Here is a 144,179-nt window from a genome sequence, read left to right on the forward strand (position 1 = left end):
TGTGGTGCCCACGGTAATACTTTCTTAGCCGAAGCGTCTTCGTCCATTAGCATTACATTCAGCCCTTGGGTTTTTGTACGCTAGTTTATCATCAGATCTGCATAAAACTCATTCAGCTTATCATTATACCTCCTTCGATATTCGCTGTCGGCATCGCTGATAGCACCATAAATCTTCAGGACCACTTTTCTCTCGAACACTCCAAGAGCCATTTTATCTTCTCCCGACACAGTCCGTGACTCCGAGCTGTACATCAGGATAGGTATAATGAGCGTTTTGTTGAATGATATTTTTGTTGGTTGAGAGAGGAGTCTACTTTTCAATTGCCTACTCGGTCCAAAGTACCACTTATTGGCAAGAGTAACTCTCCGTTTGATGTCTAAAACCAAATCCTCCACATTGACCAATTTGTATCCGTAAAATAGGACATGCAACAGTTATTTGTTGGATGACAGAATGCACTGTGTCTTGTACTCATTTACCGCAACACCCGCTTCATTTGTTTCTTATTTGAATCCATAGAAGGCAGAACTTACAGCGTGTTTGTTAAAGCCAAAAATATTAATATCGTGTACGCTCTTTTAATAGATTTTAATACAGTTCTGCTGCTAGCATTATCTTTTCCAGCATTATGGTGAAGAAATCGCACGAAAGGGAGTCGCCTTGTATTAAGCCTTGTTTGGTTTCGAATGGCTCGGAAAGGTCCTTCCGAATCCATGTGGAGGTGGTGTTGATCAGCGCCTCGTATAGCCTTATTAATTTTGCAGGGAAATTAAATGCAGACATAGCTGCATGCAAGAAAGTTCCTTTCTCGCTGTCGAAGGCTGGTTTGAAAACGAGAAAAAGATGGAGAGCGTCAATTCACTTATCGCGAGCCTTGTCAAGGATTTGGCACATCATGAAAATGTGGTGGATAATAGATTTACCAGGACTGAAGCCACACTGATAAGATCCAATTAGTTTGTTGATAAAAATTGTCAGTCTTTCCCACAGTACTCTAGACTAAGTAGGCTGAATCCGTGGTAATAAAAAGATAGCTGAATTTCGTAATATTCCTGTTATATACATTTTGATTGCAAGATTTATGATATAATTATTAGGCGAGGATGCATTGCGAAATTTTTTTTATCAATTGTGCTAAAGTCTGTTACTGTTTTTGTATACTTTTAATGTATTGGAATACCTCTTCGTTACATATCACGAAGGGACTAAGATGGGAGAATCCCTGCTTTATCAGAGCGACGCACTTGCAGATAATGTAATACAGCGTTTCATAGCGTCCTAACATTGTTAACCAGATCATTATAGAGTCCAATGCATTACTCCACTAGCTTGGAAGTAGTTGTGTTAGACTGTAAGTCATGCAATGCTTCCGCTTGTCTGGCACAATGAGGCTAATACTCGAGTATAAGCATCACTGTAAAGGTTTTTCACGGCAAACTTCAATTGCATGAGTTTCTGCCTGAAAAGTAGTGGAGTGTCATTCCACTGGTATTGATTTCTTGAAAATCGGCCTAAAGATACCAGCTCCAGGTTTTCCATCATCAAGTTATATTCTATATGTGAACCAGATCTCTGAGTCAGGTTCAGTTTATAAATTATCTGTTTCCCTAAAAGTTCTCACCTTAGTGATTTCTGACAACCAGACTAAGAAATCGTGGATGACTATTGGCTTAACAACATTACTAAATATGAACAAGTAAGGAAGGCTAAGTTCGGGTGTAACCCAACATTACATAATACTCAGCTGAGAGCTTTGGAGACAAATGTTGGAGTTGAATGTTGCCACAATTTACTTATATACCCTAAAGATATTAAATTTTTTGTTAAAATTTGGCTTAAAAAAAATTTTTTTTCTAAGTGGGCGTGTTCGTCATCCGTTTTTGCATATTTTTATTTGAAAAACATATAGTAATAGGATTAACGTTCTGCCAAATTTCATCATGATATTTTCGACGACTACCAAATTACAGCTTGCAAAACTTTTAAATTACCTTCTTTTAAAAGTGGGCGGTGCCAGGCCCGCTGTCCAAAATTTAACTAATTTTCTATTCTGCGTCATAAGGTCAACCCATCTACCAAGTTTCATCGCTTTATCCGTCTTTGGTAATGAATTATCGCTCTTTCTCTGTTTTTCGAAATTTTCGATATCTAAAAGGTGGGCGCGGTTATAGTCCGATTTCATTCATTTTAAATAGCGATCTGAGATGAGCGGCCAGGAACTAACATACCAAATTTCATTAAGATACCTCAAAATTTTCTCAAGTTATCGTGTTTACGGACAGACGGACGGACGGACGGACGGGCAATTCTAAATGAATTTCTTTTTTCGCCCAGATCATTTTGATATATAGAAGTCTATATCTATCTCGATTAGTTTATGCCGTTACGGGGTACAATTATGCGAAAAACTCTGTGAGCTCTGCTCAGCTTAGTTTAAATATGACATTTTGAGAGATGTTCCCTTGTTTTGCCGTTGAGTCCAATCTAGGTTAAGAAAACTCTTGTTGCTTTGTTAGAAAAATTAAAACATTATGTAATAACAATGTAATTTGTAATTTCCTGTTAACTTTTTGGAATTTTATCAATTCGGCTTAGCTGTTGCGCAGCTATTTTCATGCATAAATTCATGTTAAAGAGAAAACAGTCGCAGTTTGTTCTGGATGGGATTAGTAAATTTTTTTGTTAATGATGCTTTAAACGCTTGGACGATGCAGGTTACTTGATTATAGGATGGAAGTCAGACGAAATATCAATCACCAGATCCTTCCATTGATTACATATGCAATGATTCCCGATATGAAAACGTTAAAGCAGCCTTCAATTATAGATTACCAACGGAGACAATTTTGGGAATAACTGTGTTCCCGATACAAAACCAAATAAAAAACTTTCATTATTAGCTTCTCTTTATTTGTCTGACGACGACTAACCACATCTTAAGACTACCTTGAACAAAAGTATGCGTACTAAATGGAAATTACCGCTTAAGCTTTGAAACAGAAAAAATATATTTTAATTGAAAATAAACTCAAATTGTGAAAAAAATGTATATGACTTCCTTCGCACATCTTTGACATGAACTATTTTCCTTTATGCTCATAATCCAATTTTGATTTCGATAACAATAACTTTTTATTTGTTGCATTGAATAAAGCACAATATCGATAGATCAATTCACCATAAAAAAAGTCATATCCACACAATATTTGATATCATCAACGCGTTTTTTTTTTTGTTGGCAAATATCAATGCAACAATGGCCAAAGCTAATAGAAGTCAGCTGCTGGTGCCGTACTTGGCAGCTAAAGCCAAATTCCAAACCAATACAAAATCTCAAGCTGACAATGAACTAAAGCACAAAACGACGATAAGAATAAAAATAAAAGCAATGTGTGACAAAGGCAAAGGCCACAATAATGTATATACGTAAGTACTTGGCAATTTTGTAAATAGGAAAGAGTTTGGAAAGTTGTGAAAAATACTTCCGCTGTTAGCACATACATATGTATATATGTATGTATGTGTATGTGTGTGTGTGTGCATGAAGATTTACCCGGCAAAAATATAGGTTTAAACATTATAATGCCAAGCATTATATTGAAAAAAAAAGACTATCCAAAGGTAAATGATAATTCAATGAAGAGTTAACGACACGGCCAGTGGGAAGCAAGCTGTCAAATACCAGGTAGGTAATTCACCAGTAAAATAATGAAAATTGCAATTCGGCAATTATAATTCTAAGACCAATGCTGGCGGGCGTTTTCCAACCGAAAATTGGTTTTCTCTCGAATTTCTTCGACAAAAGATCTCTCGCCCGTATCGGCTTCTCTCGAGACTCTCGAAATGTTCAAAAGCTCGTGAGCTTCTCGAAATTCAATCTAATTGCTGCATTGGTAGTATAATATGTTAACATTACGATTCTTTCAAAGTCCTTCGAAGAAGTCGAAATTCTTGAGTCTTAAAATTCTCGCTAGATTTCGATAAATATTTGCATTTGCTAGCGTATTGAAGGCGAAAACTGCTATAAGGTAACTCTTTATCGCAAAATGGCCCGCCAGTTTTAATCAATATGTGATCTCTGTCCTGCCTTCCTCTTCTCTCAGACATACCACCACACGTCTACCGCCCCCGCACTTACGGGGTCTACCTACCGGCCATCGATTTCAACAATCGACAGTTATTCGGAAAATTATCTACCAACCCGTCGCATGACAACTTCCGGACATCGATTCTGCCAATCTTCAGTTACTCCGAAATCGATCCGCCGGCAACCACTAATCCACGACTAAAAATCCTATATACAAACCGACATCCATGGTTACGTTATTAAAACTCGGCGGGTATCGATTCCGCCGTCAACCGGTTGCTTTAATTCGATCCACCGCTTCATCAGGCGCAGCTATCACACCCACAAAACATCAGCACCACAAATTGCATGTCTAATACTTCCAACTGATCGATGGGACCCTAGTCCGCTGCAAACCCAGTAGCCGTTCACCGTTTCCACCAACAATCTCAAAGTGTCCGTGAACCGATACATCGGACGCTGTCGATGTTACGCCTGTCAACCCTTCCATCAGTGAGCAGTAGGTAGTAGTGCTCCTTCAATATTACAAGTTGGTACAAGTTTCCGCCACGGTGTGTACGTCTAAACCAAGTACCATCAACAAAGCAACGTATATTCATTAAGAAAGGAAATAGGAGAGTTTTTGACTTCCAAAGACATTTACTGACCGTTGTGTGCGAAAAGAAGTAATCGCTTTCGCTCTGTTCCCGTCCCCAATATTTTAGAATAAGCCATAAGTCGTTTATCTATCTATACTGACATTCGTTGTGGTAACCGCGTGTATAGTCATTGATTAAGGTCCACATATTCGGCATTCATATATAAAGATACCGAAGGTAGCATTTCAAAAATAGGCTATAATTTTACTTGCAAAAATTTTAATTATAAAACTTTACACAATCTTGTAATATCTTTGGAAAAACAGCATTTTTTTTGGCGACACATCCTAATGGCTCTAGAAATATGTGAGTAATAAAAATAAAATAAAGTGCAGTCATGCAACAAAAATTATTTTGAAATGTTCTTAAAATAAGCAATATGGCCAATGCATACAATATGTGCCAGTGCAGTGTTCTTTGAAGTTTTCGTATGAAAAAAGAGACATCGTCCTTGGTTGCAAAATGTCAAAGTGTTTACTTTACGTTTCTTACGCAATATCGATTCCAGTTTTCAACTTAAACCGCCAGCACCATCGTTGACATTTTGGGCACTGCTATTATTATTTATTGGATTTAAGCTTTTTATACCTAGCTGTGATTAATACCCTGTTTTATAGTACCTTGATCTACAGTTAAACAGGGCGGACGCCGTGGTGTGGTGGTAGCGTGCTAAGTCTACCACACCGAAGATCTTGGGTTGAAGCCCCGGCAATGTAACATCGAAAATTTAGAAAAAATGTATCATGCAGGTCCCGTCCCGACAATTATTAGGAAAAATTAAAAAGTCGCGCGACGCAAATTAGAAAAGAAGCTCGGCCTAAAATCGGAGGTTATGGTGCCTTGCATTTATTTTTTCAAGGTGAATCACTATCATATATCTTCATCGGTTCTTGGTTCGTTTTGCAATAGGAAGCCAAAGTAGAGCTTTGAGCTTTACAGTTGTATATTGTGCAAGGTCTCGGGATATTCGGAAATCCCAGTCCAAAAAATTTTAGCCGGTTTCTTTCGTTGTGCCAAGACCTAATTTTATCATACAATAGAATGAGTTCAAACGAATTATTCATCCCCCAAGGCGAATTCACCTATTTGGTATAAAAATGTTTGGTGTCTTAGATGCACTTTTAACCAAAATCACTTTTTATACTCAGTTGAGCAGAGCTCACAGAGTATATTAAGTTTGATTGGATAACGGTTGGTTGTACATATATAAAGGAATCGAGATAGATATAGACTTCCATATATCCAAATAATCAGGATCGAAAAAAAATTTGATTGAGCCATGTCCGTCCGTCCGTCCGTCCGTCCGTCCGTCCGTTAACACGATAACTTGAGTAAATTTTGAGGTATCTTGATGAAATTTGGTATGTAAATTTCTGGGCACTCATCTCAGATCGCTATTTAAAATGAACGATATCGGACTATAACCACGCCCACTTTTTCGATATCGAAAATTTCGAAAAACCGAAAAAATGCGATAATTCATTGCCAAAGGCGGTTAAAGCGATCAAACTTGGCAGATGGGTTGACGTTATGACACAGAATAGAAAATTAGTAAGATTTTGGACAATGGGCGTGGCACCGCCCACTTTTACAAGAAGGTAATTTAAAAGTTTTGTAAGCTGTAATTTGGCAGTCGTTGAAGATATCATGATGAAATTTGGCAGGAACGCTACTACTATTACTATATATGTGCTAAATAAAAATTAGCAAAATTGGATGAAGAACACGCCCACTTTTTAAAAAAATTTTTTTTAAATTCAAATTTTAACAAAAAATTTAATATCTTTACTGTATATAAGTACATTAAGTCAAAATTCAACTCCTGTAATGATATGATGCAACAAAATACAAAAATAAAAGAAAATTTCAAAATGGGCGTGGCTCCGCCCAGTTTCATTTAGTTTGTCTAGAATACTTTTAATGCCATAAGTCGAAAAAAAATTTACCAATCCTTCTCAAATTTGGTAGGGACATAGATTCTATGACGGTAACTGTTCTCTGTGAAAATGGGCGAAATCGGTGGAAGCCACGCCCAGTTTTTATACACAGTCCACCGTCTGTCCTTCCGCTCGGCTGTTAACACAATACCTTGAGCAAACAACGATATATCTTTACTAAACTTAGCCCACCTACTTATCTGAACTCACTTTATCTTGGTATAAAAAATGGCCGAAATCCGACCATAACCACGCCCACTTTATCGATATCGAAAATTACGAAAAATGAAAAAAATGCCATAATTCTATACCAAATACGAAAAAAGGGATGAAACATGGTAACTGGATTGGTTTATTGACGCAAAATATAACTTTGGAAAAAACTTTGTAAAATGGGTGTGACACCTACCTTATTAAGTAGAAGAAAATGAAAAAGTTCTACAAGGCGAAGTCAACAGCCCTTGGAATCTTGGCAGGAATACTGTTAGTGGTATTGCATATATAAATAAATTAGCAGTACCCGACAGATGATTTTCTGGATCACCTGGTCCACATTTTGGTCGATATCGCGAGAACACCTTCACATATACATCTAAGGGCCACTCGCTTTTAAAACCCTCATTAATACCTTTATTTTGATATCCATATCGTACAAACACATTCTAGAGTCACCCCTGGCCCACCCTAATGGCGATATCTCGAAAAGGCGTCCACCTATAGACCTAATGCCCACTCCCTCTTAAAATGCTCAGTAACACCTTTCGTTTGATACCCATATCGTACAAACATTCTAGAGTCACCTCTGGCCCACCCTAATGGCGATATCCCGAAAAGGCGTCCACCTATAGTCCTAATGTCCACTCCCTCTTAAAATGCTCAGTAACACCTTTCGTTTGATACCCATATCGTACAAACATTCTAGAGTCACCCCTGGCCCACCCTATTGGCGATGTCTCGAAAAGGCCTCCACCTATAGACCTAATGCCCACTCCCTCTAAAATGCTTAGTAACACATTTCGTTTGATACCCATATCGTACAAACATTCTAGAGTCACCCCTGGCCCACCCTAATGGCGATATCTCGAAAAGGCGTCCACCTATAGACCTAATGCCCACTCCCTCTTAAAATGCTCAGTAACACCTTTCGTTTGATACCCATATCGTACAAACATTCTAGAGTCACCCTTGGTCCACCTTTATGGCGATATCTCGAAAAGGCGTCCACCTATAGAACTAAGGATTACTCCCTTTTAAAATACTCATTACCACCTTTCATTTAATACCCATATCGTACAAACACATTCTAGAGTCACCCTGGCCCACCCTAATGGCGATATCTCTAAAAGGCGTCCACCTATAGACCTAATGCCCACTCCCTCTTAAAATACTCAGTAACACCTTTCGTTTGATACCCATATCGTACAAACATTCTAGAGTCACCCTTGGTCCACCTTTATGGCGATATCTCGAAAAGGCGTCCACATATAGAACTAAGGATTACTCCCTTTTAAAATACTCATTACCACCTTTCATTTGATACCCATATCGTACAAACACATTCTAGAGTCACCCCTGGCCCACCCTAATGGCGATATCTCGAAAAGGCGTCCACCTATAGACCTAATGCCCACTCAATCTTAAAATGCTCAGTAACACCTTTCGTTTGATACCCATATCGTACAAACATTATAGAGTCAACCCTGGCCCACACTAATGACGATATCTCGAAAAGACGTCCACCAATAGACCTAATTCCCACTCCCTCTTAAAATGCTCAGTAACACCTTTCGTTTGATACCCATATCGTACAACCACATTCTAGAGTCACCCCTGGCCCACCCTAATGACGATATCTCGAAAAAAGCCTCCACTTATAGACCTAATGCCCACTCCCTCTTAAAATGCTCAGTAACACCTTTCGTTTGATACCCATATCGTACAAACATTCTAGAGTCACCCTTGGCCCACCTTTATGGCGATATCTCGAAAAGGCGTCCACCTATAGAACTAATGCCCACTCCCTCTTAAAATACTCAGTAACACCTTTCGTTTGATACCCATATCGTACAAACATTCTAGAGTCACCCTTGGTCCACCTTTATGGCGATATCTCGAAAAGGCGTCCACATATAGAACTAAGGATTACTCCCTTTTAAAATACTCATTACCACCTTTCATTTGATACCCATATCGTACAAACACATTCTAGAGTCACCCCTGGCCCACCCTAATGGCGACATTTCGAAAAGGCGTCCACCTATAGACCTATTGCCCACTCTCTCTTAAAATGCTCAGTAACACTTTTCGTTTGATACCCATATCGTACAAACAAATTCTAGAGTCAGCCCTGGTCCACCTTTATGGCGATATCCCTAAATGGCGTCCATCCATAGAACTATGGCCTACTCTCTCTTAAAATACTCTTTAATACCTTCCATTTGATACACATGTCATACAACCACATTCCAGGGTTCCCTAGGTTCATTTTCCTACATGGTGATTTTCCTTATTTTGTCTCTATAGCTCTCAACTGAGTATGTAATGTTCGGTTGCACCCGAACTTAGCCTTCCCTACTTGTTATTTATTAGTCTACAATTTATTGAACCTTTACACTTATTATTTAGCGACGACCTGTTCAGGTATATCGAGAGCACGATTTTGCTTCGATTATCCCGAATCGTCAGTACATAGGTGACCTACTTAAGCGAAGTTTTTCAGAATTTTAACAGAAGTGGTAAGGCAGGGTTGAACTAGCTGGTCAATAAAGACCTCCATAGACTGAAATGTCCATTGTGTTAAGTACCAAAATATGTTTGAAGACCAAACGGAAAAACTTCGACTAAGAACCAGGACTTACTTTAAAAATAACTCCGTTCTCTTCGCGAATACTAAAAGTTTTCTGTAATCTAGCCTCTTTATCTGGCAACTTTGCTGACCCTGTTAGCTGGAGTCTTGACCTGGCGAGCACAGGACATGAGCACAGAACATGCTCAACCATTTCTTCCTGCAGCTCGCACCTCTTAATAGAGAATTTGTTTTGTTTAAATTCATAACCAAACTTAGACTTCTTGATCAACAGGAGTTTTTGGGAAGGGAAAAGTCAACTCTTTACCACTCCTGTAGATCCGCCAATAATTGCGCCTAACAACCGTTTGAGTGTCACGATAGCATTTGGTAGCCTCCAGGATGGGCTCAACCTTGTGGTTTGAAATATGTTGGGATCTCTATGTAATTTTAACGATCGTCATACTGAAGTTTACAAATCGCGACTCAAAATCAACTCAGTGTTTGCGAATTGCGTTACTATGACGATAGCTCTCAAAATTCTTTATTGTTCACGTTATTCCACTCCACTTTAGCATATGACGGAACATACCGTTCGTAATTCAGATTTTATTTTGTTGGCGCATTTAAAAGTTGTGATAGGTAAAATGTTAGAAAAAAACTGGAAATTTGCAATAGGCTCTTAAAATGCTTCAGATTTTCAGGAACTTCACCTCATATACTGGGTTGAAATGAAGATCTGGCCAAGGATACAATTTTTGCTTTCAAATCTACTGAAATCAAGAAAGAAAACTATCTGGAATTCTGAGGACCAAATATAAACCATTAATTTGGCCCATACAAAACCACCGCCCCACAACTCAGGATCAGTAACACAGACAACAACGCAACAGAAATAAAACTCCACATAAGAACACGATCAGCAGCATAGCAAACACAACACAAACAAGTCTCTGAAACAGCGCTAGCGTAACAAGTTGCCGCAACACTCCACAGCAACACCCTAACCATGGTAACGCAACGAACTATGCTGGCGACATCAAGAGCATTGGCTATGAAAAGAGCAACACAATAAGATAGCAGGCAGTCAGCACGCGGTTGTGGTTGCGACTAGAGCTACTACTGAAGCGTTGTGGAAGGCATATCGGTTTTAACCATTGCAAGCCAGTGTGTTTCATAGGAGAAAGTCGTGGGCTGAGAATTGTGGGTAAGCTGGTTTTAACCGCTCTACAACGCTTTAGACCACGCTCGCTCCCTGGTGAGCAAACGTCCTCCACAGCATCGTGATCCCATGCTCAGCAAACGCCAACTGCGGCAGAAGTACATACCTCGTCATCCGCAGTACAAGTGAAACGTCAAACGTGTCTGTACAAAAACTAAGGGAATCTTAAAGGCGTATCGGGTTTAACCATCGCCAGACAGCGCGTTTCATAGGAGAGAGCCGTGGGGCTGAGGATTGTGGGTAAGCTGGTTTTAACCGCTCTACAACGCTTTGCACCACACTCGCTCCCTGCAGGGTCACGCAAACATACGACGTTGGCCGCAGCAGAGTTACGCAAACACGCGACGTTGGTCGCAGCAGAATTACGCAACCATACGACGTTGGCCACTGCAAAGTCACGCATTAATACGACGTTGGCCGCAGCAAAGTTACCCCAACATACGACGTTGGCCACAGCAGAGTCACGCAAGCATACGACGTTGGTCGCAGCAGAGTTATGCAAAAATACAACGTTGACCGCAGCAGAGTTACGCAAACATACGACGTTGACCGCAGCAGATTTAGCGCTGTCGCAAGCCACGCCAGAGTTACACTTACGAAAACACTCCCACATAAGCCGCAGCAGAGACAGCGCAGTCGCTAGCCGTATAAGAAACACGCCGACGCAAGGCGTCACTGAGATACAATTACACATACCTAGGCGACGACCAGTAAGGCGCCCTAATGGAACACTCCTAACGGGACACGAGGGATCGTTAGCCCACCACCAATCATATAGCAAGCATCAAATTAAATGAATTATACACACGCATCTTTTTATACATTTTATATTATAGTATAAGGAGTTAAGCAATAAAGTGAATTTTTATATGAAAACTATTAGCAAGGAGCCCCGAAATACAAATTTATTGCAAACGAACCTTGGACACGGCGATTATACCCCAGCAATAATTTACGAAGCAATCGGGCAAGGAAAAGCTTCGTTACAGAATAAGTAACTGCAGTAACAAGTAAGTAATTTTGAAATATATCTTTGTATTCTCTTCAACTTCTAACTTGACATTTTAAATACAAGCCGAGAGCTCTAGTAAATTCCTTACTTAACAATGTACACACTAAAAATCCAAATTTAAAAAAATAACGCATGAATGGAAACATTGAGTAGCTTTCAAAGCTATACTTAAACTTTTTATCAACTTATTTCTTGGTTCGGGAATCTTATGATTTTTGTTCTTGATTTTCCAAAAATAAAAATGTAGGATGTTGTTTGTGTTTCCCTTTTACTTTTCGTTAGAAACTATGAGCGTATTGTGAAATGCGTTTTAAGCCAACAGTTACATTGGCAGACATTTGTTAAATGCTCAACTAAACTTCCAGATATTTAAGGTGTTTATCAGTTCGGGTGTTGGTTAATCAAACAAATTGATATGCTTAAATCTGAAAATTTGCGTAGCTACATACATACATCACAAGAGCGTATTTGATTTCAAATTTGGATTTAACCGGGTTTCCTGAAAATGAGGGCAATTTTAAACCAGAGAAGTATGTAAGTACCTATATATAAATAAAACAAGTAAAGACCCGACTACCTTCGCCTACGTCACTATGCCGCTAATTATAAGTGGTGTAAAAAACAACAGTAAGGCATGAAGATGAAAGAGAAAACAGCCACTCATACATGTACGCAGCAATAAAGAGCGCATCTTACATAAACATAGAAGGCAACAGTTAATATGAGATGCAGAGATGTACACAGCAATAATGAGCACATATGATCTTATATAAATCTCAGTTATACACATTAATATATAGAAAATCAATTATGAGATACAGAAACGAGTAATAAATAAGCAAATATTCGAGAAAGCTGTTCGTGAAAAGTCTAGATCCTGAGAGAAATAGGCGAACGATGCAGTTAAGTGTATACAAGCAGCCCAAGCTAACAATTAGTCAAACAGTTTGATTTCTAAACGTTGTAAGTGAAAACGGCCATTAAATTAATTTTGAAATACTACTACGATAGTAGTAATGTTAATTAAAAACATTTTGTTATAATAAAAATTCTAGTTGTTTGTTCGACACCTCAGCGATTAGAACGATAAAAAAACGTGCAGAATTATCAAGGATTTCCTGAAATTCGTAACAATATAAGAACAGATGTACATATGGGAATGTTTCTGTAACAATTAAATAAATAATAGATCGGTAATCGTCATACAAAGTTTCACGTTTCTTGTTGTCTTCTTGCGTTATGATAATGAATCTCTTGGCCGAATAATAGGTTGTATGGGATATATGCCTCTATACTATATATACGACCAATCTCTGTGCCATATACGTGAATATTTGGTAGAATTTGAAGCTTATAGCCGAATGGGCAGAAATAACAAAAACCGGGTGTGTGGAAATACTATGAATACGACTGATCTGTACAAATGTTCAAGACAACAATATGTGTCAGATACGAAGGCATTTAATGAAGTTTCGAGCTTCTTTATGAAATATCAATCTGAAAAATCGGTTATATGGGTGACATACGCTATCGTGGTCTAATCCGCTCGGTTCCGATTAAACAAATATCTAATCGGCCAATTGTCTTGTCGGACACCATCCAGATTTGATGGACAAGTTTGCGTTCTAATAGACATACAGACGGAAATAGCTAAATCCACGCAGATCGTCATCCTGATAATTTTGATATACTTATTGGCGGATCTATCTCTTCCCCTAACTAACGACTAACAATTTATATATTCGCAAAAGACTTAATATACCATTTAGTTTTCGACTCCTCCTATTTCATCACATTATCAGTATATATTATGGACAGTAATTTCGATACGGTGATATTTGATACTCGATACTTTTTGGCATCGAGTACTTCGACCGCAAAGAAGGAGCCAACCGACTAAACAGGCAGTACTGGTTATTTCTCCCTCTGATACGCTTCGCGAATGGAAAACAATTTTCAGCTGGAGAATTCGCAGTTAGCTTGGTCCTCTGCAGGATTTACATAGAACAAATAGCCCAGTGCTTCGCTTCGACAAATAAGTTAACCATTCCTTTGCGTTATGATCATTTGGTGACCTTTTTTGCTTTGTTTTTCATATATCTATTGTTAGAATAAAAACTTTGGAATTTCCTTTCATTATTTTATTTTTATTTAGCAAATTACCTACTTAAAAGCCTAAAAAGCAAGATTTAGCCTAATCCAATAACTGATAATAAACAAACTTATGTGGTCACAACATACGATAATTTTGTGACCAGAACTGTTGTTCTGAGCATAAAAATAAATTATTGTGTAAAAAATACAAAAAATGATAATAATTGGATACCGCAGATCTTTTAGAACATTTAGGCGAAGTTTTTTTTTTTTTAATTAGTGATACGGGGCTATTTTTCTCCTAAAGATTTATGGAAACCTATATTTTCTATGCCGATTTCAAATATCTGCCTAAAGAGTGGTACTATTTTATGTAAAGCTTTCCATTGCAGAATATACCTTCGAAGGGTATGCCAGATCACTTGCGAGAGGTGACCCCACTTAAAAATTATTTTGTGTTTTAATGTTAGTTCTTCAATTAGCTGAACTAAGGACCTTCGCTAAGCAGGCCAGCATCCTACGTATATACCACGTCCACCATACCGAAAAAAAACGATCTACTTAACAAATAGATCTTACCAACATACAATAAGCATAACAAATAACAACAACAAATACGTATCTGAACCACAATTTTACACAATATTCAGGCCTGTTCTGAATTCCGACTCGGAATGAAAAGTAAAACGACATTGATTTCGACTCGGTTTCTATTTGGTGTTCTCAATTCCGATTGTAAAAAATCGATTCGAAGTCGATTTCGAATCGTTTTCATTCCGATTTGGTAACCAGTTTAATCAGCTGTTTTTGTTTATGTGTTTTGGCTTAAGTATCATAAAATTTTAGTTTAATTAAAAAATGCCTGCAGATATGGTTTTTGATGCGCAGACGCAAGAATACGTGCTATTGTGCGTGCGAATCGTAAAAATGCGCTGGATCGGAATTCAGAACAGGTCGACTTCATTTCGATCAGCATCGACTTGTTTGCCTAATAGATTTCTTGATAGAAGTTTTTAAAGAAAGATTTATTATGCCAATTTAACTCAAATTTAAACAAAACATACACACAACTCTTCCAAATAAAATGAAGAATTTAAAAAAAATTATTTGAAAGACAAATATCGCAACATTTGTGTATAATCTGCCAATTAATTTTCATTCCGACTGCTCAGAGGCAATACTTTTCAGACCGACAATTTTTGGTCGGAATCGAAATTGAGAACACCAATCCATTTCGATTCCGAAAAAAATGATCGGAATCGGAATCCAGAACAGGCCTGATTGTCTTGAACATAACAATAGGTATCGTAAGAGTATATGGAAGTATTTAACTTTATCTATATATAAAAATCAAATTCTGTGTTTGTGCATGTATATGTGTTGCCCGTGGAAACGCATTTCCCACACTGCAATCATCACCAAATTTCGGCTGTAGGTTCCTTCGTACAAGACAGAAAGTTTTTAATATATCAGAACTAAGAATTTTAAATTTAAATTTTTTTTTCAATTTCAAGAGCAAAAGTTACTCATACGCCATGTACGTACTTAAGTGTAGAACTTTTGTTTGGTCATAGCATTAAAATCACAAAAAGGTTAAGCGATTGCATTGAGTGATTTAAAATTTTTATTAAATTTAAGCATTCCACTGTAAAATTAGCTATCTATATGAGATGATATGTGTGACAAAACAAAATTTGAAAAATAAAGCAGAGAATGATAAATTACAGGAATGAGGGATCTAAAAAAAAGAAGGGGAAAGGAAGACGGTGTAAAAAAGAAGAAGGAGAGATACGGAAATTATAAAGGGTAATAATGAGAAAAATTAGGGGATACATTTTGAAGAAGATCAATAAAATCTTATATACTGATTGCTTGACTTTAAGTAACGGCAAGGAATGCCTTAAAATACACCTGTTATACGAGCTATTCTATCAAATTTCAAGGTCTGAGCAGAGCCATTTTGTATATATATGGTACACAATGGGTAGAGCGTTCATTGCAAATCTTTTTCTTATAAGAGTACTTCCACCATCCTAAACGTACATTAACCTACAAATTGTCGTCTAAATTCTCATGCACAAGTCCTACGAAACTATCAGTTTCATTAGGGTTGTACGAAAGAGACAGGGGTGTTAGAGCCGTTGGCTGCATATTGCAATCAAACATGGTTGGTGACAAGTTCGGATACATTCCTTGCATATGCGGCCCCATTACAGCATATAATTTACATACCCAAGGGTATATTGAGATCTCATTTCAAGCTGCAAGAGGGCGAACTTTTGGCGAACACTACTTTTGATCTGAGTGACCCATTGAGTATTAAGTATTTTTGATCTACTCAACAGTTGGGACTTAACGTCAAATTTGCTAAACGTGTTTATTTGGTTATCTGATAGTTCTTTGATATCTTCAAGCATTGGTCATGAATATAATTTTTCCTCTCAGTATTAAAGTGAAATATGAAAAAAATTTAAGAATTCATTTTCCTTAAAATTTAAGGTTAATTATAAGACTTTTTGGCAGTTGGTTCAACTCGCTTTTATACATGTTTGCAACGTGTCAACTAAAATTGTGTTCTCTGAAAGTGCCCATTGATCCGCAAATTTGTCTTTTAGATTCAGTATCGAGTTTTTTATTCTATACTGTCGGGTACCCGATACTTGTTGAGCGGTAGGTACTTGACAAGAGTAGCGTATCGATAATTTGCATTCGATATCGTATCCGTGGTCCTTGGTAATGAACTTTTGGCAGTTGTCGAACTTTTGATATCGCAAAAGTGGGAGACCGTTCGATTTCGCACGTTTCCAATCGATTCTGGTTTCAGAAAAGCCAGTATACCAAAAATTTAGCTATAATATATAACAAGTAAGGAAGGTTAAGTTCGGGTGTAACCGAACATTACATACTCAGTTGAGAGCTATGGAGACAAAATAAGGAAAATCACCATGTAGGAAAATGAACCTAGGGTAACCCTGGAATGTGGTTGTATGACATGTGTATCAAATGGAAGGTATTAAAGAGTATTTTAAGAGAGAGTAGGCCATAGTTCTATGGATGGACGCCATTTAGGGATATCGCCATTAAAGTGGACCAGGGCTGACTCTAGAATGTGTTTGTACGATATGGGTATCAAATGAAAGGTGATAATGAGTATTTTAAAAGGGAATGGGCTTTAGTTCTATAGGTGGACGCCTTTTCGAGAAATCCCCATAAAGGTGGACCAGGGGTGACTCTAGAATATGTTTGTACGATATGGGTATCAAATGAAAGCTGTTAATGAGTATTTTGAAAAGAAGTGATCCTTAGTTCCCTAGGTGGACGCCGTTTCGAGATATCGCCATAAAGGTGGACCAGGGGTGTCTCTAGTTGTACGATATGGGAATCAAATGAAAGGTGTTACTGAGCATTTTAAGAGGGAGTGGGCACTAGGTCTATAGGTGGACGCCTTTTCGAGATATCGTCATTAGGGTGGGCCAGGGGTGACTCTAGAATGTGTTTGTACGATATGGGTATCAAATGAAAGCTGTTAATGAGTATTTTGAAAAGGAGTGATCCTTAGTCCCCTAGGTGGACGCCGTTTCGAGATATCGCCATAAAGGTGGACCAGGGGTGTCTCTAGTTGTACGATATGGGAATCAAACGAAAGGTGTTACTGAGCATTTTAAGAGAAGGTGGGCATTAGGTCTATAGGTGGGCGCCTTTTCGAGATATCGCCATTAGGGTGGGCCAGGGTGACTCTAGAATGTGTTTGTACGATATGGGTATCAAATGAAAGGTGGCAAGGAGTATTTTAAAAGGGAATGGGCTTTAGTTCTATAGGTGAACGCCTTTTCGAGAAATCCCCATAAAGGTGGACCAGGGGTGACTCTAGAATATGTTTGTACGATATGGGTATCAAATGAAAGCTGTTAATGAGTATTTTGAAAAGGAGTGATCCTTAGTTCCCTAGGTGGACGCCGTTTCGAGATATCGCCATAAAGGTGGACCAGGGGTGTCTCTAGTTGTACGATATGGGAATCAAATGAAAGGTGTTACTGAGCATTTTAAGAGGGAGTGGGCACTAGGTCCATAGATGGACGCCTTTTCGAGATATCGCCATTAGGGTGGGCCAGGGGTGACTCTGGAATGTGTTTGTACGATATGGGTATCAAATGAAAGGTGGTAATGAGTATTTTAAAAGGGAGTAATCCTCAGTTCTATAGGTGGACGCCTTTTCGAGATATCCCCATAAAGGTTGACCAAGGGTTACTCTAGAATGTTTGTACGATATGGGTATCAAACGAAAGGTGTTACTGAGCATTTTAAGAGGGAGTGGGCATTAGGTCTATAGGTGGACGCCTTTTCGCGATATCGCCATTAGGGTGGGCCAGGGGTGACTCCAGAATGTTTTTACGATATGGTTATCAAACGAAAGGTGTTACTGAGCATTTTAAGAGAAAGTGGGCATTAGGTCTATAGGTGGGCGCCTTTTCGAGATATCGCCATTGGGGTGGGCCAGGGTGACTCTAGAATGTGTTTGTACGATATGGGTATCAAATGAAAGGTGGTAATGAGTATTTTAAAAGGGAGTAATCCTCAGTTTTATAGGTGGACGCCTTTTCGAGATATCGCCATAAAGGTTGACCAAGGGTGACTCTAGAATGTTTGTACGATATGGGTATCAAACGAAAGGTGTTACTGAGCATTTTAAGAGGGAGTGGGCATTAGGTCTATAGGTGGACGCCTTTTCGAGATATCGCCATTAGGGTGGGCCAGGGGTGACTCTAGAATATCTGTACGATATGGGTATCAGACGAAAGGTGTTACTGAGCATTTTAAGAGGGAGTGGGCATTAGGTCTATAGGTGGACGCCTTTTCGAGATATCGCCATTAGGGTGGGCCAGGGGTGACTCTAGAATGTTTGTACGATATGGGTATCAAACGAAAGGTGTTACTGAGCATTTTAAGAGGGAGTGGGCACTAGGTCTATAGGTGGACGCCTTTTCCAGATATCGCCATTAGGGTGGGCCAGGGGTGACTCTAGAATGTTTGTACGATATGGGTATCAAACGAAAGGTGTTACTGAGCATTTTAAGAGGGAGTGGGCATTAGGTCTATAGGTGCACGTCTTTTCGAGATATCGCCATTAGGGTGGGCCAGGGTTGACTCTAGAATGTGTTTGTACGATATGGATATCAAATTAAAGGTATTGATGAGGGTTTTAAAAGCGAGTGGCCCTTAGATGTATATGTGAAGGCGTTCTCGCGATATCGACCAAATGTGGATCAGGTGATCCAGAAAATCATCTGTCGGGTACTGCTAATTTATTTATATATTCAATAACACTAACAGTATTCCTGCCAAGATTCCAAGGGCTGTTGATTTCGCCTTGTAGAACTTTTTCATTTTCTTCTACTTAATATGGTAGGTGTCACACCCATTTTACAAAGTTTTTTCCAAAGTTATATTTTGCGTCAATAAACCAATCCAGTTACCATGTTTCATCCCTTTTTTCGTATTTGGTATAGAATTATGGCATTTTTTTAATTTTTCGTAATTTTCGATATCGATAAAGTGGGCGTGGTTATGGTCGGATTTCGGCCATTTTTTATACCAAGATAAAGTGAGTTTAGATAAGTACGTGGGCTAAGCTTAGTAAAGATATATCGGTTTTTGCTCAAGTTATTGTGTTAACGGCCGAGCGGAAGGACAGACGGTGGACTGTGTATAAAAACTGGGCGTGGCTACCACCGATTTCTCCCATTTCCACAGAGAACAGTTATCGTCATAGAATCTATGCTCCTACCAAATTTCAAAAGGATGGGTAAATTTTTGTTCGACTTATGGCATTAAAAGTACTCTAGACACACTAAATGAAAATGGGCGGAGCCACGCCCATTTTGAAATTTTCTTTTATTTTTGTATTTTGTTGCATCATATCATTACTGGAGTTGAATTTTGACTTAATTTACTTATATACAGTAAAGATATAAAATTTTTTGTTAAAATTTGAATTTAAAAAAAAAAATTTTTAAAAAGTGGGCGTGTTCTTCATCCAATTTTGCTAATTTTTATTTAGCACATATATAGTAATAGTAGTAACGTTCTTGCCAAATTTCATCATGATATCTTCAACGACTGCCAATTTACAGCTTGCAAAACTTTTAAATTACCTTCTTGTAAAAGTGGGCGGTGCCACGCCTGTTGTCCAAAATCTTACTAATTTTCTATTCTGCGTCATAACGTCAATCCATCTACCAAGTTTCATCGCTTTAACCGCCTTTGGAAATGAATTATCGCATTTTTTCGGTTTTTCGAAATTTTCGATATCGAAAAAGTGGGCGTGGTTATAGTCCGATATCGTTCATTTTAAATAGCGATCTGAGATGAGTGCTCAGGAACCTACATACCAAATTTCATCAAGATACCTCAATATTTACTTAAGTTATCGTGTTAACGGACGGACGGACGGACGGACGGACATGGCTCAATCAAATTTTTCTGGATCCTGATTATTTTGATATATGGAAGTCTATATCTATCTCGATTCTTTTATATATGTACAACCAACCGTTATCCAATCAAACTTAATATACTCTGTGAGCTCTGCTCAACTGAGTATAAAAATCCAAAGAAGTCAGTTATTAAACTAGACGTAGAGCCATGATGTTTGCCAGAGAAGTAACTACCGCAGAAGCATATATTAAGGTTTACCAGTTGCAACGGTAGAAATTGTGTAAAATGGTTTCCAGTAAATTTACAACCATCTGTTCTGGGATCACAAAACTCCAATAAATTAACATCCCCAATAAGTACCCACATGTGTATGTACATACATATGTATGTAGTTAGCGGTGCCACTTATTGGTAAGTAGTATAACAAAATTACTCATATGTTCAAGACCTTAATCACAACTCTGACATTGCTTGCGTTATCTTTCACAAATATGTATATGTACACATGTACGAACGGACAGCCAGTTTAGCTACAATATAACTAGCACGCGTGCCGCCACATCCACTATTCAGCGGATATGCAGCAAAGCACTCCTTTTAGTGGACATAAACTACACATGTCACCACGTTCCATTTCTCTTATCTAACAACAACAACCAGCAATACCAGCGACATCAACAATAGTGAAGCAATGAACAATATAACCTGCCAACACATTCTCCGTTGCCATTCACCACAAGTCAGCTTAGCCAATTGACCACAGCCTGGAGGCAGCCACACATCTCTAATCTTACTCCCTTTCATTTCTGAAGCGCGACAGGCAGCAAATGTAATAAATTTTCATTATTATTGTCATTATGGTAGTTTTGTTGGCAGTGCATTATGATTTTTTTTTCGAGTTGCTATCATGATTATACATACATATCTACACATATCTGAAGTTACTTTTATTGTTGTAAATTGTTGCAACGTCTGTTGACAACATGCCATTACTTTGCTGGTGTTCCGGTTATTTGTTGCAAGCAAAATATTTTCAGTTATTCACAATATCCCTCGCATTTCGAGATTCGTGTAATTAGAAAAAGTTTAAATTGTTCAACATTGGCTGTCTAAAAGAAAAAAAGCTTGAGTAGTAAGCAATCGAGAAGAGCGATGTGTAAGCGTACATTTTTAAGTCTAAACAACTTTTTGTTTTAAATATCTAGAGCGTGCTCAGTGTCGAAATTAAAACACAACAGTGGTAACCTAATAACAAATACAAATAGTATCTGTTTTTTGTGAAGAGCAAAATCATAGGCTCGTTGTCTCTCTAACAAAAGTTAACACGCTGAAAACCAATTAGAAACACTCCGATAGCAAATTGATACGTTTTCGATGAAAATCGATAACATTGCAGAAAAAATCGATAACACGAAGATAAGAATTCGATAACATATGAATAACAGTTTTTTTAAGCAAATCATAATTTTTCGGTAGATTATCGGCAGTTTTTCGACTATTTAATGATATTTTATCGGTAAATTATTTAAAAGTCTTTAACTTTTATAAAACATATTAATAACATTCTAGATAAATAAACGACAAATTTTCGATTACAAATCGATAAAAAAGCGATAAATCGCCAATAAAAAGTTCATTGATTCCATGAGGAACTTGGAGTAGCCAGGAATGTTTTACCGATATCTCCACTTTAGCAGCGGTGTTTATCGATAAAGATTTAGTAATAAGCTGTACGAAAGAAGAGGAAGAGTTAGACACCTACTCTGTTGAAATGACAAGGTGAAAAGAGATTAAAAAAATGAATATAAAATATACAAACATTTTATTGTGCATGGCAACGAAGCCATGTCATCAGTTCAATTTTACGTTTTGGTCTGTAAAAATTCCAAAAGCGCAGATTGAAATATGGCAAACTTAAAATTTTCACCAGGATAACTATTTTTTATGTCACCTGATAATTGATAATACATACAAATATCATGTAGTAACGAATTTCGGGAATTTCTGAAGATTATGCTACTTTTGCTAACGTTGAAATCGCTGAACTGTCAAATAAATACCTCCAATATTCACTATGCCAAATTGGTCTTTATTTACAACTCTTCTCTGCAATTACAGTTATCGCGTACTTTACTTATAGCGCATTTAACCGTCCTGTTCATGAATAATTTTTCTTCTTCGTTCGCATGGCTGGGTACACGGGTACCACAAGGCAGTTCATACGTGAGAACTACTAGTGGTACCTGGGCATCCCAGCCATGAGAACTAGTAAAAAAAACTAATTTTAGTAATAAAAAACTAATTTATTAAAAAACCATGTTTATGAAAGTATATTTGAAAAAATGTTCTCTCTTTTTTGTAGAAAACTTTTTTCATAGGATGCCACAAAATTTTAACTTGTCTCTATTTGCGGATTACGTAAAAACATGAAAACTACGAGTGATACCTGGGTATTCCAGCCATGAGAACTAGTAATAAAAAACTAACTTATTTAAAAAATCATCTGTATGAAATTATATTTGAAAACATTGCCTCTCCTTTTTGTGGAAAACTTATTCCCATACGATGCCACAAAATTTTAATTCGTTTCTATTTGTAGATTATTTAAAAATGGCTTTTGAATATGCAAAAGGTACCCGGGTACCCACCTATGCACAGGAAACTTAAATCAAACTGATCCATTTTCGATTGCACCGCGCTGCTTTTATACTCTCAGTTAGCCTCGTTCTCTTATTTCTCCTAGTGTCTTGACTTTTCACTAACATTCCTTCTGAACAGTTGTATCTCATACTTGGTTATTAGCTATATATATGTTTATCTGTAGCTTATGTTTTTCTCCTAGCTATATCGTGCGTATACGTGAGTAACAACTTCTGCTCTAAGCTGATGATAACGTGATGCATGATTGTTTCTCTTTCTTCTTCGATCTTATCTGCTGACTACATATGTGTATGTGAAATAACCTCTTCGCTTCAAGCTGCTGGTTATCTATATGAAATATTCGTTGCCTTCTATGTATGTGTGTTAGTGGCTTACTGTCATTGTGTTTATTTACTAACAGCATAGTGATGTTAGAAATGCTAATATTCGCCACAATATAACCATTTTCCTGCTTATTTCAATTCCTGCTTTCAGCAGTGAAAAATTGATAAGTAAAACCAAACTTGCGTATATATATCTGCATAACAATGTACAATACAGATGAGTACTTTACATGCTTTCATCAGTCTGATCTCCAAATTTATCTGCATATTCCTTGTTTTGTAGGCATTGCAAGAGAACATTATCAATGAAATTGCATCCTGCATTAGGTATCTATTGTTTTCTGCCAAGACGTGACTGCCTACCTTTAGCATGTTCGTAAAGCGAAATTATTGACAAAGTGTAACTCTATGAAGTAAAGCTAATGGCAGAGAGCCTGCTATAAGCAGTGCTAGTCGTTAGGTTAGGTTGATCTTTCCGGTCAATAAAGACCTCAAATAGACTGAAGGTGTCTATAGTGTTACCAGAATTTATTTGACGACCAAACATTAAAAACACCAACTAAGTTGTTGAAGACTAATTCTGACTTGATTACTCTAAGTATTCTTTACGATTTTAGTTGTAAAAATCTTGAATTTTATTAACGCTTCTCCAACTTAACACTTTTATATACACATTTCACTACTTCCACAAACAGCTAAGCCGTTTCCTACATTAATATAATTTCTTGTTGTATTTTAAACGTGTTTTGTATTTCTGCAAAAATTTGCACACAACAACAAATACGAATGTGTACAGTGGTAAATTATCCTAAAAGTTTTTTTATGGATGTAATACTCGCCGTAAGCATGTGCCGTTGCTTGATTTCATCTAGCTTACAAAAATCGTTGGTAGAGATTTCTTAAGTTTTACTTTTGTAATTTTTACTCAGAAGGATCATAAGTCAAAAAGATGTTTAAAACTTGATTTGAAGATTTTGTTGGGCGAACTGTATAGATATGAATACGAGAACTACACTAAGTTCCACATAAGTATGTTATGTGATGCTCTTGCATGAACAAGCAATTTTATGCACCACTTTATTTATTTTGTTAAGGTACATCTTATCACGTTTTCTGAGGCAATAGACTCTTAAAGTATGCATATGTGCCCAGTATTAAAATAACAAATTGGTCAGCAAAAGTTCTAGATTCCAACTACAATTTTCTGATGGAATTTGCGAAGTCAGAAAGTAAACCATATCAGCATAGATCAAATTCCAACCAACAGATTATAATTCAGCTAGACAATCAATAATATCTTGGACTACTCAAGCAATTATCAAGTAAGGTACTCTCTAGGAAATGGAGGTATTATTATAGATATTCAATCAAATTATTATACTCAGCTGAGCAGAGCTCACACAGTATATTAATTTTGTTCGCATAACGGTACCCCGTAACGGCGTAAACTAATAGAGATAGATATAGACTTCTGCTCTGGTCGAAAAATGAAATTCATTTAGCCACGTCCGTCCGTCCGCCCGTCTGTCCGTAAACACGATAACTTGAGTAAATTTTGATGTATCTTAACGAAATTTGGTACATAAGTTCCTGGGCACTCATCTCAGATCGTTTTTTTAAATGAACGAAATCGGAACACGCCCACTATTTCGAAAAACCGAAAAAGTGCGATAATTCATTGCCAAAGACGGATAAAGCGATGAAGCATGGTAGGTTGGTTGACTTTTTGGCGCAGAATAGAAAATTAGTAAAATTTTGGACCATCGGCGAGGCACCCCCCCCCCCCCCCCCCCCCCTACCAACACTTTTAAAAGAAGATAATTTACAAGTTTTGCAAGCTGTAATTTGGAAGTCGTTGAAGATATCATGATGAAATTTTGCAGGAACCTAACTCATATTACTATATGTGTTCTGAATAAAATTTGCAAAATCGGATGATGACCACGCCCACTTTAAAGAAAAACAAAATTGTAAGTCAAATTTTAAACAAAAATTTAATATCTTTACCGTTAATAACTAAATTATGTCAATATTCAACTCCAGTAAAGATAATGCCATAAGTAGAAACGAAATTTACCAATCCTTTTGAAATTTGGCAAGGACATAGCTTCTATAACGGTAACTGTTTTCTGTGAAAATGGCCGAAATCTTTTCAAGCCACGCCCAGATTTTATAAACAGTCGACCGTCTGCCCTTCAGCACGATAACTTGAGCAAAAATCGATATATCTTTACTAAACTTAATTAACGTACTTATCTGAACTCACTTTATCTTGGTACTAAAAATGAGCGAAATCCGATGCCCACATTTCGATATCGAAAATTTCATAAAAAATGTCATAATTCTATACCAAATACAAAAAAAAGGGATCAAAAATGGTGATTGGATTGGTCTTTTGACGCAAAATATAACTTTAGAAAAAACTTTGTAAAATGGGTGTGAAACCTACCTTATTAAGTAGAAGAAAATGAAAAAGTTCTGCAGGGCGAAATCAGAAGCCCTTGAAATCAATGCAGGAATACTGCTCGTGGTATAACATATAAGAATAAATTAGCGGTACACAAAATATGATGTTCTGGGTCACCCTGGTCGACATTTTGGTCGATATCTAGAAAACGCCTTCACATATACAACTAAGAGGCACTCCCTTTTAAAACCCTCATTAATACCTTTCATTTGATACCCATATCATACGAACACATTCCAAGATTATCCCATGTTCATTTTCCTCATTCGACAGAGGAAAAAAGAAAATCGTTCCAAAAAACGTCACCCTTGGTTTATAATTTGGTCGATATTTCCCAAACGTATGTGATATGGAATTAAAAACTACTTATAAACCATTTACGAAACAAACGCAGCTATAATTATACTCAGATGAGCAGAGCTCACAGACTATATTAATTTTGTTCGCATAACGGTATTCCGTAACGGTATAAAGTAATCTAGATAAATTTAGACTTCCATATATCAAAATTATCAGGGTGAAAAAGACATTCATTAAGCCATATCCGTCCGTCCGTCTGTTCGTAAACACGATAGCTTGAGTAAATTTTGAGGTGTCTTAATGAAATTTGGTATGTAGACTCCTTGGCACTCATCTCGAGTCGTTGTTTAAAATTAACGATATCGGATGATAAATTTAGTATACGGTGTATTCATGAAAAAGACAATTTTGTCTCGAAAGCTCACAGCTTAGTATGTAATGTTCGGTTACACCCGAACGTAGCCTTCCTTACTCGTTAATTTAGAAATTATATTCTCCTGAGCTGAGAATCGACTAGAGTCATCAAATTTCGAATCCCGGACCACGTTATTGCCTATACCTTTATATTTATCAAAATCTTTATGGAATTAATTATATTGTTTTCTAAAATTATTTTGCTGCGTCCCATTTATAGAAGCGTAACACAAGAGACATTGTGCGTTACCAAAGGCATTTGAAATCACAAAAAAGTTTTTGTCATTCATTTTTAATGGCGAATAAACTGCGATCTCATAAAATGTATGACACTAAGCGACTGTTTTGTTACCTCGTTGCTGTCTGTGAAATGACTGATATTAAAATTATGTTTTTAAGCCACTGTGCCGCAATTGCTTTTTCACTCTCAACAACGACTGAAATGAAGAGCGTAAGAATACGTGTGACGAGAATATTACTCATGTGAGTAAGCTTTGCCAATCTATGGAGTAAAATGATCGTAGTGGTGGTTGTTTAGTCCATAGATGAATGGATTTGCAACTCTTTTGCCGTCTTTCAGTGAGTTTTACAGCTCCGGCTCACACTCAATTCTCACGGGAATGCTCTGGATCATTGAGAGGCTTGAGAAGCAGATGTCGTGAAATGAGATAGGCAGATGTCGCCGCTGTTTTTCATTTAACTCATACGGCTAAAGGCTAAGCAGCGACATCTATTTTTGAAAAAGTAGGTATATGAAAGGCCGCCAACCTAAAAATAAGTAATTAACAAATTATCTGGCTCACAAATTGAACCAGACTTCTATCTGGATTTATCTGGCTCAAATGGTTGTTGTTGCATTTACATGCAAAATTATTTATCTGGCTCAGGATTTTTCCACCGGATGATAGCTATTGTTTCGACAGAGCGCTGTCAAAATGCACATTTTTTATAACATTTGTCAATGATGCCACTCCAAACAAAAATTAATAAATCTGAATATGGGGATTTTCGACATAAATTTCGACGATTATAGTTTCAATCATTTAATAAAATGATAGTCGTAAAATATTCATTTCTTTAAACTTATTTTACAATAATACGCCTAGTTAGAGTGAAATATAAACAAATCTAAGTAAAATTTGCATTTTGATTAAATAAATTTCTGACAAACAGACAGTACACAACTCCACGTCACGCAGTGCAGACGTGTAAATAAAATGTAGGTAAACAGTATTTTTGTTTTAATGTTGATTTTTATTATTTGTTAAAATTTAAATATATTATTTGTCAAAATGCGATTTTAGTTATAATTTAAATGTTTTGTGTTAGTCCACAGTCTGCCCTCAAGACGGGTACCGGTGTGTAGCCGAAATATATTGGAGATAAACAAAACCATATGTGTTTTATTTAACATTGATCTAAATCCGGCGAAATATATAATTAATCAAAAAGGTCGCTAAATACACTAATTAGTCAAATATTGTAACGCATTTAACTCACAGTGAAAACCATATATTCTTATGAAGTTTCAGTAAATCGGACCTATGATATAATAGTTAACATCATTTAATGGATAGGGCTTATCCTACATGTCTAACGTTCCAGGTTCTGTGATCAAAATGGACTGGTTGCTTCGGGACTTCATATTTACAAAACCTGTTTTTATAGCTAGTTGAGCAGAGCTCGCAGAGTATATTAACTTTGATTGGATAACGGTTGGTTGTACAGGTATAAAGGAATCGAGATAGATATAGACTTCCATATATCAAAATCATCAGGATCTAAAAAAAATTTGATTGAGCCATGTCCGTCCGTCCGTCCGTCCGTTAACACGATAACTTCAGTAAATTTTGAGGTATCTTGATGAAATTTGGTACATAGGTTTCTGAGCAATCATCCCAGATCGCTATTTAAAATGAACAATATCGGACTATAACCGCACCCACTTTTTCGATATCGCAAATTTCTAAAAACCGAAAAAGTGCGATAATTCATTGCCAAAGACGGATAAAACAATGAAACTTGGTAGATGGGTTGAACTTATTACGCAGAATATAAAATTAGTAAAATTTTTGACAATGGGCGTGACACCGCCCACTTTTAAAAGAAGGTAATTTAAAAGTTTTGCAAGCTGTAATTTGGCAGTCGTTGAAGATATCATGATTATTATTATTTAAGAATTCATGAGCTTAACACCGGCTTACAACTACTGAATATTCAATTATTATGTTTTTCTAAGAGAAACTGGAAAGTAAGAAAGAAGCAGTTTCACCGTGTGATTCGCTGCGCCAAGCTCGGTGAGACCTTTGACATCATTACGAAATTGCCTGGTGATTATTACGTGGCGGTTTTCGAAATGATACCATCGCAATATACCAGTAGTTTCGACGTTGGAGATTCGAGAACTATACATTTTACAAAATTTGTTAAATCAAATTTGGATGGTGATTGGAGAATGAATTACAGAACTATCTGATTTAAGAATAATTAAATAATGATGTTGAGTATCACCTCCAGAGTTAGGTATATTTCGCTGGAGAAATTTTTTTCCATATTTGTTGCCGAATCTATAGATATTAAAAAACCAATGCTGCCGCACAAAAAAGAGCCTCCCCCAAGGTGGCCTTAAACTGTGACTGAAAAACTGCTCAGTAGTTTAACTGGAGTTTAAATGTGACTAGAGTTTAAGCTTAGCTTAACCAACTACTGAAAAACTGCGCCTAAAAGCTCTAAAGCAACGAAAAAATAATACCTGATCTAAACTCTGTTAAAACTTCAAATTTTATTGCCAACGAGAGACAAATATTTTTGGTCGTGACAATTATCGAGCAATATAAAAAATAAACGTTGACTTAAAGTTTTTGAAGGAAAAATAAAAATTAAACGTTGATAAAAAATTGTTATTGAAAAATTATTTGATTGAAAAATTCTTATAACACAATATCTATGCGATAAAACTTATAATTATTATTGTCCCTGGTTTTTTGAAATGCGCAATTAAACAATAGAGTATATTAACTTTGATTGGATAACGGTTGGTTGTAGAGGTATAAAGGAATCGAGATAGATATAAACTTCCATATATCAAAATCATCAGTATCGAAAAAAAATTTTATTGAGCAATGTCCGTCCGTCCGTCTGCCCGTTAATACTATAATTTGAGTAAATTTTGAGGTATCTTGATGAAATTTAGTACGTAGGTTCCCGGGTACTCAACTCAGATCGCTATTTAAAATGAACGAAATGGGACTATAACCACGCAAAACAGAAAAAGTGCGATAATTCATTGCCAAAGACGGATAAAGCGATGAGCATTGGTACGTTAGTTGAGCTTATGACACAGAATAGAAAATTAGTAAAATTTTGGACAATGGGAGTGGCACCGCCCACTTTTAAAAGAAAGTAGTTTATAAGTTTTGCAAACTGTTATTTGGCAATCGTTGAAGATATCCCGATGAAATTTGGAAGGAACGTTACTCCTATTACTATATGTATGCTAAATAAAAATTAGCAAAATCGGATTACGAACACGCCTACTTTTTACAAGAATTGGTTTTAAATCAAATTTTAACAAAAAGTTGAATATATTTACAGTATATAAGTAAATTATGTCAACATTCAACTTCAGCAATGATATGGTGCAACAAAATACAAAAATAAAAGAAAATTTTTCATTTAATTTGTCTAGAATACTTTTAATGCCATAAGTCGAACAAAAAGTTACCAATACTTGTGGAATTTGGTGGCAGCATTGACTCTATGACGATAACTGTTTTCTGTGAGAATGGCCGAAATCGGTTGAAGCCACGCCCAGTTTTTATACACAGTCGACGGTCTGTCCTTCCGCCGTTAACGCGATAACTTGAGCAAAAGTCAATACATCTTTACTAAACTTAGTTCACGTACTTATCTGAACTCACTTTACCTTGGTATAAAAAATGGCCGAAATCCGACTTTGACCACGCCTACTTTTTCGATATCGAAAATTACGAAAAATGAAAAAAATGCCATATTTCTATACCAAATATGAAAAAAGGGATGAAACATGGTAATTGGATTCGTTTATTGACGCAAAATATAACTTTAGTAAACACTTTGTAAAATGGGTGTGACACATACCATATTAAGTAGAGGAAAATGAAAAGGTTCTGCAGGGCGAAATCAAAAGACCTTGGAATATTGGCAGGAATACTGTTGGTGGTATTACATATATAAATAAATTAGCGGTACCCAACAGATGATGTTCTGGGTCACCCTGGTCCACATTTTGGTCGATATCTCGAAAACGCCTTCACATATACAACGAAGGGCCACTCCCTTTTAAATCCCTCATTAATACCTTTAATTTGATACGCATATCGTACAAACATATTTTAGAGCCACCCCTGGTCCACCTTTATGGCTATAGACCTATTGAACTAAGGCCCACTCCCTTTTAAAATACTCATTAACACCATTCATTTGATACCCAAATCGTAAAAACACATTCTATAGTCACACCTGGTCTACCTTTATGGCGATATGCCGTCCCTTTAAAATACTCTTTAGTACCTTCCATTTGATACCCATGTCATACAAACACATTCCAGGGTTACCCTAGGTTCATTTTCCTACATGGTGACTTTCCCTTATTTTGTCTCCAAAGCTCTCAGCTGAGTATGTAATGTTCGGTTACACCCGAACTTAGCCTTCCTTGTTTGTTGATCTTGCTACAGTGGTCGTCAAGCGACTACTGAATTGAGCGCGAATATTTATTTCACCTGCTGACGAGCTTTCTTTTAAAATCATCACTAACAACGACAAGAAAATTTATATAGATCTCGTTCCACGTGAAACACACTTAGCTGATTAATTAAACTTGTGATTGATACTAGTTTTATGGTAACGGATAACTATCTCGTCTGTTACACTCATGGGTGCATACACACGTACGCATATTTATATTAACATGGGTTCAAATATTCTTTTCAGTGTTTTCTTTAAATTTACACATTCCATTTACTTTATTTTTTCACTTCTAAACTTTCTTCATGAGATAATAACGGAATATACGAGCAGGTGTTTCTGAATACTAACTTTGTAAGGCTCCATGGCTTTTTTAGTGTTATTCAGTATGCATTTGAGAATGCATAAACTTTCTTTAGAAAATCTTGCAAAAAATAAGCGTAAAGTTAAGAATTAAAGCTTACTCCCTCATTGCAGTTTTTAAGAGAACGTCTCTGTGGAAGCTCCAGGTGACATTGAGTAGTAAACTAGGAGTATTTATGTAAGAGCATAAAGATTTGCTTCCAAGTTTGGACATAAATGGAAAAGACGTATATACTTGAGATGAGGTAAGTTTGAACAAAAGCTTTATGTTGTTCAGAATTCTCATACGTACATGCAATGGGAATGAAATAAAGGCGTAATTTCCAAGTACTCTTGAAGTTCTATGTGTAAACATACAGGTGTAAGTCCAGTGGTTGAAGTTAAATCACAGCAGAGGTAACTTTTCCAGAAACAAATTGTTTCGCGTTGTTTGAATGGAGCTTCATAGGCTTTTTATCAGTAACTAACAATACCCGCCAGTTTTTATTTTATTATTATGAGTTTTTTGTTGACATAGAATTATTATAGTTTTCGATTTATTCAGATTACTATCGATTTGTTCTCAGTATGTCAGCGTGTTCTTATTGGTTTTTGATCATCTATTTTATAATGAAAATTTATCGTCATCGTAAGCAAATCGATAACACTACGATAAAAAAAAATGGTAAAACTGCGACAAGAAATCAAAAACTTTTCGATAGCAAATCGATACATTTTTGTTAACTTTTATGGATACGCTTTCCTTAAGTAATCGATAATTTTTTAAATAAACTCGATATTTTTTCGATACAAAATCGAAACTTTTTTGCAAACAAAATCGATAGCGCCACCACAACGATTTGGTAACACTCCGATAACGTATCTATAAGCTTCGGAAAACAAATGGATACGATTTGCTTAAATAATCGATAATTTTTGAAATAAAACATATCTATAACTTTTCCGTAAGTAATCGGTAACTTTTTGAACCAAATCGATAACTTTTCAATAAGAAATCGATAACACGCCGATAACGATTCGGTAACACTCTGTTAGCATATATTTAAGTATCAGAAAACAAATTGATAACATATCTATAACTTTTCCGTAAATAATCGATACTATTTTCATATGGAATAAATAATTTTTCGATTACATATCGTAAGATTTTCATTGATGCCACCATAAATTTTCAATAAAAAACCGATAAGTCGTCGAAATAACTGAATTTAAGCCTTGATTTATCTTATGGAATAACGTGAAATTCCGCAAGTAATGAAAAAGATATTTGGCCTCTAAAAATATACAACACATTTTTAATCAAATTACCTTCTGGGTTAATCGATATCTGTGATTTTTAAACTTTTTGAAGTCGCGACCAAAAAAAAATGACGATCCATCACGGCTGCCAACATTTCGACATTGATGATGTTCTTTTCATTAAAGATTCAGTACAAATTACTAAGACTCACTTTATTTCAATCGTCTTGGAATGGTGATAGTAGTGATTCATAATCTGGCCAAGTGTCATTAAAAATGAAGTCGCTTGAAAAAAACTTATAAAAAAAAGTTATTAAAAACTAATTTGAGCTAGAACTGCAAAAATATCCATCATATGAATCCAGTTAGTCAAGTACTCGGTCTTTTTTATACCCAGCGCGAACTTGTACACAAAGGTTTTGTAAAATTAAGGGAATAACGGTTGTATGTTATGGTATACAGAAATCGTGATAGACATAGACTTCCTTATATCAAAACAATCAGCATCGAAAAAGATTTGATCTTTACGAAGTTTGGAAAAGCACAAATTTAGCGCTTATAGTAAGTCGTTTTAAGATTATAACAAATTGCATTCTTGGTTAGTTAGCTATATGCGTGTGTATGTGTGAGTAACAACTTCGGCTGATGACTACATGTGTGTGTGTGAGATATATTTTCATTTCGGACTGCTAGTTATACGTGTGAATGTACATACGTTTGGCTGATCCTCTATTTGTTATTGTGATTATTTACTAAGAGCATAGTGATGCTAATGTTCGTCACAATATTAATAAAAGGCTCCAGCTTTTGAGGGTGGCAGAGTTGCCAGATCTCGAGGCAGAAAATAAGCCAAGTCCTAGAAAATTCTAGTATTTGCCAAGAGAATGGAGTTATTCTCTAACATAAGTCTTGGCACCGGATTCGGATTCTTCGGTTCGGTCGTCAAACTAATTCTGGTAAGACAATGGATACATTCAGTCTATGTGAGGTCTTTACTGACCCGCCAGTTCAACCCAATATATGATGTTTAATAACAAAACACCACTGATATGAAAGTACGAGTTGACCTCTCCACAAAATATTTAATATTTTAAGCGGAAAAACCGACAATTTTCAACAGGCTTATATTACTTTTACTTGTATGTTTGTATGCCTGCAACTTTCTTCTATATCAAAGAAGCATACACGGCGGAAGTTATCCTGCCATGCATTTCAAAAGTGGACCTCCAGTTTCCTTTCAAAAGAATTCTAATTGCCGTTTCTCCTTTTTATTTCTGTCCTTCCCTTAATTCCACTACCTTCCCATTCTACCTCTCTCTCCCACCCCAAAACCTGTTCCGAGTTCCATTCCCACTCTCACTTCCCTCTTCCATTGCCACTCCCACTCACACTCACACTCGCACTCTCAACTCCATTCCCACTCTCGCTGCAATGTCATATGTCAAATATTGTATACCCCTTTAGATAATTACCTAGATATATCAAATTAAAATTGTTTCTTCACTCACATGCCCACCCCTACCTCTGCTCTAACTCCTTCTCCGACTTTCACTTCTAACCCTCTACAACCAAAGTTTTTCAATATATGGTACCTCTATAACAAAAATTGCCTACCTGCTTGATTAATACGGAGATATATCCCGCCGTGGTATAGTGGTAGTGTGCTGCGCCTACCACACCGAAAGTCATGGGTTGGAATCTCGGGCGATGCAATATCAAGAATTAAGAAAAAAGTTTTTTCAATTAGATAGAAAGAATTGTTTTTGTTTTATCGGCCTATTGATAAAGGACTCAAGGTTCGAAATGAGCTCAAGGCCAGAACAATAATTTTTTGTAATGATTATTGTTTTTTATTTTTTTATTTTTCTATAGTTGAAAATGTGTATTTTGTTTTTGAAATAGTAAGTAGAAAATTTTTCAGACAACCTACCTTAGCTGCGCAGATAGATCCATTTTGAAGGGTGCCAAGCCTTCATAATCAGTACGCTTTAGGCACGCTGCGCTAACCATTTAGCTATACAGCGGTGGTTTTGTTTGACTGATAAATTGCTATTTCTATTCCTCTTTACCAAGACACTGGTAATGTTGGATTTGTTTATTGTTAATTAATTTATTTGACATTATCCAAGCGTTCTAAGTTTATTAAGAATTGTTTTTGTTTTATCGGCCTATTGATAAAGCATTCAAGGTTCGAAACGAAAAAAACAATAATAGTTTTCTAATTACTATTCCGAAAACAAAATAGAATTTTTCAATTATAGAAAAATTAAAAAAAAAAACAATAATCATTACAAAAAAAAATTATTGTTATGGCCTTGAGCTTGTTTTCGGTTAAGTACCTTGGACCTATAGAACACACACACATTTTTATTGGTAAGATATTGAAAAATCCCTCCTCCATTTCTTTGCAAAACGTAAGTTATACTACCGCGCTATTGTGTGACCTTCTGCGGTTCTTAAACTAATTATAAATGACAAACGCACACAGCCATATATATGCGGTAGCGCCCACTATTCAAAAATTGTTTCCTCCGTTGGAAAGGGGTAGTAGAATATGCCCGAGGTAGGTATACCGGTCGTAAAAGGTATCTAAAATACCATGGCTATCCAATTCTTAGCAGTGAATACTCGAAAGGGAGCGATGTGAACAACTGTATCACTTTCTCGACCTTAGTGTGGTCGATATATACTGTACCGCCGATCGTGACCTGTATATATGGTATTTTTAATACTTGTATACAGGTATTGTATCTTGCCTTGAGGATTCGTATGAATCGCGGATGTTAAGGTTTCATCTCGCATGTTAGTTTTCCTTACATGCGAGTGAGTTTACTTTTGGGGAAGTTCACAATGAAGCATATTTCATGAACCTATGTATGTAGTCTCCGCTGAAGTTAATATTGAATATTAAAGCATTCGTTTCGAAGTAATGCGGTCTTCTTTGTTGGAAAGTTGGCAATAAAGTTTTTTGTTGGCTGCCTCTTTACCTACTCTAACCTCAGCTAACAGTTTTCAATGATTTTTCTGCTGAAAGTAAAAAGAAAAGTTGATCATATTTGTTATTTAACAATTTAGACTCTTGTTTCTTTTGCAGACGTGAAATTTCCGCACGTGAAATTGAAAAAAATAATTTTATTTAAAATTCTTTGTTCTGAAATATGAAAAACCCTTCGTCTAGATCGAGGAACCTATAAACAAACTTTGGAGATGACTAAAGTGTGGGAAATACGGTTCCTATAGGGAAACACTATATATATTGATTGAATTTAAAATTTTTGTGGAGAAAAATTATTTAACTTCTCCTCGTTTTAGAACTTTGTTTTTTATACTCAGTTGAGCAGAGCTCACAGAGTATATTAACTTTGATTGGATAATGGTTGGTTGTACAGGTATAAAGGAATCGAGATAGATATAGATTTCCATATATCAAAATCATCAGCAAAAAATCATCGAAAAAAAATTTGATTGAGCCATGTCCGTCCGTCCGTCCGCCCGTCCGTCCGTCCGCCGTTAACACGATAACTTGAGTAAATTTTGAGTTGTCTCGATGAAATTTGGTGTGTAGGTTCCTGGGCACTCATCTCAGATCGCTGTTTAAAATGAATGATATCGGACTATAACCACGCCAAATTTTTCGATATCGAAAATTTCGAATAATCGAAAAGGTGCGATAATTCGTTACCAAAGACGTATATAGCGATGAAACTTGGTAGGTGAGTTGAAGTTATGACGCAGAATAGAAAATTAGTAAAATTTTGGACAATGGGCTTGGCACCGCCCACTTTTATAGTAATTTAGAAGTTTTACAAGCTGTAATTTGGCAGTCGTTGAAGATATTATGATGAAATTTGGCAGGCACCTTACCCCTATTACTATAGGTACGCTTAATAAAAATTAGAAAAATCGGAGAGCGACCACGCCCACTTAAAAAAAAAATAAAATTTTAAAGTCAAATTTAAAAAAAAGTTAATACCTCTACAGTATATAAGTAAATTATGTCAACATTCAACTCCAGTAATGATATGGTGCAGCAAAATACAAAAATAAAGGAAAATTTTAAAATGGGCGTGGCTCCGCCCTTTTTCATTTAATTTGTCTAGGAGACTTTTAATGCCATAAGTCGAACAAAAATTTACCAATCCTTTTGAAATTTGGTAGGGGCATAGATATTATGACGTTAACTGTTTTCTGTGAAAAAAGGCGAAATCGGTTGAAGCCACGCCAAGTTTTTATACACAGTCGACCGTCTGTTTTTCCGCTCGGCCTTTAACACGATAACATGAGCAAAAATCGATATATCTTTACTAAACTCAGTTCACGTAATTATCCCAACTCACTTTGAATTGGTGTAAAAAATGGCCGAAATCCGTCTATGACCACGCCCATTTTTTCGATATCGAAAATTACGAAAAATGAAAAAAAATGCCACAATTCTATACCAAATACGAAAAAAGGGATGAAACGTGGTAATTGGATTGGTTTATTGCAAAATATAACTTTAGAAAAAAACTTTGTAAAATGGGTGTGACACCTACCATACTAAGTAGAAGAAAATGAAAAAGTTATGCAGGGCGAAATCAAAAGCCCTTGGACTCTTGGCAGGAATACTGTTCGTGGTATTACATATATAAATAAATTAGCGGTACCCGACAGATGATGGTCTGGGTCACCCTGGTCCACATTTTGGTCGATATCTCGAAAACGCCTTCACATATACAACTTCCGCCACTCCCTTTTAAAACCCCCATTAATACCTTTAGTTTGATAAACACACCTCTGATAAGTCGCCTCTTATGGGGATATCTCGAAAAGGCGTCCACCTATAGAACTAATGCCCACTCCCTTTTAAAATACTCATTAACACCTTTCATTTGATACCTATATCGTACAAACAAATTGTAGAGTCAGCCCTGCTCCACTTTTATGGCGATATCCCTAAATGGCGTCCGTCCCGCTCCCTCTTAAAATACTCTTTAATACCTTCCGTTTGATACACATGTCACAAAAACACATTCCAGGGTTGCCCTAGGTTCATTTTCCTACATGGCGATTTCCCTTATTTTGTCTCCATAGCTCTCAACTGAGTATGCAATGTTCGGTTACACCCGAATTTAGCCTTCCTTACTTGTTTATTTTATTTTTTCTGTACATGTTGGCGGCACTAAGGGGTACTGCAATCTCTAGGCCGATGCTAAGCAGTGACGTGAATTCACATCAATAATTCAATCATTATGTCTACACATACGCGTGCACGCGGCGGAGAAGCAACGCACAAGCATCTGAAGATATCTTATCTGAAATGCTCCTAAAGGTATACAATTGTGATTGGGGAAGTGTCGCTCACACATACAAGCGCATGGGATATGAGAGAATCTATTAATATTATACATCTGTAGTTTTAGCTGAGAAATTTATAACTAACTATGTAAATTGTGGGAGCGCCTACAAAATGCCACGAGGAAATCACAGAGTATAAAAGCACCAGCGGTAGGGGCGCTATAAGCAGTTTTCGATTAAGCACGCAATCTGTCGGGCAATAGTAGAGTTTCATATAAGCTATCAGTCAGTTTGGTTAATAAGCAAGCTAGTTGTAAAGTATAAGTGTTATTGTGAAGTACTTTAATAAAGGCCATTTTTCCATTATTCAATATTGGAGTTATTTATTCAACAGTTTAATGATTCGAGCTTAGTAGAAGATTGAAAATAAAGGAAATTGCAAGTAAATTCATTACAATATTTAATTTTGCGTGTTTTCATATTTTCTAGCTAAACTAAACTTGTGCCAGATTTGAATGCAATCAGCAGATTTTGGTGCATGGAAAATCATTAAAATTACTGCCAGTGTCACGGAGCACCATAAATCAGCGGGCCAGTCAAATGTAAGCGCCTCCAGGGACGTGCCATGTCGCAAGTCAAGTACAGCGCTCAGCGACGTCGAAATGCAATAACAGTAAAATATCGAAGCTCGTGGCAAATGCCAAAGGCCAGATGCTACACCCGACCGCATATAATTCATACATAAATTTTTTTTTTATATTCATATTTCCGCTTGCAATTATGCAACATTACGATAAAACAATAAAAAAAATATATGCCTATAACGGTTCAGTTGCTGTGTGAACGAACGCTTAAATTGCGACCAAAAAAAAAGTGGATTTAAAAAACAAAAGAATTAAATCCCATATAATGATGAAAAAATCCGCTTTTAGCGAAGGAGAAATGCAATGGCAACTAGCGAAAGGGGAAGCGAGAACAACAGTCAAAACCAGCAAAAAAATTACAAAAAAATATACGTAAGAAGCGTGAAGTGAGATAGGCCACACTTACGTGAATGGAATAAACTTTTTTGTGGTGCTGAATAAATAGTTTTTATAGTCGTAATATAGTACTGTAATAGCGGTAAATTGTATCACCTGTACAGTAGTTCAAAAGCGATATCACACCATTAGCGTTGGCCTTGCACTGTCGCACTTTGTTCAGTTTTGCAAAGCCCCAGCTGTTTGCCATTGTTCAAGGTAGTTTGAATTTTACTGAATATATGAATGTATGTATGAAAAATGTCCATTATATCTTTGTTAAGGTGTGTCAAAAGAAAAATTGCTCTCTTTTTCTGTAGTGAAAATTCTGTAAAAGACATTCGTACCCTGTAATAAGTTCAATGTTTAGAGGGACCTCACCGTAACTTAAATCTTTCCATGCAAATTGTATGGGTACCCTTAATACCCAAATCACAAGCTATATTTCGTCGATCCAACAACTCAAACATGCCAGTCTTTCACTCGAACAATTGAACCGTTTTGGTCTTCCACGCAACCAACGAATTATGCTAGTCTTTCATGGGGCCGACTATATGTTCTTACAGATTTTTTGCAAACTTTACACGTTTATTCCTTGTTCGAGGCCAGTTAGGTAGGCTTAACTCGACGGTCAATAAAAACTTCACATAGGCTGAATATTGCCATAGTGTTACGAGAATTTAATTGACGAGTAAACAAAAGAATCCAAATCAGGTGCCAGGACTTATGTTAGAGTATAACTGCCTCCTCTCGGCAAATACTAGAAGTTTTTAGGAACTAGGTTTATTGCTACCTCGATATCTTGCAACCTTGTCGGCCCTAATAGCTGGAGCCTTGACCTGGCGAGCGCAGGAAATGAACACAGAACTTTCTCAACCGTTTCTCTTGCAGCTCGCACTTCCTACATCTGATATCACTGACGGGGCCTAACTAAAAAGCATTTGACACCAGAAGACAGTGTGCAGTTGGTATGCCTATCGTGAGCCTTAAATCTTATCCCTTCAGAGATATAAGAAAATTTTTAGTCTTACGTCGTAGCATTTGCTTATGATCTGAGAAATTTTGCACCACCGCGCTTCTGTCCACACCTTCCCTGCATGGATCATGTGCAACTACTGTCACCTTTTTCTCTCCTAAACGTATTGGATTGGGACGTATGCCGTCGATTCAGAGAGTGCTGCACCCTTCTTTGCCAACTCATCTACCTTCTATCCCTTTATGACCGGGAACCCAGTACAGATGTAATGTCCGGCCTGAGTGAAATTTTTTCAATGTTTATGTGCTTTCCAGGACACTTTTTCTAGAAGTACTGTGTGAGATTATTGCCTTAATCGCCACCTGAATATCAATATATTTATATGTTTACGCTACTGCAGCTTAGGTATGCTTCTTCCAAAATTTCTGCTGCTTTCGCGGCTATAATTTCCGCCTAACAAACGCTGCCTAATCTGCTAGCCTGTAGGATCTACTTATTTTAGGATCAATACAGTTAACAGCAGATGGGTTCCTTTCTATAATTTAGAATTATCGGCATACACGTATATACATAGTTTGTTCTGTCATTTCTTCACCCTGACGATAACCTTTTGGCTCAATTGTGGTCTCAAGATCTCTTTCGAAGCTAAGGCATTGACCATATATTCCGTGCCGTGTTAATGCGATAATTTTGGTCATTAGATCTGCGGGCGTTATGTTTAGAATGGCATGTCTGCCGTTGTCGGGGTAGTTTTTAGGGCTCCCGTTATGCTTATTATTGATTATCTGCATACTGCAAAATTTTTTGGTATACGCTTTTTTTTTTGTCTGGCCGTCTACCAAACCAGGGACCCTTAAGTAAAGTATGGGCTTGACCATTGCCATAAATACCCAAGGAGAGAGTTTAGGTGAAAGGCCCCACATGCGTTCTAGCATCCTCTGACATTATTCGAAGCCAGAGTTCAAATTAAATTTTATGAGATTTGTATGGGAAAACTAAAGTCGCGGCGAAACACCTCCAAAAGTTAAAAGCTAAACATTTACCTCTCGAAACTTGGCACTATCACCAACCAAATCCTCTGAAAACTAATTTACAGCGTGCATAAATCAAACGTGGACCATATTGGACATCCATGTCAAAGGCGTTACAGTACCGATTATCCTACACCCAAAAATACTGGGAATTACATTCGACGTACATTATGGATATATAAGTCCAGAGCCGTATGAAAATGTTCAAGTCTTATGTCAGCAGCACTTGATTCAAAAACAAAAAACGCGCATTACCCCTTTTAAGGCAATTGGCCGGTCGCTTGTATGCTACACGAACCCAATATAGTCGCCGAGCATAAAAGAAACTGATGAAAATTTGTGAGTGATCACATTGCTACAACAACAACATTATGTACAATATTTTTACTATTAAAAAACGAATTTTTGGGCACTCCCTAATATTTATGGATGCAGGTCGACATACCGATGTCCTTAAAAACTTTATCAGTACTATAAAGCTTAAAATAAAAATTATATTCGTGCCTCTATTTAGTGAAGATAAACGCAGCATCAAAGAGAATAACTCAACCCAGACTGTTATCTGTTACTGACTGTGCCAACACCGCAATTTAAAGACCTTTAATACCCGATGTGTGAACTGCAGGGGTGTTACGTACTTAGAATGTAAAGACAGATTCAAGCTTCAGGATGAAGATTTCATGTATATACAAGTACATTTTTTTGAGTGCTTTTCTTGGCGACTAGTTGATCGTTCTGGTGGTAATAATTGTCATAACGTACCTGTGCAAGACATTGACGTGCTGCGTTGCATTGGGTTATAAATTGAAGTGAATATTCAATCCAAACGTCAATCGTAAGAATTGTCATCATAATAATTGGCGCTGCATCTTTTAGGCTAACTAAGCAATCACCCTTTCTTATAGATAACTAAATGCTTCAAGAAAGGCTTAACGGATCCGATGGTAAAATTTTCCATTCACATGATATCAAATTGACAGCGATCTTTTGGGCTTATATTCGCTGCAGCTTGTATTACGTTAAGAATCATAACTCTTTTGGTAGGCCTTTTGTTTTTGGCAGATTTATGGTCCTGTTCGTAATGCCGACGGCAAGTATCGAAGAAGGTATAATTATTAGCTGTACGTAGAGAAGGCGATAGTGCAGCGACTAAAAGCCGAAAGTAAGGAAAAAGAAGGGGACACCTTCACTTTGTGCTCCCAATTGGCGTCAGATATGTAACTCGAAACAGGGATGGCGTGACTTGTTACGAAATGGCCAAAATCGCTTAGGCGGTTATGTGCCAATCAGTGATGATGATGCAATACCAGGCACCATATTCCTCCGACGAGATATAGGCCGAGCTTTTCTTCCAATTCAGTCGTACTCCTTTAAATTATTATTTTTTTTATTTTTGCCAAATCACTGCCGAGGGGCAATTTTTTAATTTAAAAACCTTCTTTACACATTTTTGATGTTTCTATGGCCGGGAACTGAACTCAGATCTTCGATGTGGTAGGCGGAGCACGCTACCACCACACCACGTTGGCGGCAGATACTTACATCACGATATATTTCATTTAGCATGATTTTCTAGGTCTATGCTTTTCTAAAAACCTTCGGTTCGTTAAACTGAGTCCGTCTGAGAATGCTAAAGCACATATTTCTGCTATACTTACGACGCGATAACCTTTTTTTATCACAAAACAACTTACAAATTTTGATAGTGAAACTATTTTCCGCGAAAATGTAGTTTTATGTTTTAGAAGACTGTCTTTGCTATTTAAGATATTGTTCTTTAAACTGTTTCAGGTTAGCGATATATTAGCCGTGTTTATTTTTACATGTACATATATACATCTACACTTGCGTTAAAAAAGCTTATCATCACTTAGATATTGTTTAGTTAATCCATCTAGCGGCAGTTATTGAAGAATCGCAAAAGTGGTTAAATAGCTCGCTACAAAACGGATTGTGCTTAATAGCGGAGACACGAACCTCTGTTGGACATTGGTATAACCTATAGCTGAAATGGTACCACCTTGGAGATTTTTTTTCAACTTCACCTCAACTCGATATCCAATGTAGGATATCAACTAGAGAAACGTGTTGAATATTCACTTGAGAACTATACATTTCTCAAAATCTCTCAAAGGTTGGATAATAATTTGAAAATGCTAATGACGTTGGTGATCAACTCGAAAACTATAAATTTTACCAAATTGCTTAAAGGTGGGATAGTGATTGGAGAATGAAGTTGGATATCGACTTGAGAACTATCTGGTTTAAGAATAACTAGATAAATATGTTGGATATCACCTCCGAAATTAGACATATATTTCGCTTGGGAAATATCTTTTAAATGTTTGTTGCGTAAGCAAAATCCAGCTGTTTTCGTATCTACAAATCATCTAGATAATAAAAAACCAATGTTGAAGCACAAAAAGCCTGCCCCAAAGGCGGCCTTAAACTGTGACTGAGAAACTGCTCAATAGTTTAACTGGCGTTTAAATTTGACTAGATTTTAAGCAAACTTAGTTTAAGCTTAGCTTAACCAACTATTAAAAAATCGGGCCTAAGTGCATATGAATATATATGTAACAAGTAAGGAAGGCTAAGTTCGGGTGTAATCGAACATTACGTACTCAGCTGAGAGTTTTGAGGCAAAGTAAGGGATAATCATCATTTAGTAAAATGAACCTCGGGTAAACCTGGAATGTGTTTGTATGACATGGGTTTCAAATGGAAGGTATTAAAGAGTATTTTAAAAGGGAGTGCGCCATAGTTCTATAGGTGGACGCCATTTCGGGATCTGGCCATAAAAATGGACCAGAGGAGACTATAGAATGTGTTGTACGATATGGGTATGAAACGAAAGGTATTTTAAAAGGGGATGGGTCTTAGTTCGAGATATCGCCATAATGTTGGACCAGGGGTGACTCTAGAATGTGTTTGTACGATATGGGTATCAAATGAAAGGTGTTAATGATTATTTAAAACATAGCGAGTCTTAGTTCTATAGGTGGACGCCTTTTCGAGATATCGCAATAAGGGTGGACCAGGGGTGACTCTAGAATGTGATTGTGCGATATGGGTATCAAATTAAAGGTCTTAATGAGGGTTTTAAAAGGGAGTGGCTCTTAGTTGTATATGTGAAGGCGTTTTCGAGATATCGAACAAAATGTGGATCAGGGGTGACCCAGAACATTACCTCTCGGGTACCGTTAATTTATTTATATATGTCATACCACGAAGAGTATTCCTGCCGAGATTCCAAGGGCTTTTGGTTCCGTCCTGCAAAACTTTTTCATTTTCTTCTACTTAATATGGTGGGTGTTACACCCATTTTACAAAGTTTTTTCTAAAGTTATATTTTGCGTAAATAAACCAATGAAATTACCATGTTTCATCTCTTTTTTCATATTTGGTACAGAATTATGGCATTTTTTTTATTCTTCGTAATTTTCGATATTGAAAAAGTGGGCTTGGTCACAGTCGGATTTCGGCTATTTTTTTATACCCAGATAAAGTGAGTTCAGATAAGTACGCGAACTAAGTTTAGTAAAGATATATCGATTTTTGCTGAAGTTATCGTGTGAACGGCCGAGCGAAAGGACAGACCGTCGACAGTGTATAAAAACTGTGCGTGGCCTCAACCGATTTCGCCCTTTTTCACAGAAAACAGTTATCGTCATAGAATCTATGCACGTACCAAATTTCACAAGGATTGGTAAATTTTTGTTCGACATATGGCCCTAAAAGTATTCTAGCCGAATTAAATGAAAAACGGCGTAGCCAAGCCCATTTTGAAATTTTATTTTATTTTTGTATTTTGTTGCACCATATCATTACTGGAGTTGAATATTGACATAATTTACATATATACTGTAAAGATATTAAATTTTTTGTTAAAATTTGACTTTAAAAAAAATTTTTTTAAAAGTGGGCGCGTTCGTTATCCGATTTTGCTAATTTTTATTTAGCACACATATAGTAATAGGAGTAACGCGCCTGCTAAATTTCATCATGATATCTTAAACGACTAAGAAATCACAGCTTGTAAAACTTTTAAATAACCTTCTTTTAAAAGTGGGCGGTGCCACGCCTATTGTCCAAAATTTTTGTAATTTTCTATTTCTGTTTCTAAGTTTTATCGCTTTATCCGTCTTTGGTAATGAATTATCGCACTTTTTCGGTTTTTCGATATCGAAAAAGTGGGCGTGGTTGTAGTCCGATTTCGCTCAGTTTTAAAATAGGTCTGAGATGAGTATCCAGGAACCCGCGTACCAAATTTCATCAAGATACCTGAAAATTTACTCAAGTTATTGTGTTTACGGGCGGACGGACAGACGGACGGACATGGCTAAATGAATTTCTTTTTTCGCCCAGATCATTTTGATATATAGAAGTCTATATCTATCTCGATTAGTTTACGCCGTTACGGATTGCCGTTATGCGAACAAAGTTAATATACTTTGTGAGCTCTGCTCAGCTGAGTATAAAAAAAACACAGCTATTCTTCATACAAAATATCTTGACAAATTTGAAGTCTATCATCATGTCAATATAAATACCGGTGTTAAGGGGTTGACATTTGAGCTTCTTTCTATAATGGGCACTTTTTGTTTTCGGTATCACCACTTTTAAGCCTAGAACCCTATTGAAAAGTAGGGGCTATCACTTTTTAGATCGAAATTCGCTGTGTTAAATTTTACCTGTAGCACTCGGTGTAAAAGCGATAGAGGACAAATTTGTTACAAAAAATATGTCGTAGATAAAAATGATAGCACGCACACAATCAGATTCAAAAGTCTTCATATAACGCCAGGAAGTTTGCTGCATCGAAAACAAACCAGAAAAATAAGAGAAGCGAAGAATAAGCAAAAGCGAACGGTAATTTGTTTGACAGACAGATAACGAACGTTTCCGTTCACATGTCGATTGCGGAGATGAAATAAATAACTTCAGGAAGGACTGTGGCGATTGTGAGTGGGTACCGCAAAATAAAACTTATAGCAAATACTACAACATCAAATTACAACAAGTAAGGAAGGCTAAGTTCGGGTGTAACCGAACATTACATACTCAGTTGAGAGCTATGGAGACAAAATAAGGAAAATCACCATGTAGGAAAATGAACCTAGAGTAACCCTGGAATGTGGTTGTATGACATGTGTATCAAATGGAAGGTATTAAAGAGTATTTTAAGAGAGAGAAGGCCATAGTTCTATGGATGGACGCCATTTAGGGATATCGCCATAAAGGTGAAGCAGGGCTGACTCTAGAATTTATTTGTACGTTATGGGTATCAAATGAAAGGTGTTACTGAGCATTTTAAGAGGGAGTGGGCCTTAGGTCTATCGGTGGACGCCTTTTCGAGATATCGCCATTGAGGTGGACCAGGGGTGACGCTATAATTTGTTTGTACAATATGGGTATCAAAAGAAAGGTGTTAATGAGTTTTTTAAAAGGGAGTAATCCTTAGTTCCATAGGTGGACGCCGTTTCGGGATATCGCCATTAGTTTGGGCCAGGGGTGACTCTAGAATGTGTTTGTACGATATGGGTATCAAATGAAAGGTGGTAATGAGTATTTTAAAAGGGAGTAATCCTTAGTTCTATAGGTGGACGCCTTTTCGAGATATCGGCATAAAGGTGGACCAAGGGTGACTCTAGAATGTTTGTACGATATGGGTATCAAACGTAAGGTGTTACTGAGCATTTTAAGAGGGAGTGGGCATGAGGTCTATAGGTGGACGCCTTTTCGAGATATCGTCATTAGGGTGGGACAGGGGTGACTCTAGATTGTGTTTGTATGATATGGGTATCAAACGAAAGGAGTTACTGAGCATTTTAAGAGGGAGTGGGCATTAGGTCTATAGGTGGACGCCTTTTCAAGATATCGCCATTAGGGTGGGCCAGAGATGACTCTAGAATGTGTTTGTATGATATGGGTATCAAATGAAAGATGGTAATGAGTATTTTGAAAAGGAGTGATCCTTAGTTCCATAGGTGGACGCCGTTTCGAGATATCGCCATAAAGGTGGACCGTGGGGTCTCTAGAATGTGTTTGTACGATATGGGAATCAAATGAAAGGTGTTACTGAGCATTTTAAGAGGGAGTGGGCATTAGGTCTATAGGTGGACGCCTTTTCGAGATATCGCCATAAGGTTGGGCCAGGGGTGACTCTAGAATGTGTTTGTATGATATGGGTATCAAATGAAAGATAGTAATGAGTATTTTAAAAGGGAGTAATCCTTAGTTCTATAGGTGGACGCCTTTTCGAGATATCGCCATAAAGGTGGACCAAGGGTGACTCTAGAATGTTTGTACGATATGGGTATCAAACGAAAGGTGTTACTGAGCATTTTAAGAGGGAGTGGGCATTTGTCTATAGGTGGACGCCTTTTCGAGATATCGCCATTAGTTTGGGCCAGGGGTGACTCTAGAATGTGTTTGTACGATATGGGTATCAAATGAAAGGTGGTAATGAGTATTTTAAAAGGGAGTAATCCTTAGTTCTATAGGTGGACGCCTTTTCGAGATATCGGCATAAATGTGGGCCAGGGGTGACTCTAGAATGTGTTTGTACGATATGGATATCAAATTAAAGGTATTAATGAGGGTTTTAAAAGCGAGAGGCCCTTAGATGTATATGTGAAGGCGTTCTCGCGATATCGACCAAAATGTGGACCAGGTGATCCAGAAAATCATCTGTCGGGTACTGCAAATTTATTTATATATTCAATACCACTAACAGTATTCCTGCCAAAATTCCAAGGGCTGTTGATTTCGCCTTGTAGAACTTTTTCATTTTCTTCTACTTAATATGGTAGGTGTCACACCCATTTTACAAAGTTTTTTCCAAAGTTATATTTTGCGTCAATAAACCAATCCAGTTACCATGTTTCATCCCTTTTTTCGTATTTGGTATAGAATTATGGCAGTTTTTTCATTTTTCGTAATTTTCGATATCGATAAAATGGGCGTGGTTATGGTCGGATTTCGGCCATTTTTTATACCAAGATAAAGTGAGTTCAGGTAAGTACGCGGGCTAAGTTTAGTAAAGATATATCCGTTTTTGCTCAAGTTATTGTGTTAACGGCCGATCGGAAGGACAGACGGTGGACTGTGTATAAAAACTGGGCGTGGCTTCCACCGATTTTGCCCGTTTTCACAGAGAACAGATACCGTCATAGAATCTATGCTCCTACCAAATTTGAGAAGGATTGGTAAATTTTTGTTCGACTTATGGCATTAAAAGTATTCTAGACAAACTAAATTAAAATGGGCGGAGCCACGCCCATTTTGAAAATTTCTTTTATTTTTGTATTTTGTTGCATCATATCATTACTGGAGTTGAATTTTGACTTAATTTACTTATATAGAGTAAAGATATTAAATTTTTTGTTAAAATTTGATTTTAAAAAAATTTTTTTTAAAAAGTGGGCGTGTTCTTCATCCAATGTTGCTAATTTTTATTTAGCACATATATAGTAACAGTAGTAACGTTGCTGCAAAATTTCATCATGATATCTTCAACGACTGCCAAATTACAGCTTGAAAAACTTTTAAATTATCTTCTTGTAAATGTGGGCGGTGCCACGCCCATTGTCCAAAATCTTACTAATTTTCTATTCTGCGTCATAACGTCAACCCATCTACAAAGTTTCATCGCTTTAACCTCCTTTGGCAATTAATTATCGCATTTTTTCTGTTTTTCGAAATTTTCGATATCGAAAAAGTGGGCGTGGTTATCGTCCGATATCGTTCATTTTAAATAGGAATCTGAGATGAGTGCCCAGGAGTCTACATACCAAATTTCATCAAGGTACCTCAAAATTTACTCAAGTTATCGTGTTAACGGGGAGACGGACGGACGGACGGACGGACATGGCTCAATCAAATTTTTTTTCGATACTGATGATTTTGATATATGGAAGTCTATATCTATCTCGATTCCTTTATACCTGTACAACCAACCGTTATCCAATCAAAGTTAATATACTCTGTGAGCTCTGCTCAACTGAGTATAAAAACAAAGATTGACAACATAGCAACAGTTACCAGAGTTTAGCAAACAAAGAACGGAAGTAGCGAAGCAGCGAAAATCAAGAACTGAAATAAATGCAACGAAATCAAACAATCCGTGTGACGCACTGACATACAGATATACTACATAAATACATCCTGAAATAGAAACTCAAAGAATAGAAATGCAATTGGGACAATAAACGGCGTGTGTATTCAAATATAAGGGAGAACAAGTTGTATTGCTATATGCGGAAACGAATACAAATATAAAATTTAGATACCCAATAGGTAAATATTTTGTAAATCCATAAGCTATTAATTATTCAAAAATAATTCATTCAGCCCTCATAGCTTGCTCCGTAGACGTCCCAATTAGTGGGAGAGGCGTGGACCCAAGCGTGATACTCTAAAGTGTCGAAGATCATGAGTACGTCTTACAACCGTAGACTAAAAAAGTTATTCCTTTCATTAAAAATAGGGGATTGTTAACTCTACTGTGAAACCTAACGTTGAATTGAAGTTAGAAAGAATCGGTTGCCAAGCTATTGATTGGGTGCACCTCATAATCCCGACCTTTTTAACCCCGATATGAATTGTAATTGTCGGGCTTTGGCCGCGTCGAGATTATGTGTTATTAAGTCGGGATTATGTTATATGCCCTTATTGCTTACGCCGATGATTTCACTATAACAGCAACCGGAAAATATTTTAAGAATCTAGGCAAGCTAATGTAGAACGCATCAATTCTTGTAAAGGACGCGTTCCCTGAAACTGCCCTTAAATTTATTACAGCGAAGTGTGTAAATATTAAACACTTTGGAGTTATTTTACTTTACTAGAGCAAGCATGGCTAGGACTGACCCAGAAAGGCCTTAACTGCCTCCGTCTTCAAAGCAGCCATGGAAAAAATGTGGAGTTAAAAGACATACATAATCTTTGGTTTGTTTGTCATCAGACCCATTTTTAAAATGTATATAACATTAATAGAGTGCAGCGGTCAGCAGCACTGCTTATATCAGGGATTCCACAACCCACACCGACAAGGGCTCAAATTCCTCTCAATATACTTGTATTGTAATTTAAGGTGCAGTAAAATTGTAAAGTAGTAAGATTGTATTCGGTTCTGCCCTAGAGCGACATCAGGATTAAACTACTACACTCACCCTTCCTCTCGACAACAAATCCTCTGGCAGAATGCTAGAGGAATAAAAATTGTATCATCATTAAAATCCCAGAACATATAGCTCTATGCATGGAACGCTTACGTTTTAAGCGTCCAAGAAGTAGGCTGCTTGACTATCTCTATCTAAGAGTCTCACATCCGTTGCAAAGTACTTCAAACAGAAGAACTTCCGCTATCTGCATTAGAGTGCAGACAATCGCTAGACAAAGAAGCTTCTCAGTGCACCACAAACTCTGTGTGTTACTGACACTTCCTTATACCCTTATTGAACCAGGGAGCCAATTTCAAATGGGAATATGAGTTATCTAGATAGAAGTAAAATAAAAAAGCCGAGCTTTCCTCCAAGTTGAGTCGTGCTCCTTTTAAAGTTTTCGAGCAAATTCTCAGGACGCTCCCTAAATATTTATTTAGGGATCAGAAACACACTTGGAGTGTTCGCCAACCCACTACCGACGATTTTATCAAATATTTTTTGTAGTTGAAAAAAAATTGTCCCTCGTTCATTGAACCTAGGCCTATAGGACCTCTGGTATAATAGGCGAGCGACCACACCACGGCGGCCGCCATTGTATAATGGATTGAAAATATTGTTAAGGACAGATTTTCAGCAATTTTTTTTTTTTGGAAAACTGGCGTGGCTATCAAACAATTTTGCTCTGAGTCCAGATAAGCAAGTGTATCAAATTTTAAAAGGTATCTAAATTTTTGCTTCAGTTATCATGTAAATGGATAGTCCAATGGGCGGACTTGGCTTAAAGCACATATTTTTCGATGCTAATAATAGTGGTATAAGGACAACTTTGTTATCTCGATTATCTCTCTTATGCAGCAAAGTTCAATAGCAGGATAAATTCACGAAATGGGGTAAAAGAGCTCGTCTTTAAGCTGTATTTGTCCAATTGCATCTAACGTAGAAGAATCTTCTCCCCTATCATCAGTGGCTAAGACACTTCATGCCACTGGCTTCCATATTTCATCACAAACCTGCGGCTTCCCAACCGTCAGCATGACTTCCGAAAATAACACTGCAACATCGCGCTGAACGCCATTAAAACATTGATGAATTTTGCACTGAATCAAGAGTCCGACCATGGAACATTCCTCGTAGCAATAGGCTTATCAAAAGCATTTAGTACAGTCAACAACAGCACGTAACTGCAAGATTTGGAATGGTGCACCCTTCTTCCTAAGTGGACTGCAAATCATATGTGTGGTCTCCGGGTATCGGTGTATTTCAAGAACGTAATATCTAAACGCAGAATAATTAAACAAGGCGTAACTCAGGGTGGTGTGCTATCCCCACTTTTGTTAAAATTTTACATATCTAAGCTCAATTTCCCACCATTAGTGCACGACAATGGCAAGAGGTCCCCGCTCATCCATCAATGACCTCTACTACAAAATCATGGGTATCTTCTAAGCGTCTTTCCATTTTTTTTCTCGCAAAATATGACACTGTCACGGGCCAAATCCTCGCCGACCTTATTTAGAACATTCACAAAGCAAATGTCGACCATATTGGACATCAACTTGAATGGCATTACGTCACCGACTGAATTAAATCGTTCGATCGCTATCTTCCACGGGATGTCTTCTTATGTCCCCAGTACATCACCTAAACAGTAAGTTGAGAATAAAGCCCAAAAATTGGAAAAAGAAAATGCTTAACAAACAGTTGCTGCCTAATACCCAGAAACCTGGGCATCCCAACAGACATCCGATTGAGGAGGCCTCGCCTCCCAGAGACTTAAAAAGTCATAATGGTATGCACTACGAAGATATTCGGCACTTAAGGACTCAGCCTTATGAAAAAGGGGCATGATAAGGGCCTCAAAAGCACCCATAAAAAGGCGTCAGATTACATCGTTCGATCTTTATCTTCCACGGGATGTCTTCTTATGTCCCCAGTATATCACCTACACAATAAGGCGGGAATAAACCCCAAAAATTTGAAAAAGAAAATGCTTAACAAACAGTTGCTGCCTAATATCCAGAAACCTGAGCATCCCAACAGACATCCGATTGAGGAAGCCTCGCCTCCCAGAGACTTAAAAAGTCATAATGGTAAGCACTGCGAAGATATTCGGTACTTAAGGACTCAGTCGTACGAAAAATGAGCATGATAAGGGCCTCAAAAGCATCGATAAAAAGGCGTCGGATCACTGTGCGAGGGATTACCCATTGAGCCTCGTTCTTAAAGATAAATACCCAAAAGTGCAATTTAGGAAAGCAACCTCCCCAAGGAGACGCACGTGACTTCATCTCAACTTCGAACTGGATAATTTAACAGTTTAAACTCTTACTTATCCAGAAGGCTTCAGAAGCATTACTCACTCCCGCAGGGTGATCGTACTTCCGGCTTGATTTATATACATAAAATTGAGTATATGTGTGCACATTTCTACATGCATGCGTACATTACAATACTGGAAGATGTGTGTTTCTTATGCGTGTTTTATCGCTATCCTCACAACGAGGTATGTATGTATGTATGTATGTATATAGTACATATGGTATGAACTCAATTTGTAGGTATTTGTTGTGCAATTCTTCTATATTACTGACACTGATTCACTATTTACATCTTTAGTAGCAGTTATATTATAGCCGTGTTTTTTAACACGCGCGTATACGTTTCGTTTGCGCGTGTTAAAAAACGCCTATCTTCGCTTAGATAATGCTTAGGAGACCCATCTAGCGGCTGTGGTTAAACAACTAGCTACAGCAACAGGGTGTACCGAAAAGCGGAGACGCAACGCTCTGATGGCCATAGGGTATAACATATAGCTGAATCAGTTGCGATGAATTGTGGACACACATAGGATACATAGAATTAGTGTAGAGGGTGAAACAAAGACACATATTTCAGTTACATCTGAGTATAATGCGTATTGAATTTTAGTAGGACAAAATTTATGAGCAGCAATTTCCGAGGTGTATTTAAAGTTTGTCGCTCAGCATTCCATATCAAGTTTAGGCGTAAACGGATATACGCGTGTTAAAAAACACGGCTTATATTAACACATATATAGGTGTGTGTATTCTTATAGAACATACACACATACATGAGTACTCGATATATGTAAACTTTAAACGCATTTAAGAACGGAATATGTATGTATGTATGTTTTTGCGCTACCACTAATATGTATATTTATTTAACTGTGTTTATGTCAAGATTGCTTAGCAGTGAATTTCGCAAATAACATTTTACAGACAGCAACAGTTTATCGAATCAGAAAATGATAAAGAAATTGACAACTGGAAATTGAATTGATATTAAATATGTTGGATTTAAGATTTTTTGTAGAAATTCAGGCAATTGATTTATTATTTCTATTCCAAGTTTTAAATGAAAACAAATTAAATTATATCTAAAAATGCTAGAAAGATGCTGCTGATTTTAAACGAATTGTCTAACATTTACATTCCACCTTTATTGCGGCTTTAAGCGTCATTGAAATGGACGGTTTGCGCAAGGGTGCGGAAATGGCGGAAAACACTATGCAGGTGTAAACCGATGGTTCCAAATTAACAGAAGGGATCGAGTCTGTTTTGTAATGTGTCGGTCCAGAAATAAGCTGATCCTAATGGCTATTAGATCACTGCAGTGCCCTTCAGGCGGAATCGTAGCCGTGAAGAAAGCAGCAGAAAGAGGAAGCGTGCTCAAGCGGCAGTCATGTTAATATACTGTGAGGAATATTAGCATCACTACGCGGTTAGTATATAATCGCGACAACAATACACAGCAAGCGGCGACTCTTATGTACAAGGCAACAAAGAGATGTCTCACACACACACATTAGTCATCAGCAGAAGTAGTTACTCACACATACACACGCATATTGCTAGTTGAAAAGCATAAACATACATGTATATAGCTGGTAACCAAGCATGAGATACAACTCTTCGCGAAATTACTAGACTTTAGGAGAAATGGAGAGTATAAAAGCAGTGCAAGCTGAACAGTCAGTATACAGTTTGATTTAAACACGCATTATTTGTGTGTTTTTTTTTATTTTTTCTAGTTGTGAAGTACTTATTTGTACTACTACCAAAGTAGAGTAAATAAAGATCATATTGCAATAATGAATATTGGAGTTATTTATTCGACAGTTCAGGGATACGAACGTTAGCAGAAGTCTCGAAATAACCAGGATTTCCTTAAATTCGTTACAATACATATATATTGATAGGAAGCTGGAAACGGTTGAGCACGTTCTGTGCTCGTGTCTTGCGCTTGCGAGATTACTACCAGAAGCGGCACAACTGCCAGATATCGAAGCAGCTGTTAACCTAGGCCCTACAAAATGCCTAGGGGACGGAGTTATTTTATAACATAAGTCCTAGTACCTCATTGGGGTTTCTCAGTTTGATCGTTAAACAAAATCTGGTAACACTATGGTTACATTCAGTCTAGTTGTCTTATTGAGTGTCCTTTCCGTTGTCTGTGTCAGGATTTCAATAAGCGTTGAAATAGTTTTGATAACTCTGACTCGCTCTTTATCTAAACGCATATAATTTTTATCTTAAATAAATAAAAAATAATAAAATAGGGTGGGGTGCTTTGATTCCCGCCCGTTCCAACCATCCAGATATCAAAGCCCTACTTACAGTGCTATAGATGTAAACTGCAGCTGTGAATTGCGTCCATTTTGACAGCATCACAAACATTACTAAACACAGGAAGTTTTAAAGCCATTGTAAGTTTGTTATGCGGATGATAACGTAAGAAGGAAATATGGTACGGAATTACAAGGAGAGGGAGAATGGAATAGGAATCCAAAAATTCTCAGTGAATCTGTGCTCACTCAAGTATGATCGAGTATTGCTCAGAATCACGTTCATCCCGACAACAGTACCCATTTATACGTAAAATATTATAGCTGCAACCCGCACTTCATTAACAAACCAATACTATGATGCTCGGAATCTCGTCCTCTTCAACGTCATCAACAACGAGGCTCTATCTTGATAATTAATGGCGTGTGAAATAAATGTTCACAAATTCCGTTTATGAGTATCTTTAAACATATAAGCTCAAGATGAGGATGTGAGCGCTAGCACGAGTGGAAAAAGTAAGCGATACGCCTTTACCGGAGGAAAAAAGCAGAGGCAGAAGGGCGTGAGTGCGAGTAGCTTGAGCTGATAGCAATGAGGAATACCGCACGCAAATTCTACTAAAAGATTTGGCGACAGCTGGAAGTTTTTTAGTCTGCGGTGAACTCCTGTGAAAACGAAAATGGCGACCTTGTAGCGAAAGTCCTAAGAGTACTTAAATTATGGAGAGAACACGTCTATGCTCTTCTAAAAGGAAAAAAGGGAGACGGCGATGTATCACCCAGGTATGATGAAACCGATCCGGCAATTGATGATGAAGGAATTAAGATAACCCTATCCGATTAAGACAAAGTCGTTATAGTAAAAACCAGATTAAAAAACAGCAAGGCGACGGGCAAAAATTTATTGCCTGTGGAGCTATTCAAATACAGCGAAGAGGGGTCGGAAAAGCACAAGCATCAGCTTCTTTGCAAAGTATGGTGGGACGAGTGCATTTCCAATGATTTAAATCTAAATATTCTTTGCCTAGTCCAAAAGAAAGGGGATGTAGCAAATTGCGCCAACTTTAACAGAATCAGCCGTCTTAATATCGCAAAAAATTATCCTGTTAGAGCGTATTGTAAGAAAGATTGAAGCCCACTGTGAGCCGGTAGATTGGACCTTATTAGTGCAGCTTCAAATCGACAACATTTCCATTATGCGCCAAAGCGAAAAAAAAGAATTGACACACAACACCTCTTCTTCGACTTAAGTCCGCCTTATTAGCACGAAAAGAAGCTGCCTATATTCCGCTTTGTGTGAATTTGGTTTCCACAAAAAAACGTATACAGCTTTGCTAAATGACGTTGAACAACAGCGCAGTCAGAATTGGGAAAGACCTTCAAGAACCATTCGAAACTAAACGAGAATTCATGCAGGGTGAAGGTTTTAACCGCTCTAAAATAATATTCTATAAGAGCGTGCAATTACTGGCGTAAGCTGAGTACATTGATATCAGGGGTTGAACACCCGCGCCGTAAGTTCCTCTTTCTGGTAACAGGAAAAGAAGCGCAAAAAACACGTGTCACAGGTTTGAGGCCAATGGACTCCTAAACTACTGAACCAATTTTGAATTTGTTTGCACCGCGTATGTAGTTTGATCTATATTGAAATACAGGATAGGTTATATCTCAGTTTGTAGTCGCAATATTATTTTATTGCAATTTTTTTTATTTGTTTATACGTAATATTAAAATGTTACGTATACGCAGTGGCACTCATATTTTCAGGTGGTGCGGATATACTTCCGTGTAATTGCTAGGTGTTTAATTAAACAACCTGCTTATCAATAAAAAATATTATAGCGAATGATATCAAGTATAGCACATCATCAGGCCCGTCGATAGGGGGAGGGGGGGGGGGGGGGGGCTTCTGAGGGGGCCCCCGATTTAGAGGTACTATGACATTTTTTTTAATACAGGAGAGTCTTTAGTTGTTCAATGTGCAATTTTTGAGCCGAATTTCAAAAGCAACGAAAATCTGCATTTCGTTTTAATATTATAGTGAAGTGTTAAAAATAACAAGTAAGGAAGGCTAAGTTCGGGTGTAACCGAACATTACATACTCAGTTGAGAGCTGTAGAGACAAAGTAAGGAAAATCACCATGTTGTAAAAAGAACCTAGGGTAACCCTGGAATGTGTTTGTATGACATGTGTTTCAAATGGGAGTGGGCCTTAGTTCTATAGATGGACGCCATTTAGGGATATCGCCATAAAGGTGGACCAGGCCTGACTCTAGAATTTGTTTGTACGATATGGGTATCAAATGAAATGTGTTAATGATAATTTTAAAAGGTAGTGGGCCTAAGTTCTATAGGTGGACGCCTTTTCGAGATATCGCCATAAAGGTGGACCAGAGGTGATTCTAGAATTTATTTTGTACGATATGGGTATCAAACGAGTGGTGTTAATAAGTGTTTTAAAAGGGAGTGGGCCTTAGTTCTATGGGTGGACGCCTTTTCGGGATATCGCCATAAACGTGGACCAGGGGTGACTCTAGAATGCGTTTGTACAATATGGGTATCAAATGAAAGGTGTTAATGAGTATTTTAAAAGAGCGTGGGCCTTAGTTCTATGGGTGGACGCCTTTTCGAGATATCGCCATAAAGGTGGACCAGGGGTGACTCTAGAATTTGTTTGTACGATATGGGTATCAAATGAAAGGTGTTAATGAGTATTTTAAAAGGGCGTGGGCCTTAGTTCTATAGGTGGACGCCTTTTCAAGATATCGCCATAAAGGTGGACCAGGGGTGACTCTAGAATTTGTTTGTACGATATGGGTATCAAATGAAAGGTGTTAATTAGTATTTTAAAAGGGCGTGGGCCTTAGTTCTATTGGTGGACGCCTTTTCAAGATATCGCCATAAAGGTGGACCAGGGGTGACTCTAGAATTTGTTTGTACGATATGGGTATCAAATGAAAGGTGCCAATGAGTATTTTAAAAGGGAGTGGGCCTTAGTTCTATAGGTGGATGCCTTTTCGGGATATCGCCATAAAGGTGGGCCAGGGGTGACTCTAGAGTTTTTTTGTACGATATGGGTATCAAACGAGTGGTGTTAATAAGTGTTTTAAAAGGGATTGGGCCTTAGTTCTATGGGTGGACGCCTTTTCGGGATATCGCCATAAACGTGGATCAGGAGTGACTCTAGAATGCGTGTGTACGATATGGGTATCAAATGAAAGGTGTTAATTAGTATTTTAAAAGGGCGTGGGCCTTAGTTCTATAGGTGGACGCCTTTTCGAGATATCGCCATAAAGGTGGACCAGGGGTGACTCTAGAATTTGTTTGTACGATATGGGTATCAAATGAAAGGTGTTAATGAGTATTTTAAAAGGGCGTGGGCCTCAGTTCTATAGGTGGACGCCTTTTCAAGATATCGCCATAAAGGTGGACCAGGGGTGACTCTAGAATTTATTTTGTACGATATGGGTATCAAATGGAAGGTGTTAATGAGTATTTTAAAAGGGCGTGGGCCTAAGTTCTATAGATGGACGCCTTTTCGAGATATCGCCATAAACGTGGACCAGGGGTGACTCTAGAATGCGTTTGTACAATATGGGTATCAAATGGAAGGTGTTAATGAGTATTTTAAAAGAGGGTGGGCCTTAGTTCTATAGGTGGACGCCTTTTCGAGATATCGCCATAAAGGTGGAGCAGGGTGAGGGTTTTAAACGGGAGTGGCCCTTAGTTGTATATGTGAAGGCGTTTTCGAGATATCGACCAAAATGTGGACCAGGGTGATCCAGAACACCATCTGTCGGGTACCGCTAATTTATTTATATATGTAATACCACGAACAGTATTCCTTCCAATTTTCCAAGGGCTTTTGATTTCGCCCTGCAAAACTTTATCATTTCATTCTAATTAATATGGTAGGTGTCACATCCATTTTACCAAGTTTTTTTCTAAAGTTATATTTTGCATCAATAGACCAATACAATTACCATGTTTTATCCCTTTTTTCGTATTTGGTATATAATTATGGCATTTTTTTCATTTTTCGTAATTTTCGATATCGAAAAAGTGGGCGTGGTCATATTCGGATTTCGGCCATTTTTTACACCAATACAAAGTGAGTTCAGATAAGTACGTGAACTGAGTTTAGTAAAGATATATCGATTTTTGCTCAAGTTATCATGTTAACGGCCGAGCGGAAGGACAGACGGTCGACTGTGTATAAACACTGGGCGTGGCTTCAACCGATTTCGCCCTTTTTCACAGAAAACTGTTATCGTCCTAGAATCTAGGCCTCTACCAAATTTTACAAGGATTGGTCAATTTTTCTTCGACTTATGGCATTAAAAGTATCCTAGACAAATTAAATGAAAAAGGGCGGAGCCACGCCCATTTTTAAATTTTCTTTTATTTTTGTATTTTTTGCAACATACCATTACTGGGGTTGAATGTTGGCATAATTTACTTATATGCTGTAAAGATATTAACTTTTCTTTTAAAATTTGAATTTAAAAAAAATTTTTTTTAAAAAGTGGGCGTGGTCGTTATCCGATTTTACTAATTTTTATTAAGCAGACATATAGTAATAAGAGTTACGTTCCTGCCAAATTTCATCATGATATCTTCAACGACTGCCAAATTACAGCTTGCAAAACTTCTAAATTACCTTCTTATAAAAGTGGGCGTTGCCACGCCCATTGTCCAAAATTTTACCAGTTTTCTATTCTGCGTCATAAGTTCAACCTACCTACCAAGTTTCATCGCTTTATCCGTATTTGGTAATAAATTATCGCACTTTTTCGATTTTTCGAAATTTTCGATATCGAAAAAGTGGGCGTGGTTATTGTCCGATATCGTTAATTTTAAATAGCGATCTGAGATGAGTGCCCAGGAACCTACATACCAATTTCATCAAGATACCTCAAAATTTACTCAAGTTATCGTGTTAAAGGACAGACGGACGGACGGACGGACATGGCTCAATCGAATTTTTTTTCGATACTGATGATTTTGATATATGGAAGTCTATATCTATCTCGATTCCTTTATACCTGTACAACCAACCGTTATCCAATCAAAGTTAATATAGTCTGTGAGCTCTGCTCAACTGAGTATAAAAATATATATATATAAAAATAAAGGCTAAAATGTGTGTTAGTTGGTCGCCGGTGTTTGAAGAGATGCGTCGGTCGATTTTGTTCAAACTTTCATAAAAGTTGCGTAAACCTCACGCGGGGGTTACTACAGGTACAGGGTCTCGAGATATAGGCCAAAACGTGGGCCAGTGAATGCCTAGACAGTATTTATACAATATGGATATCAAATGAAAGCTGCTGATGAGTGCTTTGTTACAGAGTAATATATTAATCCAGAAACGGACTGGGACTGGGATTAGGACTAGGACTGGGACTGAGACTCGGAGTGGGACTGGGCCTGAGACTCAGAGTGGGACTGGGACTTGAATAAAATACATACCACCCTCTGAAACAGGCAATAAGGGATGCAGAAGAATGTGAAGGAATTGAGAAAAGAGAAAAGAGAGAAGGAGATTAGAAAGAGATAGAATGAGACGAAGATGGAGATAGATGAAGCGAAAAAGACGGAGGGAGGAGTGAATAAAAGGATTAGGAAAAGTGAAGAGGGGGGAGTGCAGAGTCAGATGGAAAAAGCTTATTAAAATGTATGCAGATAGGCCAAATTTAGGGCAGGACAATATCTGCCGGGTCTTCTAGTCTATATATAAAAAAAGAAGTGTACATTTTGATTGTCACTCCATAACTCGAAAACGGATAGAAAGATTGCTATGAAATTTTTAGGCTAACTTAATAGGAACCCGGAGAGTGTTTGTGAAAAGTTTTTTTTTCGGGAAGTGTACCAAGGACCGATTTATTATAAACTGTCCTATATATGGCTCGATTAGTCTGAAATTTGGTATGTAGGTAGCGTTAGATCTAGAATAAAATGTCGGATAATTTTTCTTCCGGGAAGTGGACCAGGATACATATTGGTGATTGAGGTCTCGAGAAATAGGACAAAAAGTGGACCCGGGAGCCCCTAGAATGTGTTTAGACATTATGGATATCAAATGAAAGCTGCTGATGAGTGCTTTAGTACAGGGTAGTTTTCTAACCTATTGGTGACTAAGGTCCCGAGATATAGGCCAAAACGTGGACCCGGGCACACCTAGAATGTGTTTATACAATATGAATATCAAATGAAAGCTGTTGATGAGTGCTTTAGTACAGGGTAGTTTTCATATCTATCGGTGACTAGGGTCTCGAGATATAAGTCAAAACGTGGACCTGGGCACCCCTAGAATGTGTGTTTATTTTGGACATCAAACGAAAGCTGTTGCTGAGAGCTTTTAAGTTATTTTCATTGTGATATTCGATTTAGTCGCATCAACCTGGCAAAACTGAAAATTATGCATGCGAAGCCGAAATAAAGACATGAATTAATAATACCTACATACCTACTTACATACGTCCTATTCGATTTGCCTGAATTTGGTATATAAATTTGCCTATATTAGTATTTGCGATGCTTTTTCCCGGGAAGTAGACCAGAGACGGACTGGAACTATTAGGGCTGGGACTGAGACTGACTCTGAGTGGGACTGAGACTGACTCTGAGTGGGACTGAGACTGAGACTCGGAATGGGACTGGAACAAAATACATATCACCCTCTGGGACTGGCAATAAGATATTAAGAAGAATGAGAAAAACTTGAGAGAAGAGAAAAGAGAGAAGGAGTCTGAGAAAGAGATAGAATGAGACGAAGATGGAGATAGATGAAGCGAAAAATACGGAGGGAGGAGTGAATACAAAGATTAGGAAAAAGTGTAGACGGGCGAGGGGAGTTAGACGGAAAAAACGTATTAAAATGTATGCAGATATACAAATTTAGGTCAGAACAACACACCTTAGCGTCGCCGTCTGCCCAGACAAAATTTTACACTTTGAACTTTATTCACAAATATCTGAATTTTGAAGAAAACTCGTCGCACACTGTGATTACCCAGAAATAAGTTTGAATTTTTATTGATAAATTTTGAAATGAATACGAATTATAAGGTCTTATAGGCTTGAAAATATGTTCGTCTAGCAAGACGACAACGATAAAATGTGACTTAATCAACTTTGGTACAAAAAAAGATAAATTAAAAATAAAAAAATATCGATTTCCGAATTATTATAAAGACCGCTTCTAAACATAAAAATTCACTAAAGCCTTTCATGATCGGGTGGGTAGCAGTAAAGTTATTCACGAAAATAAAGCCTTCTCATCTGGCAAGACGTCACAATCTATCGGAGGGTTAAACGGTTAAGCGCCAATAAAGTAGGTAAGTAGTAAATTCCCAAAAGTTAGACCAGAAATATGCTAAAAATCTCTTAAGTCCATAACTTTGTGAAATTCTGACTCAAACTTTCAACCGTGTAAAACTTTTCCATGTCACTCGCACTAAAACCATGATGCTCTTAAAAAATTAGAAGCTTACAAATATATAAACCCAAAATTTATTATTTGGTATGGTCAAAAGTAATATTTGTTTACATTGTTATTATTATTTATGGCTGAAACTATTATGGTATAAATAAACTACATATTCAGTTCATGTGTTCACCTATCTGCAACATTTGAACATACATGCGTACGTGTGCGTGCTTATATAAACCAACTGGACGCGTACTTTGGTTTATTTTAAATCGGGGATTACAAGTACTCTGAACTGTAATAAATTGTTTTCATTTGACCATTAAAACTACTAAATGCATGATACTTTCAGAGAGGCGTATCATTTTGCAGTCAATGTGAAACTTGATAGTCAAAGGTTTGAAGAGAGTGGACAAAATTTTAGCGAAATGGAATACCATTGGATGTAAGTAGTATTTGCGTATGTGTATATGTGCATACGAGCACGAAATAATTTTTGGAAGGAAACTTGATGCTCGATTTTGCTGACTATGTTCTAAATTATGAAAATGCGTTTTAACCTCTGAATTACGTTGCCATATTGCAGTTTCATGCGATGGAAATAAAACATACGTGAACACATAAGCATGTGGATACATGTGTATGTATGATTATATGAGTAGGCCACACGCGTACATGGGAGCTTGAAATGAAACCTCAATAGAATTAGAAAACCCTAAACTTGTCCACAACTAGTATTTTTTGACTGCAACTGCACTATTCCTGCGTAGTGCTGAATAAATACTGGTATTAACAATTTCAGGCTCTCTATGCCCTTCCACCTCCCTTGCTTTAAGTCTATTGGTGCTGCTGTCCCTAGGGTTGTTTTTTCTAAGGCGCATATAAACACTGCACGCGCCGAAGGACAATCTCCCAAGCTATGAGTGCACACATCTTCCAATTTCTTAATTTAAATTAATTTGAAAGCTCAAGTTCTGGCCCCCGGTGTGCTCTGTCTTTACCATATATTGGATCCAAACCTTGGTCTTTCATATCGTGGGGATAAGAGCTATATCACCACCCTCACCGCCTTCTTGCTTCTCAATAGACTTGTAGCAGCTAATTTTCTCCAGTTTGATCATGACTACAATCGGTTGCCCTTCTACCAAATCTTGGTAGACATCTGTTTATTGGGGTTGCTGCAATACACTAGTGTCACGTGTAGGACTTCTTCGAAACTTCGTTAGCTCATTTTAGTCATCGAGTTAATTGGAGGCTATTAGTTTTCAATCATTAGCTTTTTAACCTCGTCGTCGTTTCTCCTATGCTATTATTTCCCTCTTTTTTCTGCATTGCAGCTTTTGGGGTACATGGTTTTTCAATATTAAGACTTCAATCTTCGCTTTTCTTTGCAGATCTAAAGATGTTGATCCTGTCATTACGGCTAGCTTGCTTCATTGTTATGAGACTAGCTAAGTCTTTTTCAGTTAACTGCCCTAGACATTGTAACACTGTCTCACCAGACCATGCCAAGCGGTCGCTTTTCCAGTCAGTTTGGTCGACCATTGTATTCAAACGTTACAAAATTCTTAAAATTCTTAATGCAGCCCGTAACAGTGAGAGACTTTACTTTAATTCCTTGCCTAGCTCCCGTTCTAACTTAAGTTATTTATCCGAACTGGCAGACCAATCCTTGACTGAATGCACCCACTTTAAAATTTCCTGGCCAGGCGCGTCTAAACCATCACTGAGGAGCGATATTTACCCCGGGTGCTGACGCTTTTGCCTTTTCCTTCTCATCCTTCCCTTTTTTGAAGTTTTTAAGCTAATCCGGGTAAAATTACCGCCCAGCTATCCAATCTTAAATATGAGGATTAATAACCGTCCGCCAAAGCAGCAGTCACTGCTATGGTAAGGCTTTCGTATGGAGGCGGCATCGGTAAAACTCGGTTCGTGCAGTAGAATATACCCCCTGGATGAAAATCATCAAATGGGCATCGTCTGACATCTGTTTGTATAAAACATTGTCATTCTACCTCCCCTTTATGAAACGAAATCGCGTAGATACAGGCTCCTAATGACATGGTGCCTGTTATAGTGGAGGAACATGCTGGCTTTCTACAGACAAAATAAAAAAAATAAATGTAAGGCGCGATAACGTCCGAAGAGATATAAGGCCGAGCTTCTCTTCCAATTTGCGTCGTGCTCCTCTTGATTTTCCCTACAAATTGGCCGGACGGGACCTACTTGTTTTATGCCGACTCCGAACGGCATCAGCAAGGCAGATGAGTTTTCACTGAGAATTTTTTCATGGCAGAAATACACTCGGAACGATTGCCAGACACCCGGGGCGACCCCGCTTAGAAAATTTTTCTTTTAATTGAAAAACTTTATTTCTGAAATTTTGGTAGGAGGAGCACGCTACCATCACACCACGGTGGCTGCTTTCTACAGACAGTTTACGAAAATATACGTCCACTGCATTAAACTAGTCGTACTCTTTCGGTAGGTAGCAAGTTCCCCGATAGAAAAAAACTTACACGAAAAACTCTACGCTTAATGACAATGTGGACAATGGAATACATTAAGATCTTTTTGCTTTCTTCTATTATAATGCTGGCGACCTGCGTCTTTAAGGACGTAAATTAAAATATGCCAATTTACTTTTAAAGCAGCGATCACAGCGCTTAAGAGCAGGAATACTCCTTCGTTGATAGCAATAGATGGCCCACAGTCCCCTTGTGTTATCTCTCAGAAATTATGTGAGTCCCCATTTACGGTGGTGGGAACTATGCTTCCGAAGTACTTCAGAGAAAGGGAATTGAACAGACCGATACGAAAGAATTAAATAACACTTGCTCATTTCTGTTTTAAACTATAAAATTTATGACAGATGGACTCTGAATACACAGATTAGGTGTCCAAACGGGATCTGCTCCAAGAATTATGTAATGATGTCGTTGGAATAAAAAGAGAATAGCTGAAGAGCATGGGGCTGGAGATAGCTAGCAATAAGGCAGAAGTGGTTTTGGTGACCAAAAGAGTGGACGAGTTGGTCCTAATCAGAGGATAATATGAAATTAAATCAAAGACTTTATTGAAATATATGGGAATATACATTGACTCAAACTAATTCTTATGGGGCATTTCAGGTCGGTGGGGGAGAACGTTTTTAAAGCCCTTATGCGAATAATGCCCAACAGCGGGGGCCCAAGCGAAGCTACTCGTTATCTTTTATCTAACGCAATCAGCTCGATAATATCGTAGCGAATTTACTTGCAAATCCTCTTATTTGCCCTTTTGCTAAGTTCGTATCACTAAACTGTTGAATAAATAACTCCAATATTGAATAATGGAAAAATGGCCTTTATTAAAGTACTTCACAATAACACTTATACTGTGCAACTAATAACCAAAATGATAGCTTAAATGAAACTAACTTTCAAAATAATACTGCTATGGCTCGCTAGATAGCGTCTTAATCGAAACTGCTTGATAGCTCAAGTCAAACTGAATTCCAGCGCTCTACATTTGCTGCCTTTTATACTCTCTGATTTCAACGTTCGCATCTTCTGGGCGCTTCCAGAATCTACTAGTTGCCATCCGCTCTCAAACTTCTCTGCTGGAACTACAATTGCACGATTTTATAGCTTCTCTCATTGCATACTTTCAGGAGTATCTCAGATATATGCATGTGTTTGTGCATTGACTCTCCACTGCTCGTATACGTACATGGTACATATGTGTAGACGCAATTATTGTTTCATTTATGCAGATACCTAATGATTGAATTTTTGATGTGAATTCACGTCACTGCTTAGCATCGGCCTAGAGATAGCAGCACCCCTTAGTTTTGCTAATATTCGTAACACTGCCCTCCACCTAAGTCTGATCGTCCCGATCAGACATATCTCCCGATCTAAACGCCGCTAGCATCTCCAAATGTACCACTCTTCTACTCCGTGGTTTCCCAGTGGTTTGTATGCGGTAGATGGTATCACTGATCTTCTTCACAACTTTGTACGGGCTTTCCCAACTGCACCGACATTTGGCGGGAACACCTTTCCTCCGGTGAGGGTTGTTTAACAGTACCAAATCTCCCTCCATGAAACCTTCCGAATTTTTGTTCTCATTGTACCTGCGTTTCATCTTACTACTCGTTATTCTTGATCGCTCCCTCGCACTCTGTTGTTTGGCCAATGAACTTCTTCGCAGAGCTTGCACTTGACGGATTGACTTTGCATCTCTTTATCGTCATAACATTTCACAAGAGTAGTGCGCGCTGGCTTGAACCCACCCTTGCATTCTTTCTGAAATATTCTTTCAGTCGTTTTAGTGCGTCCATTAGGGTTTGTCAATGCCGGTCTTTTTTTCGCAAGTACTTTTAATTTCGCTTTATTTGGCCCATTCAATCCATCAACCTTTTCTTTTGACTTTCGTGGCCTTTGTCGAGTCTTTTCCACCATTACTCGATTACTACTGAACCCTTTCTCCAACTTGAAGTTATATACTTATTGTTATGCTGCATTATCCTTCTCTGCATATCGATCCTGATGTCATAGTCAACTAAGAAATCCACTCCCAATATGACTTCATCAACGATCTCTGCCACAACGAATTTATGTAGAACCATGACCTCCCCAATTAAGAATACACATACCACTTCTCCCTGGACTTGGTTATACTCGCCAGTAACCATACGCAATCTTGCTCCAGGTAATGGCTTTATTTTCCTGTTGACCAAATCAGATCGTATCAAGGAATGAGATGCGCCCGTATCTACAGTTAGTACATGCTCCTTGCCATCCACATTTCCTTTGACGGTAAGGCTGCTCGATTTTCTACAAATTTGCGACACAGATATCACAGGAAATTCAATAGCTGGAGCTCGCTCTCGCTCTTGCTCGTCCCCTCCAGCTTTGTTATTAAGACCACCCATGCTGTTGAACCCACTAGGATCAAGAACGTAATGACGTGCAGTGTGACGGGCTTCCCGCATTTGAAGCATTTGATAACTTTTTCACTCCGCTTTTGCGATCATTTCAGCACCTCCAATATTGCGTCTACCCACTCTGGTTTTTCCATTTCCACACGATGAGCTTTGCATGCTGGTTTACTCAATAGTGAGGCGGTTTCCTGAGTCAATGCATGTGATACCGTCTCTGCAAATGTTGGCTTTGGGTTTGCGCATGTGACTCGCTTCGTTTCGACGTCCCGTACGCCATTTATAAAGCTCTGAATTTTTACTCTTTCGGTGTATTCCACGGGTGCATCGGCATTCGCCAAATGTGAAAGCCTTTCGACATCTGACGCAAACTCTTGCAAAGTCTCATTAGCTTTTTGGTAGCGATTTTGCAACTCTATTTGGTGTATCTGCTTCCTGTGTTCGCTTCCGTATCGCCTCTCTAGAGCGCTCAACAATGTTTCGTAGTTGTTCCGCTCTCCCTCGGGAATAGTCTGTAGGATTTCAGCAGCAGATCATTTCAATGCCACGAATAGTGCAGCAGCTTTATCTTCCGCACTACAGTTGTTCACTGCTGCGGTCTTCTCAAACTGAATCTTAAACACCTGGAAAGGCACAGAGCCGTCAAAAGATGGAGTTTTTACCTTCGTATTGCTTGCTGAAACTACTGGGCGAATTAGTTGCAACTCCTGTATACGACCTCTCAAAGCATCCATCTCTGCCTCGAATTTTTCTTTAAACTGCGTTATTTTCTCGTCCATACGCGCTTCGTGTTTTGATGATATACGCGCCTCTTGCTCTTTCAGTTGTGTTTCCATCTTTGATGTAATCTGTGTCGACATTTCTGTAATACGTGTCTCATGTGATTCCAGTTGGGATGCCATATATGTCTTTTGCTCTTCCAGTTGAGATGACATTTGCGGTGACATTTCTGAAATGCGCGTTTCTTGTGCTTCAACCTTCGATGTTATTCGTGTCTCTTGGGATTCCATCTGTGAAGACATATACGTTTTCTGTTCTTCCAATTGCGATGTTATACGGGTTTCCTGCGATTCTAGTTGTTTTTCCATCTTGGATGTTACTGTCGACGTTTGTGCAGATATTGCAGCTAATATTGTGTTCAAGTCTGTGTTCGCCATTGTCTGCGGTGTTTCGTTTTTCTCCTCAATTTTTGTTGTTGTCTCGTCGCCATCAAGATGAAAGACATACTCGTCCACATCAATTCCTTGTGCTTCCATTGCCTCTCGTAGCCGTGCCTGAAGTTAAAGTTTAACACCGCTTGTATTCAATCCACGGCACTCCAACTCCTTCTTCAGTTGCTGAATCTTCAATTCACTGAACTTTGCCATGTCCTTGTTGTCCTCTGGAATGTATTCAACAATTCCTCTTCTGACACCAATTGTAAAGAATTTACTTGCAAATCCTCTTATTTTCCCTTTTGATAAGTTCGTATCACTAAACTGTTGAATAAATAACTCCAATATTGAATAATGGAAAAATGGCATTTATTAAAGTACTTCACAATAACACTTATATTTTGCAACTAGCTGGCTTAATAACCAAACTGATAGCTTAAATGAAATTGACTTTCAAAATAATACTGCTATGGCTAGCTAGATAGCGTCTTAATCGAAACTGCTTGATAGCTCAAGTCAAACTGAATTCCAGCACCTCTACATTTGCTGCCTTTTATACTCTCTGATTTCAACGTTCGCATCTACTAGGCGCTTCCAGAATCTACTAGTAGCCATCAAATCTCAAACTTCTCAGCTGTAACTACAATTGCACGATTTTATAGCTTCTCTCATTGCATACTTTCAGGAGTATCTCAGAAATAAGCATGTGTTTGTGCATTGACTCTCCACTGCTCGTATACGTACAAGGTACATATGTGTAGACGCAATTATTGTTTCGTTTATGTAGATACCTAATGATAGAATTATTGATATGAATTCACGTCACTGCTCAGCGTCGGCCTAGAGATAGCGGAACCCCTTAGTTTTGCTAATATTCGTAACAATATTATAGGCAGCACCGGTACGACACGGATCTAAAATGATACACCAAAAAGGTATGTATATTAACACCCTACCGTAATACTTTTTTACGAATAGCATGTGCTTATCGGACAGTATCCGACGACGCGATCCTTCTTTCATCCGACCATTTGAACATGCCAAGAAAAGCGCAAGGCCAAAATAATAGCTAGGTGGGAAGAATCGAAGAAAAGGCGCTGGACTTTAATGTTAGTTCAGAATAAAGCACATTTGTACGGGCGGAAGTACGGCAAACTGAACTACCACCTCACGCTGATATTGAGTGAGCACGGCGGTTTTAAGAAATATCTTTATAAGCGTAGGACAGACGAGGATCTTTTGCATCCACATTACCGAAATTTAAAACTCAGAGCACGTATTGTTTCATTGCAACAGACTCTCTAAGCAAGTAAGGAAGGCAAAGTTCGGGTGTAACCGAAAATTACATATTCAGCTCAGAGCTTTGGAGACAAAATAAGGAAAAATCACCATGTAGGAAAGTTAACCTAGGGTAACCCTGGAACTTGTTATCAAATGGTAGATATTAAAGAGTACTTTAAAAGGGAGTGGGCCATAGTTCTATAGGTGGACGCCTTTTCGAGATATCGCCATAATGGTCGACCAGGGTGACTCTAGAATGTGTTTGTACGATATGGGAATCAAATGAAAGGTGTTAATGAGTATTTTAAAAAGAAGTGGGCCTTAGTTCTATAGGTGGACGCCTTTTCAAGATATCGCCATAAAGGTGGACCAGGGGTGACTCTAGAATATGTTTGTGCCATATGGGTATCAAATGAAAGGTGTTAATGATTATTAAAAAGGGAGAGGGCCTTAGTTTTATAGGTGGACGCCTTTTCGAGATATCGGCATAAAGGTGGACCAGGGGTGACGCTAGAATGTGTTTGTACGAAATGGGTATCAAGTGAAAGGTGTTAATGAGTATTTTAAAAGGGAGTGGGCCTTAGTTCTATAGGTGGACGCCTTTTCGAGATATCGCCATAAAGGTGGACCAGGGGCGACTCTACTATGTGTATGTATGACACGGGTATCAAATTTAACGTATTAATCAGAGTTTTAAAAGGGAGTGGCCATTCGTTGTACATGTTAAGGCGTTTTGGAGATATCGATCAAAATGTGAACCAAGGTGACCCAGAAAATCATCTGTCGGGTACCGCTAATTTATTTATATATGTAATACCAAGAGCAGTATACCAAGGGCTTTTGATTTCGCCCTACAAAACTTTTTCATTTTCTTCTACTTAATATGGTAGATGTCACACCCATTTCACAAAGTTTTTTCTAGAGTTATATTTTGCCTCAATAAACCAATCCAATTACCATGTTTCATCCCTTTTTTCATATTTGGTAAAAAATTAAGGCATTTTTTTTATTATTCGTAATCTTAGATATAGAAAAAGTGGGCGTGGTCATAGTCGAATTTCGGCTATTGTCTATACCAAAATAAAGTCAGTTCAGATAAGTAAGTGAACTAAGTTTAGTAAAGATATATCGATTTTTGCTGAAGTTATGGTGTTAACTGCCGATCGGTAGGAAAGACTGTGTATAAAAACTGGGCGTGGCTTCAGGCGATTTTGCCCATTTTCATAGAAAATAGTTATCGTCATAGAATCTATGCATCTACCAAATTTCACAAGGATTGGTAAATTTTTGTTCGACTTATGGCATTAAAAGTATTCCAGACGCCCATTTTGAAATTTTCTTATATTTTTGTGTTTTGTTGCACCATATCATTACACTTTTTTATATTTATATTTAGCACACATATAGTAATAGGAGTACCGTTCCTGCCAAATTTCATCATGACATCTTCAACGACTGCTAAATTACAGCTTGAAAAACTTTTAAATTACCTTCTTTTAAAAGTGGGCCGTGCGACGTCCAATGTCAAAAATTCTACTAGTTTTCTATTCTGCGTCATAAGGTCAACCCACCTACCAAGTTTCATCGCTTTATCCGTCTTTGGTAATGATTTATCGCACCTTTTTGGTTTTTCGAAATTTTCGATATCGTAAAGTGGGCGTGGTTATAATCCGATTTCGTTCATTTTAAATAGTGATCTGCGATGAGATTTCATCAAGATACCTCAAAATTTACTCAAGTTATCGTGTTTACGGACAGAAGGACGGACATGGCTAAATGAATTTCTTTTTTCGCCCAGATCATATACTCTGTGAGCTTTGCTCAGCTGAGTATAAAAAAGTGTTTTTGGAGAAGAGCCTTCCATTAGGAATTAAGTTTCCCTAATGTGCAGAAATGGAGAGCAAAAAAAGCTTCCGCGCACTGTATGCATGCAAAATAATGCTACGATGTGCATGTGGCCTATCACCCCAACTCTCTCTTTGGGTATCCATGGTAGTTGTTAAACCCATAAATTACTATCGGGTTCTTGTTTGATGGACAGTTACACAAAAAAACGTATACCAAACAACTTGAGGAGGTTTCCGTAATATCAATGATAGCATAACGGGAGTCCGAAAAACTACGCCGACAATAGCATTGCAAGCTATACTACACATCCCGTAATAGTATAGGACCATATAATATCGGGTGCCGTGCTGAGGTTCGAGAGATATTTTGGGGCCACGATTGCGCCGGAAGTTAGTACCAGGGTACAGAGATGGCAGAATATGCTATACCCGTGTATACGGACTGTTCAAAATAAGGGGTGGGGTCTGCTCTTTACTGAGTCGATAGAGAAATAAGTAGATCCTACTGACTGTCAGATTACTGCAGCGTCTACAAAGCAGAAATTAAAACCGTGAAGAAAGCTGCAGAATTTCTGTAGGAAACGAGCTTAAGCTGCTGTAGCGTCAGTATATATTTATAGTAAGGCAATTATCTTACACAGTACTTCATGAAGAAGTGTTCTGAACTGGCATTGAAAAACCTCGCTCAGGTGGGACCATACATATTTACTAAGTTTTCGGTCATAAAAGGATAGAAGGTAACGAAAAGACCAATGAGTTGGCAAAGGAGGATGTAGCACTCAAAGAATTAAAAACACACGCCATAATCCGTTTGGGAGAAATCAATTGGAGACAGGAGTTGCCTACGATCCGCTAAGCAGGAAGGGCATGGCCAAAGGCGCGGGGCTGCAAAATTTTTAAGATAGCGTGCAGAGCCTGCGATATTAGACGAACAAAGTGGCTCAAATCTCTGAAGAGCGAAGACTTAAGGTATCGTCAGTACCAGCAACTGTAAGCAGTTCGAGCTGCTGGAAGAGAGAGCTGCAGGAAGTAAATAAGCTTGTTCTTTTTTCGTGTCTTGTGGTCGTCAGGTCAAAGCTCAAACTATAAGGAATGGCAGAGTTGCCAGATCTTGAGACAGAAATCAACCCAGGTCCTCAAAAACTTCTAGTATTTGCCAAGAGGACGGATTTATTCTATAAAATGGGTCTTGGCACCTGTGTGGTGTTCTTCCGTTTGGTCGTCAAACAAATTCTGGTAACGCATGGACACATTCAGTCAATGTGAGGACTTTTTAACCGGCCAGTTCAAAATAACTGTATGTGCACAGACATACATTTATGGTATGCTGTGAGTAAAATGGCGTTTCTAGTGATGACGCAGTTGACGAATGTCAAAGAGCGCCTTTCCCCCCGTGGCATTATACCTAACGCCGGTACCGCGGGATTAAGGTACATGAAATGAATAAGCCTGGTTACGTTGGGCCACTTGCGGACAGTGCAATGCCCCAACGTCCAGACAAACTCGGTCATGCCTCAACGCCTCATTATTGACAACTAATGAGTTGCGCAGTTTTCAGGATAGTTACAGAATTTTGGAATAAACTTCAGATCTATTACAGAATGATGATTTTTCTGAATGGGTTAATTATAGGGTAATTGTTATACAGTAATATCTACATAGTTATCTACAGGCACAGATCCATCCGGTGTTCAGCTTTAACTTTTTATAAAAAAAATCCACTACGTGTTTGCAACTAATCCTCAAATTACACTGTCGCTAGTTTGCTTGAAATCTCATATCCGTTGTATTGCAGTACTAATTCCTATGTATGTTAAATTTTATATCTGTAAATATGTATGTGCGCAGCTGCATGTAGTTCTATTTGACTCTTATAGCCTTTCTAACAATATCTAACTACTAAATTTGTTCGGTACTTTGCAGGTAAAGCCATTTATATTTATCTGTAACGCAGCTGGTAATTTTTGGTTATCGCTTCTTCGTTTGCGCGCCCAGTTTGTGACCAGAACTCTACACTACATAACTTTGGCTAACTCTGAATAACTCATTCACGTCTTGCCGTGGTCATTGGTGTCGTTACGTTTTACACTTTTTATCTCCCTGTTATATTACAAACTAGGAAAATATTAATTTATCTTGTGATGTGTAACCCAAACTTTTACACTAATTGATAATAAATTAATTGGCGAGAGCAAGAGCTGCTACAGCATGGATTACGTTTACCGTGTGTTTGGGCAATGGGCACTTTTGATCGGATGCATTTGTAATAGAGGAAATTGTAAAAAAAATATATGAATTTAATTGCTGTTGAATTTTTATGTACGAAATTTGTTGGATGTATAGATATTTATTAAATCTAAATTAAAACTGCATTGATCGAGCGAGCGAGTGGGGTGAGGTTGGGTTGAATTTGACTGAAAGAGTCCAGAACCAGAAGTTTGTTTAACAACCAAACTGAAAAATCTGGACTATTGTTATAAAACCATTCTATCTTCTTGGCAGCTGTAACATTCCTAATATCTGGGGTCTTAAACAAGCGAGCGCAGGGCACAAAACCAACCCGATCGTTCTTCCTATATTTCGCACTTCTTACATCTGGGGGCAAATATTGTTCTATGAAACTCTGAAATGAAAACAAGATTCAAACAAAAATGTATTCAAATATATAGATTTTTTTTCCACTTCATCCTTTCACAAAAGCAGATTTCTGATTGAAAAAAATGTTTGCTGCTTTGCCCAGAACTCAGTATCTTCGGTGTGTGGGGCGGGGCACGCTACCACCTCACCACGAAGGCTGCTGTTTTAGTATTATTACTGCCTTTTTGTCAACCGATTTTTAAAATTGACATATTATTATTTTCGACATGATAAGTTTTGTAATATATTCTAACATTTTAAGAAGTTGTTGTTGCTAGCATATTTTTTTTAGTTTTTGAACCTTGAAAGGACCATCATTGTAGCTGTGCGGACTCGATTCGCACGGATTGTTTCGCTATTTTATTTATTGAATGTGTCAGTTGTCGCTGAACACACGGAGAAGAACACCGGAGGAATTTATGGGCTATTTATGTAATTCAAAATAATATGTTTTGCAAACAAAAGCTCAAGTGCGTAAGATTAAGATTTTAAATGTTGATATTACATTTTATTTTAGTTTTCAGTTGCTCTCATGGAAAAAGTAATATTTCCATAGCATATTCCGAAATATTTTTCGAATGTTGGAAAAAAGTGCGTTTATCTATCTTGATTTATTGCACGTTAATCAACGACTAAACTACTATCACTATAGTCGTAATGCTCCTACTAACAAAGACACAGTTTCAACTTTGCAGAGCACTGAAATAAAAACCGCTCCTCTTTTATTCAAAGGGGACATAGAAAGAATTATAGAGATATTTAAAGTATAATCGGAACTAAGCTCGTATTATAGCTGATCGGAAACAATCATTGTTCTCCAGCGAAATGTATTATCTTCCAAATAATTTTAATTACACCGCAATAACTTTATGTATATTAATAATCTCGTTTATTCAGTAAAGAAAATACAAAAATGAAAACGTGAACGAACATAACGAGAAGCAAAATGTCAAATATAGCTCGGTATTCAATTTCAGTATTGAAGAGTGATGCTGACTTAGAGATTACACTGAAGTAACCGGTTGACGATTCCGAGAAGTAGATAGTTCTAAACATTCCGCCTCGTCCTGTACGACGAAACAATTATCCGCCCTCCGTAGGCGTCATACACGGCTCATCGATGGGAAGCGTTACTAGTTTTCAAATTGCTCTTTTTATAGTTGCTGTTTTGGTACGTACAGTTGCAACTCTTACATGAGAATCTCAACCAGGGTGTACTTTGATAACTCGACCCAAAAGCCATTGAGCAGGCGGTGCCCGTTCGTCGCGTAAAAGAACCAGGTCACCTATCTTCAAATTTTTTTGCGATTGCTGCCACTTATTTCGAATCTGAAGCTCCCTCAAATACTCGGCGCTCCAGCGCTGCCAAAAATGTTGATTGATTTGTTGTATTTGGTTCCAACGGGTTAGCCTGGAAGCCTTGATGTAAGCTTGGCTCGGGTGGTGCTATCATGGGACCTCCATTCAACAAATGTGCAGGTGTAATCGCAATAATGCCGTCCGTTTCATTTGAGAGAGGGGTCAGTGGTCTCGAATTGAGTACAGCTTCTACCTCTTTTAGCACTGTATAGTTCTATAGCTTCTCCGACAACGCGTTTAAGATGGTGCGTCATGCTTTTTATTCCTGCCTCCCATATACCTCCAAAATTGGCTGACCCGGTGGAAATAAAGTGCCAAGAAACTCCTCTAACGGATACATAATGTGCACCGGCCTATAACTGATTTCGAAACTGAGCGATGTCGTCTTTCAACACGGTGTTTGCTCCTACAAATGTTGAGCCCAGTCGCTGTATATATCGGAGCTGTAGCCTCGAACTGTAAAGAAGCGACGTAGTGCCAACAAAAACATGTTTTTCGTAAGGTCGCTACAAGCTCGAGATGGATAGCTCGAGTACTGAAGCATACGATTAGCGCAATGTATGCCTTGTGCACTTGATGCCCCCTGCCTTTTGAAGTGCGAACCCTATCTATACCGCAATGTGAAAATGGTTTGGCCGGATTACATCGGGCTGCGGGCAAAACCCCATGATTTGGCTTGCAGGTTGGCAGCGATAGCGAAAGCATTTCATGCGGTTTATGTATTTCTTGATGGATAATCGCCCGCCAATAAGCCAGAACCGACACCTGATAAAGTTCAGCGTCGTCTGAACCCCACCGTGCAACGTACACTCATGTGCTTGGGCTATAAGCAGCGTAGTCAATTTATTATCTTTTGGTAATATAATGGGAAGTCGTTCCGCTTCTGATAAAAAGGCATGTTTGAGGCGTCCATTAACTCGTAAAATGTCGCCATTCCCAATGGTTGGGTTGAGCCTTCGCAGCTTACTTTTGGAAGAGAGAGGTTTACCTTGACGTAGACAAGTGATCTCATTAGAAAAATGAACATTTTGAACATACCTGAGCCATAAATTAAGGGCAGTCGCTTTTTCTGATGCAGTACACCAATTCTCCGTAGCATGTGGTAAGTTCAGCCTTGCAGCTATAAATCTTCGACACCAGGCTGTCACCGCGACGAGTTTGTTGATATTTTAATATTTCGCCAGCACATGCTCTCGGAGCGGCTCAGTAATGTTAGTGGTCATGACGAGAAGTGCAATCGTGTTGGATGTAGCACTTAAGGTAGGTTATGTTGGCCAGTCTCCATCGGCGCTAGTCAGCCAAGACGGACCCGACCACCATATATTAATATTGGTAATATCAGATGGCATAACTCCTCTAGTTGCGACATCAGCTGGATTACACTTTGTTGATACATATCTCCACGCAGATGTTGATGTTACTTCCTGTATTTGAACCAAGCGATTCGCTAAATACTGTCGGTTTTGACTTGGATTAGAGCGAATCCAACTCAGCGTCGTTTTCGAGTCTGACCAGCAATATATTGGTGCCTTGTAGATTTTAAAGGCATCTGCCTTCTTAGCAGCAAGCTTTGAAGCTAAAACCGCTGCGCTTAACTCAAGGCGTGTGATAGTTATCTTTTTGAGAGGCGATACCTTAGTTTTAGCCATCAAGATTGACACGTATACAGTTCCGTCCGCCTCGATCACTCGTAAATAGCACACCGCGGCGTAGGCTGATTTTGATGCATCCGGAAAAATGTGCAATTGACGGTTGAGTGTGTTGGTTGATGTGTGAACCCATTGTTCAATCTTTATTGACTCGAGGCAGGGGATCTCATCTCGAAACTTTCTCTATTTTTCCTGATGTGGGTTTGGAATAGTTTCATCCCATTCACACCCAAGTACCCAGAGCTCTTGAAATATAATTTTGCCTTAAATGATGACTGGTGTTAAAGGCCCTGTGGATCGTATGTTCTTGCGATATCAGATAGCTTTTGGTGTTTTGTAATGGGTCCTGTGTACGAGGTACGCGATATTTTGTTTTCGATGGTATCTGACTGGCATTTCTAAAAAATACCCAATACTTTGGTTTCTTTGTCTAATGCTAAGCTACAGTATGCTTCAGACGATGCTCGAATATCTGAACTGATCTTTTGCAGAAATTCCGTGGAGTTGGAATTCCATTTCCGTAAAGAAAACCCTCCACAGCGCAGGAACTTTTGAAGTTCGTGTTTCAGATTTACCGCCTCTGTCACGGTGTCAGTGCCGTGCAAGCAATCGTCCATGTAGAATGATTAGCGTAAAATTTGCGAGGCGCGGGGATATCTTCTTCTTCCATTGCAAGAGTGTGGAGAAATTTGATTGTTAAGTATGGGGAGCAATTAAGTCCATATTTCACGGTAAGTAGTCGAAATACTTGGGGTTGGCCCTCTGCATTGAGCCAATAAATACGCTGCATATCTACGTCTTCATGACACACCTTGATTTGTTGGTAGCACTTCTCAATATCGGATATGAAAGCGATTCCGTGCAAACGCCACTTGATGAGGAGTGAGGCTAAATCAGTTTGTAATTTCGGGCCTATATGCAAGCAGTCATTCAATGACACACCAGTGCTATACTTTCATGACGCGTTGAACACTTTTCGCAGCTTTGTTGTTGAGTTTGATTCCTTATATACTCCATGCTGAGGAATGTAGCAAGTTGGGTTTGGTTCAGCACTCTCCAATACAGGCTGCATGTGGCCGAGCGAGAAATACTCATCCATGAACTGTTCGTACAATGTTTCCATATTAGGATCGCGGTGAAGGCGATTTTATTGATATTTGAACAGTCTTAGCGCGTCTTGTTTTAATTCTCCCAATGCGGATAAGTGGGCAGATATTTTGAAAGGGTAGCGCACTGAAAACCGTCCAGTGTCGTCGCGTTGTGTGATCTTTGCAAAGTATCCCTCGCAATACAATTCGTCCATTGTCATTGCCGTTGGTGATGCTAACTCGTCATGCTGGTTGAAAGTCCACATCTGTTTAACCAATTCGTTTAGCTCAAAGAAGTGTTCTTACACCACTTCGCTTGCAAATATTGCTGTGTGTTAGAAACTATAGGTCCGTAGACAATGCACCCCACATGTGTGTTTTGTGCTATGGGTACGATATTAGTCGACCGTTTTAGGCCACTGTACAATAGGGAACCATAGATATCAGCGCCCACTATGTCGTCTACTCTTCCAGGTTCAGCGAAAGTTGGATCTGCTAATTTAAGATCGCAAAACTCACTGACTGCGTGATGATTGGTCGACGATGTGGGAATCATGTGCCCTAATCGTGGTAAAATCATTGCGATGCATTTGATATTAAAATCAGGCTCTAGTAAAGAGCGCAAAGTGAATTCAACGAACCCTGTCGACGTGCCGGCAGGTAGCCTACCTATTCCTGTAATAGGCAAAGCCACCGAGGTTCGAGGCAAGCGTAATTGTTGAGTCGCGGACTCACTGAAGAAAGTTGCCTGTGATCCGGGATCAAGTAATACACGTGGAGGACATGACCACTCGGTGATTCAACTCCTATTAGTGCAGCAAAAACGTTGGGTAGATTTTCTGATGAGTGCGGCGAAGCTGGTTACAGGCGATGATGATTCACCAGCACCGTTTTGCCGTCGAAGAAACCGTGGAGGAAAGTGTGGTGCTTTGCCTGACACTCCTTGCAAGTGTATTCTGATGTACAGCTATTCAGGGCATGTGCTCCCCTCAAGCAATTTTCGCACAGGTTGTGGTTGCGCACTAGATTTATTTTCGCTCTCGGCCAGAAATGCGTGCTTTTCCGAGCAGCATACACACTGATTGAGGCTAGTTTGTTAACTGCGGACAGAGTTCGATGTCCTTAATGATGCACCATTAGGTTTTGCTGATGACAACAATTCAGATTTTCTGGAGCTTTGGCTGCCTCTAGACCTTGAACGCGGCCTTGTAAAACCTTCTTGAGGTCGTTATAAGTCGGAACTGTATCGGAAGCACCTAGCGAGATCTCACAGTCTTTCACGTTTTTTGCATCGAGCTTCTCCGTGATGTGAAATACAAACCAGTCGTCCCATTTTTCAGTAGGCCTGCCAAGCTGAATTAGTTCCCGAAAGGTTCCGTTGACTACATCGAGAATGTTATGTATCTGAGAAGCGGACTCTGAATTAATTTTCGGAAGGTTAGCGATGGCAAGTAGGTGATATTTAATGAGGCGACGTGTGCTGTCATAGCGCTGAGTCAACAATTCCCAGGCTATTTGAAAGTTATGCTCTGTTACTGGGATATTGCGGACCAAATTTTCAGCGTCGCCCTGCAAGCTGGCCTTAAGATAATGTAGGCGCTGCACGTCCGACAGTGACTTTTCTTTAACGGTGCATGTCTCAAAGAGATCTTTAAAATTTAACCAATGTTGAAGGTTGCCATCAAATTTGGGCAGCTCAATTTTGGTAGAGTGATATTTGGCTGATGAATTGCGCCAGTAGTCAAAGAGTTAGAGCTGCTGGGTGGTTTGTTAGATAAATTTGATATATCGTCGTTGAGTTCGCCCATCGCTTCACAATAAGCGCTCTCCACGGCAATGAATCGGCTTTCACTTAATGCGTTGCGACGGCTTTCAATGTTGTCAGACGTTTCTTCCATATTGCCTGCATCATCTCTGGCCTGAGAATAAAGATTCCAATAATCTTACAGTAACGCTTTTCGAGCACAGAAATATCCATTGGTTTGCTTTTTTTTAGCAGTTTTGCGGGTGTTTGTTAAAAAATTAGAAATTTTGCCACGTTTTCCTCGCGTTCAAGTGCCATTTTTTGTACAAAATGTATTACTTACGTTGCAAAAAAGGTGGCGTGATTAAACGGCAATTGTAAAACCAATCGTAACTCTACTCGGTACGCGAAAAAAGTGGCGTAATAAATTTATTCTGAGGCGATGATACCAATATGAACAAGTAAGGAAGGTTAAGTTCGGGTGTAACCGAACATTACATACTCAGTTGAGAGCTATGGTGACAACATAAGGGAAAATAACCATGTAGGAAAATGAAACGAGGGAAACCCTGGAATGTGTTTTTATGACATGTGTACCAAATGAAAGGCAATAAAGAGTATTTTATGAGGGAGTGGACCATAGTTCTATAGGTGGACGCCATTTAGGGATATCGCCATAAAGGTGGATCAGGGTTGACTCTAGAATTTGTTTGTACAATATGGATATCAAATGAAAGGTGTTAATGAGTATTTTAAAAAGGAGTAATCCTCAGTTCCATAGGTGTGCGCCGTTTCGAGATATCTCCACAAAGGAGGACCAGGGGTGACCCTAGAATTTGTTTGTACAATATGGGTATCAAAAGAAAGATGTTAATCAGTATTTTAAAAGGGAGTGGGCCTTAGTTCTATTGGTGGAAGCCGTTTCGAAATATCGCCATAAAGGTGGACCAGGGGTGACCCTAGAGTTTGTTTGTACGATATGGGTATCAAATTAAAGGTATTAATGAGGGTTTAAAAGGGAGTGATCCTTAGTTCCATAGGTGGACGCCGTTTCGAGATATCTCCACAAAGGTGGACCAGGGGTGACCCTAGAATTTGTTTGTACAATATGGGTATCAAAAGAAAGGTGTTAATGAGTATTTTGAAAGGGAGTGATCCTTAATTCCATATGTGGACGCCGTTTCGAGATATCGCCATAAAGGTGGACCAGGGGTGACACTAGAATTTGTTTGTACGATATGGGTATCAAATTAAAGGTATTAATGAGGGTTTAAAAGGGAGTGGTGGTAGTTGTATCGGTGGTCGCCTTTTCGAGATATCGCCATAAAGGTGGACCAGGGGTGACCCTAGAATTTGTTTGTACAATATGGGTATAAAAAGAAAGGTGTTAATGAGTATTTTAAAAGGGAGTGATCCTTAGTTCCATAGGTGGATGCCGTTTCGAGATATCTCCACAAAGGTGGACCAGGAGTGACCCTAGAATTTGTTTGTACAATATGGGTATCAAAAGAAAGGTGTTAATGAGTATTTTAAAAGGGAGTGATCCTTAGTTCCATATGTGGACGCCGTTTCGAGATATCGCCATAAAGGTGGACCAGGGGTGACCCTAAAATGTGTTTGTACGATATGGGTATCAAATTAAAGGTATTAATGAGGGTTTAAAAGGGAGTGATCCTTAGTTCCATAGGTGGACGCCGTTTCGAGATATCTCCACAAAGGAGGACCAGGGGTGACCCTAGAATTTGCTTGTACAATATGGGTATTAAAAGAAAGGTGTTAATGAGTATTTTAAAAGGGAGTGGGCCTTAGTTCTATTGGTGGAAGCCGTTTCGAAATATCGCCATAAAGGTGGACCAGGGGTGACCCTAGAATTTGTTTGTACGATATGGGTATTAAATTAAAGGTATTAATGAGGGTTTAAAAGGGAGTGGTGTTAGTTGTATAGGTGGTCGCCTTTTCGAGATATCGCCATAAAGGTGGACCAGGGGTGACCCTAGAATTTGTTTGTACGATATGGGTATCAAATTAAAGGTATTAATGAGGGTTTAAAAGGGAGTGATCCTTAGTTCCATAGGTGGACGCCGTTTCGAGATATCTCCACAAAGGAGGACCAGGGGTGACCCTAGAATTTGCTTGTACAATATGGGTATTAAAAGAAAGGTGTTAATGAGTATTTTAAAAGGGAGTGGGCCTTAGTTCTATTGGTGGAAGCCGTTTCGAAATATCGCCATAAAGGTGGACCAGGGGTGACCCTAGAATTTGTTTGTACGATATGGGTATCAAATTAAAGGTATTAAGGAGGGTTTTAAAAGGGAGTGATGGTAGTTGTATAGGTGGTAGCCTTTTCGAGATATCGCCATAAAGGTGGACCAGGGGTGACCCTAGAATTTGTTTGTACGATATGGGTATTAAATTAAAGGTATTAATGAGGGTTTAAAAGGGAGTGGTGTTAGTTGTATAGGTGGTCGCCTTTTCGAGATATCGCCATAAAGGTGGACCAGGGGTGACCCTAGAATTTGTTTGTACGATATGGGTATCAAATTAAAGGTATTAATGAGGGTTTAAAAGGGAGTGATCCTTAGTTCCATAGGTGGACGCCGTTTCGAGATATCTCCACAAAGGAGGACCAGGGGTGACCCTAGAATTTGCTTGTACAATATGGGTATTAAAAGAAAGGTGTTAATGAGTATTTTAAAAGGGAGTGGGCCTTAGTTCTATTGGTGGAAGCCGTTTCGAAATATCGCCATAAAGGTGGACCAGGGGTGACCCTAGAATTTGTTTGTACGATATGGGTATCAAATTAAAGGTATTAATGAGGGTTTAAAAGGGAGTGATCCTTAGTTCCATAGGTGGACGCCGTTTCGAGATATCTCCACAAAGGTGGACCAGGGGTGACCCTAGAATTCGTTTGTACAATATCAAAAGAAAGGTGTTAATGAGTATTTTAAAAGGGAGTGATCCTTAGTTCCATATGTGGACGCCGTTTCGAGATATCGCCATAAAGGTGGACCAGGGGTGACCCTAAAATGTGTTTGTACGATATGGGTATCAAATTAAATGTATTAATGAGGGTTTAAAAGGGAGTGGTGGTAGTTGTATCGGTGGTCGCCTTTTCGAGATATCGCCATAAAGGTGAACCAGGGGTAACTCTAGACTTTGTTTGTAAAATATGGGTATCAAATGAAAAGTTTTAATAAGTATTTTTAAAAGGGAGTGCGCCTGCGTTCTATAGGTGGTCGCCTTTTCGATATATCGCCATAAAGGTGGACCAGGGGTGACTCTAGAATATCTTCGTACGATATGGGTATCAAGTGAAAGGTGTTAATAAGTATTTTAAAAGGGCGTGGGGCTTATTTCTATAGGTGGACGCCCTTTCGAGATATCGCTATAAAGATGGACCAGGGGTGACTATAGAATGTGCTTGTACGATATGGGTATCAAATTAAAGGTATTAATGAGAGTTTTAAAATGGAGTGGTGGTAGTTGTATATGTGGATTCGTTTTCCAAATATCGACCAAAATGTGGACCAGGGTGACCCAGAACATCATCTGTTGGATACCGCTAATTTATTTATATATGTAATACCACGAACAGTATCCTTGCCAAGATTTCAATGGTGTCTTATTTCGCCCTGCAGAACTTTTTCATTTTCTTCTACTTAATATGGTATCTATCACAACCATTTTACAAAGTTTTTTCAAAAGTTATATTTCGCGTCAACAAACCAATCCAATTACCATGTTTCATCCTATTTTTCGTATTTGGTATAGAATTATGATTTTTTTTTCATTTTTCGTAATTTCCGATATCGAAAAAGTGGGCGTGGTTATAGTCGGATTTCGTTCATTTTTTATACCCAGATAAAGAGAGTTCAGATAAGTGCGTGAACTAAGTTCAGTAAAGATAAGTCGATTTTTGCTCAAGTTATCGTGTTAACGGCCATGCGGAAGGACAGACGGACGACTGTGTATAAAAACTGGGCCTGACTTCAACCGATTTCGCCCATTTTCACAGAAAACAGTTAACGTCATAAAATCTATGCCCCTACCAAATTTCAAAAGGATTGGGAAATTTTTGTTCGTAGACAAAACTAAATGAAAAAGAGCGGAGCCACGCCCATTTTGAAATTTTCTTTATTTTTTGTATTTTGTTACACCATATCATTACTGGAGTTGAACTTTGACATAATTTACTTATATACTTGAAAGATATTAAATTTTTTGTTAAAATTTTACTTAAAAAAAAAAAATGTTTTTAATTTTTTACTAATTTTTATTAAGCGTACATATAGTAATAGGACTAACGTTCCTGCCAAACTTCATCATGATATCTTCAACAACTGCCAAATTACAGCTTGCAAATTTTTAAATTACTTTCTTTTAAAAGTGGGCGGTGCCACGCCCATTGTCCAAAATATTACTAATTTTCTATTCTTCTTCATAAGTTCAACTCACCTACCAAATTTCATCGCTTTATCTGTCTTAGGTAATAAATTATTGCACTTTTTCGGTTTTTCGAAATTTTCGATATCGAAAAAGTGGGCGTGGTTATAGTCCGATATCGTTCATTTTAAATAGAGTTCTGAGATTAGTGCTCAGGAACCTACGTACCAAATTTCATCAAGATACCTCAAAATTTACTCAAGTTATCGTGTTAACGGGCGGACCGACGGACGGACGGACGGACATGGCTCAATCAAATTTTTTTTCGATCCTGATGATTTTGATATATGGAAGTCTATATCTATCTCGATTCCTTTATACCTGTACAACCAACCGTTATCCAATCAAACTTAATATACTCTGTGAGCTCTGCTCAACTGAGTATAAAAATTCCAAATTTGCGAAGAGTCAGGTTCCCCGCAAGGGATGCCAAAATATTATAGCTGATCGAAAAAATTGATTGTTCTCCAGCGAAATATATTGTCTTCCAAATAATTTAAATTACATCGCAATAACTTTAAGTATATTAATAATCTCGTTTATTCAGTAAAGAAAATGCAAAAATGAATACGTGCTCATCGTAGTGAAGTGATAAATTCAACAACAGAATTATTCTTATGAACGAACATAACGAGAAAGCAAAATGTCAAATATAACTCGGTATACAATTTCAGGGTTGGAGAGTGATGCTGACTTAGAGATTACACTGAAGTAACCGGTTGACGATTCGGAGAAGTAGATAGTTCTAAACAGCTCGCGTTTTTGAAATTTTGCAAAAAGTATTAACCCTTTCACTACCGCCAGCTAGTACGCATTACAAATATATTTCTAAGTAATTGTAATTACTGTGAGGAATTTCCGAAGCACTTTAGTGAAAGCAAAAATTGTCTCCTTATATGGGCGTGGTCAGAATTTCATGTCCACCTGAGTGGACATGAGTAGTCAAGGTAGTCAGTTTAATGCAGTAAAGTCTATCAAATTTCGAACAGAGGAAAACAATTTAAATAATTTTACAACCAAATTCAGATTTATTAGAGAAAATGTAAATATGCCTTACAGTTTATGAGTTTAAAGGTTTATTTCAAGGAAACTATTTTGAATGGTATTCATAAGAACAGTTGGAATTTCGACGAATGCAGGGGTGGGCATTGCATTTCGTGCAATAAAAGTACGTTTTTTGTGTGCATCCTTCCATTTTACAACGAACTGCATTGCTCTGTGAAGAATTAAACTTTGGTAAGTGGCCGCTTTGGTCATAACGCGTATCAATCGGTGGTTGGTGGAAATACTTCAGTCTCTTAGGTACTGGTTCCTCGTCGTTGTCTAAGGCATTTGAAGATCGACGTAGTTTACTTGCATTTTGAGAACATTGAGGGTATGTGCATGATACTGTCAAAAGAGTATTTGCCAATCTTTTTCTGAAAGCAAGTAAATCCATATGGTCCTTCTGGGGTATAGCATATTTATCTGCGTCTGCTTTATATTCGAACCAACTCGCAACAATTGCTATATCGAAGAAATGCATGATCACTCGAAGGGTCCAATTCTTAGATTTGATAAAAATACGGTAGTACTGCAACATTTGATCAAAAAGATCCACACCTCCCATACCATTATTATAGAGCTGCACAACTTCAGGTCTTTCAATATCGATAAATTGTTTTTCTTTTTTATCGTAACGTTGCACCTTGTCCTTGACGCCAATTCCTACAAAGTTAGATGCTAAGTAAACACCTTTGTTGTTGAACCATTTTGTTACAACAACTTTTCCATCGCGGCTCACAACTTGTTCTGCATATCAGCGACCTTTCTTTCGCATATCAGCATCCGTGGAGATAGGTGGATTCTGGAAACGGCTAACAAGAATTGTGCCAGCAGCAAAGATTTTCCTTTTCTCAAAAATTTCAAGTAAAGAATACGTGGTGAAGAAATTATCTGTATAAATTTGGCGACCAACAGAATCCTGGGGCACTCTTTTTAGAAGTTCCAACGTAATTGAGGCACCAAAACCAAGTTTGCTTATAACATTTACATCAATTTCAGTGGATGAACCCTGGTACGCAATGAAATCATACGGCATACCACTTTTTCCACAAAGAATATAAAGCTTTATTCCCCATGGACAAGGCTTACCACGTATATACTGTTTTATTCCCAGGCGCCCTTTAAATGGAATAATCTGTTCATCAACACAAAGGATTTCCTCCAGCTCTTGCTCCAATAATCTTTTCCGAATAGAATCCATTATAGGTCTTACGCGATATAATTTATCTTGGGTTTGTGTGGGTAGACTAGTATCCACTAAATGCAAATGTGTTCGCAGCTCATAAAAACGGTTACGTGTCATATTGTTAGCAAATAATGGTAGTGCTGTACCTTCAACTTCAATATACCCATTATACAGTGTAAGGCAAAGAACTTCCGAATTTCTCCAGGACTAGTTGGTCGAAAGTTTGATTCTTTCTGCACACCATAAAGATTAGTGAAGTTGGATGCATCTTCAAAAAATTGAGTCGGCAAGTATTTTTGGAAATACTCGTACTCACTTTTGATTCCTGTAGACAACTTAACAGGTGGGGAAAAATTAAAATCAGCAATTCGGTCATTACTCCGGGAGCGCCTCCATTGAATTTCACTTATCTGAGTTATATTTGCCCAATCAAAACATTCATTTCCCGCTTCTGCTTCTGGTATACTTGTTTTTCTAGTAGAAACTGAACGCAATACTCTCACGGAAAAATTCTCATTTTGTAGAACATTCTCTTCGCTCCTTATTGAGGATGGTGTTGAAAAAGATGTTTGTTGAGGACGTGCATCTGGTTGATTTTCGAATGCTGGACTCCGATCTCGTTCCGTTTCACTTTCCCCACAACTCGTATCGTCACTTTCCACCTCTTCATCTCCTTCATTACGTTTCCTAATTAACGCTGCGGAATCAATTTCGTCATTATCCGACTCATCGTCGAAATCTGAGAAATTATTTAGAAGGTCAAACATCTCGTTTTCTGTCAACACTTTGCGCCTAGCCATCATAACGTTTTCCTACAAAGTATTATTATCTTCCCTTAACTCGTAACTCTTGACTACTCATGTCCATTATAAAGGACATAAGGTTTTATGTTTCTAGAAAACTCACCTGTATTCCAATCTTTTTTCACTTACAACCGTTCAAAGAGAGAATTTCGAGCTAAAAAATACCGTTGGCACAAATAAACATAAAATTGTTTATTATAAATAATTAAAGAACAAACGCACCAAATATAATATAACAACCTTCCTTCACAAAAGTCTGCATAATACTGACAAAATGTTAAAGCAATTACCGGGAACACTGTTTTTATACTCAAAATAAATCGCTAGGCCTCTTTCATAAGAGCTTCAAATTGAAAATAACAGTCGCTTCAAAGTCATGTCCACTGTAGTGGACATCAGTAGCGAAAGGGTTAAATAAATACGGAGTTTTATGAGCAGAGTTTCCTTTTAAGATTTCCGTGCTAGTTTTTTTGATATTTCTATAGGTTATATATTTTTATATATTCTATATTCTATAACATTGTCATACGAGCGACAGCTTATGAAGAATGATGTCTTGAAGTAAGCAAGAGCGCAGTTCCAAAGAACTTTTGCGACAAGTCAAATATACCCCATGTTTTACAACGAAAGAATATCTTTTAAGCGAAAATTTTTTGATAACTTTTTGAGCCAGATATATTTTTTGTCCTGAAGTTTATTTAATACCACAGAAAAGTATAAAAAATGGATCCTATTTTTAAACATTTTATGTTCAGTTAAAATTAAAATAATTACCGCTTTAATGTAGACGCCAAAACAAATCAGAAGAAACTCTGGAAGAAAGTAGCTTAAATTGCAACCGTGTTAACTTTTATATTGACACCCAAGCAGCAAATGCGTGTTAAAGTGTAAGCACTCCCTGGAGAGAATCGGGACAGGAAGAAGCATACATTTATATTGGGTCCCAAGGTAGATGGAAATGAAAAATTGGATGAGCTTACTAAAAAGGGGGCATCTCAATTATATTGGGCGATATGAAGAAAGGGAAAGTGTAGCGCATGATTGACCAAGTGGAAAAGGTGTGGACAGAAGTTCGGGGGCGTTGAGTGTCGAAGATCGTGTGTAGGTCTTACAACATTAGACTAACAAAGTTAATCTAATCTTTAACAAGTAAGGAAGGTTAAGTTCGGGTGTAACCAAACATTACATACTCAGTTGAGAGCTACGGTGACAACATAAGGGAAAATAACCATATAGGAAAATGAACTGAGGGTAACCCTAGAATGTTTTTGTATGACATGTGTATCAAATGAAAGGTATTAAAGATTATTTGATGAGGGAGTGGGCCATAGTTCTATAGGTGGACGCCATTTAGGGATATCGCCATAAAGGTGGATCAGGTTTGACTCTAGAATTTGTTTGTACGATACGGATATCAAACTAAAGGTAGTAATGAGGGTTTTAGAAGGGAATGGTGGTAGTTGTATAGGTGGTCGCCTTTTCGAGATATCGGCATAAAGGTGGACCAGGGGTGACTCTAGAATGATTTTGTACAATATGGGTATCAAACGAAAGGTGCTAATGAGTATTTTAAAAGGACGTGGGGCTTAGTTCTATAAGTGGACGCTTATTCGAGATATCGCCACAAAGGTGGACCAGGGGTGACTCTAGAATGTGTTTGTACGATATGGGTATCAAACGAAAGGTGTTAATGGTTATTTTAAAAGGGAGTGGGCCTTAGTTCCATAGGTGGACGCCGTTTCGAGATATCGGCATAAAGGTGGACCAGGGGTGACTCTAGAATGATTTTGTACAATATGGGTATCAAACGAAAGGTGCTAATGAGTATTTTAAAAGGAGGTGGGGCTTAGTTCTATAAGTGGACGTTTATTCGAGATATCGCCACAAAGGTGGACCAGGGGTGACTCTAGAATGTGTTTGTACGATACGTGTATCAAACGAAAGGTGTTAATGGTTATTTTAAAAGGGAGTTGGCCTTAGTTCTATAGGTGGACGCCTTTTCGAGATATCGCCACGATATGGGTATCAAATTAAAGGTATTAATGAGGGTTTTAAAAGGGAGTGATGTAGTTGTATATGTGGTGGCCTTTTCGAGATATCGGCATAAAGGTGGACCAGGGGTGATTCTAGAATGAGTTTGTACAATATGGGTATCAAACGAAAGGTGTTAATGGTTATTTTAAAAGGGAGTGGGCCTTAGTTCTATAGGTGGACGCCTTTTCGAGATATCGCCACGATATGGGTATCAAATTAAAGGTATTAATGAGGGTTTTAAAAGGGAGTGATGTAGTTCTATATGTGGTGGCCTTTTCGAGATATAGCCATAAAGGTGGACCAGGGGTGACCCTAGAATGTGTTTGTACGATATGGGTATCAAATTAAAGGTATTAATGAGGGTTTTAAAAGGGAGTGGTGGTAGTTGTATAGGTGGTCGCCTTTTCGCGATATCGCCATAAAGGTGGACCAGGGGTGACTCTAGAATGCGTTTGTACAATATGGGTATCAAACAAAAGGTGTTAATGGTTATTTTAAAAGGGAGTGGGCCTTAGTTCTATAGGTGGACTCCTTTTCGAGATATCGCCATAAAGGTGGACCATGGGTGACTCTAGAATGTGTTTGTACGATATTGGTATCAAATTAAAGGTATTAATGGGGGTTTTAAAAGGGAGTGGTGGTAGTTGTATATGTGGTCGCCTTTTCGAGATATCACCATAAAGGTGGACCAGGGGCGACTCTAGAATGTGTGTGTACGATATGGGTATCAAATTAAAGGTATTTATTAAGCTTTTAAAAGGGAGTGGGTGGTAGTTGTATATGTGAAGGTGTTTCTGCCAAATTACAGCTTGCAAAAGTTTTAAATTACTTACTTACTTAATTGGCGCTTAACCATATAAACGGTTATGGCCGTCCAACAAAGCGTGCCAGTCGCTCCTTCGCTCCGCCAACCGGCGCCAATTGGTCACACCAAGGGAGTTTAAATCGTTTTCCACCTGGTCCTTCCAACGGAGTGGGGGCCGCCCTCTACCTCTGCTTCCATAGGCGGGTTCCGATAGAAACACTTTCTTGGCCGGAGTATCATCTTTAATTCGCATAACATGGCCTAGCCAGCGCAGCCGTTGCGTTTTAATTCGCTGGACTATGTTGATGTCTGCGTATAGCTCGTACAGCTCATCATTAAATCTTCTTCGGTACTCGCCATCGCCAAAGCGTAGAGGTCCATAAATCTTTCGAAGAACTTTTCTCTCGAACACTCCAAAAGCCGCTTCATCTGCTGTTGTCATGGCTCATGCTTCTGCCCCATATAGCAGGACGGGTACGATAAGTGACTTGTAGAGTATGATTTTCGTTCGCCGAGAGAGGACTTTACTTTTCAATTGCCTACCTACGTTTTAAATTACTTTCTTTTAAAAGTGGGCGGTGCCACGCCCATTGTCAAAAATTTTACTTATTTTCTATTCTGCGTCATAAGCTCAACTCACCTACCAAGTTTCAGCGCTTTATCGGTCTTTGGTAATGAATTATCGCACTTTTTCGGTTTTTCGAAATTTTCGATATCGAAAAAGTGGGCGTGGTTATAGTCCGATATTATTCATTTTAAAAAACGATCTGGGATGAGTGCTGGGGAACCTACATACCAAATTTCATCAAGATACCTCAAAACTTAATCAAGTTATCGTGTTAACGGACGGACGGACATGGCTCAATAAAATTTTTTTTCGATCCTGATGATTTCGATTCCTTTGTACCTGTACAACCAACCGTTATCCAATCAAAGTTGATATACTCTGTGAGCTCTGCTCAACTGAGTATAAAAAAAGAGGACTGTAGACTTATGACAGGTATTCTGACTGCACACTGTCTTCTGGCGTCACGTGCTCTTAATGCTTGGACAGTGATAGCAGATATAGGAAGTGCGAGTTCGAGAACGAAACTACGGAGCTCGTTTTTTGCTCGTACCCTGCGCTTGCCAGGCTAAGGCGCCAACTACTAGGAATGATTTAGAAGAGGTAAAGGTCCTAGAAAGAGGCCTTTGATAGGGTGTTTCAGGCCTTTGATAGGGTGTTTCAGTTTGCTCGATAAACAAACTTTTGGTAGCATTATGAATCTAACTTAAGCTAGTGTAGACGGCATAGGTATGTGGTTATAATTTTTCGTTTTTTATACTCAATTGAGCCGAGCTCACAGAGTATATTAAGTTTGATTGGATAACGGTTGGTCGTACATATATAAAGGAATCGAGATAGATATAGGCTTCCATATATCAAAATAATCAGGACCGAAAAAAAATGTGATTGAGCCATGTCCGTCCGTCCGTCCATTAACACGATAACTTGAGTAAATTTTCTAGTATCTTGATGAAATTTGGTATGTAGGTCCCTGAGAACTCATCTCAGATCGCTATTTAAAATGAACGATATCGGACTATAACCACGACCACTTTTTCGATATCGAAAATTTCGAAAATCCGAAAGAGTGCGATAATTCATTACAAAAGACAGATAAAGCGACGAAACTTAGTAGATGAGTTGAACTTATGACGCAGAATAGAAAACTAGTAAAATTTTGGACAATGGGCGTGGCACCGCCCACTTTTAAAAGAAGGTAATTTAAAAGTTTTGCAAGCTGTAATTTGGCAGTCGTTGAAGATATCATGATGAAATTTGGCAGGAACGTTACTACTATTACTACATGTACGCTTAATAAAAATAAGCATAATCGGAGAAGGACCACGCCGACTTTTAAAAAAAAAATTTTTTTTTAAGTAAAATTTTAACAAAAAATTTAATATCTTTACAGTATATAAGTAAATTATGTCAACATTCAACTCCAGTAATGATATGGTGCAACAAAATACAAAAATAAAAGAAAATTTCAAAATGGGCTTGGCTCCGCCCTTTTTCATTTAATTTGTCTAGGATACTTTTGACGCCATAAGTCGAACAAAAATTAACCAATCCTTTTGAAATTTGGTAGGGGCATAGATTTTATGACGCTAACTGTTTTCTGTGAAAATGGGTGAAATCGGTTGAACGCCCAGTTTGTATACACAGTCGTCCGTCTGTCCTTCCGCATGGCCCTTAACACGATAACTTGAGCAAAAATCGACATATCTTTTCTGAACTTAGTTTACGTGCTTACTTGAACTCACCTTATCTTGGTATGAAAAATGAACGAAATCCGACTATGACCACGCTCACTTTTTCGATATCGAGAATTACGAAAAATGAAAAAAATGCCATACTTCTATACCAAATACGAAAAAAGGGATGAAACATGGTAAGGTAATTGGATTGTTTTATTGACGCGAAATATAACTTTAGAAAAAACTTTATAAAATGGTTGTGACACCTACCATATTAAGTAGAAGAAAATGAAAAAGTTCTGCAGGGCGAAATAAAAAACCCTTAAAATCTTGGCAGGTATTACATATATAAATAAATTAGCGGTATCCAACAGATGATGTTCTGAGTCACCCTGGTCCACATTTTGGTCGATATCTGGAAAACGCCTTCACATATACAACTACCACCACTCCCTTTTAAAACTCTCATTAATACCTTTAATTGGATACCCATATCGTACAAACTCATTCTAAACTTACCCCTGGTCCACCTTTATGGCGATATCCCTAAATGGTCTCCACCTATAGAACTATGGTCCAATCCCTCATAAAATACTCTTTAATGCCTTTCATTTGATACACATGTCATACAAACACATTCCAGGGTTTCCCCCGGTTCATTTTCCTATATGGTTATTTTCCGTAATGTTGTCACCATAGCTCTCAACTGAGTATGTAATGTTCGGTTATACCCGAACTTAACCTTCCTTACTTGTTATTAGTAAATATTTAATTTAAATGTCCCTTGCATGCTGAGCGTAAAAATTTAAGAATAACTGTAAAATAAACATATTCGCTATAAACAACTGTAATAAAATAAAGAGGAAAGAAAAATATTGCCACTCAACAAACAAAAACAGCAAAATCTTGCTGCAAGTAATGTGGTTCATTGATTTTAAATTTCAAACAATAAATTTTCTGCCAAGCTGGACACGCCAAAAATTTCATAACTCTACAGAAAGCAGGCGCCCGGCCGCATACATACACGTACAAGTTTTAACACTTTTTTGGTAGTTCCATATGAGAGTGAATAAATATACGTATGAATATGAAACATATACATACACAACCTAGACATAATACCCTGTGGGAATTTGAAAATGCAGGGAAAGCTTATATCTTTATGCTCCATCACATTGTAAAATTGTTCTCTTGTTGGTACGTGCTGATACTACTGAGGTTAAAACACTATAAAAATACTAGGACGGTAGAGTGGAGTTTGTAAAATCTTCTAAGACGCCAAAGGAGTATACCAGCTTATAATATAGGTAACTTGTCTCTCTGAACTCTATGAGGAATATGCAGTTTGTGCCTATCAGATAATTGGAGATTTTACATCCTAGCTGAGATTTGTCATTTTTGCTACAAATTTAAGATATTCATTGGCAACTTATAAGCAATAACAATAGCCAGCTATGTCTATGCCGGCTGTTGTGGAGCGCTGTACTTTCTGGGTGCTAAAGGTTAAGCTTCTTCTAGTGATGTCCTACCATTAATTCCCTAAGCTCAGTTGCGACGCCATATTGTTAGTATTTCCAAGAAGTATTTGACTAACATTATTTGACAGAACTTTAATAATTCTGCTGCAATAATTACACCGACGGCGTGTTAGCAGCCACTTCATCTACAAAAATTTTCCATGGTATCTAGCCCTTTCAGACCGTAGCAGAGGTATTCAAACAGTTGCGAGCGATCTGAATTCATTTAACGTTATGCCTTTTTTAAAAAGAATGAGTTTCCTGTTGGATGTGTTAACAGCACGATCGGTCCGACCACAACGAAAAGTAGTAGGAACCTTGTTTTAGAAATTGTGTAATATTTTTATTATATATAGTTTCCCAGGGGGTGACATAAGCTCAACGATCATAAAGTCAATTGACGTTATGACCACTTCGGACAGGCACAAGGTCAATTGAAGTTATGACCATATGAAATGGATACAACATCAAATTGTAAATGGTTACAATGTCAGAGCTATTAACGTTATGAAAACCTGCTTTTCCGAAATGGTCATATAGCCAACACTTTTTCTCAAGTAGCTAATTATTTTGTTAAGCACCTCCATGTATTGAAGTGTTAACACCGGTTGAAATCCAGTTAATTTTTATTAGTTTTGCTTCATCTTTGTTCAGTCGAATGAAAAGAGATATTTGTTTTTCATTTAAAATTTTCGGGCTTGCTTTATGATGATCTTAAATTGCTTCATACGGCGGTGGTTTTTTCCCTGAAATGGTCATAAGATCAAACGGAAATTTAACAAATGGCCATTTGAAGTGGTCATAATCTCAATTGATCTTATGGCCATTTGATGCGATCATAACTTCAAATGAGTTCTTGGTCGTTGAACTTATGTCACCCCACCAGATTCCATAGGTGATTTCGATAAATTCTATAATAAAAAGGTACTGTTCAAAATATTTTATTCACATTCGAATCAAGTTCCTTACTTACTTACTTAATTGGCGCTTAATCGTTTAAACGGTTGTGGTAGTCCAACAACGCGCCCAGTCGCTCCTTCTCTCTGCCAACCGGCGCCAATTTGTCGCACTAAGGGAGTTTAAATCGTTTTCCACCTGGTCCTTCCAACGGAGTGGGGGCTGCCCTCTACCTCTGCTTCCATAGGGGGGTTCCGATAGAAACATTTTCTTGGCCGGAGCATCATTTTTCATTCGCGAAATATGGCCTAGCCAGCGCAGCCGCTACGTTTTAATTCGCTGGACTATTTAGATGTTGGCGTATAGCTCGTACAGTTCATCGTTGAATCTTCTTCGGTACTCGCCATCGCCAACGCGTAGAGGTCCATAAATCTTTCGAAGAACTTTTCTCTCAAACACTCCCAGAGCCGCTTCATCTGCTGTTGTCATGATCCATGCTTCTGCACTATATAAAAAGGTGGTTACGATAAGTGACTTGTAGAGTATGATTTTCGTTTGCCGAGAGAGGACTTTACTTTTCAATTGCCTACCTAGTCCAAAGTAGCATTTATTGGTAAGAGTTATTCTTCGCTGGATTTCAGAGATGATGTTGTTGCTAGTGTTGATGCTGGTTCCCAAATAAACGAAGTCTTTTACGATTTCGAAATTATTGCTGCCAACAGTAGCGTGATTTCCAAAGTGCATATGTGCCGACTCTTTTCTCAATGACCGCAGGTACTTCGTTTTGTCCTCGCCCACCATCAAACCCACCTTTACCGCTTCTTTTTCCAGTTTGAAGTACGCAGAACTAACGGCGCGGGTGTTTAGGCTGAAGATATCAATGTCATCAGCATACGCCAGTAATTGCACGCTTTTATATAATATTATTCCAGAGCGGTTAAGTTCTGCAGCTAGTCAAATTTTTTCCAGCATCAAATTAAAGAAATCGCACGATAGGGGGTCACTCTGTCTGAAACCTCGTTTAGTTTCGACCGAGAGGTAATTCCAAATTCTGACTGAGCTGATGGTGTTGCTCAACGTCATTTTGCACAGCCGTATAATTTTTGAGGGGAAACCAAATTCAGACGTAGAGGAATAGAGGCAACTCCTTTTCCTGCTGTCGAAGGCGGCTTTAAAATCAACGAAGAGGTGATATGTGTCGATTCTTTTTACGCGGGTTTTTTCCAAGATTTGGCACATTGTAAAAATTTGGTCGGTGGTAGATTTACCAGGTTTGAAGCCGCACTGATAAAGTCCAATAAGTTGATTCACGGTGGGCTTCAATCTTTCGCACAATACACTTGACAGGACCTTATATCCGATATTAAGAAGGCTGATTTCGAGATAGTTGGTGCAATTTGCAGTATCCCCTTCTTGTGGACTGGGCAAAGAACACTTAGATTCCAATCGTCGGGCATGCCCTCTTCCGCCCATATTTTGCGAAGAAGCTGATACATGCGCCTTACCAACTCCTCGCCACCATATTTGATTAGCTCCGCAGGCAATCCATCAGCGCCCGCGGCCTTGTTGTTTTTCAGTCTGGTTATTGCTATTCTGACTTCGTCATAATCAGATGGGGGACATTTGTTCCATCATCATCGATTGCTGGATCGGATTCGTTATCTCTGTGCGGTAAATCGTCGCCTCCATTTAGGAGAGCAGAGAAGTGTTCCCTCCATAATCTAAGTACTCTCTTGACATCAGTTACAAGGTCGCCGTTTTCATTCCTACAGGAGTTTGCCCCGGTCTTAAAACCTTCCGTCTGTCGCCGTATTTTTTGGTAAAATTTTCTGGCGTTATTCCTGGTGGCTAGCAGCTCAAGCTCCTCGCACTCACGCCTTTCTGACTCTGCTTTTTTCTTCCATAAAGGCGTCTCGCTTCCCTTTTTAGCTCGCATTAGCGTTCACACAATCCTCTTGTTGCGCTCGCTTTTAACGTAGCCCTGTAGGCAGCGTCTTTTCTTTCGGTTGCGACGCGGCATTCTTCATCGTACCAGTTGTTTTTCCATAGCCGCCGATAACCAATTTTTATCCTCGGCGGCAGTACGAAGTGTTTGGAGATACGCTCCCACTGCTCCTGTATTCCTTCAGGCTGAGTTGTGCTCTCAGATAGCAGGTGTGAGGGTCGAGTTGCGAAATCATTGGCAGTCTGTTGCAATTGCAGCTTTTCGATGTCTAGCATTCCTTGTGTTTTTTGTTCCCTGGTTTTAGCCGCGCTGAGGCAGGTGCGTATATTGGCTGCGACGAGATAATGGTCAGAGTCGATGCTAGGTCCTCGGATCGTGCGCATTTCTAAAACACTAGAGGCATGCCGTCCGTCTATCCCAACGTGATCGATCTGACTACGAGTATTTCGATCAGGGGAAAGCTATGTAGCTTGATATATCTTTTTATGCATGAACCTCGTGCAGGATAATACCATGTTTCGAGCACCGGCTAAGTCAATAAGCCTCAGTCCATTAGGAGAAGTTTCATTGTGTTGGCTGAACTTTCCGCCTGTAGGGCCAAAAACATCATCTTTGGCCACCCTGCGTTAAAGTCACCAAGCACGACTTGCTCGTATGTGCGTTCTAATTGTTCATTACCTCATCGTCTTTATCCTCCGTCGGCGTATGGGCGTAGATGAATGATATATTAAAAAATGTTGCTTTTATTCGGAAAGCGGCGAGACGTTCGTCCACATGCGTGAACGCCAATACTTGGCGACAAAGTCCCCACCATGAATACGACGCCGAAACTGCGATTATTTGTATGGCCACTCCAATAGATGTCACAATTTTTAATCTTCTTTCTTCCTTGCTTCGTCCAACGCATTTTTTGAATGGCGGTGATGTCAGATTTTGCTTTGACGAGGACATCAACCGGCTGCTGGTGCAGATGCCTGGCACCAATCCCATTCAGGGAGCGCACGTTCCAGGTGCATGCCCTCAATTCGTTGTCCTTCAAACGTTTGCCATGGTCGTCATCAATAGAGAGTGTTCTTTTTATTCGAGGCTTGTTGTTGCTTTTAATTGGAGTATGGTTTGACGCAGCGGGTCCCAAGCCCAGCACACAACTCGCTCAGCGAGGGTGAAAATATTTCTTGCACGTTTATATAGCGAGCCGCTTGCTCCAAGACAGACGCCCGCTTGCAGCTGCACCTAGTGGTGAACAGACGCTGCCGATGGGAGATCCCCCGGCTAGCCCTTAACCGATTATGTCAGAGTGGCCTAGCCAGGTTGTCGCCTTATCACATTAGGCTACCCAGAGGATACTTGCCCTCAAGCGACCGGAAGTAGTGAGCTGCTTGAAGCGCATGCAAAATAATCGCTCTGGCCATTCCCAGGTTAATGGCGGTCAGATGCTTTCCCCATTTTCGTGGACTTCTGCACACGGCTCCACCCTCTGGCTGAAGTTCCTTAACAGCAAGAAAGTAAGATTAGGTGGTAGCCGCCCTGGTTGGTGACGCTCACTTGGACAGCGTGAAGGTCCGCTAATATACCACATAAAATAACGGTGACTCAAGCTATTCCTACTTACAAAGTACTTGCGTATCAGCGAGATATATTCTAAAAAGACACATCTCAACCTTGTCTAAGTTCTCCGGAGATCCAAGTGAGTCGCGACATAAATAGCAGAATGGGGTTTCCAGTATATTAAAGCGTTCCGCATTAGATTCTCATTCGACAATATCCTGTCAAAACCCAATTAACACTCATAGATGAGCATCAGTGAACCCAATAATTTCGGCAGATCTCCTACATTCACTTCCGTCCAGAAGGATCCTACATCTTTTCAAGAGGTGGTGTCCGCCCAACATTCCGGGTTGACTCGAGACCAATTTTTGCAAGAGCAGACAACAGGTGGCCAGCGGAGTCTCGAAATTCCCTACAGATAACTTCATTCGATTCAATTATAAGAATGTGGGCTAAGAGATCCATTTGACAGTTGCCCGTGATATCGCTATAGCCCCAGACCTAGATAATATTAATCACTAAATTATATGTAATCACAGGCGAGGTCAGCCACTCCCAGACTACCATCGATCACACTATTTTTGAACGCAAAGCCTTGAAAGCTACTTAGATATCCATGTGGATGTTAAATTTCCTAACTGTAGTAGCATTGCTTAGCATTAATCTATCTCATTCTTAGTCGCGGCAACTTCTGCTTGGAATACGCTGTAGTCACAAGCCAACATAAACTTGCGGCTTACATTTAGCTTTTGACAAAATACCCTGCCACCAAATATTTCGTCCAACTACGTCCCATCCGTGAACAGGCTAATTGGTCCTCTGCCCCAAATGATTCCTCTTTCTGATTTCTCTCTCGGTGAAGATTGCACTGGGCCAGTTATCGGCACACAATAGTCCGTGTTGTCAGCGAAAAAGTTCCTGCACCCAAACAACTAGATCAAACAGTAATAAAATAATACATAATAAGTCCTTCTGAACCTTACCAAGCTTTTCGGGCTTAAACCCTATAAACTGTTAATGCTACAAACTAAGACTAAACTAGCAAAAACAAGTAAAAATTTGTCTGGGAAGAAAGTCCAGTCACTAAGCATGCAAATAACTTTTCCTATTGGGAATCTATGACCAAATATAAGCATTAGTAAGAGCAGACAAGCTACCAGCGTTATGTAGAGTGTGTCATTTTGTTCGTTTCCGCCTGAATTTTTCAATGTGTGCATGTGTGAAAATACTTATTCGTAACGAGGGGAGAAGAATTAAACATTTACAGGAAAATATTTGTGCAGCCACGAAATAGACTTCCATCCCTGCAAAAATGCGATTAGTCTACGATGAGTCCGGGATGAGTCGCAAGGGAGTATGCGACCAATGCCAGTTTTGATCTCTATGTAAGAGTTCAACTGTTCCCTTTTGTTTGAGCATGTCCTATGAAGAGACTAATTGTACCCATTTATACCCCAAAGGGATCGATGGGACCAATCCCCTTTGTACCCATATGGGAACATAAGATAGTAGTCCCTTTTCGGCTCAATAAGGACTCAAATGCGGACCAGTCGCATTTTTACCCCAATGGTAGTAAAATGATACTCACCGATGTAATCCGTTTAAAAATAAAACAATAATTAAAATTTGTTTTATTTTCATTTCCGGTTTATATTGAAATAAGCAAGTTTAAAAATTCAGTCTTTTATAATTTTGATGCAGGTACTACGTTAATGCTACTCATTAAAACAGTTCAGTAAGACGCAAGCATTTTGTTAATTAGAAATAACTTAAGTTTTAAACTTTTTACAGACATCAGTTGATCAGACTTAATAATAGCTGGCTTTATTTATTTTGAAATTATATTAATATATTATTAGATCTCATTTTAATATAGTTTATTTCATTCATTCATTTGTTTAATTAAAAATAAACTCTTATCAACTCTGAAACTTGGCCAGGACTTTTTTTGTGTGGCTTGACAACACTTTTTGGTTTCATTTAGTGAACATTTTAGCGCGTTTTTTTTTTTTGTGCTTATAACTTTATGGGAAAGAACAAAAAATATTTTTGTAAATATTGCAATAAATTATTAGATAATTCACAAGGTTTTAAATTCCTCATATGTGCTACGATTTTAAACCTCTCATATGTGCTTTGTTGTTATTATATAAAATTTGGATAAAAAACTAAAATTCAGCAGCCTATGTATATCAGATGTACTAAGTTATTGCCAAATAAATTGTTTTGTTTTTTATTTTTTAAAATGTCAAAAAATTTTCATTAATAGAAGGATAAGCGGTGGCATACATTTAGATTTTTACAGGCTTTTTATAGATGACCCTGCTTACGGATATACTTAAATACCATCTACAACAGGATGTGGTGTTCCCGAGAGTCGTATTTAAAAAGATAGTACATAGGAAAATAGGAGACCTAGTGAATTGATCATATATAATTAATTGCGATTAACATTTATCTGCCAACGTAGTAAATGTCAAGTAACGCGGCAAAGTTTTATCAGCCCAAACTTAATCGACTACCATATATGTATGTAATACCTACTCATATATTGCTACTTCAAACTAGGTACACTCATAAAATCAGAGTGTGGATATAATGCTGTTTAAATATTTTAGTTTTTGTATTCAATAATCGAATGTACCTTAATTAAAATTTTTCTTGTCACACTTATGCTGCTACAGTCACAAAAATTTTGTAGGCTGTATTGTTTTGATTTAGAATTCAAAACTCATTGTGAGCATTTTGTATTAGCAACACAGGAGTACTATATATATGACTACGAAACTGTTTCTTAGGGTTTCTCTTTAAAATTTAGTTTTTTTTTTTTGTTTACTATCTTTAAAATATGCATTTATATGGACAAGTATAGAAACTTTTTAAATTTAAAATTAACTTAAAAGTTATAGCCAAAAAGTTATATAAAATGATATATGTTTATTATATCGACTTCACGCAGAAACTTAATCGAATCACAATTTGGTATAATGAAATTTGATTGTCATTTGTTACATTGACAATAAAATCCGACCAATAAAGCAAAACGTACCAAATTTTTACTACATTCGGCATTCAATAAAGCACTAATGAGATGATTCAGAATTTGCATTTTGTACGGAAGATTGAGTTCAATAAAGGCTTTGTGATAAAGATTAATCTCCTGCGTAAAATTTGTATTAAGTACTTGTATATAATTTTTTTTTAATATTTAAGTGTGGCCAAAGTTTTTGTATTGAACAAAAATTTAAGTAATTCACACAGTAACAAAGTAAATATGTACATTCGATACATAATAAAATCATAGAAAAAAAAACGAAAAATAATAATTCATAACAAGATTCTTTGTTGCCTTAAATGAGCGTTGTTTTGCACAACTTTTGGAAAAACGAAAGGTCCTAATATTATTATACTTTTTATAAAATTATTATATATCATAAAACTAACTTAAGAGTTTTGGTCTCGAACTGTAAATCTTTTTGTCTAAAAAATTCTGGCAGCGGGTTCTAAAGTTATTATTTGTAAAAGTATAGTAAAATTTACCCCGATCGTAGTAGAATTCAAATGTAGTTAGATAGACAACCCTCTAAAATATGTATGACGAATTTGTCAGAATAAGGTGATTGCAAATCGAATTCAACCCAATTTGCCGTGCAGAAGAGTATCAAGTCAAAAGAATGTATGCATTGATTTGGGTCAACTGACATATTGTTGTACTAAGGCATTGTTATGATTGTGACCCCTGTTTTTTTGTCGGTGAAGTTTCTTAAAATGTTTTGACTTGGCAAATTGCAATCCTTTTCGGAGCATATCCTCGGGGGTTAATCCCTTAAAAGGAAGTGTAGACACAGCTCCTAAAAATTTAAAAGTTTAAATTCAAAAAACCATGTATTTATATAAGGTTTTATATGTAAATACCTGCCAATGCGCTATACAAGTTTGGGAACGATTTCAGCCCAATTTTGCCGTGAGTCCCGTCCAAATTCAAAGCAATTATCACGTCTGTTTTTATATTCAGTGGTAAATTTTTGATATTGTTGCATAATATTGATGCAACCGTAGATTCCTGTAAAAGGCACGAATGGTATTTAAAAAGTATTTAAAAGTTGACATTTAACTTACATATACATCTCTGTTAGACGATGTAATTTTTTCGTCCAATTGCTGCATCTCATGTACGTCACAAAGTGGAAAATACTTTACGACGGGTGTATTTTGTACTTCCTGACGAACTAACTGCTCGGTAGCAACTTTCAACCCAGCTATGGCATCCATCATAGCGGTATTTTGGGTATCAACTATCATTTGCAGGTGATCAAGTTTTTCTAATTTCTTCTCAATTGATTGTAGTTGCCTCTCAAATATTTTACAGTGGCTGCAGCACACAACTTCGAAAATGCTTTGGGTGGCTTCTATAATAAATTGAAAAACGATCATTAATAGTGTGAATCAATAATCCTGTATCAACTGAATTAATTTCGATCGGCGTTTTTTTGTAAGCTGGTGGAAATAAAGCACTCAGTAAATTACCGAATTTCCTAGAAAGCACAACACGAAGTAAGCTAGTTCCGTTGGGTAAAGGGATTGTCAAAGCAGTTAAAAAGAGAGCCAATTAGCCGAAATCCTTTCACCACTTGCATAGTTCCACCATGATGAAAGTGTATAGCTACTTGGAGCGTTTCCTTTTCAAGGTCGCTTGCAAAAAAACATTTTTATTTATATTTACCGACATATAAGGCAAACTTTACGTAGCCGAGATATTTTTTAATTGCGTAGTTTTCGTTATTGTGTGATAAAACTTTACCTGTAGTATGTTCGATGACCGACGATGATAAACTGATCAGACGAGATTCTAAAAATATAGGAAAAATTTAGTATATCAGTGTTGTCTAACCATAAGTCTACAGCTATAAATTTGCGCTAAAAAGACTCATCCATTGCGAGTGTCGATTGATATGTAATAATCATTGTAGTTATTGTAGGAATAGTCGCGAATTGCTGAGCGGTCGACTATTAATTGTGATCAACACTGGCAACAGGAGGTATGTTTTAAAGTGCTACTTTCGTATGAAAGGCTTGATTACCTATTGTAGATTCGCTGGCACACGTAACGCTGCTGGTTCTCGGGTAACTATTTTCATCTGCAACTATAATTTTTCAAACTGTGTTAAACGATGTTAGGTAATAAACAGAGCTGGTAGAATCAAGGACAGGTGTTTAATTCTCAATTGTTAGATATGAGCAAATAATTGAAAAGAATTGAAAGTAATCGATAGTATTTGAGATAATTGACCAAAAATTTAAAAACGGTGTATTCGCTACCAAGTACCAGTAACAAGTAATTGTAATTGAGAATTAAATTTTTTAATTACCAAGTATATTTATTACTACGCAGCTCTGATAATAAATCATGTTAAAGAAGGAGTGTTTACTTACATTTAACTTTCTTTGCTGGGATTGCCGCCGTGGAGGAGTTTTTGTTTTGCGCCTCAAATTTTTTGAAAATGTGCTTAAAAAGAAAAAATGTTAGTAATAAATATAAATAAAATAAATAAAAGGGAGTAAATAACTACATGCAAGTATGTAAAATTGGAATTAGAAGAAGTTTATCTGTTAGAGGGATACACATCAATTTGTATTCGACATCATCCAGATAAAATTCTTCTAAATAGGCGAAGGAGCGAGGTCGGCAGTGCATATTCCTAATGTAAGAGAGTCGATAGGTTCTGTGAAAAAGCTGTTTAAATTCAGTAATTTCTTTCCTTTTATAACATTACTATTTTGATCTTTGAATTCTACTATTTCTATATAATCTTGTGAATTCAGCGAACAATAATTATTTGGACATTGTGTGGATAGCATATATCCGTCAAAATAAAAACTGTTTATGCAATCATCTTTAGTCTTAAATCCTGAAAATTTAGAATCAGTGACGATTGCTTTCTGCATTACCGCATTTGATATTTGTCGTAATATTTGTCTTGGTTGTCTTAGGTAAGATTTCAAAACTTGTAAATAATTTTCAAAAGAATAGGCGGAATAATTTAAAGGAATACCAAGTTCTTTAACATCTTCCGCAATATGCAGTAAACCATGCACATTGTAGTTAATGCTATTTTCTCCAAACACAGCAGCTTAATTTTTAACAAATAACTTTAGAATATCACTCGCTAAATCAATATTTGAGCTAAATTTTTTAGGACAAAACAATAAGCGGCAGGCACAATGTAAAAGAAGGAATTCATAGTATACATCTCCAGGAATTTCGTCTTTAAAAACATAGATTCCCTTTTTCCTTTCTCTGCTAACTAATCAACGCATATGGCGTTTACTTACCTTACTCATGCTGCGATAGATTCTTTTATTGTATTTTTTTTTTATTCTTTTATTAATTCAACGCAAATTTTTTGTCATATGGTTTTGCACTTATCACTCAATTTGCCAAAACTAATGACTGCCAAATACCGATTATATTGCACGTAAATTTATCGATAGAATTGTAATAGCTAATCCACTATTCCGATCATAACAAAAACTTATTACTGAGGTGCTTTGCCAAATAAGTTAAAAAATGTATATTTTGACATTTATCCTTATGAACATGCACGCCAGAAATATATTTTGCTGGTAGAGTCATCTGGGCGCTTCAAACCGAAGAAAACGTTAAGGCTTATCATTGTTATCTTATAAAAAAATTTTACTGCATACCAACTATATTGCATGCAATTTTCTGTACTTATTGTAAAGAATTTTTAAACTTGTTTAGTTGAGATCGTATGTCAAATCGAAGCACTGGGAGAAGGGCCTGTCAAAGTTGACATAGTCGTAACCATATTTTTACTTACCCATATCAATTGGCATCAGTTATCGGTGCCTCAACCTAAAAATCGTGAAATGTTCATAAAAATGAAGAAAACGCAAAAAATTACAAACATATTCAACAAAAAATAAGTCTCTTAGTCATAACGTATCCAAAACAATGAATAAAATCTACAAAAATTTATTAAATGGATACGTCAAGTTTAAACGGCCCTGAAAGCGTTCTATATGAGGCAGGATTTACATAAAACACTTGACGCGTCATGTATCGTTCTACATTAGACAAGTTTTATATTTTGATTATATAGCAGGCGAAGTAACGCAACTACGCGTTAACATAGAACGCTTGACGCGTCACTTCGCTGAAATGCTTTGACAGTGTCATGCTAGCAATATCTCAACTTCATGAATCGTTTTGTTACAAAGATACAATATTCATAATCTAAATAAAATAGCTATTAAAGTTAGTTGTTTTTTTTTTTTTTGATAGAAAGCTCAAAGGAAATTATGTCAAAAATCTGCAACAGGTTCCAATTTTTCATTTTAATTATAACATTTTTACAGGCCACTCTAATAAAAAACCATTGCGTTCGCTTAACGCACGAACATAAATGACCTCGTAATGTCCTAACCGAAATAAGAATTGGAAGCGCGGTAGCTTTTTCCTCAGAAATTCAATTTCGGTTGCTCTCATATAATTTGTATGTGCATTCGACAGTATTCAACAGAAAAAAATCGATGGTTTTCCTAAAATAAAACTATCGATAGTGCCATCGTTAGTTTTGCAGCTCTATGGATAACAAAAAAACAGCTGTTATTTCTTTTCCGTGCATAAAAATATTGAACATTCTTGTTGACATCGCTTTATTGCAATATATTAAATATATATAGTGGGTTTATAAAATTGTGCGCAAACAGTTTGGACGCGATGAATTTGTTCGATTTGGCGATGATCAGCCGTAAACCGAACAAAGTTTTGGTAATCGTTTACTTTAGCTCGCAACTGCTAAAACTCGTCCAAAAATATCAGGAGAGGTGTAAAAAGACGCTCTTTGCACCCAGGATCACGAATCCGAAGGCGAAAATTCAAAATTTATTTCTTATTCGCAAACAAAATTGAAAATTTTCATGTGGTTGCTGTTGTTTTGATGATTTTGTCGTACCCACAAGAAAAACTGTGCGTAAAAGTGTTTTGCGCGGATATAGTTTTGGTCTCCAAACCGGTGTTGGACCCACTCAGGGTAGTTTTTTATAAGCGCGGCCAAAGGCCGGCAATGCAAAAAGGTGTTCCGCGCAAAAAATACTATGGATCCCACCCCGGTTTCGGAGCGCTCCGGGGCCATTTTTCGGTTTTTTGGAAATAACTTTTAACAGAAATAAAATTTAGAATTTCCGCTCTCGGATTCGTGGTCCTGGGATTAAAACGCGCCGTTGGACACCTCTCCCGATATTTTTGGTCTGGTTTTAGCAGTTGTGAGCTAAAATAAACAAATACCAAAGTTGGACTCAAGCTTGTGAAACTAAGAAAATACGTTTCTGTGAGTACAAGCTCAGCAAAGGAGGTCAAGGAGGATCTGGTCGCCAGTTTTTTTAGAATTCAGGACGTGTATTCTACCTACTAAAGAGCCATGAGAAATTCAATTACAAAGAAGTATTAGAAAGTGCAAATACGCAAGCCTAAATGAGTCATTGTTGAGATATTACACCATTATTTACCGAAAAACTGCCTTTGGGCGTCGAGAGAGGTGTCAAAAGACTCGTATTGACATCAGTATTAATAATCCGAAACCAGAAAAGAAAACTTTTATCTCTGTCCGGATATATTTGCAGTTGAAGTTGGCGATTTTCATGTGGTTGTTGTAATGTTGGGGTACCCACAAAAAAAATTGTGTATATAAGTGTTTTGCGCGGATATAGTTTTGGTCTCCAAACCGGTGTTGGACCCACCCAGGGTAATTTTTTATAAGCGTGGCCGAAGGCCGCCAATGCAAAGGTGTTCGGCGCAAAGATACTGTGGATCCCACCCCCGGGTTCGGAGGGACCCGTGGATCATTCTTCGGTTTTTCGTTAATATCTTTTGAACGACTTAAAATTTTTCTTTTCCGGTTTCGGATTATTAGTACTTGTGTCAATTAGCAGTGTCATGCTGTCGTATAGAATTACCTGCCTTTGTTTTAGTTTTCTCATATACTAATTTTCTACACAAAATTATATACTATGTAACATACAAAAATAACTTCGGAAATATAAATTTTATAAAAATAACTTTTTAAATACTTTAGTTTAAGGAAAAGGCAAGTATGAGTTCCTAAAAAGTAAGCACATTAGGATAAATTATATAGGATATATAGGTACTCTTCGTTTACCTCACCAACACAGAACTTGAAAAATGGAAGTTCTGAATATACTTGAAAAAAGAATAGATTCTCTCAATCGCGTATTGGGCCCACTTTGCGAAGATGGCAATACAGCCACTGCAACTGACACTGCTGAGATCAATAAATCTGCAGGTACTCCATCAGAGATAATTGTTGACTCCTTTCTAGCAGTCAATAGTATGTTAAATGGAGTTACTGGCAACCGAGAACAAATCACTAAAACTATTTCACGTGCTCCTGAGCTGGAAAAATATTTCAATCTCAATTTTTTAGAGATAACCCAGCAAGTGCATTCTAAAGGGGTAAACCTCAATGCTACAGCTCCAGATTTACATGGAGTTTGATCAATTGGAACGCATCAAACAACTTGATTCCATACTCGGTGCTGAATAAATTCGCAGTATACCGGGTGAACGTACTGAAAAGCTAATACGACATGCAGAAGATAATACAAAATTTGCACAAGAAGCGGAATTAATCGAAGAAAATCTGATCTTGCCTATGAAGAGGTACGGTGAAATACAAAATAATTTATTCGAATCACTTGGGGCTATGAATAAACGACTTGAAGAAAAAATTTAATCAGAGAAACGTGCAGAAAGCGAATTGGATATTGGGCACCTTGGTTGCTGTGTACTATTTGGGATGATTGACGTTAAAAGGTTCCACAGTTATAAAAAAACTCAAAATCAAAATATGTTTTGTATGTATGAAGTACGTTAAGTTAGCAGTAGTAGAGGGTGGTGTTTATTTTTTTTAGTTAAAGGATCTTTAATAAAACAAAAATACTTGATTTTCCTCAAAGGAATTAGTCCAGCCCTACAATTATGTACACATTTAAAACAATATGCAATTTGTATGTAAACCCGCAAGCAGCCAAGTTTACTGTTGAGTATGATCCTGTATATTCTACTAAAATAATAATAATAGTGTTTTTCTCGGTAAATATCCGCTTCCCTTCCAATATGTGGTGTGCTGTTTTTAATTGTTCCCACTTGTCATCCTAAACGTTTTTAGCCGACTTCGAACGCACCTACTTAGGCAGATGACTTTTTTGCTGAGAAACTTTCATGGCAGAAACACAATCGAAGAGTTAATCAAGCCACCAAATCTGCTTGAAGTAAGTTGTTCGTTCACTTTTCAAAAAGGATAAAAAACATTCTCCGAAAATTTAACCCTTACTTCGGCGTAGTCGGTAAGTACTAGTAATTTAAGTTCGGTATAGTGCGCAACTATTTTTCTTAAATAATTCGATTTCATCACCTGTAATTTTTTATATTTTACGCATTTCGTTGCTGATTTGTTTTCAATATATCTTAAAAGGGCTACATAGATTTCAAACTGACTAATCCCAACTGTAGACAAAAGAGCTCAATCGGGGATCAATGTCTTTAGGGATTAATCGCATGATTTTTTGCAGGGATGATATACACATATGTATATGTATGTGTACATGAATTCTCACATATGTATATGCTTGCGGATCTGCTGAGTATGCATAAAACTCAAGTACTAGCGCAGCGTCACACCCCAAGTGGGTGGAATATTTGCTCACTGATCGTTGCACGCTGGCTTACTAAACTTGGATTAAATTTCAACTCGTATGCACATGAATTATTTTACGGTTATTTGGACGTTAATCCCCAAACGCTTTTGCCCCCAACTGTTTGTCCAAATGGAATAATTTCCTATGTGAATTTCTTTTTCAAGTTTCTTCAACTCTTAAATGTATTTCTATAAATACGTAAACACGCTAACAGATATTTTCCCTATGCTGTTGCTCTCATTCACGCAGATTGAAATTGGAAATCCATGTAATAATGAAAAAATGTTTAGATTCTTTAGAAGTTTAAAATTTTTGTATATTTAAATTTAAATTCTTAAATATGCGTGCACCTATCTTGATTCGTTACTCGTTAATCAACGAATCAACCGCTACCAATTCGTTGGTTATACTCTCACCAGTAAAGATTCAGTTTTAGTTTTGGTGATTGCTGATGTGTGATTGGTATACTTTATGGGAGCGTAGGGAATGTAAGCATAAGTGTACTCACTACACCTAAGCATCACTCCATAGTATAAAACGAAGTCGGGTTTTCTGTCCCTATGTCCCTTTGAATGCTTAAACCTTTAAAACTACGCAACGGATTTTGATGCGTTTTTTTTAATAGATATAGTGACTGAAGAGGAAGGTTTATATGTATAATAACATCCATTAAATAGAGCAGAAATACTGTTATTTTTGAAGTTTCTAATGTACTGTCGTAAATAATTACATTTTTTCTGCTTTCATTGCGAACGTAGGCTGAACCCTACGAGGTTTGTCAAAATAATATACTAAGTATTGTACACATTGAAAAGGTCTACGTAGAGGGTAATTTTCGGGTCTACCACGTTATCCCCAAAATCAAAATCCCCAAAACAAAATCCCAAAATCAAAATCCCCAAAACCAAAATCCCCAAAATAAAAAACCCCAACACAAAATCCTCATTTTATGTGTGAAATAAATTCAAATTAGATTTAAACTCGCCGCGACCAAAAAAGGCTAATAATCCATACCAACTTTCTGCATAGGCGGCCTTCGCCCGCGCTTATAAAAAAAACCCTGGGCTACGACATGCCAAGTCCGGGTGTGTGGTATTACCATGGCTACCGCCACAGTGATGTCCCTCTGCGTAGTACACGCATCTGTTAGCTTGTTCGAATTGGAGCGACTAGCAGTCCTATATATGGATAAGTAAAAATATGTATTGCCAAAACGTGAATATATAGTTATACATACATAAATATTAATGAAAGAGGAAAGAGATATTGCTATTTTTTACACGGTCATGATGTTTATCATATCACTGGGAATTTGTGTTTGGGGATTTTGATTTTGGGGATTTTGAATTTGGGAATTATGTGTTTGGGTTTCTTTTTTCTTTGGGGATTTTGTGTTTTTGTATTTTTTTTTTGTGGATTTCGTGGCATTCCCGTAATTTTCATACCCCTGGGTGGATAGGGTTTCGAAATATAGGCCAAAACGTTGGCCCGTGTACCCCTAGGCAGATTTAATACAATGTGGATATCATATGAAAGCTGTTGATAATGGCTTTAGTACAGGGTAATTTTCGAATCTATTGGTCACTAAGGTCTCGAGATATAGGCCAAAACGTGGACCCGGGTACCCCTAGAATGTGTTTATACAATATGGATAACAAATGAAAGCTGTTGATGAGTGCTTTAGGTTAGGTTGCGAGGGCTGAGCTGGGCTCTATGGTACCAGCTCACTACTTAGGCCACAAATGGGCCCATTGTAATACCCTATACGGTCTCAAAGAGAACCCCTACCCTGCCTAAAGCGGGTTAAACCACTTCGTGGAATTTATATATTTTGCTAGAGCCTTAACTTCATAGCTAGAGACCTCAGCAAGGTCATGTTGGAAAGGTTTATTAAGGATGGCCAACCTACGCCTACTAAGCGCTGGACAATGACAGAGAAGGTGATGGACACTCTCCTCCTCTTCTGTACATCTGCAGCTGCGACAATAGTCGAAGATCGTTACCCCCATTCTAGAACCATGCGTGCCTATTAAACAATGCCCTGTTAGAACCCTTATCAGGGACGACAGAACTGATTTGTTTAAAATCAGAAGTGCTCTTGTGCGCCCCTTGTCATATGAGGGCCATATTAGCCTGGATGTCGCACACGATGATATGGCTGATCATAGTCCATTTGCTTACACGAAGCCTGAACGTGGCCATGGGTATACCTACCGAATCATTTCACGGAAGGATATGGTCGGTGGTGCCTCTTCTGGCCAGCTCATCTGCTCTGCAGTTGCCTTCAATATCCCTGTGCCCAGGTACCCATATAAGGCTGATACTGAAGTGCTGAGCCCTCTCGTTAAGAGATCTGCGGCATTCAGTGACCGACTTTGCGTTGTCGACGAATGAGTCCAGGGCCTTTAATGCGGCCTGGCTGTCTGAGAAAATAAACACCCGTTTACAATCCTTAGGCATAGACCCGAGATGATTCACAGTCCTGTGTATTGCCAGCATTTCCGCTCGGTAAACGCTACTGTGATCTGGAAGACGAAAAGGACCTCTAGACCCAGATCCGGTGAAAATAGGCCTGCTCTCACCTTCCCGTCAAGCTTGGAACCATCCGTGAATATGTTGATGGCACCCCTTACTCTATGTTGTCTGGTGTTCCAGTCTTGTCGCGATGGTATATATATATACTATAGTTTTTAACGAAGACTTTATTTGGCGTGCAGTAGTCCGTGCGTACCGGTATTGGGACTGGAGCATTCGTGCCCAGGATTGTTGCGTGTCCACTAGATCCATTTAACCAGAGACCTGTTTCCCTTATGCGTAGAGCGGCGATGACCGCTTTTTCTTTCGCCACCAAGTCAAGCGGTGGAAGGTATAGCATTGTGTTGAGTAGTTCAGACAGAGTGTAGCCGAGAGCCCCGGCAATGCAGAGCACCGAACTCTATTGCACCTTTTGAAGCATTTTAAGATAGGTACTTTTAGCTTGTGCAGGCCACCAGACCAAGGCACCATAAAGAAGAATCGGGCGCACAATGGCTGTGTAAGTCCAGTAGGTCACCTTAGGGGAGAATCCCCAGGAGGTGCCAATTGCCCTCTTGCAGGTGAACAGCGCTGCTGCTGCATTCTTGGATCGCTCCACTATATGGTCACTCCATAATAGCTTCCTATCCAAAATGACTCCCAAATACATGACTTGATCGCTAAACGCTCAGAACGTACCCCCAATTCTTGGCGGTGTAACATTTGGTACTTTGCAACTCCTCGTGAAGAGGACTAGTTCGGTTTTATCCGGGTTGACTTCCAAACCTGTGGCTGTGGCCCAGTGCGAAATTATGGATAGTGCCCCTTCCATTAGGTTGCAAAGAGTTTGCGGAAATTTCCCCCGCATGGTGACGCAGATGTCATCTGCATACGCGATCACTTGGTGACTTTCTGCCTCCATGAGGCGTAGTAGTTGGTTGACGGTAACCACGCAAAGTAGCGGAGAGAGATCGCCGCCCTGTGGAGTGCCTCTGCCGAGCAATTTGCGGATCACGCATCCACCTAGCTCAGTTTTAATCTGCCTACGCGTAAGCAGATTGTATATAAACACTCCACCATGCACGCGTCAACCCCCAGATCGGTCAGCGCCGAGGTGATGGCCACCGGAAGAATATTGTTGAATACACCCGCTATATCTAGAAATGAGTGCTTTAGTAGAGGGTAATTTGCATACCCCTGGGTGAGTAGGGTCTCGAGATATAGGCCAAAACGTGGGCCCGTGTACCCCTAGATAGAGGTTATACAATATGGACACCAAATGAAAGCTGTTGATGAGTGCTTTAGTACGGGGTAATTTTCACACCTATTGGTGAGTAGGGTCTCGATATATAGGCCAAAACGTGGACCCGGGTCTACTAGAATGTGTTTATACACTATGGATAACAAATGAAAGCTGTTAATGAGTGCTTTAGTACAGGGTAATTTTCATACCTATTTGTAACTAGGGTCTCGAAATATAGGCCAAAACGTGGATCAGGGTAACACTAGGATGTGTTTTTACATTATGGGTACCAATTGAAGATGTTGATGAGTGCTTTAGTACAGGGTAGTTTTCATACCTATAGGTGACTAAGGTTTCGAGATATAGGCCAAAACGTGGATCAGGGTACCCCAATAATGTGTTTATACAATATGGATAACAAATGAAAGCTGTTGATGAATGCTTTAGTAGAAGGTAATTTGCATATCCCTGGGTGAGTAGAGTCTCTAGATATGGGCCAAAACGTGGGCCCGTGTACGCCTAGACGGAGTTTATACAATATGGATACCAAATGAAAGCTGTTGATGAGTGCTTTAGTACAGGGTAATTTTCATACCTATTGGTCACTAGGGTCTCGAGATATAGGCCAAAACGTGGACCCGGGTACCCCTAGAATACGTCTATACAATACGGATAACAAGTGAAAGTAAATAGAGTCTCGAAATATAGGCCAAAACGTGGATCAGGTTAACACTAGGATGTGTTTTTATATTACGGCTATCAAATTGAAGATGTTGATGAGTGCTTTAGTTCAGGGTAGTTTTCATACCTATTGGTGACTGGGGTTTCGAGATATAGGCCAAAACGTGGATCAGGGTACCCCTATAATGTGTTTATCAATATGGATAACAAATGAAAGCTGTTGATGAGTGCTTTAGCAGAGGGTAATTTGCATACCCCTGGGTTAGTAGGGTCTCGAGATATAGGCCAAAACGTGTGCCAGTGTACCACTAGACAGAGTTTATACAATATGGATAGCAAATGAAAGCTGTTGATGAGTGCTTTAGTAGAGGGTAGTTTGCATACTCCTGGGTGACTACGGTCTCGAGATATATGCCAAAACGTGGGCCCGTGTACTCCTATTGGTCACTAGGGTCTCGAGATTTAGGCCAAAGCGGGGACCCGGGTACCCCCAGAATGTGCTTATACAATATGGATATCAAATGACAGCTGTTGATGGGTGCTTTAATACAGGGTAGTTTTTATACCTATTGGTGAATAGGGTCTGGAGATGTAGGCCAAAACGTGGATCAGGGTAATACTAGGATGTGTTTTTACTTTATGGATATCAAACTGAAGCTGTTGATGTGTGCTTTAGTAAAGAGTTCACTGCAGCTGGGTGACTAGGGTCTCGAGGTATAGGCCAAAACGTGGAACCAGATACCCCTAGAATGTGTGTGTAATATGGTTATCAAATGAAAGCTGTTGCTGAGAGCTTTAAAGTAATTTTCATTATGATATTCGATCAACCTGGCAAAACTGATAAATGTGCACGCGAAGCCGAAATAAAGGCACCTAGACATACCTATTTACATACGTTCTATTCGATTTGCCTTAAATTTGGTGTATAAATTTGCCTATATTAGTATTTACGATGCTTTTTTCCGGGAAGTAGACCAGAGACGGGCTGGGATTGGGATTAGGATTAGGACCGGGACTGAGACTCGGAGGGGCTGGGACTCGGTATTGGACTGGAACAAAATACATACCACCCTTTGGGACTGGCAATGAGGGATGAAGAAGAATGGGAAGAACTTAAGAGAAGAGAATGAGGGAAGGAGAATGAGTCTGAGATAGAGATAGGGAGAGACGAATATAGAGATAGATGAAGCGAAAAAGACGGAGGGAGGAGTGAATAAAAGGATTCAGAAAAAGTGAAGAGTGGGGAGGGCAGAGTTGGACGGAAAAAGATTATTAAAATGTATGCAGATAGACCAAATTTAGGGCAGAACAACGTCAGGCGGGTCTGCTAGTAATAAATAAAGGAACAGTGAAGGAACAGAATTGATATAAGCGAAATCAGATCGTAAAGGTAATGCACAGCAAGACAAGGAAAGGAAAGAAAATAAAAGAAAAAGTAGGAAACAAATACAGAAAAGAAATGAAGGTAAAGAGGGGAATATTGGAAGTCAAAACCGTAACCGGGTGACTTTTTATCAATTCGAAATATTAACGGTTTGTTATAGTGAGTTTCCAGTAATCGACGAGGAAGAGGGAGTTTGTTATCGACGGCATTTAGGCGAGTTTTCGATGTTTTATCGACGAGAAGAGAGAGTTTGTTATCGACGGCATTTAGGCGAGTTTTCCATGTTTTATTGACGATTATAGGTTTTTTGCTATGTTATCGACGAAATACAGACAAGCTCGATAAATTTGTGTCGAATGTTACAAACTTTCCATCGATAACCAAGACTGTCTTTTTTACGACGATTTGCTATAGATTTATTATCTAGGAATTGTCTTTTAGTTATTGAAATGGTAATACATATGCTACAGAAAGGTTTTCGTTAAGTTTCAGAAATCGGAAAAACTGTCGGTTCTTATCGGAAAATTATCGATTAATTTTGAAAAAGTTATCGATTTGTTACCGAAAAGTTATCCCTATTTAGCTGTTCATTTTTTATCAAAAACTTATTGATTTGTTATCGAAGTTTTCCCAGTACGTATTCGACGTATTATCGATTACTCATCGATTTTTTGTAAAACTGATACAGATATGAAAGTTTTAGTAGTTTATTATTAAAATGATACCGATAATATATCAAAATCATTAGTATCGAAAAAAATTTAATTGAGCCATGTCCGTCCGTCCGTCTGCCGTTAACACGATAACTAGAGTAAATATTGAGATATCTTCACCAAATTTGTACACGAGCTTATCTGGACCGAATAGATTGGTATTGAAAATGAGCGAAATCGGATGATAACCACTCCCACTTTTTATATATATAACATTTTGGAAAACACAAAAAACCTTATTATTTAGTAAATAATACACCTTGAATGTCAAAATTTGACGTGTGGACTGATATTAAGACTCCTGAAAAAAATTGGAAAACATTTTTTCAAATGGGCGTAGCACCGCCCACTTGTGATAAAATCAATTTAACAAATATTATTAATCATAAATCAAAAATCGTTAAATTTATCGTAACAAAATTCGGCAGGTAGGATGCCTTTACTATAAGCAAATCTTTGAAGAAAAATTAACAAATTCGGTTAAGGACTACGCCCACTTTTATATAAAAGATTTTTAAAAGGTCCTACGAATAAAATAAGCTATATCTTTGCAAAAAAGAGTTTTATATCAATGGTATTTCATTTCCCAAGTGGATTTATAACAATAAATAGGAAAAACTTCAAAGTTTGACAAATGGGCGTGTCACCGCCGCTGTTATGGCTAAGCAATTTTCTATTTTCGGGAGCCACAACTCGAAGAAAAATTAGTTCAGGATAGAACTATATGTATATATATTATTGCGCAGCCTTGTAGCACTATTAAGCACACAAAACAAACAACAACAGCATTTCAAGTGTACAGCTGGGTATGTAATGTTCGGTTTCTCCCGAACTTAGACTTCCTTACTTGTTTCAAATTTTTTTTTCTAATAGAAAAAATTGTTTTCTAAATTAAATTTGTTGCAATGTCCTACTGTGGGTGTGACTTAAAATAGATTCATGAGAAATTTCTTAACTTAGTCGTGTTCAGTGTGACTGCTTGAAACTCCACTAAATGAGAACAAAAGTTCATACAAAGCCCTTGATTTAGCGATATACTTGCTCGGGTACCCATTGTGATGGCTGGAATTTCAAATCGAGCTACTCTAGTTGGTACTTACATTTTTCAATAACTCTGGGTTATATATCAGAAATACATGTGACATTCCTATAGGGTGTTGGCGAATTAGCTCACCACTGTCATTAAATTATATCACACATTTTTTGCGCTACCCAACACAGTCAAAACCTGTCAGAATAACTGAGAGAAGAGAAAGAGCGAAGACGTCAGACTTTTCCTCAATCATTTCCTCTGCCATTTCCGTTTAGGATTGACAGCAAGTCATAATAAAGAAGTTCTTCCAAATTGCGAAGTGTTAAATTTAAAGTTTTTAAGTCAATCGCGACAAAGTTTTAATTATATTGAAGTCAGTTATCTGCTAAAAAGGTTCAGCATTGCGATAATATTATTGTTTCGCTTAATCCAATATTAATGAATTAATAGTGATTGGAAAGGGCATCTGAGTTTTTTTTCATATAATTTTGCAGGAAGCACCTTCAAAATCCGTTGGAATTAGGAATTACCTACGTAGTTATTGAAAGCGCACTTTTCTATATTCGTAGGCGAAGTGGTTCCTTCCCACGAGGAAACCCCTACAGGGAAGGGATACCCTTGCTTTTGTATCGCCTTAAATTGTGCCATAGACGAAGACAAGTCTTCCATAAACGTAGCGGAAGACGGAAGCAAGAAGCAAGACTCGAAAGCAATTTCATCTTCACAGCGACTAAGTTCGATAAAAGGAGAACCCGGACCAATAGACAATAATTACGAATACTTACAATTAAACACATACAGAGTAATTAACTTACCCCCAACGACGATCTGCGGAAAGTACAAACGTGAAACGTTAAAATATAACTACAATCTAAGTAGTACTTCTTATTGCTCCAAAGAAAAAGTTAAAGCTTTCGATGACTTTCTTCTTATTTTCTATTCTAATTTTATTTAATTCAAATATATAGTTTTCCTCGCACTTCAATTTATTTTTGCATGTCCTCATGTGAAAATCATTGCTAATAATTTAGCGCAAAAATTAATTAACCAATAATAAATAAACAAAAGAAAAAAAAGAAAAAAAAAATATATATTTGAGGAGGAAGCTTGGTTTAATCGAAAAAAAAAAGTTAAATAAGATATTAGGATTAAAAATCTTTAATTTGTGTCCCGAAACCATACCAGTTTAAACTTAACTTGGCCTTAGCGCCAACAACAACTTATTATGTAAATATATTAAAAATGTAACCAGTAGCCAACTAAAATTATAATCAATTCATCAAACGCCCCAAACAACCTGTTTGCGCACACATCGTTCATATCATTATATTATTGCAAGCATATATATTGTGACAAATATTGGCAACACTAAGAGATGCTATCATCTCTAAGCCGACACTGAGCAGTGACTCGTATGCTCATAACCAAATTAATCATTATGTCCACACAAGCAGCGGAGAGCAAAGCAAAACCGCATGCATATATCTGAGATACTCCCGAAAGTATGAAATCATTTGTGCAAGTATCACGCACATATATACACGCATATGAGAAGCTATAATTGTGCAAGTATCGCTCACATATAGACGAGCATATGAGAAGCTATAAGTAGATATAGTTCGTCATTTTATAACTGATAACTAACTAGTAAATTCTAGAAATAGAAGCGCCTAGAAATATGTCAACGAGGAAACCAAACAGTATAAAAAGCAGCAACAGTAGAGGCACGACTATTAGTTTGATTTAAGCAAGCTATCTGTTGCGAAGTATAAGTGTTATTGTGAAGTACTTTAATAAAATCCATTTTGCATTATTGAATAGTGGAGTTATTTATTCAACATTTTATTGATTCGGACGTTAGTAGAAGGTTGCACATAAGAAGAATTAAACTGAATTCGTTACAATATGCGAGCTTTTTTGTATACCCAGTTATAAATACCTGAATTGAATTATGAAAGTAAAATGAAATATAGGAGAATGAGGATAAGTCTCTTTTTTTGTTCTTGTCATAGTAATAATCATTAGTGCCTTGCATTAAACAATTATGAACAAAGAGTAGACCATCTAAAGTAAGTTTTGTGATTTGATTATGTAGTCGTGGGTGTTTTATTGGATGGGTATGGGAGAGATCGGTGTCAACTCTCAATACACTGGTAGGGCAGGGAGGGAGAGTTAATGTGGAGGAAAAACAACACCAAAAACCTCCTCTCGCAGGTATGTTCTTTTGTTAACTATCGCATGTAGTAGTTTCTGCGTAGCAAATCCTCTTGTTGTGTTTTGGATCAGTGATTGCTGAATCTTATATAGAGATTTTATGATTCTCAGAGTTCCGAATTTTTTTGTGTCTGTCTGTTTTTTGTTATGCTATGCTAGTTAACAGTCTGTCCGTTTACAAAGCGTAAAAGGTGCATGCATTTTTCTTTTTTCTTAATGAATAGTTATTTTGTTCGGGCTCATTCAGGGTAGTACATGAAGTAAATTATATATGCTAATACTAGGGCGGTTCGATAGGAGTAAGAACCCAGACGTCCCGAGTGAAAAAGCCTGGTTAATACAAGCATGCACGTCCGCTCCGTCTTCCCCTAGTGTTTGTTCATGATACCATTATTATTGCTAACTGCTGAGCTATGGCGCACCCAATAATTCCCTTGTTACTGACTGGAGCTTGCAGGGATGCGCTCCTAGTCGGACTCTAAGGAACCCGCTTGTTCATCTTATATCTGACCACGAGAGTGGATTTTATTACTTCACATCTATTTTCTATTATTTTAAAGTCTCACGATTGTATTTTGTGGATGACTCATCAATACGACTCATGTAAAACGCTCAATATCATAACGTGGCTTCGCTTAAGATTATTTTTTGCTATGAAAAATTCCTCATGGTTAAGTCACATAGACTGAATAAGGCCATTGTGTTCCTAGAAGTTTGTTCAAAATTATAAAATAACTCCGTCCCCTTAGAAAATACTTGAAGTTTTTGGGACCTTCAATAAAAAGTACGTTGTTTGTGCTAATCTTACCTTAATCATTATGAGCCTGTCCCTATACACATTTTGCCATTTTAAAAATGTTCTAAAGAAAGAGTTCAGCGTTGAAAGATCTTTGATTTGATTTCATTTCACCAAATGCGATCCTTTACGGGGTTACTGCAGGCACACTTATCCAGGACAGTGCGGCCCCAGGCACTAATGTAACAATCTTATTTGACAGCTTGAAGGCATAAGATGTCAATGTCATAAAAGCGGATATCGTTCGAAGGTTTGTAGCCTGCTGGCATCCATAAGGCATCTCAATTTCTCCCTTTGGTCAGTCCCTGCGCACAGAGGTATTAAAGGGAATGAATTTGAGGATCAGATGGCCAGGATATGTTACGTGATAGAAACAAATGATCTGAATAGCTCCGTACGACCACTGGTGGGTTGTCTCCTGAGGAATATCCAGGAATTTGATATTGCGGCAACGTACTTACCGTGGATGATTGTGAGGCGCTTCAAGCCATTTTTGGAAAGGAAGGAAACGTGCTTCCTTTTCAAGCTTAACACATCTGGATTGAGAGCACTCACGGGTGTCTTTTGTAGAAAATATCAAGAAGAGCAGGAAGAGGAATCGAGTGGCCACTTTCGCAGCCAACGGCCGGTACTACAAACAATACGGCTAGGACTTCTGTACATATAGTTTTTCGACAGTCTTGCAGAGCTTGAGAAGGTGGATCTTTCATTCCCAGTCAAGTTCATCAGAGAAAGCAAGTTTTTGCGTGAGGATTACTAGGAAGTAAACTCCTTGGACGAATGTGCCGCCACCCGGCACTCAGCATGGAACAAAATGTCTCCGAATTGAAGTTTTGGAAGTTCCCCGTGGACGATTTCTTTACCCAACCAAACTTAAGTAGCAATTTTTCTTAACTAAAGTTCTCAAATAGATAGGAAAAGAAATTACTACTCACTGGATAACACTTATTATTTTAATTTCAAGATAGTATAAAAAAAAATATTATTAAGTAATAAAATTGCTATACCTGCTCTTTCTCTCTCACCGTCGGTTTAGCGAGGGTTCGCGGGGTAAAAAAATCATTCCTCAGGCGATCGGGAAAGTATCAGAACGTGCCAATATCTAAACGTGCCTGTTTTATATCTGCAGTGTGCAACTCACATTCGAAACCAACCACCAAATCTTTTGTGGTTACACTAACAACGATGCGTTTGTTTCCGAACTTTTACGTACGTGCTTGCTTTTCCAGCTTGTCCAAATACCTCGCCAACATTCCAAAGATAAAACGAAATTGAGATTCTATAAAATTATTAAACGCTGATTCCTGTAATCCGGACATAATTGGTAATTTTAAGGTAATATTTATAAATTGTACGGGTCACAAAATTTTAGAATCCCATCAAACTTTACACGTCTTATGCTACTTAAATATTCTTCCTTTTTTACCAAATATGATGTCTTTATAGCTTTTAAATAGTTCAAACATGTTCATTTTTACTCATTCCCATCACTCCCGTATTCAACAACCTGCGGCACATTTCAAAAAACGACGTAAAGTGTGCCACTTTAACGGTATATTTAAAGGTTCATAAAATTTATGAATTGTAAGGTAGTAATGCGAAACGCAAAATTTGCAATGCATACCAGCAGGGGTTTTGTATGTAGATGTGTGCGTGGTCAACTAAAGCACAAACTAGGGAAAATATACATAGCATACCATCTGTTATTAGTTGAATTGCTGTTCGAACGAAGAGAACGTGGTAAATAATATTCTTAAATTTTTAAATTTTGTTGTAGATATTACTTAATGTTATAGTGGCGCGTAATAGAAAGTAGACGAGTGAAGCAGAAACTTATTTCTGCTAGTAGCTTAAGATGCCTGAAAATTCGACGGATAACCAAAGATTTTTAAAAGTGACACATATTACACTAACAATAACAATGAATATATAGAAAGATATAGAGTACATGATTATGATGTTTCAATCATCTGTATAGAGGCTTGCTACATACATCAAACTCAATTGTGAAGAATTTGCAAAATCATAACGCAAAAAAACGGACAGATAAAGTCGATATTACAAAACGGAGCGGCTTTTCAAAACTCTGCCCCTCAAAGCCCCTCACATAAGCAGTTTTTCATATAGATACGTTTAACCCAATCTTATGCGTAATGAGTAAATTGCACGTTATTTTTATGGAGGACGGTAGATTGCAAGCAAAGCCTAAGAAGAAGAATTTGACATTTGCTTTGACTAAGGGTGCTGGCGTACTTTGAAAGTGAAACAATTTTTCAGTTTTTAATTGCGAAAAATGTTAGAAAAGTGTCGGCTAAACATAACATCCAAACCAAGAAGAATTAAACAAGAGGTGCCACAGGGTGGTGTCCTATCCCCACTTCTGTCTAACTTATACATATCAAAGCTACCACCAGAAGGAGCCACTATGGTTTCCTACGCCGATGACTGCACAATAATGGCCACAGGTCCAGGCCTACAGACCTAAGAGCTTTGTAACAGCTATATCCCAGATCTCTCCAGTTTCTTCGCCTCGTGAAACCTGACATTGTCACCGACCTTATTTACAACGCGCCAAATGTCGACCATATTCAATATCGATGGCATCACGCTACCGATTGTCTTATACCCTAAAATATTGGTTGTGATGTTCGTCCAGGATCTACATCTTGGAGAGCATGCAACTGCAATTGTTCCAGAGCCATAATAAAATCCTCAAATCTCTTGCCGGCAGCACTTGGGGTAAAGACAAAGACACGCTCATTACTACTTACAAAGCAATTGGCATTCCGATTGTATGCTGCATGATGCCGATATGGTCGCCAAGCCTAACGGTTACTCATTGGAAGAAAATACAGGTCTGCCAAAATACTGACCTCAGAACCGCTACGGGTCTGCCTATATTCCCAGAACACCACCTACACAATTATGCGAAATTACTCCCCATTAGGGAGAGAAATGAAATGCTAAACAAAGAGCTTCTGTTGAACACAGAGAAACCCGGGCATCCCAATAGACATCTGATTGATGAGGCTACACTTTCCAGGGGCTTAAGGGGTCATATCCGTAAGCATTATAAGGAAATACGGCACCCGAGAACATAGCCGTATGAAGCAAAAAAGCACAAGTAAGTCCTCAGTGATTTCCACAAACAGTCTTCGGACCTCTATGTTTGGAGCTGCACGGCGGACCCAGTACTTAACCCTTTCGGGACGGAGTTTTATTCGGTAAATGGGAATAGCCTGAACGAAAAATTATACTAACACCTATTTATTGGGATAAAAAATTATCTTCTGCATACTCGAAAATCCCGAAATTGTCCTTTTATCCTGGGACATATAATCCCAATAAGCATTTTGGGTGGGATATGTGATCCCAATAAGCATTCTGTGTGGGATATATAATCCCAGTAATTTTTTAATTGGCTTTAAAAGTTCAAAAAAGAAATTGAGAAAAAGCTGTATTGATAGAATAATTCAAAGTATTTTAATTTGAAATTGGTTTAATATAATATAATTAATAACTTATTTATGAAAGGGTCCAAAAAATGTGTAGCAGAGCGCGTTGTTGCAGCCTGAGCAAATCATTTTTGTTCGAGTTTCGATTCCAAGCGGGGTGCAGCGTACGCAACGACAACGCTTTTCTTGTTCCACTGGCATATGGTCTCCAATATTGAGGCAAGCAGTTCTTGAACGTTTGAATGGTCTACCTCCCTGCCGTCGGGGAAATAATGAGCTCCTTTTAATTCCTTCCGAAATCATTTGTTCAGCAAGTGGGACCAGAAAGTCGTTCAGGGGTAACTTTTGCTTTTTATTTTCACTGTAAGCTATCCAAGCATTTGTGACGCTTGCCATTAGAAGCTTATAGAAAACTTTTTTCTACCACTTTTGAGACTTGCGGTTGACATCATATACGGCTGTCTTTTATCCAAGTCTGATTCCTCACACATTATACGCTCCAAATCCTCAAGATTTAACTTACGTTTCGCCATCTATTGGGACAAATAATCCCAGGTAAAAGTAGTATTGAGACAAATAATCCCACATAAAAAGCTTATTGGGATTATATACCACATCTTCATAAACTGTATTTTAACTTACCCTTCTTTATTAAAAATTTAATTCAAATCAATTGATATCACTTATTAAAGTCTTTCTATCATAAACAAAATACGAAATTTCTGATCATACGTCTATTGTGACTAATTTTTCAAAAAAACGAAGCCAAACTGATAACATTTGATTGTAGTGCGCGATTCCGTGAAATGTGACATCAAAACGCAAAAATTTACCGTTATATTTTTGTTACAATTCACAAACGATACCTAAATCTGTTCCTGAGAGTTTTTGCTTAACCAATAGCGTACATATAAAAGAAAATTCAGACGTTTGCAATTTGCTGGGAAGTATTATCTCAGTAGTACCGAAAAGGTTAAAGAAAAATACCCAGAACTCGCTGAAGAGGAACGCACTCTCCCTAGGGAAGCGCGCGTCACTCTAGCTCAACTTCGATCTGGGTACTGTAACAGGTTTAACTCTTGTCTATTCAGAATTTACACCGATATACAAAATGTATGTCCTGCTTGTAATGTGTCCCAACCTGACACTAATCATCTCCTCAATTGTAATGTGGAACCAGCGCCTCTAACACCCCTCTCATTATGGTCCATACCTGTGGAAACAGACAGTTTTCTTGGACTACCGTTAGTGGACATTGATGACAATTTGTGATTGGTCGCACCTATTGGGCGGGGCTGAACACTACTACAACAACACCAACAACAACAACACAAAATGTTTTAGCAAGTATTTTTATACCCAGTGTGCTTTGCACACAGAGATTGATTGGATAACGGTTGGTTGTGCAGGTATAAAGGAATCGAGATAGATATAGACTTCCATATATCAAAATCATCAGTGTCGAAAAAAAATTTGATTGAGCCATGTCGGTCCGTCCGTCCGTACGCCCGTTAACACGATAACTTGAGTAAATATTGAGATATCTTCACCAAATTTGATGTACGAGCTTATCTGAACCCCGAATAGAATGGTATTGAAAATGAGCGAAATCGGATGATAACCATGCCCCCTTTTTATATATATAACATTTTGGAAAACTCAAAAAACCTGATTATTTAGTAAATAATACACCTAGAATGTTGAAATTTTACGAGTGGACTGATATTGAGACTCTTGATAAAAATTTGAAAAATTTGTTTAAAATGGACGTGGCACCGCCCACTTGTGATAAAATCAATTTTACAAATATTATTAATGATAAATCAAAACTCGTTAAACCTATCGTAATAAAATTTGGCAGAGAGGTTGCCTTTGCTATAAGGAATGCCTTGAAGAAAAATTAAAGAAATCGGTTAAGGACCACGCCCACTTTTATATAAACGATTTTTAGAAGGGTTCTGGACGAATATAATAAGCTTTGTCTTTGCAAAAAAGAGCTTTTTATCAATGGTATTTCATTTCCCAAGTGGATTTATAACAATAAATAGGAAAACTTCAAATTTTAAGAAATGGGCGTGGCACCGCCCCAATTATGAATAAGCAATTTTCTATGTTTCGGGAGCCATAAGTCGAAGAAAATATAACGGATCGTAATCAAATTGGGTATACCGATTTTCCCTATAGCAGGAAATATTTCTAGAAAAAACGGACGAGATCGGTTAAAGGCTACGCCCACTTTTATATAAAAGATTTTTAAAAGGGTCGTAGACGAAAATAATAAGCTATAACTTAGAGAAAAATAGTTTTGAATCAATGATATTTCACTTATCAAGTTTTATTGTAATAGGCAATGGGGAAACATTTTTTTTAAACGGACGGTGCCACGTGTTATGTAGAAACGTAATTTATGATGAAATGTGCAAGTGAAGCTCACGCTGAGTATATAATGTTCGGTTACACCCGAACTTAGACACCTTTACTTGTTGTTGTATAGGGAGAATATTTATACTACTGCTTCGCGAAATTTTGTAAGTGAATATTGGTTCTTTTAAGGAATACGTAGTAATGTGGGTAAAATTTATTTTTATATTGTCGCAATCGATAATAGTCTTAGAGTTTTTCCTTCTTTTGCAGGTTCAGAAGGGATCATATACTCCGCTTTTGTTCTTGAAATTGCCGAAAAAAATTAGCACCACAACATGCATCGACAAAACCTATGTACTATTTTTTTACCAGCTCTTTTAAAAATTAACCCCGGGTTACACCCGAACTTAGAATCCCTTACTTTTTTGGGTTTGTGTTAAAAATATGCCTCAGTGGGATAAGAAAAGTTATTTATTTGAAAAAAACTGTACAATTGAAACGCACCATAAACTATGATATTCGGTTTCACCCAAATTTAAACACATTTACTTGTTTTACAATCATTTGCTTCTGGACCAGATAGCGCTGCAATTGTTGGCAGATGATCGCATTCAGTATTGAACATGATCTAGCACTATTGAAGTATCGTGTGTATGGGTTCGTTTGACTTATGTACCATATTTAAAAGTTTTCGGGGTCTTCTTCGCCTTCCAGTGATAATTCTCTTAGGCTTTCCCGCTCCTCGTGCCGTGGTCATGTGGGTAGCCCTTTGCTCATTATTTTACAATTTGAAGAGAACATTACATCCTTAGTTTCGTTCATAACTTAACTCTTCTTAAGGTTCTTTGTTGTCTTCTTCAGCTCTGCTGCTTTCTTTACATGTTTTGTTTTTCCAAAGCCAGCATAAATATCAGATTCTATAGTATAGTATAGAGGGCCAAAATTACCTACAAATTCAGCCATTCTGCAGGGAGATAGCTGACCTAGTTCAAAAGATAGAATTAAATGGTGCAACATGAGGGTAACATTTTTTCTAGGAGAGAAAACGCCAGATATTGTTATTTTTGTCATTCTGCCAATTTATTGCAATATTGAAATCGAGCAAAACAACAATCAAAATCACTATTATTATTACAGCTAAAGAAAAAAAGAGCACATGGCAAGACTCGACCTACTATATCTATTATACTTACCTGCATACATAAAGATATATGCATATCTATACATTTATTTATATATCTTAAATTATATACTGATTTTTGTTTGCCATATGTGAAATTACTAAGAAGAAAGTAAAGCAATTTTGCATGTAAACTATTAGAGAACAACAAATGGAAAAACTTAGCTTGACAATATTTATTTGAAAATCTTTATATACACTTGATTCACAAAATGCCAGAATATTGGCGTGTAAGTGCATAACTTGATTTACATTTTAAAGTTTATAAGATACCATCCAAATTGTTTAGTAAGACGAAGTTTTTCAATCTGTAACTTATCTTGTCAAAAACAAAATATAGAAAGCATAGTACATATACAAAATAAATGTTTATATAAACAGAAGAGTTAAATATAAAAGTTTATTTGAGTAAATAAAGAAGAAATGCATACATCTTTGTACACACTTTGAAATTAATATATTGCATAAATTCTTACAGTGACATTTTCAAATGATTGTAGTGAAAATGTTGGCAAACTAAGATTGGAAGGAATTTGCTGCTTCAAGTCCTTCACTCGTGAGCAAATTATTTCGGACAGTCTTTTGTCATTTTAACATTATCAGCCAACTCCTCTTGAAGAAAGGATTAAATGGTAAGAGAAATTTAACTTTGATAATTTTAAAGAAAACTTTTGCCAGAAATTGCTGTAAAGTAAACCTTGGGACCAATTTAATTTTAGGGTAAGAAGTTTGGTATTCGGACATCTCATTTATTAGCAAATAAATTTAAATTTGGTGGGGACTCACTTTACAAAAAATCATGTGGATTATATTTAATTTATTTATTCGAAAACTCAGCGGCGTGAAATATAACTGAAAGTCTGAATAATTAAGAATTTCCTAAAATTCATTACAATATACAACGCTTTTAGTAAAGCAGTCGATAAAGTATTATTTCCTATAAACTCGACATATTTGGATGTCAATCCAGTCTCACTCGTTGAGTTTCCTCCTATTTCTGTGGTACAACAAAAAGAGTAATTTTAAAAAAATGTTTTCTAGTACCATTGATATCTTTCTGGTGTTCCTCAAGCCAGCCACTTTGATCCAATTCTGTTTTTGCTATTTATAAACGATATCCTCATAACTATAATATATTTTAAGATCTTGATGTGTGCAAATGATGTAAAGCCTTTTAATACTAACGCGACGAAAAAGACGTTCTTAACATCGGGCGAATTTAAATTGTTTAGTTATTTGGGGAAATATTATTTCTTCAAAAATTTAAATTAATGTGTTTTTCGCGCAGGAGCGTACAACCGAGCTTAGAACTAAAACCTTGAAAGAATCAATGTTCTTGTCTACTTAGGAGTTACAATGAACTGCAAAGTTAGTTTCAACGTATGACTAAACTACTGACGGGATCGATTTGATGCACATTTCATCTCAACAAGATAACCTTTAGTGGTCCCTCACAAACCACGAGACACTACAAACCTCTTCTTCTATGACAACGTAAAACGAATTTCAAACTTAACGAACCTTTCCGGTGTTTGTGCCAAGATGATAACATTTGATAAATCATATTTCTTGGTTTTTTATAAAAAATACTACTTACCCCCTTTAAAATTAATTGTATTTTCTTGCTCTAATTGTTAAAAATTACACTCAGTCAATATAATAACATTGAGCGCGTTTAAGATCTCAGCGCTTGACAAGCCACTGCCAGCCAAGGACTCGGCAAAACAAATAAATAGACAGAATTATGGTTGATTTGGTCCACAGAGCGCTGCCACAACGTCCAAGAAATAAAATAACAAGTAAGAAACTCTAAGTTGGGGTTAAACCGAACGTTATATACCCAGCTGTGCACTTGAAACGCGTTGTTGATTACTGTGTGTGGTTAGTCGTGTTATAAAGCTGCGCAATAAAACATATATGGTTCTATTCTAAACTTATCTTCGTTCAAAAAAGCAAAAAGAGAGGCTACCACTAATGAACTTGAGCGGGTAAAAGTGAGGTTTAACAGTTGTAGATATGAAAAAAATATTTAGGCCAAATTTCGTTCGGATTGGGAGATTTTTGTTCGATTTATGGAATTTATTTATTTATTTATTTATAGTCCATAAATTGAGCAATTTAAACAGACTAAATAGCAAATAGCAGTATATTTACAAAACGAATGTGCAGTGTAAAACATTAAGTAAGCGATCTGAAGAGTTATAGTTACATATTTGATATTAAGAGGTGAAATGTATAATCATATGTGCGATAATTTAAATAAATAATTTAACTTTACAAGAGGGTATGAGTTTTGTATACGTAGGCCCAGTAAGGGAGCTGACGAGAATTGCTCAGAAAGGAGCTGATTGCCCAGTATAGAGGTGCTCAGAAGGGAGCTGACGCGAATCGCTCAGAAAGAGCTGCTATATCATATATATATAAAATGGAGGAACAGTAAGTTTTAGTTAGTTATTTGATATATGTATACATATATACTTATTTAACTCAAAAAGTGTCCGACGTATCCAAATTACTATAATGCTTGTTAAAATCCCGGCACAAACAAAGAAGGGCTTCATGCATTTCGAAATTCGACCTACATCTGCTCAAAAAAAACGGATGGAAATGCCTTGATAGCCTCACGACTCTCGAGAGAAGGGAGGTTTATAAGCTTTAACAGACTGTTGTAAGGGGGAATATTTATTGTTGGATCCCATGCCAAATGACTCAAAGCAAAAAATGGGAATTGTTTTTGAACCGATTCAAGCTTGTCACGATATATTTGATACCGCGGGTTCCAAAAGATTGATGCATACTCCAATATAGGTCTCACTAAAGCAGTAAAGAGAGATTTTGTTACGTAGGGGTCATTAAATTCCTTAGACCATCGTTTAACAAAAGCAAGAACTCCTTTCGATCGGGTCACGCAAGTTTCAATATGAAATTTAAACTCGAGTTTTGGGTCCAATGTAACACCCAGGCCATTAAATCTAGTGACTTGCTCCAGCCGGTAGTCACAAACCGTGTAATTGTGCACTTGAAATGATTTTCTACCAAAACTCATGAATTTACATTTATTTAGGTTGGAGCTCATATCATTAATATTGCACCACTTGACTAAACTATCGAGATTTTCTTGAAGGATCAAACTGTCTTCTGGAGTGAGTATAGCTTTAAAAAGCTTTACATCGTCAGCACACATCAAAATCTTGGAATGAATTAACGCGCTTGGAAGATCATTAATAAATAGAAAAAATAGCAAAGGACCAAGGTGACTACCTTGCGGTACGCCAGAAGTAACCCTAATGAATTGATATTCGCTGTTTTTAAAAAACACCTTTTGTTTCCTTCCTTTTAAGTAAGAGGGAAACCTTATCGAAAGCTTTTCTGAAATCTGTATAAATTACGTCGGCATGTAGGCTATTTCCAAAGTTACTGGAGACATGAATAGTAAATTCCAACAGGTTCGTCTCAGCTGACTTGCCTTTGCAGAAGCCATGCTGAGCTGGGTTAATGATAGAAGAAACTGAATGAGCTAGTTGTTTAGTTATAATGGATTCGAAAAGTTTAGGTACTTCGCTAAGTTTTGCAAGACGTGATTTAATGCCACTTTTGTACAGTGGTATAATAAAAGACTCTTTCCAGAAACAGGGAAATACACCTTGCTTTAGAGAAGCGTTAAAAATATGCGTTAAGGGCCGATACAAATATTCCGCGCAACTTTTTAGAACAAGAGAAGGAATGCTGTCGGGACCACTAGCATAAGAAGTTTTTAGGTTTTCTAGGTGTAAAAACACGTCGTTACAGGATATCGAAGGGGCTCGTACATCGCAAAGCAGTGGCGAGCTAAAAAGGATATTCGGTTGGACGGGCACGCAATATTGTACGTAGTTTGATTTAAAGAAATCACCAAAAATATCGGCAACTGTGGGATCGTCACTTCAAACCAAGGCTTTAAAAGTATTTTGGAAAAAGTAACAAAGGAGGGGCGGGTCACGCTATTTGTTTAAGTTTTGTTCTTAGCTCAACTATACCATTACTGAGATAGAATATCAGTCAAACGGAATTAAATACCACAGAGTTATTGAAAAATTTTAAAATTGAAAAGTGGCGTGGTACTATACATAATTTGGGAATAGTGGCTCTCCAATTGTCAATGTCATATCTTTAACGGCTTTTGATTCACGGCTTGCTAAACTTCCGAATTTTCTTCTTCTAAAATGTGTGGTGCCACCTCCATATTTCAGAATTATTGGAATTAATATTTTGCGTCATAAAACCAATCTTAATATCAAACTTCATTCTTCTTTTTTCCTTCCTTAACTCCTAATGGAGCATAGGGCCTCGACAACCGACTTGAATCTTATTCTATTTGGTGCTATCCTCGTGACATCATTCTACGTGTAACCTGCATCTTCCAATTCCTTATCGACAGTTCTACGCCAGGTTTTCGCTGGCGCCCCGGGTCTTCTGCTTCCCTGCGGGTTCCACCGCAGTGCTTGCCTTGCTATATTGGCTGGAGGCCTCCTAATCGAGTACAATCCACGACCACTTGCGTTTTGCCATTTCTGTGGCTGCCTTTGTTGGGCTTGTCCCTCGCCACAATTCGTCGTTTGTTATTATTTCGGGCCATCGAATTTTGAAGATTCGGCTTAGGCATTTATTAATGAAAACTTGCAGGCGCTTCTCAATTAAGCTTGAACTTTTCCACGTCTCACAAGCATAAAAGAGCCTGATTTAACATTTGAATTAAATAGTCGCAGCTTAGTTTTCAGTGATATATGACTGGACCTCCATACTTCTGTCAGTTGGCCGAAAGCCGCTCTTGCTTTATTTATGCGAGATGTAACGTTCTTTTCCGCGCCGCTTCTATTGGAGAAAATACTGCCTAGGTAAACTGCGGATTCTACACATTCAATTTCGTTTCCATCGACTGTGAACATTGCTGGTCTTGCTGAAACATTATAACCGCATTTTATGATTTTTGTTTTGTCGGTATTGATACTTAGGCCGGCCCTTTTGGCGTATCTGTCCACGGCTTCCAAATTATATTGTAGGTCTGTGCCTCTGTGACTTAGCATCTTGCATACTCTAAGTCTTCTAACTGACCGAAAGGTGTCCACTGTATTCCATGCCTTCTGGTTGTCGCACGCCTCATAATTTCATCCAATGCCACGATGAGCAAAAGCGGAGAAAGTACACAACCCTGACGTACACCGCTTTTGACATCGAAGGGTTCCGAAAGACATCCGTTGTGACTCACACGGCTTTTAAACTCGTCATACATGGCCTTTATAATGTTGATTATTTTAGTGGACATACCTCGGCTTCGTAATACATCCCATATGAATTGCCTGTCAAGGCTGTCAAAGGCTTTTTTGAAGTCAATTAGTAGTAAATAGGCGGATGTTCTATATTCGCAGCATTGTTCCACAATAATTGGAACAGTATTTATTAGGTCAACGCAGGATCTGTTTTGTCTAAAGCCGAACTGGTTTCCCGTAACGCTGTTTCCACGGCCTCTTGAATTCTCGTTATTAAAATCATAGAGAATACTTTGCTGGGAATAGGGAGTAAAGTGACACCTCTGTAATTGTTACAATCTGAAGCATCTCCTTTTTTTTGGCACTTTCACAAGAATGCCTTCGTTCCATTGATGGGGATAGGATTCTTCTTCACATATCTGACGAAAAATTTGAAGCAGAGCTTCGGCTGCAGTATCTGGATCTGCTTTGAGGTATTCAGCATATATGTAATCAATTCCTGGTGCTTTACCTTTCTTTAGATACTTGATCGCAGCTATAATTTCATTTTTGGTGGGTGGCGAACTGTTCACTTCACTAAAGGGGGGTTGGTTGCTGGAGTTTAAGATAATATCACTGTTGCCCGCGTCCTCGCTATAAGCACCTACAGGATTATTCAAAATATTCTTAAATTGTTCCACCCATACCTTCATTTGTTGTTCGCTGTTAGTGATAATGTTTCCATTTGTATATTTAATTGGTTTTGGTCCCTTATAATGCTTCCCAGTGAGTTCTCTGCTTATACCATATAGTATCTTCATGTTATTTAGTCTAGCTGCCGTCTCGGCTCGACTTGCTAATGCGTCAACCCATTTTCTCTTATCCTTTCTAGCTGACTTCTTTATTTGTCCGCATTTTTCTTTACAGTTTGCTGATAACTCTCTTGCTTCAACTGAATCTGTATTATTTTCCCATCTGAGAAGGGATTCTTTGATTTGTCGTCGCTGTTCAACTAGAGTCCACGTGTCGTTACTTAGCCATACTTTCATTGTTCTATTCTTGTATCCAAGGATGCTGCTACTAACTTCTTGATATATATTGCTAACCATGTTCAGCGCTTCAGTAGTACCATCATTTGTACACTCGTGCTCGAAACGTTCTCGCACTGCCGCATTGAAGTTACTGTGGAACTCCTGGTGCTCTAATTTCCCTATATCGATTTTCTTACTCATTTTCTGTAGACTTTTCTTTACTGCATTTACTTTGATTCTAAAACTACCAACTACCAATTGATGATCACTACCAATTTCCGCGCCTCTTTTAATGCGCACATCTAGCAACGATGTTCTCCATCTCTTGTTTATCAGTATGTGATCAATTTGATTCTTGGTGCGTTGGTCGTGAGACGTCCACGTCGTTTTGTGGGCTTGTTTATGTGGGAATAAGCTTCCACCGACTACCAAATCATATTCGCAGCAAAAGTCGATGAGCCTGCTTCCGTTGTCATTCCGGATACCGGGGCTGTGTTTACCCAAGTATATTTCTGGCCCGTCATTTTCGGATTCGACTTTGGCGTTAAGATCGCCCACCATCATAAATATGTCACCTTGCCGTACATATCTGTTTACGCAGCTGCTTAGCGTATCAAAAAACTCATTGTTTGTTTCTACACTTTGGTTCTCAGTAGACCCATACACATTCATTATGATCAACTTCCTTGCCCTTGTACGTAGCATCAGCATCAGAATTCTAGGGCTTATTGGCACCCATTCAATGGTGCTGTCTGCTATTTTCCTTGTCATTAGGATACCCACGCCACTGGTGTGACTCTCTCCCTCTTTTCGGCCTGAGTACAGAAAAGTTGTCTCTTGGTCGTTTATGCGGCCATGTCCTGTCCATCTGCACTCCTGTATGGCTACTATGTATAGTTTATAGTGCTGCGTTTCCCTTCTAAGTTGTTCCACTATCATGGAGTGTACGCACATTCCACGTACATATTCTCGTTTTCTGCTTCATATTTATATTGCCACGGTTTCGAATACGATTCTGCTCGGTCGTCTCGGTTTCATTCATTGTAATATTTAAGTTTGAATTTGGCACCTCCACATCCGATGTGCCAGCTGCCGGAGCAGAGGGATTGTGCAGCAAATGCTGGTTACCCCGTGGAGAGTTGTTTCCGCTATCGTTTTGATTCATGCCAAAATATTATTTAACTCTTAATCAGCGAGTGATGAGCTCACGGATTGCTCGAATTAGGGCCGCCCTTAAATGGGGAACAGGCGCCCACCTGCCGGCTTCTTGGCTCCCAAATAGGCGCCAGGATTGGTGGTTTATTAATGAAGTTGTCCTTCTTCGACCTGTGTGGTCCGCGGGAGATATTTCATTTCTCTCCTACCACCCATATCTGGGAGGCATTCCCCTATCCGCCACCTGGGGACAAATTTCATTAGCTTAGCGGTATTTTTTAGTTACCTAATTTTTTCATTTTTTCAAATTTTCCATATCGAAAAAGTAGGCGTGGCTACAGTTCGATTGCACTCAGTTGAAATAGTAAACTGTTCTGGTTCAAATCAGCCCGTGTACCAAATTTGGTGAAGATATCTCAATATTTGCTCATGTTATCGTGTTAACGGACGGACAAACGGACGGACGGACATGGTTAAAGAATATCTTTTTTCGCCCAGATTATTTATATTTATCTCGATTAGTTTATGCCGTTACGGGGTACCGTTATGCGAACAAAATTAATATGCTCTGTGAGCTCTGCTCGGCTGAGTATAAAAACATTAATAAAAACAAGACACACTTTCGAAAAGAGGAATTGAGGACGCTCTTCTTGTCCAATTTACGTCGTGCCCCTTTTTAGTTTTTCTTACAATTTGGCGAGACGGGACATATGTGTTTTACGACGACTTAAAACAGCATCTGAAAGAGAGAAGAGTATTCTCTGAGAAGTTTTCAAAACAAAAAGTACATCCGGATTGTTTACCAAATCACTGCAGTGTGATGACCCCGATTGGAAAAACTTTATTCTAATTAAAAAAACATGCTTTTAAATTTTTGATGTTGCTTTACCCGGTAGTCGAACCCAGGATCTTATGTTTGGTAGACAGAGCACGCACGATGTGTAACATTTTTACAAATGGAATTCTATAAATCCTTAACGCAACCTGCACTGTTTGCTGCTTACGTTATAATGCTCTCCTTATAAGCACAGCTGGGCCTCAAATGCAGTTTTGTACCTAAAAAAATTTTAGCTCTTAATCACTGAAAATATTTTTTTATATACTACAATGTGCTTTGAGCTGGTTTTCTTCCACCCCAATCAATTCAAGTATAAAAAAATTTTATTCAAAGCATTGCAAATTACGAAAACACCTTGCTCAGTTATTCCAACACTTAGCAATTAGAACACCTTATAACAAATGTATTATTGTTGTCACTGATTGCACTACATTTTAAGTATCCAGTACGAAAATTGCACCTTCTTTTTACATTTTTCCTATTCTAACATAAATTTAAATGCTCAACATGTTTTGTAGACGAATTTGATAGCGAACATTGTTTAGTTTCATTTTGTTTAATATATTTGTACATGATGTCCTTCAATATAATTGTGCAGTACAGTTACGCCCGGGCATTTTTAATGAGCATCGAGCGCAAGTTATATACATATGTATGTAGGTACATGCCTACACGCTTACCTTTTACAACCTGGTGTTATCTAAAAATCTCAGTGAGTGCAAGTAGCTTTTTATTATATTCTATTTTTTCTTTTTTTTACACTTCCAATTTCGCTTTCAATAGCTTTCTTGCATTCACTACTTCGTTACAAATAAAACCACTTTACACATTTCACAAAAGTACTGCCATGTTTCGCACCTCCTTTTAACTGTTGTCATCATTATTGTTATTGTTAATGGTGTTGTCATTTGTTATTGTGCTGTTGTTTGTTTTCAATTTTTTCCACGAGATTATTTTTTGTTTTTTTGCGTTTTATACTCAGCGTGCTTTGCACACAGAGTATATTAACTTTGATTGGATAACGGTTGGTTGTACATATATAAATGAATCGAGATAGATATAGATTTCCATATATCAAAATCATTACTGTCGAAAAAAAATTTTATTGTACGTCCGTCCGTCCGTCTGTCCGTCCGTCTATCCGTTAACACGATAACTTGAGTAAATCTTGAGATATCTTCACCAAATTTGGAACATGAGCTTATCTGGACTCAGAATAGATTGTTGTTGAAAATGAGCGAAACCGGATGATAACCACGCCCACTTTTTATATATATAACATTTTGGAAAACACAAAAAACCTGATTATTTACTAAATAGTACACCTAGAATGCTGAAATTTGACGTGTGGACAGATATTGAGACTTTTAATAAAAATTTGAAAAATTTTTTTAAAATGGGCGTGGCACCGCACACTTGTGATAAAATCAATTTTACAAATATTATTAATCATAAATCAAAAATCGTTAAATCTATCGTAACAAAATTCGGCAGAGAGATTGCCTTTACTATACGGAATGCTTTGAAGAAAAATTAACGAGATCGGTTAAGGACCACGTCCACTTTTATATAAAAGATTTTTAGAAGGGTCATGGACGAATCAAATAAGCTATATCTTTGCAAAAAAGAGGTATATATCAATGGTATTTCATTTCCCAAGTGGATTTATAACAATAAAAAGAAAAAAACTTCAAATTTAAGAAAATGGGCGTGGCACCACCCCTTTTATGACTAAGCAAATTTCTATGTTTCGGGAGCCATAACTCGAAGAAAAATTAACGGCTCGTAATAAAATTGGGTACAAAAATTTTCCCTATAGCAGGAAATATTTCTAAAAAAAAATGGACGAGTTCGGTTAAAGACCACGCCCACTGTTATATAAAAGATTTTTAAAAGGGTCACAGACGAAAATAATAAGCTATATCTTAGCGACAAAGAGCTTTGTTTCAATAGAATTTTACTTTTTAATTTGAATTATAACATTAAATTGAAAACTTTAAAATTTTTGAAAATGGGTGTGGCACCGCCCGTTTTATGGCCAAGCAATTTTCTATGTTTCCGGAGCTATAACTCGAAGAAAAATTAACGAATCATATTAAAATAGGGTACATAAATTTTCCCTATAGTAGAAAATATTTTCAGTAAAAATGGACGGGATCGGTTAGAGATCACGGCAACTTAGATAACAAGTTTAAAAAGGCCATAGACTAGAATAATAAGCTATAATTTCGCAAAAAATAGTTTTGAATCAATAATATTTCACTTATCAAGTTTTATTGTAAGAGGAAATGGGGAGACATTTTTTTACGGGCGTGCCACGTGTTAAGTAGAAAAGTAATTTATCTGAAATTAAATGTGCAATTGAAGCTCATGCTGAGTATATAATATTCGGCTACACCCGAACTTAGACATCTTTACTTGTTTTTAGTTATTTCCAATTATATTTCTACTTTTTTTGGTCATTTCGTTCTTTTTTCTTCTTCTCTGTTCCAATTGCGCTCAGCTTGGGTTTTTGCAATTATGTCACGGTTGCATGCCGCCGTTTCCTTTTGTGTTTGGCACCTGTCGCGTACTACCAATCGCCACTTTTGTGTCTCTTTCTTTATTGTGCTTGTTGTTTAGTTGTTTAGTATGCCACTAGGTGACGCTAATACATGTATATATCGCCTTCACAATTATGCACAGAGGTACACACATTCATACAAAATATTTCATCCTCTTACCTGTTTTTTATCACCTCAGTTTTCCTCGTTTTCGTTTCTTTCGCATTGACTGCTTTTTATACTCAGCTGACCAGAGCTGGAGGGTGGGGCCGTGTGTAGAAGTCCACGAAAGTGGGGAAAGCTTCTGACCGCCATTCACCTGGGAATGGCCAGAGCGATTCTTTTGCATGCGGTTCAAGCAGCTCACTACTGCCGGTCGCTTGCGGCCAAGTATCCTCTGGGTAGCTAAACACCCGTTTAGCGGTGAGCTAATGTGAGAAGGCGACAACCTGGCTAGGCCACTCTGACATAATCAGTTTAAGGGCTAGCCGGGGGAGATCTCATCGGCAGCGTCTGTACACCTCTAGGTGCGGCTGTAAGCGGGCGTCTGTCTTGGAGCAAGCGGCTCGCTATATAAACGTGCCAAGTAATATTTTCACCCCCGCTGAGCGGGTTGTGCGCTGGGCTTGGGACCCGCCACGTAAAAACATACTTCAATGAAATATAACAACAAGCCTCGGATAAATACACTCTCTATTGATGACGACCATGGCAAACGTTTGAAGGACAATGAAGTGAGGGCATGCACCTGGAACGTCCGCTCCCTAATGGGATTGGTGCAGATGCCCGGCTGGCTGATGTCCTCGTCAAAGCAAAATCTGACATCACCACCATCCAAGAAATGCGTTGGACGAAGCAAGGAAGAAAGAAGATCAAAAATTGTGACATATATTGGAGCAGCCATGCGAATAAGCGCAGTTTCGGCGTCGGATTCGTGGTGGGATAGAGACTTTGTCGCCAAGTGATGGCGTTCACGCCTGTGGACGAGCGTCTCGCCGCTATCCGAATAAAAGCAAAATTTTTTAATATATCATTCATCTGCGCCCATACGCCGACAGAGGAGAAAGGCGACGAAGTGAAAGACACTTTTTATGAACAAATAGAATGCACATACTAGCGCTGCCCCCGTCATGATATAAAAGCCGTGCTTGGCGACTTTAACGCCAGGGTGGGCAAAGAATGTGTTTTTGGCCCGACAGTCGGAAAGTTCAGCCTACACAATGAAACTTCTCCTAACGGACTGAGGTTGATTGACTTTGCCGGTGCTCGAAACATGGTCATGTCCAGCACGAGGTTCATGCATAAAAAGCTACATCAAGCTACATGGCTGTCTCCTGATCGAAATACTCGCAATCAGATCGATCACGTTGTGATAGACGGACGGCATGCCTCCAGTGTTTTAGATGTGCGCACGATCCGAGGACCTAAAATCGACTCGGACCATTATCTCGTTGCAGCCAAAATACGCACCCGCCTCAACGCGGCTAAAAACAAGGAACAAAAAACACAAGGAAAGCTACACGTCGAAAAGCTTCAATCACAACTGCAAATGATTTCGCAACTCGACTCTCACACCTCTGAGATCACAACTCATCCTGAAGGAACACAGGAGCAGTGGGAGCATATCTCCAAAGCACTTCATACTGCCGCCGAGGAACAAACTGGTTACCGGCGGCCACGAAAAACCAACTGGTATGATGTGCCGCGTTGCAACTGAAAGAAAAGACGCTGCCCACAGGGCTACGTTAAAACCGAGCGCGACAAGAGGAGTGTGTGAACGCTATCGTGCGTTGAAAAAGGAAGCGAGACGCCTTTTCAGGAAGAAAAAAGCAGAAGCAGAAAGGCGTGAGTGCGAGGAGCCTGAGCTGCTAGCCACAAGGAATAATGCCCGAAAATTCAACCAAAAAATACGGCGACAGACGGAAGGTTTTAAGACAGGGGCAAACTCCTGTAGGAATGAAAACGGCGACCTTGTAACTGATGTCCAGAGAGTGCTTAGATTATGGAGGGAATACTTTTCTGCTCCCCTAAATGGAGGCAGCAATTCACCACGCAGAGATGAAGAACCCGATCCCGCAATCGATGATGATGGAATATTTGTCCCCCCGCCCGATTATGACGAAGTTAGAATAGCAATAACTAGATTGAAAAACAACAAGGCGGTAGGCGCTGATGGATTGCCTGCGGAGCTATTCAGGTTCGGCGGCGAGGAGTTGGTAAAGCGCATGCAGCAGCTTCTTAGCAAAATATGGGCGGACGAAAGCATGCCCGACGGTTGGAATCGAAGTGTTCTTTGCCCAGTCCACAAGAAGGGGGATACTGCAAAATGCGCCACCTATCGTGGAATCAGCCTTCTTAATATCGCATATAAGGTCCTTTCAAGTGTATTGTGCGAAAGATTGAAAACCACCGGGGACCGGCTGATTGGACCTTATCAGTGCGGCTTCAGACCTGATAAATCTACCATCTACCAGATTTTCACAATGCGCCAAATCTTGGAAAAAACCCGTGAAAATAGAATCGACACACATCACCTCTTCGTCGGCTTTAAAGCCGCCTTCGACAGCACGAAAAGGAGCTGCCTATATGCCGCTATGTCGGAATTTGATTTCCCCGCAAAACTTATATGGCTGTGCACAATGACGTTGAGCAACACCATCAGCTCAGTCAGAATTGGAAAGGACCTCTCCGAGCCGTTCGAAACTAAACGAGGTTTCAGACAGGGTGAACCCCTATCGTGCGTTTTCTTTAATTTGATGCTGGCTGCAGAACTTAACCGCACTGGAACAATATACTATAAAAGCGTGCAATTACTGGCATATGCTGATGACATTGATACCATCGGCCTAAACACCCGCGCTGTTAGTTCTGCTTACTCCAAACTGGAAAAAGAAGCGGTAAAGATGGGTTTGATGGTGAATGAGGACAAAACGAAGTACATGCTTTCATCGAGCAAAGATTCAGCGTATTTCCGCCTTTGCAAACCATGCTACTGTTGGCAGCCGTAATTTCGAAATAGTAAAAAATTTCGTTTATTTGGGAACCAGCATCAACACTAGCAACAACATCAGCACTGAAATCCAGCGAAGAATCAATCTTGCCAATAAATACTACTTTGGACTAGGTAGGCAATTAAAAAGTAAAGTCCTCTCTCGGCGAACGAAAATCATACTCTACAAGTCACTTATCGTACCCGTCCTACTATATGGGGCCGAAGCATGGACCATGACAACAGCAGATGAAGCGGCTTTGGGAGTGTTTGAGAGAAAAGTGCTTCCAAAGATTTATGGACCTCTACGCGCTGGCGATGGCGAGTACCGAAGAAGATTTAATGATGAGCTGTACGAGCTAAACGCAGACATCAACATAGTCCAGCGAATTAAAACGCAGCGGCTGCGCTGGCTAGGCCATGTTATGCGAATGAAAGATGATGATCCGGCCAAGAAAGTGTTTCTATCGGAACCCGCCTATGGAAGCAGAGGTAGAGGGCGGCCCCCACTCCGTTGGAAGGACCAGGTGGAAAACGATTTAAACTCCCTTGGTGTGACCAATTGGCGCCGGTTGGCGGAGCGAAGGAGCGACTGGCGCGCCTTTTTGGACGGCCGTAACCGTTTAGACGGTTAAGCGCCAATTAAGTAAGTAAGTAAGACCAGAGCTCACAGAGTATATTAATTTTGTTCGCATAACGGTAATCCGTAACGGCATAAACTAATCGAGATAGATACAGACTTCAATATATCAAAATGATCTGGGTGAAAAAAGAAATTCATTTAGCCATGTCCGTCCGTCCGTCCGTCTGTCCGTCAGCCCGTAAACACGATAACTTGAGTAAATTTTGAGCTATCTTGATAAAATTTGGTATGTAGGTTCCTGGGCGCTCATCTGAGATCGCTTTTTAAAATGAACGAAATCGGACTACAACCACGCCCACTTTTTCGATATCGAAAATTTCGAAAAACCGAAAAAGTGCGATAATTCATTACCAAAGACGGATAAAGCGATGAAAATTTGTAGGTGCGCTGACCTTATGATGCAAAATAGATAATTTGCAAATTTTTGGACAATGGGCGTGGCACTTTTAAAAGAAGGTAATTCAAAAGTTTTGCAAGCTATAATTTCGCAGTCTTTGAAGATATCATAATGAAATTTGGCAGGCTCTTTACTCCTTTGACTATATGTGTGCTAAATAAAAATTTGCAAAATCGGATGACAAACACGCCCACTTTAAAAAAAATTTTTTTTTAAGTCAAATTTTAACAAAAAAATTAAAATCTTCACAGCATATAAGTAAATTATGCCAACATTTAACTCTAGTAATGATGTTGTGCAACAAAATACAAAAATACAAGAAAATTTCAAAATGGGGGTGGCTCCGCCCTTTTTCGTTTAATTGGTCTAGAACACTTTTAAGGCCATAAGTCTAACAAAAAATTACCAATCCTTGTGAAATTTGGTAGGTGCATAGGTTCTATGGCGGTAACTGCTTTCGGTGAAAATGGGCGAAATCGGTTTAAGCCACGCCCAGTTTTTATACACAGTCGACCGTCCGTCCTTCCGCTCGGCCGTTACCACGATAACTTGAGCAAAAATCGATATATGTTAACTAAACTTAGCTCACGTACTTATCTGAACTCACATTATCTTGTTATAAAATATGGCCGAAATCCGACTATGATCACGTCCACTTTTGCGATATCGAAAATTACGAAAAATGAAAAAAATAACATAATTCTGTACCAGGTATGAAAAAAGAGATGAAACATGGTAATTGGATTGGTTTATTGACTCAAAATATATAATTCTTTATCGTCTTTATTTACAATCTGTCGTTAGACAATAAGCAAATTTTATAACATTACATTTACATTGATGCATTAAGTACAATTTGTCCTGTAAAAAGATTATTATATATATATACTCTTTAATACCTTCCATTCGAAACCCATGTCATAAAAACACATTCCAGGGTTACCCTAGGTTCGTTTTGCTAAATGGTGATTTTCCCTTGTTTTGCCTCCAAATCTCTCAGCTGAGTATGTAATGTTCGGTTACACCCGAACTTAGCCTTCCTTACTTGTTATCTATAGGCGCATTGCATGCAAGTAAATGAAGCGTGAAAAGTTCATGGCATCTTCTGATGAACGCTGTGACAGCCCATTCGGCGTTTTTGATATGTATTTGTTTTGGCCTTTGTAATTGCTTGAAAAAACGCGACATCAGTACGGAGAGCTGTTAGGATTATACCTTGTAAATCACTTCAAGGCTTTGTCTCCTGAGATTTTGATTGGACTGTTGACGAATGTATCTTCCGTATAAAACATATTTTTTGTATATTTGCTAATCACGTTTACGCAGCGTACTTCATATATGGTGCGTCTCTAACGTGATTAAAGAAAATAACGTAACCATTTTTTGAACATTGTGAGGGTGGATGATTTGCGTGTTGGTCCCCAAATATTTATCTTCATGTAAACTTGTTATAAAGCTTACGCGGCTGTCAAAAGTATACTTTAATGGCATGAAAGCAATTGCTAGACTTATCCAAAGCTTCTGATACATTCAACCGCAGTAGATTACTGCAATTCTTCGAAGGGTTCTTCCTTTCTCCAAGTCTCAAAAGGTGCACCGCAAATTATCTGCGGAAAGCGTGGGTGTAATTCAGGAACGTAATATCTAACCCCAGAAAAATTAAACAAGGGGTATCACAGTCATCAATGTATTATACGCTAACCACTACACGATAATGACCACAGGTCCCTGCCCAGCCATCGATGAGCTGCGTAATAAAATAAACAGCTATATCCCTGAACTCTCCAGGTTTTTCGCCTCGCGGAACTTGATATTGTCACTGGCTAAATCATAGGCACGGCAAATGTCGACCATATTGGACATCCACGTCGATGGCTATCTACTGTTTTACAGCCACAAATACTGGGTGTAACGTTCGATAAGCATCTATATTTTGTCGAGCATTCAACGGCAATTGTACCTCAAATCAAGAGCCGTTATAAAATCCTAAGATCTCTTGCCGTCAGCAGTTGAAGTAGAGACAAATATACGCTTATTACCAATAACAAAGAATTTGGTCAGCCACTTGCATGCTATGCGTCCCTGATATGGTAGTCAAGCCTTAAGAATACTAACTAGAAGAAAATACAGCCCTGCTAAATCATCGCTCTCTGAACACCACCTAAACAGTGAGGCGAATGAAGTACTCTCGCCACACTTTGTTGGTTGGAGTGAAGTGAAATCTGAGTTATGTTATGATATCCATTGTCAAAAGAGCAGCAGTGCTTGTGGCAAGGGGCAATTACCACGGCGTGTGCACTGGCGTTTAGGCCCGGAGCTTCAGCTTCGTGGATTCCTACGTGATCACTGCACAGCACTACTCTTCCCAGCCAATGGTCAAACAGGATAATTTAGTTTGCACACTGGGATACTCTACCATAAGAAAATAAAAAAAAAACAACAAACGTACTTGCATGCCACAAGTCATCAATATGACACACCGTATAACCACGTTTATGCATGGCAGCTCCTTGTTGCAACGTTTGGTAGCTGCCTCTGTACCCGCCCTACCATTGGTCTCATATGTGTTATTGAGGTCCCGATACATTACCACTAACTCCTGTGTCTCAAACCAAAGTAAAACTAACAAATTACCCATTATAACAATTATTATTATGTCAAAATCAATTCATTACAATATTAAGGATCTTAGCTTAG

General features: G+C 38.1%; 1 pseudogene; it reads left to right on the plus strand.

Moving 5' to 3' along the window:
- The first annotated feature begins 107,549 nt into the window (after positions 1 to 107,549).
- Positions 107,550 to 108,261, plus strand: LOC137241801 (uncharacterized; annotated as a pseudogene).
- Positions 108,262 to 144,179: the final 35,918 nt, after the last annotated feature.

The sequence above is a fragment of the Eurosta solidaginis genome, chromosome 2 (genome assembly GCF_040869045.1).
Source record: "Eurosta solidaginis isolate ZX-2024a chromosome 2, ASM4086904v1, whole genome shotgun sequence".
NCBI classification, from domain to species: domain Eukaryota; kingdom Metazoa; phylum Arthropoda; class Insecta; order Diptera; family Tephritidae; genus Eurosta; species Eurosta solidaginis.